Source organism: Parus major, chromosome 1 (assembly GCF_001522545.3).
Source record: "Parus major isolate Abel chromosome 1, Parus_major1.1, whole genome shotgun sequence".
In the NCBI taxonomy this organism is placed as follows: Eukaryota; Metazoa; Chordata; class Aves; order Passeriformes; family Paridae; genus Parus; species Parus major.
Window position 1 is genome coordinate 47132984 of NC_031768.1, and position 144179 is coordinate 47277162.

The window sequence follows — 144179 nt, forward strand, 5'->3', positions numbered from 1 at the left end:
TTGGGTTTTTTTTATTTTGTCTGACTCAGTCTAGTTATAATGTTTTTATACAACCTCAATTTTCTTCCTTCTTCAGCAATTTTTGGAGATACAGTCATAACTCTGAGCAAGCACTCAGATGGAGGAAAGTTCCTCTCATATAAACTCCTCATATATTTTTAGCAAAAGAAGCCAAGAGACACAAAGAAATTTGGAATCATACCAAGGTATGAATATTTTTAGCACCAGATGTCTGAATGAGCTAGAAGACCCTTAATTCCATCTGAAACAGATGTCCATAAGACCAGAGAGGGAAAAAAAATACTGCTTTTCAGGCTTTTTTTCTACTTTTTTTTTGTTGGTTTTTTTTTCCCCTCCAGAAAGAAAGGTACTGCTTAAATAGGAAATATTTAATTTTTTTTTTCATGAGACTTTAGGGATCTGACACATAATTAACCTCTATTAGTTCTGAGCAGGCTGCTTATCACCAGGGTTCAGATTTAACAAAGGACATATCTTTTTGTCCTTGTTATGTATGTATGTAAGTATGGATCTTTGCTGTAACTCGTTATTCTGCTGTATCTAAACATTATACCTGACATATGTTACTGAAAGGGTATAGTGATTCATATGTCAGAGAGAATAATAGTGAAGCAATTCAGGAAATCAGTGCCAGTATCCTCTATTTTTCAAGATAAAGAGGCTATTTTGTCCAGATCTGGCTGGCAAGTTAATATATCAAATATATCAAGTTGCTAATTTATTTCACTAGTAGTACTGTTGCCATTAAAAGTGCATAATTATATTTAGTGCCTCTATTTGTAAACCCCATTAGAATTGGTATATGTGATCATCATCTCCCAGCCTGGCTGTAAGAGCTCATAAATCTGAAAAACTTAGATGAAATACCACTATCAGGAAAAAAAACTGTTTGTACAGAAACAGATGACTCAGGCAAAAATGGCAATGAGTCAGTCCATGGATGGCCCTAGCAGTTAGTGACTGGCTTACTTCCCAACAGCATGAGTAGGGGAAAAACCAAACCACTGTGTGGTGATTAGGCTTCCTTCGTTCTTTGTATTTTCAGTACAGAAGTCTGTCAATGCTTAGGACACAAACGCAGTCCCCATGACATTGCTAACTAGAATATGTCTTAAATATGTGCACTATGTACACTACAGCTGGAATACTCATAGGCGAGTGCTCCAGCTTGGTTCTTCAGAAAGATAAATATGTTGACTTCGAATTGAATGTCATGCAGAGTTCAAGATTTGGAGTACTTGCCTCCAAACCATGATGTATTTATGCCCACAATAACCAGGAAAAGCTGCAGTTGTGACTTTTGAATAGTTTCTTTATGGTTTAGTATCTCTTGTAAAGGCTAAAATCTGCCACAATTTCCTCTTCTTTCTACTTAAAGCTGTAATCTAATTTTCTTTCAAAGTCATAGTCAAGCATCTGATTTCCCATTATGAGAGCAAAACAGAAGCACCATGCTGCAGCCCTCAGCACCAGTTATCTCCTCAAGAGGATGGCAATGGATACAAAAATATATAAATTTGCTTGGTGTTTTATGAAAACACATAGAGTTAGTTTACTAAGGCCACGGGAGGATTTAAATGTCTGTCATGATTTAAAGACAAACACATGTAGTTGACAGCAATGAGAGTTTAAGGTTATTTGAATTGCAGGTAAATGTAGTGAAATTGCTGTTGCTGTAAACCTTGCTGTAGAAAATTCATAAATGCACAGGAATGAACTCTTGCTGAAGGACCACTTCCTTCCTGTAAATTTCTATGGAACAAAAGCAGTTTTCCTGAAAAAACACTCATTCGCAGGAATGAGAGCAAAGCTGGTTACTTTTAAGGAAAGATGATAAACAAGGTTACTCTTGCAACTAACTGTAAGGGAAATTATGTTTTCCCTGGCCACCTCAGAGAGCTACTACATTGTCTGGCATTCCCCTGAAGCAGTGTCCTTTTCTGTACAGAGGTTGGATGAAAGGTCTTGCATTTCACTTTATCAGAGGGAGGCACAAATGCTGAAGATATTGTGCCAAAGTACACATTAGTATTTGATCTTTTAAAAATGCCATTGTGTCCAAAGCTGAGGAACAAATACAGTTTTATATTTTCCTGTATATTAGTACAATAACATGTTGTCACTTCAGCAAAGTATGAATAATTGATTCAGTGAGTCATTATAATTTATTTTAAAATAAGTCTAAAATAAAATAATACTGCCTTTTGCACTAACATTACCACAATAGTAGAACTTCCTATGTTTAAAATAAGCAAGCATAAACTAAACATCTTTGAACTGTGAGAGCCAGATACTTTGCATGTCCTTAACTGCTTTCATATGCTCAAAGTAAGGAAGTAGCTTTAAAAACAGGATTCATGAATCCAAATGAAATAAACTCAGGTGTCATCAAACTGTTACATTGCTCCAAAACTTTTTTAAAAAAAAATAGTATTTTCTAGAATAGAGTTGCTTTCCCATGGAACAGAACACAGACTACTGAATTTTAAAAAAGCAATGCCGTGAAATAACTTGTGGCAGTGATTAGATTTGCCCCAGTTCCTGGGAAAGTAAGGCTGGATGACAGCAATTATTTCCCTTCATTGTCTGCCTGTGCTTAGTTGTGCTACACAAGTTACCAAATCAACTGGAAATGCTAGATTAAAAACAGACAAACAAACAAGCAAACAAGGACTCCCACCCTTTTCCCATCATTTGAGGCTCTAGCTGAGGCTCATCTGAAATTCCCTGGGATAATCAAGACATCCTTACAGGCCTGGCTGAAACCTAGGAGATACCTCAGCTTTTTGAGGTGTCTGAAGGCATCTACCTCAGAAACCAGAGGGCCTTTGAAATAGCAGCTGAAAGTTGAAACAACTGAACCAATTTTTGTACTTTTCTGTCTGATTATTTTCCTTCTTCCCACTCTGCTCATCAAACCCACACAGCAGCCTCATAAGAAACGAAGATTTTCACAGTAGCAATTAATTTTTTTAATTGATAACATTATCTTTCTGAAATAATTTTTTTAAGTTCTCAAAGTTTAAAAACAGACAGAGTGGTTTAAATTTTTGGAGAAACAAATCATTAGTAAGTGAAACAGAAACATGCTGACAACAAAGGCACAGCAGATAAGTAAAATATTGTATAGATCCAATATAACAATGTGCTATTATTATAAAAATAATGCTCAGAAAAATAACAGGGATTTTAAATTATGCAGCTATTAGATAAAGCATGAGAAGTGTGTAGAGAGAAAAATATCCTGAAAAAAAAAGTTATGTCTGCCTTTTTCTCAGATCTAGCAGTTAGGAAATCTTAATACTATTTCCACACATATTTTACAAATGAAATAAACAGTAAACTCTAGAGAAGGCAGAGCAAGAGATCAAGAATACAGAGAACAACCAGGACTTGAGCTATCAGTTTCTTTTCTAGCCGTTATCTGACTTTGTTGGAAGGTAGGGTTTTCCTGGATTTTTTTTTTTTTTTTTTTTGATAATAAAATATCATAGAAACATAGAATGGTTTTGGCTGAAGGGACCTTAAAGATAACATGGTTCCAACCCACTTGCCCTAGGCAGGGACACCTTCCACAAGACCAACTTGCTCAGAGCTCCATCCAACCTAGCCTTGAACACTTCCACAGATGGGGTGCCCACAGCTTCTCTGCACAACATGTTCCAGTGTCTCTCCACCCTCACACTAAACCATTTCTTCCTAATACCTAACCTAAAACTTTCCTCTTTAATTTTGAAGTCATTCTCCCTTATCCTGTCACTGTATGTCCTTGTAAGAAGACTCTCTCCAGCCTTCTTTTAGGTCCCTTGTAGGCACTGTAAGGCTGCCATAAGGTCTCACTGGGGCCTTCTCTTCTCCAGGCTGAACAATCCCAACTCTCTCAGCCTTTTCTCACAGGAGAGCTGCTTCATTCAGCCTTCTGATCATTTTGGTGTCTCTCCTGCGGACTCACTCCCCCAGGTCCATGTCCTTCCTGTGCTGGCACCCCAGAGCTGATGCAGGGTTCCAGGTGGGGTCTCAGCAGAGCAGAGCAGAGGGACAGAATCCCCTCCCTGGCCCTGCTGCCCACACTGCTCTGGATGCAGCCCAGGACACCTTTGGCTCTCTGGGCTGGGAGTGCCCATGGCTGGGTCATGTCCAGCCTCTCAGCCACAGCAACCCCAAGCCCTTCTCAGCAGGGTTTGTCTCCATCTGTTCATCCCCAGCCTGGGCTGATACCAGGGATTGCCCCAGAGCCAAGTGCAGCACCTTGCACTTGATGTATAATAATCTTGCATTTGGTTCTATAATATTCCTTCCTGGAATCTGACTGCATTGCAATTAAGTATTGATAAGAAGTAAAAACCATGGATAGTAATTATACTAGCCTAATAGCTGCTACCTCCCAAGCATTTAATATTTGCGGGATATCTGTAGCTTGCATTACTCATATTTTTTTCTGTATCAGATATGTAGAATTTATAGATATGCTTTACATATTCAAAATTATGAGTTCATAAGATGCTTTAAAAAATTATGATGTTAGCTGGTGGCCACTTAGCTTCTGTCTGTCAGAATACTAATAAGAGAAGTCAACTGCCTCGATCTGGCTCCCAAAATCTGCCAGATGCTCAGAAACAGGAGTAAGAACTAGACAAGCACATAATGTCACATCACAGAATAACTGCCCAGCCTGTCATCTGCAAAGTGTATGCACTTTGTATCTAACAGTCCCCACAGAATTTCCTTAATATATTTGTTCATTGCTTTTCAATCTCTCGTGACATTTTAATACTCCAGTGCCACATGGCCAAAACGTCTACATTGTGTGAAGAAGTATTTCCTTTTCTGTTTGGTATTTTTTTTTTCTTTTTTTTTCAATCTGACCCTCATCAACTTTATTTTATACCCCTAATTTTATTTTATTTTTTTTAAAAAAGATAATCAGCAGTTGATTTCCATCCATACATTTCACCCTGCTTATGTAGACTGCTTCCTTCTCTTTTTTGGACCTCCAGGTTTGTGAGGAGCTGGTGGTAGAAGCACTGGCTGTATAGGTCTGAAGGAGATGGAATGGGGCAGAGGGAAATATGAAAGATACTATCAATGAAGTGGAGAAGATCTGATGGAGAATGAAAATGCATGTCTTTTTATTTCAAAGAATATAGTTACAGAAAAATTGAGAGAATGTTTGAGTCAGCTTCTTAATTATCTCTTAAGCAAACAGCTTTTTCTGGAAACAAATACGGCAGAAATATTTTTTTTAAATGAACAAGAGGAAATCATACTACTTGGGAACAGCAAAATGAATACTGGTAAATCTCTTGATTAATTATAAAATGCAAAAGATAACAAAAAGACTTAAAAAGCTAGGTTTAGCAGCTGGAAGATTTCTCAGTGGAACAGATGAACAGTTCGACATAACTTTGGAGAAAGTATGATTAGATTAATTTGAAAGACTATCTTGGCATCTCTGTTATTAATGCCATCTTCATTACACAATCCCAAAATCAAAGGAAATGAGAAGCAACAACAATAGGAGATTTAAAATAAAGCTACTCCTAGGGGATCAAATGTTTTATATTTGTCAGCTACTCAAGAAAAACATGAAAAATACTGTTAAATATATTGATTTTATAAAATTCAGGGGGGAAGGAATATTGTGACATTCTGTAAAATAGCCTTGAGTTTTGATGAAAAATTAGGAATCTCAAAATACTTGAATGACAAAATTAGGTACTGGAAACTGAAAAAGGTACTATATAGATAAAGAAGGAAATCTCTTCAGTATATCAGTTTAGGAGTATTCCGGGATATATGGTAGCATCTTTAGAATCACTACTGAAAAAATGGTTTCATAAGAAGACAAAATTTTCAGAATATCACAGCTACAGAAGAGTTCTGCCATCTTTTTAGATATGCTAACAATTTGGTTATGAAATTAGTTACATAGATTGTGGGTGAAAAAAGGTGTTACTGGATTTGGACAAAAGAATTTGAGATCAACAATAGCAACAAAATGAAACTTATTATTGTAAGCTGATAAATTATATTAGCCACCAGCCTGTAAACATAAATATTAGTAAGTTAAAGCACTTGAAATTACTACAAGCATTAACTGAGAATTATTTGGAAACAGAGTAAATTAAGGTCTGGGGGCAAATATGGAATGCTTATAATTTTTCTTCAGATAATTTCAGTTCCAAAAAATTAATTGTGAAATACTTTCTCATATAAAAGATTTTTATAAGTTGTTTTTTTTTTGGTTTTGTTTTTACAGATGGGATATTTGAGTAAGAAAGGCAATTCAATATATTATAAAATTAAGCACCAATTTATATTTGGATCAGTGAATTTCATTTTTCATAAATTTTTAGAACACCATTTTCCATTACACTTTCCATCCCTTCTTTGAGAATACCTTGAAAGAATAAATAAATTCAAAAGAAAGGATACACTCAAGTGTCATTTTCATATCAAATAAGTTGATTTTTTCACTTTTCCCTGAAAATTTTTCTACTTTGAGTTTTAAAGGATCATCACCTCAGGAGGACTACTGAAGATTCTGTGTTTTTTAACAGAACTAATTGAGATAGTCATAACAACAGAAAGAAGAAAGTTGAAGTGTGAAATGCATTGCTGTACAATACTGATGCCACTGTTTTTCTTAGTAAAGCAATCTGAGGACTGACGAACATCAAAATACTGAGTTGTAAGTTATCCCTTTGATATTTTCATGGTTCATTGAAGCCAAAAGAAACTGTGCACTTCAAAGACTGAAGTATCTGTGCAGTCTATTTTTTTTCCAACTTTGAGCATTTGACATGAGGATATATTTTACATATTGGCAGCCAGAGGGATGTTAGTTTATCAATTAGTTTTTAGACATGACTTCTTGGAAGATGCATTGCTGTAGCAAAGAAGGTAAAGGAATATAAGCAAAGCAAGTCAAGTCATTGGTATTGCTGTTTTATTCACAACTATTTGCTGACGATAACCTAAGTCTTTTTGTGTGCCTAAATTATAATAAATGGGCAATGGAACAAGCATTTCTGGGCATTTACTGAGCAGCCAGAGGGGAAAGCCAATACAGCGCTCAGAAGGAGTGATCCAGCTGGCAAGTGGCATCTGGCATGTCTCCTAGCCATCAAGTTTCCTCCCACATTAAGGAAGAACTCTTTGCCCTGTACTCATTCAGCTATTCAGGCCAATGTATTTTTCAAAATAGGTCTATAATTAGGCCCTAAATCCATACATTCAACTTAAGCAATTGAACTTTCTAAATTATCAGGCACCTGGAAATTTCCACATCAGCTAGCTGGGCTATATTAAGAAATCAAATGTACCAAGGACTGTTTGCTGGCACTAAAGGCAATTGGCATGGAGTAGCCCTCACCCCCATAGCTATGTCAGGAGGCTGTCTTGAACAGGGTGGCCTGAATTGCCTGTTGGGAAAGGTCCCTTACCCATGCTGTTACCTAAACCATACCTAGGAACTGTTAGAAAGCTGGAAAAGCCCAGACTTCTCCTAGGGATCACACTTGCAGTTTAATGACACAAAGCATTAAAGAGCATGAGGATTCTCTCCAGTATTTTGAAATTACTAGCACAGTCATGGCTAGTAGACTAGTCATGACTAGTAAACTCCTAGATGCTCAGGATTTCTGGAAACAGAGCCTCTCATTTGGTTGAGTTTTTTTACCATTTCACTGTTCCTGTTTGTTAAAGATAAGCCTAATCCACTTTGTTCATTTCTACTAATATGAGTGAGAAAAGACCTTCCCATTATATCCTTCCCACAATATCTTTCCCACTAGACTAGGATATTCTTTCCAGTTTCTCAGCACCTCACTCTCTCAGATATGGTAGTAACACATCAACCCATGAAAGTTAGACTTTGATGTGCAGTCCTTTGTGGATTCCTTGTTCCTTGCACTGTATTTTTTTATGCAGGCAGACTATGATCCTCTTGATTGTATTAAAAAATATCTTACTCTGAGTATTCCACTGGCATCAGTGTGATTACCTCTTCTGGAAATAAATAACAATGGTAAAAACCACTGGTACATGTAGTTCTTAGGAGTCAGTTCCCACCTTATTTTCCATGGGTTTGTGATTTTTTTTCTGATCTCTGTCACACAGTAGTTGAGACTTGGAGCTTTCACAAGATAGTTAATCAATAAAGAAAAGAAAAAACAAATTGTGATGCTGGTTTAAAAGTAAAAAAAATTGAAGATTCTCATTGTAAGACCAAAGGTATTTAAAAAGGAAGAAATATTAGACAAATATTTGCATATCTTCATTTGTTTCAGCTTGTTTCAGCTTTCAAGGAAGAAAAAAAAAAAAAAGCAGTTATTTGGTTTGAAAGGCAAAACATCACGAACTTTTCAAAGACAAGTCTTACAAAGTTACCTTAGTGAATTGCTCTGTTTCACTGTAAAGCAGAAATATTTGCTTAGTTCCTCAAATATCTCCAGGCACTGCCCAGCATGAGTGGGTGGCATGGGAGGTACTGATGGGGGTTGTGCCATGGAAGGACAGAAAGACTAACCAGAAGGGAGCTGCCATTGGAATTATATGAAAGGAAATTTACAGACAGGAAAATTCTATTATCCAATGGGAATTAAAGTGTTGTTTCAGGGTCTGATCACATGTTTTAAGAAAGCAATATTCTTTCAGAGCTCTGATTGCTTTGAGATTTCTTCTATTTTTTATTTAGAAAGCCTGAGAAAGAGAACAGTGGTCTGCCTAACGTAAGTCTACCACGGCCATAAAGTGGCAATGAGGACATGACTAATTATGTCATAGCTGACAACTAAAGTCTGAAAGTTGATTCAAACTAAATTAAATAATTCTGAATCAAAATTCAATTAAGGATATTTCTTATCTTCTATTTGAATGAAAACTACAAGGATTCATAAAAGGAGCTGTTATTCCTCCTGGTTTGATATTAAAAAAAATGTATTTTGTCTAAAATGTCTACTTCTGGTATGATTTGAGGAGAAAATTATCTACACATGAGATGTTGAAACTGTTTTGGGGTTCTATTGTAAAAGAGAGCAGCTAGGTAGTAACAAAAGCTAAAATTAAGGCATCAGTTTCCTCCATAACTAAGTAAAAGGGCACTGCTTCCTATTGAGAAAGCCTCAGAGAAAGGAAAAAAAAAATCTTAACAAAACTTTGAGGAGAAGCTTTTAAGCATCTGGTACAATTATTAGAGTGGCTATCTATTGTGCTAACATCTCCAGCTGAGTTGCCTCAATACATCAGCAGTACAAACATAGAAAAGGAGCTGGAAAATACTATATTTTTTCTCCATTCTTCAGAGAGGCTTTTGGTCCTTTCCTTTCCTTTCCTTTTTCCCTTTTTCCCTTTTTCCCTTTTTCCCTTTTTCCCTTTTTCCCTTTCCTTTCCTTTTCCCCTCCCTAAATATGGATTTGATAACAACATCATGGACAATCATAACAACACCAGCATGAAAAAAGTAAACCTAGGCTAGATTTGTCCTAGGCCATTCATGGTCAAGAGCCAGTATTTGAAAGAAAAATTGTGGTGACATAATGGTAACTAATTTTACCAAGTGATGACTACAGTTCCTAAAGAGCAAATGTGACCCTTCTGCAGTGGCCTTCAGGCAAATAACTGAAGCATGTTAGCAAAGAAAGATTCCTGTGTACAGCAGATGTTCCAATGAACACCTAGCAACAGCATTAATGTTGTCAAGTAACAATAATAGAGAAGATTATGTTGTTAGAGTTTTCTATAATAGACTAGTACAAAATAAATCTATTCAGACGTGTGAAATCTAGAGTTTGCAATAATTATGGAAACAAAATGTACATGTCTGTGAGTGAGATGCCAAAATAAAAGAATGGTAGCCAGTCCTTATTTCTGTGCTCAGGAATCCTGACTTGCACCCTGTTGTGAATTAGCAATGCAAACAAACTTCAAAAGGAAGTACACATTCCCAAGGTTCAGCCACACATGTGCCTCAGGGTGCTAATGTTTAAAGACAAAATATACCACCTAGAAGGAGGAGCTGTGTTAGGAAGATGTACATTTTCAAATGCAGTATCACATTCTTGCTTTGAATTATTACCAGCAAAGATGATGTTGCTTGGATCACAAAGGAAAACAGTAATAACATGCAAAGTGATAGAAGAAAAGCAAGTGCCTTGGTATAATGAATATACATGAAAAATCAGAGGTCATAAAGCACAGAACATTAAGAAGGCAAGCCTGGAAATCAGAGTGGTATTGACACTTCATGGGACTCTTTGTTATAAAAATAGGCAAGAATGGCAAGGGTACTTCTAGCAAGCTAAACTTTAGGATATTTTTCTTCTGTATAGTAGATCCATACATTGAAATGGATGGAAAACTACTGACCTTTGTCATACAAATAACCTGAATAGAGTTTTCTGGGGAAAAATCAACAGTTTTATCCCTATGATAATTTATTGATGTTCTTAATTGTATCATTTGTTGCCAACACATGACTAGTAAAATAAATAAACATTCCACTGTTTCTTATGTCTATATATAAACCTATGAAATGTATTAAAGAGTTCATGCTGAGTTACTATTACACTGGTAAAAAGGACAAGATACTGTGGTAGCATGAATGTAATTTCTTTAGCCCATTGACAAATTACATGAAGAAAGATATTTTTAAATAATTCAATTTAAAAAACAGACTGTGTCTCTTTGTTATAAATCAAAGTCCCAGCAGAAGCACGTAAATAAGCTATTTATAATTTTTCTGGTGCCAATAGAAGCTAGGTTTAGCATCAGCCATACCATTCCCTGAGAAACAGAGCCGGCCCTGTGGTTGGTTCAGGAAGAAGCCATGCATCCACAGAAGGGAGGAGCTAAAAGCACATCTTTGTACCAGGTATAAGGGCCAGAGATGGAAAAGGGAAAAAAATCAGACAGAATTAACAGAGAGATAGAAAATTCCATGCTCTACACATTTATTAGTTTGGTAGCAAAGAGGTCTTGGATCAAAATATAAGGATTTGAGGAATGCTGTCCAGATTTCAGATATCTTTCTTTTGGAGTAAGTGTTTTAACTGCTGTAACGCTGCACATAAATAACTCCTTCCTTCCCTCCCTGGAATCTAACTGGGCCCTTCAGGGAGCATACACACCCAGAGGGGATCCACCTGGCCTAGTTTTGGACACTTAACATCTTGACAATTAGATCTGAGTTAGCTGTCTGAACTGTCTTCATAGTGAAGAAACAGTTGTGTGGTACCATTCCTCTCAGTTAAAATAAATACTCATAATAAATAGTTCCAAGTAATCATTTTTTAGAAATGTTGTTAATTAGAAAGGGAGACCAAGGTGACTAACAGAGACACAGATCATAAACACACAGCATAATCCAGTCTGCAAAGGACCTCAATAAGTCTCCAGTCCAACCTCCTGCTCACTGAAGTCAGACCAGGTTGCTCAGTGTTGTGTCCAGTCAAATCATGACAACCTTCAAAGATGGCAAAATCTCCCTGGCCAGCCTGCTTCCCTGTCTGACTGTCCTCATGTGGAAAAATTGATTTCTTATATCCAGTCTGTCTCACTCTATGCTTGTCATCTCTTCTCACCTCACCATGCACCAGTGGAAAGAGCAAGGTTTCATTGCTTTGCTCACCTCCCCACAGGCACTGTTAGGTGAGGGTTTCTGTTAGGTGTCCCAAAACCAATGACTTCTTCAGGATCAAAAAGCTCTTGTCTGTAGTATCTTCTCACAGGCCCCAGCCACCCTGGTGGTTTTACGTTAAACTCACCTCAATTTCATGTACCAAGGAGTCTAAAACTAAATGCAGTATTTAAACAACCATAGAAGTTTTGAGCTGGAAGGGACCTTTAAAGACCATCTGGATCAACTCCCCCTGCTGTGGGCAGGGACACCTTTCACTGATCATGTTGCTCAAAGCCCCATCAAGCCTGGCTTTGAACTCTTCTGGGAATTGGGCATCATAAATTCTCTGTGTAGCCCACCAATTCGTGTGTGCAGCAAGAAGGGGCTAAACATAGGGAAAAACATGGATTAAGTGGTGGCACAAAAAGCCTCACATCAAAAAGTATTTCTGCTTAGGATAAGACCCAAACAGCCATGTAAGTCTCTGTGTCTATGTCTAGCCTGACCTGCTGGGGTCATGTGCAGTCTTGAATCCCAGACAGAACAGACATGGAGGCACTGTGGGTGTCTGCTTTTTGTCAAGTCTTAGTACCCCTTTCTTGCCCACATAAATGAATTATAAATTGATGCCGTGATCTGCCTGTGCCTTGAAGCTGGCTGTGCATCTTTCCTGAGAAACTCGAGAATATTCCTGGGTTTGATAATGCAAACATTAGTGTTGTGTTCACACACTGCTCAAGTAGCGAAAATGGTTCATCCAGTTTGGTCAGAGAGGAGAAATCCCCTAGTTCTGACTCCATTTCTGTGTCATGGCCACTTCCAGCTAGGAATATACAACCACTAGTCACAACCAGGGAACCTGGATCACTCATCAGCCAAATGATGGAGAGAAGACTTGTCTTGCACAGAAATTGTGAAACAATTTAGGGTTAGAGTTTAGGTCTTATGTTACTTTGGCCAATTGCTCCTTCTCACTTGGAAAATGGAGCTAATATTGCTATTTTCTGTTCAGCTTTTAAACTTTTCTACTGCAATCTTTTGCTAAGCATTGACATTCTGACTTCTCAGCATCAGCTGTAATTTGTAGGTATTTCAAAATACAGAAACAGTCAAGTAGAAGACAGCAACGTAGCATCTGGCCATGTTGCTGGCAACAACAGTGTTTCAATATTCGAGATGACATGCTGACTAAAGCAAAAAAAACAACCACGCAGTATATCAGTATTTTTAATGGTTGCAAGAATCCTTTTCTGATCCACTTGTCCGTTATACTAGAACCATGACCTTGGATTTGCCTCACCTCTACAGGCTTGCCTGGACATCACTGGATGGTGGCTGACCTTGATAGTTTGTCACAGACACAATCCCCACACGCTGATCTGATTTCCCTTGACCCCAGACCTGCCTCATCCCCATAGACATGTCTAGTTGCTTGGATTGCTGGCTGACCTGGTTCCTATCAACTCCTCTCCCCTTTTCCCCTTGTTTGGGTGATGGAAATTGCTGTCCTGCCAGCCACTCCATCCCTCCCTCCCAGCTGCCAGCCCCACTGGCCTTTTATGCCAGCCTTGCTGCTTCCTGACAGAGCCTAGCTGTAAAGCAGGCAGCAGACACAGCCATATATTGAGCACCAGGAGATGCAGACGGATGATTTTATTACAGTTTGTACTACTGATATTCATGGAAATGCTTGCAGTGTTATGAACCAAATAACCCTTCTTCCTCATCCAACTCTCTCCTTATAACACTCAGTCGAAGAGAGTGATGGCCATCCCATGATGGCCTTGTACTTTACTGCTTTGTGTATGCCTCAAAGTATTAGTAGCTAATGTTGTGGATAATGTTTAAGCATTGACACAGCTACTTTCTATGTATTTGCACAAACACAAACATGCATTTGAGAATCAATAAATAACAGAGAAATACGATCTCTACCAACTAGAAGATGCCAGAATCATAGTATAAAAAGGCCAAGTGTAGACAGTGTATCTGGGCAACAACTTTTTTATTGTTTAACTATATGAAACTTTTGGAAACTTTGTCTTTCCTTCCTGTTCATTATGCTGTAGTAGAACAATTATCCAATATATATTGGATTATTTTGGTTATATAGACATTGGGCTATATATAGCCCAAATAATCTTGGGCTATAACCTTGAGAAAATCAGTAGGAAATATCTGCAGGGTTTTTTTAATGCTAAGAATTTACTTCTTTAATTTCACTTATTAAAATAGTTTTTGTGTGTGTGTATGTGTGGGGAGATTAACTATACTCCACTTAAGTTATAGTTTATTAAGTTCATAACTTTTGCCAAAGTAAAATTAGACTATCTCTTCCAAAGAGATAGTCTAATTTCATGCACTTAGCTGAAACTGCCCACTGACTCCATATAAAAATTGATTTTAATGGGGTTATACATGAATTAATTTAACCCACTTAAATCTGGCTGGACTTCAAAGCCAGGTGGTATTTTCCTCGCATGGCTTAGCTGAGACCTCCTCAGTCAGCAGAGCTGGGTCTTCCTCTTACTTTCTCCTAATTTGACATGATATCTATCCACAAACTTTCAACAGCCTCCTGAACAAATAGTGAGCACTGTTTTTTAGACCAACAAGATTGTAATAAATGTTGACAGGAGTCAGATTCTGGAGCTGAAAGATATCCTTCTGTGTGTCTGTGTCTATGTTTCATTGCAAATAAATTTAAGGGAATTATTTCTGTAGAAGTTCTGTTGTAATCTGTGACTGCATTATTATCAATTTTTTTAAAACTTCTGATATAATTTTATGTGTGAATTTTGTCTATTTGAACATTAAGTAAACTTCCCTGTCTGACCATCCACACTCTGGCAGTCACACTCCCACCACCTAACTGGGACCAAGGTCCCTTCACAGTGGGCAGCTTCAGAGAGATGACAGCTGCCCATCTTGACACCCTGTACACTCCACTCTCACACAGTCAGACTAGATTTCCATACTGGCTCAACCCCCAGATTTCCATAGCAGAATCTCAGACATCTAGATCCCTAAAATGATTTAATCATGGTGCAGTCACAGAATAACAGACCAAGCTGGTGCCTCTGAGGACAGACCCTGAACAAAGAACTCCCTGGGCTTTCAAGCCCTCAGTCTGTGCATGGTAAAGTCTGGGGTTCTCCAGCTGAGTCCCCAGCTCCTGCCGTGTCCCTGAGTGCCCAGTCACCTGGCTGGGCCACAGGCCCCTGTGCCCTCTGTTCTGCAAAGGGTCAGCAGCTCACAGCCTTGGCTGGGGCTGCAACACCCAGAGCCCAACCTGCACCTCAAACTGCAGCAGCACCGTGAGCTACCAGCACTGAATGTATTCCTCACCATGAATATCAAAGTGACTGCTAACCATGATTTCCTGATTACAGATCAACATGGAAACATAAAAATTATATAGAAAACAAATAAATTTTTCTTTATAAAATGTTCTCATGTCTCTATGGCCTAAACTTTAAAATGCCATCAGTTATTTTGAATGGGTTTTTGGGAACCTCACCTGAATTATAAATGTGCCTGGTTTAGATAAAATGCCACATTTAGAAAACTAAGCAATCGCCCTCTGAATATGTCCTCTTTCAAGTATCACAGATGGAAAATTAAAAAATTTGAAACCTCAGGCCAATATTTGATTTGTTTAGATGTAAGATAAATATAGAAGAAATCCCATTACTGTTCAAATTCTTCCTGAAACTGATTGACTTATGTAGGGACAGTAGTGTACAAGTTCTTAATGTAATAGTTCGTCAACAAACAAAGTTTTTGTTGCTTTTTTATTTTTAATCAAGGCATAATATTATGGAGTTTAACTAGCAGTTTCCCTTGAACTTCTTTTTCTTTTCATCCTACTTTCTCCTTTCAAAGCTCTGTCCATTGGTTTGTTTACATATACTTGATTAGATTAAACTGATCCACATGTATCTTAGTATATTTATAGTATATATCATTCCCACATGAATACTGTTTGCAGTAATTGCTATTTTTAGTTGAACAACATATTTACTATATGCTGGTGGAAGTGCTTGGCTTCAAGGTTTATTGAGGCAAAAATTTTGTGGACATATTAATATGGCTGATAATGAAGATACAAATACCTGTGTACAAATTCTGTTTATTCTTACATTTCCAAGAATTATATATTTAAAATTCTGTAAGCTTCACTCCTCAGAATGTGCATAGGATTGGTTGGCTTTTTTAAATTAAACCCCAGCAAATACATACCTACATAACATACCTACCTTTTTTTTTAAAAAAAAAGGGGAAGAAGAGCAAATTCCAATATCCAGTCCTTATTTTTTTTCAAAACATGACAGAAATTTAATTTCATTACTTTTCATTACATATAACTTCATTGCAGGATAGTCCTTACCATTAGATGAAAACATTCCCAGAAAGGTTTGTTTAGAGTTGAAGAGTCTCAGTCAGGGGAACAGTCTCCCAAGAGTATTTTGTGAGAGTCCTCCCTCTAGCGGGAAAAGAGGAGTTTTTGGAAGAGGTGTTTTTCTGTCACACCACACATCACAGATACACAAGATGGGTCGATGCTACAATATGGGGAAAGATAAGAAAAAAAGGGATTTAGCTAAGAATCAGAAGTTAGATGCAGGAAAAAAACCATTGTGAACCAGGTCAGAGCACTACGGAACTGCATAAATAGTGATTGTCATCTTCTGCTTCTCCTAAAAGGAAAAAAAAACCCAAACAAAACCAACAAAAAAATCCATACAAAACTAGATTTCTTATATCAGAAGTGCTGCATCTTTCATATAAAAATATATCTGGAAATCCTTCAGAACTTTGCATAAATGACAGGTAGAAAATTCTTGTATACTTACTGATTATTCTAGGACATAGTTTTTCAGATTAGCTCCTGAGAAAATCCTGTGTTCTTGTCATGTCAGCATTTAACATAACTGTCTTCCCTTCATCCACTATGATTCATCACTTCTGATAAGCATCCATTTTGAGAAGCTTTACTTTCCTCACAGGCTGCAGAAGAAAATGTAAACATACTCTGGAAAAGGTGTTAAAAACGGGAAACCTTCATTTACTTTGTATTGCTACACCATGAATTCACTATAACACTTTGAGCCCTGTCATTCAGCCAGTCCTTCACCCAGTGTACCATGTACTGCTCATCCCACAATTGCACAGCTTGCTCAAAAGGATGCTGAGAGGGAACAGTACCCAAAGCCATACTAAAATCCGGAACTCTACATCCACTGCATTCTCTTCATACATGAGGTGGATGACCTTGTCATAGAACAATATCAAATTATAGTTAAATAGGAATTTCTCTTTGTGAGCCCATGTAGATTGTGACTGATTATTACATTACTCTTCAAATGCCTTTCAGTAGTACCCAGTATAATCATCTACAGTGGTTTTTTACAGAAACTGAGGATAGAATAAAATCATTCTCTTATTTATACTAATAAAATTAGTCTTTTATTTCCTGTGTTTTCCCTTGCTCTTTTTGTGGATAGAAATAACCCTGGCCAATTTCCACTCAACTGGGACCTCCCCAGACATCCAAGACCTTTAGCAGATGGTCAAGAGAGGTCCTGCCATAACATCCGCCAGAACCTTCAGAACTCTGGGATGAATCCCATCAAGCCCCATGGACTTGTGAACACTCTGCTGTTACAGTTGGTCCCTCAAAATTCTGATGTCCACAAATGGAGGATCACTGTTCCTGCAGCCCTGTGACTCAGTGACTTGGCACCCCAAGGCTTACCAGTACTACTAAAGACTAACTGAAAACAAGCATTCAATGCCTCTGCCTTTTCTTCATCACCATTTGTCAGGTGACCAGCCTCATCAGGTATTGGTTCAGTATTTTCCTTAAACCTCTTCTATGAACATACTTAAAAAAGCCCATTTCATTGTCTTTACACAACACTGACCAGTTTCAACTCTTCACCTTTTGTGTTTTCTCCCTACACATGAGAACTACAGCTTTATAATCTTTCCTACAAAACCTGACCTTGCTTCCAGAGAACATACAATTTCTTCTTCCACCCAAGTGGCAAAAGGAGTTCCCAGTTCAGCTAAAATCGTCTACTGTCCCACATGATTTAGTTACAATGCCATGGCATTGGCTGCTTCTGGGCTTGCAGAAGGTGGTTCTTCAGAACCAGCCTGCTCTCACAGAAAGCCCTAAATCCTCAAAAGGCAGGGCACTGTAAACTGGCTCCCTCAGCAACTAAAGGCTTGCTCTCTTCTAGTCCAGAGTAGTGACTTCACTGACCTTTTTTCTCATTAACTGAAAATTTTCAACTCCACCATTTGGTGATCAGTGTGGCCAGGTGATTATCATTGGTATTACTACACCTACCATCATTTCTCCTGAGTCCTCTATAAGGACTCTATAAGGACACAGATAAGAGGTGATAAGGTCTTATCTGTTGAGTATATAAGGAGCCATGTGGAGACACATAGAGCTATGAAATGACCTGACATGTTGCCTCATGCAGTCTGAGTGAGAAGCCAGCCTCCTGCTCCCTGAGCTCCTGGGATAGAGAGTCTGTGGCCCCGAATGACAGAGCTGGCCATCAGGACAACTGGTAGCCTTCACTCAGGCATTGTCTGACTTGTAAGATGCCATCCTTGTAATGCTGTCAATGATCTTTGGACACAGATCTCAAAACAAAGACATGAGTGAATATTTTTTCAGTACTACAAAGCCATCTCACAGATCATACATTTTTATCTTATTTGGGGAATTCTTATGAAAGCTTCACCCAAGTCCTGATACAGGAAAGCAGTGCAACTCTCCTATATCAATTGATTAAGTAGTAGAAATTATTATCAGGGTGAAACAAGGCACTTTCAGATGGTTTTCTCTCTAAAGTCAAGAATATCTAAGAGGTACAAGAAATTATAACTGAGAAATCAAGGGAATTATGTCCGAAGTGAGATATGGGAAGTTCTAACAATTGCTATTAAGGAGTTGGAGAGAATTTATGTATACTTTGTATCTTTAAAATAATATTTTTAATACCTGAAAATTACTGAGTAAACATATGACCCGAAGTTAGACTAAAACTACAAAAACACACTGAAAGACACTTTCTAATATTAGAATGCAGTGAATCAAGTTTTTCTCCTATATTTGGATTCTGGTAAACTTTGTCTTCCTCAGTTTCTGCAGAAGAAAATGCAAAAGCTTCTAAAATGTTAAAAAGCTTCCTTAAAAGCTTCTAAAATGTTAAAATATTATACCAGACATTCATAAAAATGCAGGGGTCTTTTTTTTGTTTGTTTGTTTTGGTTTTTTTTTCCATTTCTTTTTGTTTTGTTTTGTTTTTTGCTTTACAGACTTTTTTTTCTTTCTAGGATAAAAATATCCAGAATTAATTTCCCCTAATTAAATATTATTCAAAAACTTGGGAGATAAAAAGAATATCAGAAAAATAGGATTCAACAATACTTACTCTTAAAACAAGTTAAGTGATTTTCCTCTGGAAATATTCCAAGTTGCCTCTAAAAGCATGATCAAGAAGCGGCAATGTCTGTGCTCCCTCTTCTGGCTCTGCAGCAACACTGACCTGGGCAAATCCTAACCAGAACAACATCAGGGCTGAAGCTTGTCCTCAACAGAAAGAACAAAAATGTGAAGCATTGTTTCAGCTTCCTCAGTGAGAAAAACTAAAAGTTGCTTCAAATGAAAATGAAAATGATTTAAAAAATATTTTATTTCCAAGCTTTTTAAAAGTTTTTTTCCAAGATCTGAGAGTTAAAAAATATTAAAATGCCTTGCACAAGGGACAACAGTAGTTTTCTCAATATTTGTAATACTGATAGTAATTTTAAAGAATCACTAGTTACATACATCCTGATCTTCATGGTGGGCAATCTGAAATTTTTAAAATAATAATAAAATATTAAAATAAAATATTAAAAATAAAAACAAAATAATAGTTTGACTATTAAATTATTATGAAAAAGATTTAAATAACCTTTTAAATGCTAAAATTAAATCCTTTTCAATTGTGTAATTGTAAGCCCAGTAGCTCCCCAAAACCAAACAGTACCAGAAATAAAAAGTAAATAGCTTCATCCTCTCCAGAGCAATTAATTTGTGTATTTCTATAGGAATAACTCATAGAACCAAGACTTTATTTTATCACTATACATGATTATGTATAGTCTACTATGAAGAACAGGTGGCCTGAACAATACAACTTCCACCTCAAATATGACAGGAAGTATCTTTTTAAATTCCTTGCAGTGGTTCTACTACATTCAACACAGAACTCTTACATCTGTAAGATGAAGCCATCCTTGCTGGATTAGTCATGTGGCTTCTCAGCAGTCTTTAATAATGGCTGCTTATTTCAGCCTTAACTAAGAAAATATATTTATTTATAATTAAAAATATATTAGTGGTTTCACAATAAATGGATAAAGTACATTGTGGCACTTGAAATTACTTTTTCATTTATTGCAATTTTATTATGATCTTAGATAGGTGAGCCATCTCAGAGGCAATGAGGTTCATACTGTGACTCAGGAATGCCTTCTCTCCAGCATGGTGTACCCTACACAAAAACTCAATTATTTTCCTCTACTCTTGTTCAATTTAATAGGAAGGTGAGCTGGGCATGAGGAGTAGCAGGAAGGACAAAAAAAAAGATCCTGCTTGCTTCCTCCTACATTTTTTGTACTATTTTCCCCCCAGATTTGCAAAGCAAAATACACTAGATAGCTCTAAGCAAAGATCTGCCACTCCAGGAATCAACTGTCCACATACTGTGTAGTGTCACCCAAAACTGGGGCACAACATTAAGTGGTGTCTAAGACACACTGTAGACAGGACTTTGAAAATAACATCCGGGATGGACCAAGTTAATTACTAGGGAGGCAGCCTCTCAACCAGGAAATCTCAACCACAGCATATGTTCTTCATGACGTGAAGAGACCGCAGCACCATCAGCAGCATCACAGTTGCCTCCAGCCTCAACCCCTCCTTCACAGCAGTTTGCCCGAGGGAACTGGGGAATGTGGGCAGTGTCTTACCCCACACACAGCCATAAATTCAGGTGTGGCTCTGCCTGCTTGTGCAAACCAGAGTGACACAGTAGCTTGAGTCTCCATGAAGATTTCTGGAAGAAGAAGTTCTGCTGGTTGATGTCATAGGGGCAGAGTTATGAGCTATGTATTTCCTTTCCTGCTACTCTACAGCTTGGGAAGAAAAGGAAGGAGGTACTACATCCCACCCCCTTTTTCAGTCATCCTTCCCATAGGCACAAGCAGCAGCTAAAATTAATTTTGCTGCCACTAGCAAAGCGGAGCAATCCTGCATCTGTGCTGTTACAAGTTAACAAGCAAGTCCACAACAAGCTATCCCTGCATCAGTACAAACTAATGAGTTCCAAAACACCAGCGTCTTGACTTAAAAAACCAACACTTCCTACTTTGCAAAACACAAGGCCATTTAGAGATAGATGTACACACTTAGCAAAGTGTGACCTCGGAAGTGTTATGTATTCTGCTAAATATCAACCAAATATCCCACTTCTGGTCTCTGTTTTTAAACAATAATTAAACCCATAGAATTTGTAGGTTTGACTTCTGATGGTAGCAATTTGTTGCAAACTTGGCTTTCAAGAAAACCTGTTGCACAACTGTTAGTTCAAAAAAAGCAACACTCTAGTCTATGACTTGCAGTCTCAAGCTAAATGATACATGCACCAGCTACAAATACTTCAAACAATTGTGGCTTTGGGACCCTCTGCACAAAGGCTTTCACAGCATTATAGGGTGGTTTAGGTTGGAAGCCACCTCTGGGGTTTTCCCCTGCTCAATAGGGCCATGTAGATCCCTTTTCTCCAGCTATGTCACCTAATCTGCTTCCTGCAGCAAGAGAAAGTGGGGCAGATATTAAATCCCAAAGTTTAGGGCTGTTGTATGGAAAGACTATGGACAAGGAAGTTGTCTACTGTCCAGAGCTTATCTAATAATTAATTTTTTTATTTCAAGGTTAGAGGAAGACATTTACATATTACAGACCATCTGCTCTGAGAGCTTCTACATGCCCTGCTTTTTAAGTAGCAATGGCCCTTTTTGGTTAAATTCGCTATGCAGGAGTCAACAGTAAAAAAGTAAAGGACTAAACATTCCTATAAACACTGATCTTTTTGGACCACAATCAAATAAGAGTATTACAAAGCTGACCTGCTTTGTTATACCTGTGGAAGCCCTAGTAGGTGTACTCATGGGGAAAGGCAAAAGTGCCTGAGCTTTCAGATGCTCAAGAACAGATAAACATTTCCTACTTGTGAAGGATGGAAGGGGCAGTATTCAGGTGTGGATCAATTCTGTGACATGATTCTCAAAACTCATATTGATGCCTCCTGAGATGAAACTTGTTATAGACAAGGAGCATCAGGAGGAATATCATTTGACCCTTTTACTCAGAATAAAGGCAGATAGCAACCAATGGCAAACCCCAAAACTCAATGACAGTACAAACTAAACTAAACAACATACAACATGGTTTAGTTCCATCAATCCATCTTGATGCCATCCAGTTTCAGCAGCCCTGCTTTTTCAGCCTGTGTGTTGATGCCAAAGCTGTGATAAACTGCAGGACATGGAACCCTTGATCTCTAGGTCATCCAGTCTGATGATATACCTGAGGTCTATAATGCTGAAACGCTCTTTGTGGGAGACACTAGGAGCCTGGTGTGTTATACCCGCTATGCAAAACCAGAATCACATTTAACACTAGAAGAAAACCTCCAGTCAGAGATGAATGTTTAAATACAATTCCAAATGCCATTGCATTTTCCTAAATAAAAGGTGAAGTGTTAGAAGCATAGACTGAATAATTTTTTAATGACATAGACCAGTCTGGCTTGTCTTCAAAATAAAATTAAACTCAATTAAAAAACAAAAAAACCAAGCCAAACCAAAACAACCAAACCACAGACAAGCAAATAAAAAAGACTTCAAGTATTTCTTTTTTTTTCTTCCCGTATGACAGAAACAGAGACTAATGAAGGTAGTATAGATTAGGCAAAAAGATGGATGATGTGCCTAAAAGCTATTCTCTTCTACACTGACTTATTGTATTTAAAAAAAAAAAAAAAGAGACAAATCTGACTTTAGAAGACGTCTATGGACAGTTAAGAAAATGTCAGCTTTCAAAGAAAAATCTTTAACACTTAAAAATTGGAGCTTTACACATTGACATAGATTGCTTATAAGCACAAGTTCAATGGCTTTGGAGAGGAGTCAGTGAAAACAAAATCTCAAGAAATGTCAGGAAGGATCGATCTCTCAACTTCACTGCCCACATTCAGCTCTCACGTTAGCAGGTGATCCAATAAAAAGGTGAGTAAATGCAACCCATTGTTTTTAGACATCAAAGGTCACTACATTGTGTTAGATAAGACTACTGCAAACTAAGTGCACACCAAACTTATGAACTTTGGAAGTTATTATTCATGAAAATATAACTACTCTAAAGAACTTAACAAAGGTTTCATAGGTCAAAAGGGCTGTTAGGAGTCTATGATGCAAGAATAAGTAAGAGAATTAGATTTCTATTGCTTAATTTTCATAACAGTTTATTTATATTTTGAGTTTATTGATGTTAAAATGCAACATTTATATTAATTCACACAATAGATATGTCAATTTTCAAAGTTTTGCAATTGTTATTTTGTCACTTGGTTCCTATTAAATATTTGGTACCCATAGGTCATATACATGATATGGAATATCACTGTCATGTATCAGATGTAAATGATTTCTTAAATGAAAATGTTAAATTGTTGAAACCTAAGGACAGCTGTTCAATGTGTTCTTTTTTCCTTGTTATCCCCTTCAAGGCTTTATTTGTACATATAGGTATGAAATTTAGGGTAAGTGGTTTTTCCCTTTAACAGTTTGCAAATTTTATACTGAACAGCTACAGGAGAAATTAAAACTTATTTGTCTTACAGAATTATGACATTGTAGAAGTTAATTATTACTTTGACCCTTTGTACAGGTTCTTATGTTGCCTTAAATGAAACATGATCTTCATGATTTTAGTTTTGGTTAAAGTACTGATTTCACATGTGAATGAAGTTTGAGTTAAGTAAAAGCTATTCCTTTTTTGTGTGTGTGTTTTAAAAATTTCTATTAAGAACCTAAAGGTATTGCATCTTAAATAGAAACCACCTTATATATAGAAGACACTTTATATTTCGGAGGAAAGTATTTCCTAGATCTAATAAATAGTTTCATTTCGCACTCCTGTAATTCCAGCTGTGAAATGAAATTAACATTGTCCAAAAGATGCTACAAAACATTGCAGTCACTTCTGAAGATGTGGGATGTAAATATTTATAAAGTTTTTAATATTTCAAGTCTGCAAACTCTAGAACTAGGAATGTCATCATTTATTTATTTATTTATTACAGTTTTCCTGAATGTTACCACAGAAGTGTAATAACAGCACTCTTCTATAAACCCAGAAATGTTCAAAAATTGCCACATGCGAGTCTTATCCAGTGCATAAAATGCATTTGTGAAAACCTTTTGGTGATCACTGATTTAATTTACTTACAGTATTGTGCTTCCAAATGGTTTAAAAAGCAGTTTAGAAAATGAAATATCAGTAAAGTTGCTACTGTGATTATATCCATAGATTTATGTGGGGAAGCCTTAGAGGCTGTGTTTTTTTGCAGGCTGTTGTATATCCAAGCATCAAAGGTAGTTGCAGTGCTTATCTGAATGCAGTGCTTGCCTAAATTATTTTCACTGGACACTGGCTTTTGCAAAGGATTGAGGGATGGATCCAAAATCAAATTAAGATTCTTATCACTATATCTCTATATGTCTGTCCCTCCAGAGACCCATCAGAATCCCAGGGGTAGTGACCTTTTATACATGTTCACAGGGAGTTAACCTACAAGTTGGTAACTGTGAATTGAGGACTTTTTACATGTTTATAGAACAGTCTCCAGAAAATTTCAGGCTCTGGTGATTTTCTGTTTACTGACAGGATGTGCTGTTCATTCTCAACTATGAAGGGAAACTGAAGTGTATCTTATAATTGGGAAGTCCTCACCAAAGTACCTACTAAACTGGCAGCTTATTTGGTTGGTTTGTCACACTTGCCATGCTCTCCAGTCTTCAACAGACTTTCAAGGCTGATAATCAAGTCACAAATAATTGTGTAGAGGCAGTCTTAGCCTCCTCCAGCTCACATTTAGCTATCTCAATGACAGTGAATAACCTGAAGTTCCTCTCCCTCTGAGAACACCAGGCAGGCAGCTCAGGAGCCAGCCTGAGAAAGGCAGAGTGAATGATTTCCATGACACACCTGCCTTTGTGCACTGCCTGTGCAGAATGCCTAGCTCAGGAGCTCAGGTGGGATGCAGATCTTTCAAAAGCACAGATCAAGCTGACTGAGGGACGTTGAGTGGGGACATTTTCTTTCAGTGCTTGCTTAACCCCAGAAAAAGCAGCACATATGTAACTCTTCATGGGAAGGTGCCACACTGGTGGGCACAGGGGCAGTCCTATGTGCACCCACCACTGCTGTCCATGGGGATGTCCAAGCAGCAGCGTGGGCTGGACTCCCTGCCAGCGGCACCCTGAGAAGCTGGTTCCCCTCATGGAACTTTGCTGCCAACTCCCATGTTTTCAAACATATTTCTTTTGGTCCCACCTCTTCTTTAAAAAAAAAAAAAAAAAAAAAATTAAAAAAAAAAATTTTTTTGATGCTTTTTCTTTTCCTGCCAGTTGCAAACATTTATGTCAGTTTGTGTGTGGGGAGCCAAGGGAGTACCAGCTGTGCCTCCCTGCTTGTCCGGAGTGTGGTTCCTTATTGCAGCAACTCCCAGCTTCCCAGGAAATTGCAGGGCTGCTCTCCGCTGGTGGGAGGCTGGAGACAGGAGGCAACTGTGTCAGGCTATGGGCTTATTACAATGAATAACCCCGAGCACCAGTACAGATTGAGGGTGACCTGCTGGAAAGCAGCTCTGCTGAGGAAGACCTGGAGGTCCTGGTGGACAACAAACTGTCCATGAGCCAGCAGTGTGCCCTGGTGGTCAAGAAGGCCAATGGTATTTTGGGGTGCATCAGGAAAAGCATTGCCAGTAGGTTGTGGGAGATGACTTTGCCCCTCTGCTCAGCCCTGAGTGTGTCTGAAGTGCTGTGTCTATTTCTGGGCTCCTCAGCACAAGAGAAACATGGAGCTCCTGGAGCAAGTCCAGGTGCTATGGAGATGATTAAGGGGCTGGAGCACTTGTCTTACAAGGGAAGATTGAGGGAGCTGGGCCTGTGCAGTCTCAAGAAGAGGCAACTGATAGGGGATCTCATCAATATCTTAAGAGAGAGCATCAAGAGCATGGAGCCAACTTCTGCTCAATGGTGCTGACAGGACAAAAAGAAATGGGCAGAAACTGGTGTGCAGAAAGTTCCACCTGAATGTGAGGAAGAACTTCTTGACCGTACAGGTGCCCCTGCACAGGAACAGATTGTCCAGAGAGGTTGTGCCCCTCAAACGCATTATTCAAGAACGATCGGGAAGCAACCCTGTTCAGGTGACTGGGCCAGGTGACCCAATGTAGTCCCTTCCAACCCCACCCATTCTGTGATTCCGTGATCACATTAGGTAAGGCTATCAGCGTTTCCAGGAAACAAAACAAGTACATGCGCCATTCAAACACCAGTCGGGAATACACAACGGTATTTCTTTTGGGCCTAGAGCACTGTTCCGTCCAGCCACAGCACCACCCACCGTGTGAGCTCCGAAGGCTTCCCGGGCCGCCTCACCGGCCCCCCACCCCCGCACCGCGAGCTCCCCGCCCAGCCCCGCCTCCCGGCAGCCCCCGCGCGCCGCCCGGCCTCGCGAGACTCTAAGCTCTCGCGACAGCGGTGCGCCGCCATCTTACCCGCTCGCTCGGGCGCTCGCTCCGTCGGGCGCTGCGGCTCAGGGCGGCGGGGGGGGCCGCCCGTCCCGGACCGCGCCGCCGCCACACTCGGCCGCGCCGCCCTCCGGCGGGGGGAACCCGCGCAGCGCCCGGGACGCGCTCCCCAGCACAGGAGCGGCGAGAGCGGGGCCCGCGGGAAGCAGCCGCGGCTCGACTGGTTCCGCCCCCTCCGTGTCGCTGGGCCTTCGGCCCCTGCCGGGCGGCCTCTACCGAACCGGGAGGCGGCGAAGGGTGCGGGGAGGCGCGGCGGGAACCGGGGTGCCGGCCGGCGGGGCGGCGCGGACCCCGCCGCCGGGGCTGCTGCTACTGCTGTTGCTGCTGGCGGGGAGGCGGGGGGCCCGGGCCGCTCTGGATGGTGGTTAAAATGATCATAGAAAACTTCGAGGCGCTGAAATCCTGGCTCAGCAAAACCTTGGAGCCCATGTGAGTAGCCGCGACCCTTCCTGGCCCTCTCTCCCTCTCGAAATAAACGTTCCCCTTGCAGAAGATGGGGATCCGCAGGGGCGGGAAACGCGGGGCCGGCGAGTCCCGGCAGGGCATCCCAGGAGATGCCCTCTCAGCGCCCTTCTTCGCCGGCCGCCTGTGTGAGGGGCTGCGTCTTTCTCCCGCTCTCCCGTCGTCGTTTTCGGCCGGGAGGTAGGACCATCTCCCTCCGGAGGATGCAGCTTCCCCCCCTAGCGACCGCGTTCCTCTTCCCTTTGTAGCCCAGGGAGAGCGGGAGACGCTGCGTGTGCAGCTCGCTGTTTCCCGCACTCGGCCCCCTGAGAGGCCACGATAATGAGCACGGCCCGCCGCCCTGTGCAGGGACCTTCTCCGAGAGAGCTCAGGTGCTCCTGGGACGTCTTGCGGGATCCTGGAATCTTCCCAGTAGCATTTTCTACAGACTCGTCGCACATCATTCTTGGTTATTTTGAGTATTTGACTCTCTATGGTTTCCCCTCCCCTAATAAAAATTGCATCAGTAGAGGACTTGGGAGTAGGAGCCCCAGAAAATAATTTGCTTGTTTGTGTATCTGTGCGTGGCCTCTAAGCATAACATTCATGTGAGTAAGTGGGGCTTTTTGGCAAATGTGTCTTCCTCCTTGAGTGGTATTTTAGTGGAATTGAAGTGTGAACTTAGTTTTAAAGGTTTATCTTTTGGAAATATGATCTCTACAGATGAAAGCATACACATTTCTTGTCATTCTGAACCACTATTTTAACATGTCTGAATTAAATTGCTGGAGTTTGATTTGAGTTAAATGAGCTAGAACTCCTGAATTCAGTCTGGTGTTAACTTCCGCACCGAGGTGTTGGCCCACTGCAGGTTTTACTCTTGAAGAGTTCAGATGGTGGGGCAGGCAAAATTTGCTTTATGGTTTCCATAGCCATTATTTAAGTATATATACGTACAGATATAATTTGTAGGGCTTATGCTGAAATAAGTTGAAGAAGTTACAAAATGCTGGAACATTTTTAGGAGAGCTTTACTTGGGTTGTTCTTTTGTTTGTTTGGGGCCTTTTTTTGAGGTGGTGGGGGGAGGTAGTGCTTCTCCTTTATTCCATAGGGTCTAATCCGGACCACACTGAAATAGATGAACTGAGAATTTACTTTCAGTGGACTTTGAATTAGACCTGCAGCAAATTGCACTGAGTCTCTTCGTTATAAAAGGTTTGATGTTTAAGATTTTTAATTTTGGGGAAAAAAGGGCATCATCTTGTAAAGTTGTAGTTTGGGGAAGGTGAATTACTTTTTCTGTTGGGTTAGTGTTCTGGGGTAATAGACTTCCCTAGTTGTCTGCTACATGATGCTCACTATTAGTTTCTGGGTACTTTCTTGTATGAACGTTTTATTAATGGCAATCAGTTTGATGTCAGTGTTTTAGAGTGTGCTGGTTAAGAGGCTTGGAACAGCTCAGGTTGGTCCATGTTTCTTTGTTTGAATGGTAAACCAATGAGCTCTTATCAATAGTCAGCAGTTAAAGGGTGAAATTGAGATTTTCAGCTTTTGTGATCAGTGCAGTTTTCTGCTTTTTTCACTAAGAGGACCGGCATGTATCTGTTGGGTTAAATGTGGTGTGTGAGCAGATCAAGTGTGCCTGCCGTTTTGGAAAACTGCAGAGAGCTAGGGAGATGCTGGTCTGGAGGATGAGTTCTCTGAATTTTTAGCTTTGAGAGGAAACAAACCAGCAGTGACTGTCATTCAGTTTTCTTCAGTGTCCTGTGTAACTGCACTGTTGAATAGGTGTTAGAATCGGTGGAGATGTATTGTCCTTTCATAGCAGTCAAATACTCTTGGAGATGCTTTTGGTGTCAGCTATCTGAAGTGTGTGACTACAGCCATAGCTTCTGGCTGTATGAAAATTTCAGTGTGGAACTACTTCTAAAGAAGTAACTGTTGCGCTACTAGTGCAGTGATGTGCTAACTGCTGTGATCCTCTGGAGGTGTTGCTGTAGCCCAAAAATGGGTTTGACTTGTCTTTTCCTGTTAATGAAACAAAAGTGCCAAGTGGTTTCTGTCTAGTGGCTGTTTCAGAAACCTTTAGTTGCAAGATACGTAGCTTGTCCTAACTACATTAAGAAAGATGCCACTGTATTATGTCATTATGGAGGTGGTGTCTTGATGGTTTTAAGAGGAGAAGTGCATTTAAGAAGAAACGTAAATAAATGCTTTACAAACATGTCTAGCTCTATATTTATGTGCTAGTTACTTAGAGCTGAGTAGTTAGAACATGCTGCACATTCCAAGTTGCCTTTTCCAAGGAGCTAGCATTTTTTAATCAGGATGTATAACTTATTCCAAAGGCCATAATGCATGTACTTCTGAAACATAATGCTTCAGAGTTAAAATACAGCAATAGCCACAAAAATGGTCTCATTTTATCTTTAAAAGTTCTAAAAGTGCAGACTTTTTAATATAATGAAACAAGTGTGTTATGTAATTATATGGACTTGACATGATTTGGTTGTTGGACTGCTTTCACATGGGGTCTCTGGGAAACACTGTTCATAGACAAGAATGTTTGAAAGAGACAGATGGTGGAGGATTTAAGATTTGGAATTTTTTGTTAGCGGTAGGTTGTTGGGTAGGTTTGTTTGTTTTGGACTACTCTAATGCCTTTGGCAAAGCCTTGGTGATCATCCATACAAAAAGGCCTTATCTGAGTTTTGTCTTGTTGCAGTGAGGCAGAAACTGCAACAAGATGTTGCATGACTGGAGATGCTGCATGCTGGAGCATTTGCACAGTCCAGCTCCATTTGAGGGGTAATAGGTTTCCAGGAGCTTTCTGCAGCTCTTCAAGAAGAGACTCCGTTTTTTTTTTTTGTTTTGGAAATAACTCTTCGTGGAGCTCTGTGTGGTGTACAGAGACTTGCTAAATATACACACAGAATCATTGCAGATGCAGCCATGCAAATGTAGTACCAGTACAAACAGAGTGGCAAGAGGCTTTTTGTGTTGCTGCTACTCTGTGTTTGACTAGAATTATCTTGTACATTCAACTCCAGTCAGCTCTGTAAAGAAGGCATTTGTTACCAGTCATGCTCATTGCTTGCAGACAGCAGTGATCTAAGTTTCTAGTGTTACACACTTTCTTGTCTGTGGCATGGTTTCTGTCAAAAGTTGGAAAATAATGCTAAACTTGGAATATAACCGTATGCCTGTCGCTTCTGATTTCTGTACTAACAAGGCATTCACTGAGCCTGTCAATTGTGATGGGTTTCTTTTCTGCAAGTCCATTCCAGATACTCTGTAAACTCTGTATTTAGTCCTTGCTGGATATCAGGATCTAGCTTGGCAAAGTTCCAATTAGGTATTTTTAATTTTTTTTTTCCTTGAATTTGTTTGAATCTCTACTTTTGAAAAAAAAATTTTGTCTAATGCTACAGTCACAGTTTCACTTTTAAGACATTATAATGTTCTTTCCCTTGCCCTAATTCTCTACACTGGGAAGTTTCCTTGGTTTTAATTACTTTTTATAAAATAAATTAAATTGTAATATTTCTGTGGCCCGCTGAATTTTACTTTCAATTTGATTAAGGCTCCCATATCTAATTTTTTTCCAGTTCACTGTATTTACATTTTTGTGAAGGTTTGTTCCTGTACTAAACCAAACTTGAAAAAAAGATGAAATGCCTACAACAACATTTGTGCAGTATTTAGGCATACCTCATTGAAATGGAAAGGTATTTTGCATTGGTGAATGCTGTAAGTGAATGTGGTGTTGTAATGATTTACATCAGATGGAATAAAATGAAAATTGTTTAAAGAATATTTTGAGTATATTTATCATTGGAATATTTTTATGGCAAATGATGTGTATCCTCTGGTGTTATGCCCTCAATATTCTTTGTTTGTCAAGCTTTTCAGCCCTTGTGGCTTCACAGGTAGCTTACTGACAAAAGGTAGTCAATAAAAAAAGTTTAACAATGGTGTAAGGATTATGCTAATAAGGCAGGACATTGAAAGCATAGAAATAAGTTAAAATGAAAACCCTTGTCACTCCTTTCATGTGGCACATCATCATATTCATTTACCCATCCTGAGATTTCTCTCATTTTCCATGAAACTTCCTAAGAAGTTGAGAAGCAATAAGCATTGCCCTTCATTTCACTTACTTTGTTAACACTTTGCGTGAAGCTATTTGTAACTAAGATAAAGGTTTTATTTGTATCTAAGATAAATAAAGCACAAATGCGCATCAGTGGTATGTCATTTTTATCACTAGTTATTTTTTACATCTGTTATGAAACTTGATAGTCTGTTCACCTGACATAGAGAGCTACTGTATTTGAGAAATCAAGGTTCCTAGCTTAGAGTGCTGATACTGCTAAAGTTCTGTGTAAAAATATTACAGTAGTATTAAATGATTGGTATGATTAGGTATACTTGAAAGCAGAAAATAAAAAGGAGAAAATTACTCCTGTTACAGAAAACCTTTTTTTGTTTTTACAGTGAGCGTCGACAGTGAAGTGAAACCCCTTTGACTAGATTGCAAGTCACAGAGACACTGTGATGAATTTTGCTTTCTGCATTGAATGTGTGTTGGAGAGCCAGCAAGCTGACAGCTGTTCTGCCTCATGAGAGCTGTCTTGAGTCTAGGGGTGGCATTCTAGGCTGCCAATTACTGGTTGCAGCTGTATGAACATGTCAGCTCTGTGTATCATAATAATTTAGAACTGATTTAATGGCATCACTAGCTTGAATAGCAGCTTTGGAGGCTGCAGCATTCCTCAATGTCTTTCTATTGCTTTAAGTGCTATTAAAGAGTTTATGAAAGTGAGTATCCTAAGAGTGGTCCTTCTCAGCCATGATAATGTCTCAAGATAAAAGTTGGGTCTTGCTGAATGAGTTTATCATTCATTTCACTTACTGAACATCATAGCTTTTTATAGAATTTTTTTTTAGTAACAAACAGAGTGGTGCAACTGCCTGAATTAGGCTGGCTGCACGGCCCAGTATGCAGTGTACGTTTTTCTGCACCCACTCAGCCCTGAAAGTACAAAGCATTTCTCTCAGCTTTTAAACACAGCCATGTCCACCTTGGTTAATGTCAAGAACTGAGCAGTATTTTAGCAGTCAGTCTTCAGGCAACAAAATGACTCTGATATTTAGGTTATTAACTCTCAGGATCAGAGCATGATAAATAGCATGCACCTACATGTTATTTCCTTTACAGCAACGCCATTTGTTGCCTGGAGGACTGCAGACATGCTTTTGAGGTTTCAGTGTGTTGTGGTAGTTTAAATTTGTCAAGTCACTAGTTTCAGGATTTGCAGCATCTTTTTGATTTGTACATTAATTTTAAAACTGAAGAAAAAATCCTCTTGTGTTGTCTTTACATCTTAAAAAAGTAGTGTGTGCATACAGTGTAAGCTATGTATTAATAAAGGCTTCTGAACATACAGCCACACCAGTAATGTGTTTTTGTGATCATCTTTAATATCTATTCCACATATACTGAATTTCTCAGTTAAGGTTGATGTGTGTAGTTGCCTGGTGATTCAAAAATTCAGAGTGGGTTCTCAGAACACATTTTATATTAAAAAGATTCAGTATTGGAAACAGGTTAAAAAGTGTTCAAAGAATTGCAAATTATTCAAATAAGAAGGAAAGACTGTACGGAGAGGTGATTCAGCCAAATTACTTTTCTTTTTTTTAATATTATTTACAATAGAAAAATTAAGGCTTAAATTTACCCTGATGGCTTCAGCTTTTCTGGTTTATCTTTATTTGAAATAGTAATTTCAAATAATAACTGCAGAACAAGGTGAGGTCAGAAACATGGGTTTTTGAACTTTTCCTGTGAACTTTGTTAAATTGTTTCTTCTCTTATTGAGCAAAATATTTGATTGAGCCTTTTTGAAGCTTCCATCTGTTGCATAGCAGTTGGAGTTACCTGTATAATTCTGTGAAGAATGTGTAAAGATCTAGCAAGAGAATTCTTTCATCTATGCCTATATATTCTATACTGTTTAGTTAAAGCAAGGTTACATGAGCAGTCTCCCTTGTTTAATAGAGAGGAGTAGGCACTGTATTTTCTGACTTAATACAGACTTGAAGAAAGTATTACTAGAGGTAAAAACATTTAACGTTGCTAGGAACAATGATATCTATTCAGAAGTTTGGTGTAAAAAAACATGCTATGGTGTTTAATGGTAGCACACTGCTGTGGAAATGAATTCAGATTACTTGTGCCAACTGGTGTTTGTTAAAAAAACACAAAAGTGAAAAGAGGAGGAGAAATTTTTGATTACACGTCCGTATTAGTGCATGCAGCACATGCTTACAGAATGTTGAGGGGGTGGAGATAGGGAAATCAGAGTTGAGAAAAGTTCTGCATGCTTCAATAAATGTGACCATATTTCTAGTAGCCAGGTGTTATCTAAGAATTAAGTTATGTATAAAGTTCTGTCACATTTGTAATGCACAGATTGTGTTTATGGTGAGGACTGATGTACCACATTATATTCAAGTTTAGCTAAGGATTCAAACTTCTATTCAATAATTGAAAATGTATTTAATTTAGTGAGCAGTAGAAGCAAAATATAATTTTTTTTTGTTCATTTTAGAGCAACCTAGAGTATTTGAAATGTGTTGGTGGTACTCTAATTTTTCTGAGATACCAGTTAAGGATCTTTCTCTCTTATCTTTCAATCTTTGATATATAGCATGGTACATACACTGTATGATAAATCCTTGTGCTGTATGGTATATTTGCTGCTGTTAGCATGGGTGCCTTTCCTGTCTTCTTTATTCTCACATTACTTGTTAACAAAACAAAGTCGATTATAAGAGCATAAAATGCAAGACAAAGAGGTTTAGAAAAACTGACAAAGCTAGCTCAAAGTCGGTGAAAAATCCATGTATACACAACAAAGACACAGCAAGCATATTGCGTATTATTCGCACACAAAGGCTGCTATTCTCTTGAGAAAATACTGTTAAACTAGAGAACATAAGATCTTGTTTATTAAAAAAATTCAAGGCCCCATAATCCAAACCAACGGATTTTGACTAAACCAGTGGATTGAGAATTTATGCAGAACATTGCAAAATTAAGTTTGCGTGAAAAATGGGAAGGAATTGCTTTTTAAAAAAGCTCCCCCAAACAAAATAATTGAAGATCATGTCTAGAATTCTTGAAAGCTATAAAGAAATTTTCAGGCAGACTTTCTTTAGAACCAGTTTTGTAAACTTTATTTTATACTTCATGAGAGCAGTTGGTCCTCTTTTCTACCACTTGAGGTTGCTAGCAATTTAATTTTAGCATCATCTTAAAAAAAAAAAAAAGCATTTTACAAGAGTTTAGAAAGCAATAAAAGATCAGATTATAAACTTGTTAAATCTGTTTAAGATACTATTTACAGAAATAGTAGTACTTTGCAGTAGTGTGGAGAAAAAGGATTGCTTGTGGGTTTTTCCAAGCTTTGAGAACAGATACAGAAGAGGCTGTTTCAAGTCAGTACCTAAAAAAGGATGTCAGCCTCTGTCTGTGTAAAGATCATTTGCAGTTTAATTTCAAAAAAATTGAAAGCACATAAAATCCTAATGCTGGTTTACAAAAGCATCTTCATGTCACTCTACCACAGCACTCACTGTATACATTATTGTTTAACTAGTGTCAATTTGAAATAATTTGCTTTTAGTATTTTTTAAAAAAATATTATTTGTTAAGTAGACAAAATTGAAATAATGTAAATTCTTACTGTTGCAGAAATTCTCCTGTACACAATGAATAATAATAATAGTAGAATTTGGTACAATTGTTTTACATTGTTCATATGTGGCCATACAGGGTGACAAATTTTGAAACAGGTGCGAGTGCACAGCAGAAAGTGATTCTGTGTTTTGCAAATTAAAAGTGTTTTTTCATTGAGAATATTTTCATAGGCACATCTTGGAGTTGGGTTGGTGAGTTCAGGTCCTGGGGTGGACAGGATTGCTAAGATTTCTTAAGTCATCATGGCAGAGAGAATGAAAGCATTAACTGTTCATTATTTTTAAACATCCTCTGTTTGTTTGGATTTTGGGGTTTTGTTGGTTTTGTGGGTTTTTTTGGTTTGTTTTTTTTGAGGATAGTTTATGGTTTGTTACAGTATAGGCAGCTTTCCAGAGAAGATTTTCTGGTCTATATCCTGCTCATGAAAGGGGGATTGCTTTAAACTGAATATGAGGTTGTTGTATAATCAATGCTGTAGGAGCTGGAGAATTAAAACATTGTAGTAGCTAAGAGCAGTAGATTTTTACCTTCTAGACTGACTTGGGGTTCCCCCCCACCCCCTATTAAATTTTGAGTGCATGTCATTTAAGTAACTTGTAGCAGATTTTGAACAGTGACAGCTGACTGTTTGTATTACTGAATGAGAAACAAATTGGCGGAAATTGACATCACAAAAAAGAAAAACTGAGGATAATCATGTGAAAATTGTCTGCTCCCTACCTGTCATGATGAAAACAGCACAATAATTTTCTATGGCACAATTCAGCTTGAAGCTGGGAAAGTATTGATAAAGTGAAGTGCCATTGAAGTTGCATGAAGAAACAGTAAAAAAAAGTTAATAATTTGTAAATTCAGGGATTGAGAGGTTATGAAATTTTCATCTTAGGGCCTGCTGAAGGCTGAGAGAGAGCCCTTATTGCAACCTGTGATGAATATTGGTCAACACTGGGCTTTTAGATAATCTGCTTGGCTGATGTGCTCAGGTGCTTGCAGCACACTTCACTCACCGTTGGAGGTTGTGTCAGGTTGTGCAGTGACTTGGTGCTTGGATATTTTCTTCTGGATTGTTAGACTTGAATGGGGCAAACTAGGTGTGAAAAATTTCTGAAGAATTTTCAGTCAGTGTGCAGTCTGGTTTTTGATTTACAGTATATATTTTCATTTTGTTAATTTAGTGTGCGTGGGTTCTTTTGCAATGTAGAGTGATTATGAACTCCCTTTTCTTGTGTCTATAAATAAAACAGACTAGCATGGAATACAGTGGTACATCCACTAGCAACCCAAATTGCTTTTTCAGCATGAAATTCTACTATTGCCTGCTTTCTAGAGGATGCTGGGTTATGTTTGAAGCTCTGACCTTTAACTTCAGGGCTCTGTGTGCTGGGCCCAGGCCATCCATAAGTGATGCTGACAGATCAGCTTCCTTTGCTTAGTGGCAATGTTTGCCCTTTTTGCATGGGACATGTTGCTTGCTGTGCAGGAGATAAGTTTCTCTGGTGAGTGGAATTAGGTGGTGTGATAAGTTTGTTTAGGGATTTGGGTTCTTTTGCCCAGTGTCCAAAATAATGTTATTTCAATGAGCAACATTTAGATTAGTAATTAAGCTTCATCATTTGTATCTTACTTATTATGGAAGGGATTTCAAACTTCTTACTCCTTTATTATGACTGTTGGACTTCTATGCTAGAGCAGTATTAGTGTAATATTCATATTCAGTGCTACTCCCTGACCACAGGTGAATTTTTCTTACTGGTTATTTTTGCTGGAAAGCATGTACAGTTAGGATGCATTGATGCAGCTTTTTTTCCTCTTGCCATTATTTAAAACATGAGTACAAGCTTTGATGACCACCCAAATAAGCTGTCTGTATCACATGACCAGTATGCATCCCTTGAATCCTGCATTATTTTGTGGGGCCTGAAGTCTTCCTTGGGTATATGCTAAATAAGGAGATTAAGTTGTTTAAGACCAGTGTCTCACCAATTCATTAGCTCTTTTTGAAACATGAATAGTTTTGTGCAGTAGTCTCACTTGCTTTGGCAGGCTTTACTACACCACCACAAAGTTCATTGTAGGTTCCTATTTGTGAAACATTATAAAAAAAATATGCCACTTATATTAAATAATGTTCTGCTGAATGTGGATGCATGGCTTTCTTCAGTCTGAGTTCTTTGTTGATGTGTATACAACCATCAACTTCTACATCGAGGTACTCTGTTTTTAATTATAGCTTGAATTCTGAATTCAGATGTCAAATGGGTAATGATCCCCTAAATTTTCCTCCATTTTCAGTGTACCTCTTATGGAAGTGTTCGTTGCAATATATGAATCTGGGCTTTTGAAACCAAGTTTGAAACTGAAAAAGTCAGTTTCATTTTTCATGGTGTTCATATGTAAGTAGTAATAAGAATGTTCAAAAGTGTATTTAGGAGAATACTCAAGGGTCTGACTTTTTTCGTTTTGTTTTGTTTTTCATAGATCACTTCTACTGTATCACTGTATTAATTTGTAATTGGATAGACTGACTTTTCCCGGATAGCAGTTACTCAGTGTTACATTCAGAATTTGTGATTCCATCTTTGGGGAGTGAGGGAAGTGTTGTCTTGGTTCTTAATACAAAAAAGGCAGTTGAAGCTGTTTCTTATGAAATAGTTTGCTCTGATGTTCTCTGTAGTGTTAGGAAATATTCTAGGCAGTTGTTTTCTTGTAAAGGAAAGTGATACTTAGAATGTTATGTATGTGGACTCTGTTTTGAAAAATGCACCTTAGTATTTTACAGTTGCTTTGGTAAGAAATGGTTTTACCTGTTTCAGACATTAATTTCTGTAATGTAATTGCTTTTTTTTTCTAACTGATCTATTTGCAGATGTGATGCAGATCCATCTGCCCTAGCTAAATATGTTCTGGCCTTGGTAAAGAAGGATAAAAGTGAAAAGGAACTGAAGGCATTGTGTGTTGATCAGCTGGATGTATTTCTTCAGAAAGGTATGGGCTTTGTCTTAATAATTAAGATTGAGTGAAAATTCTGTCTTGTTCAATTTATTCAAACAATCATTTACCATAGAATTGGGCTTTGGTCTCTTTATTTGCTTTGTTACTTTGTAGAATGTAATTCAGTTTTCATAAAGTAATTTTTAAAAGCCCGGGTGTATAGGTTAGTATGCATATATTAGATATACTTTTTGTTAGTAATCACAGAGGCACAGAATCAGGGAATGGTGTGGGTTGAAAGGGACCATAAATATCCTCTAGTTCCTGGGCAGGGACACCTCACATTAGACCAGGTTTATCAGAGCTTTGTCTGACCTGGTCTTGAGTGCTGCCATGGCTGGGGCATCCACAACTTCCCTGGGCAAGTATTGAACTTCTATATATATATGCCAGAAATATTTTTCCAGATGCTTTATTAAGAGACATTAAATAATAATACAAGAATGGTAAACTTTTGTGAAACATTGTTCATTATTGCCACGTTTTTTGACTCTGTAAATGTAAATGTTTAAGATATAAATTAGGAATGCAGTATTTAAAAAAAATACTCTTTGTATTCTCGTTTTAACTTTTGGTGAATGCTGGTTTTGGTTGTTTGTTTGGGTTTTTTGGGTTTATTTATTTATTAATTTGTAAAGCAAATGTTAATCATGGTTTTGTATAATGGATATTTGTATGCTCTATACCTTTAGAAACTCAGATATTTGTGGAAAAACTGTTTGATGCTGTGAATACAAAAAGCTACCTACCTCCACCAGAACAGCCATCATCAGGAAGCCTGAAAGTAGAATTTTTTCAGCACCCAGAAAAAGAGACAAAAAAAGAAGAGGTGGGCATTGATTTAATTTACATGTACATCTTTTTCCTCATTCATGTAATTTGCTTATGTGTTTGACTTCATAGTGTTTATTAGTAATAGTTATTAGTAATTTATTATAGCTTATATCAATAATTTTTGTTTATTAATAATACTATTAGTAATTACATTACAGCATTAAAATAAGTCAAAAGATTTGTGCTTGGCATATTGAGTGCTACTGCCTGATTTTTCTAACACAAGTGGGTGTTTCAAAGGTAAACCAAAGTGGTTTTGCTGAGGCAAAGGTAAATGAAGTTATTGAGTAGTGTAGGAGCTGCAGCATAACTTGCATTAGTTCTCTGGACCAAATTGCTGTTGTAGTTGTGCTGCACTTTTATTCTCCATAAATCCAGGCTGCCATTCTAAATGGCAATTCTCATTCCTTCATCTGCTTGATCCAGGTAACATCCTTTTGTCACAAGTGTTTATGTTGCTCATTGAGCCAGAACAGTTAAGTTTGTGCTTAGCAATAGCAGACTAGGTTTGCCTGAGTGAAAATGTTTTAAGTGTGAGCTGAGCTAGATAACCTGCAGATGAAAAAAAGACTTTGGTGTTGGTTGTTGAACATCCATGCCTTCTCAAATCTTCCCAAAGCCTTAATGTGATTTTTTGTCTGCCTACAGTAAAAGCAGCAGTATTTTCAGTGCAGCACTCTAAGGATTATTTTGTTTTCTCTCAGACAGGCTTTGAATATTCCTAGAAGTAGAAATTAACATGTTATCAAGATTTTCTGATTGTGTTAGAGACTAAAATATTTGATTTCAGTGTTACTGCTGATTGCTCAGTGTTCAGAGTTTTTGGTTTTATTTGGTTGTGCAGAAGTCTGCATTTTAGTGTAACATGTTTTGATCTAATATATATGCTTTGAATTCAGATAGTAAAAGAGGAAGAGCGAGAGAAGAAGTTCTCTAGAAGATTAAATCACAGCCCTCCTCAGTCAAGTTCTCGCTACAGAGATACTAGGTAAAGAATTTTACTTACCAGCCCTATCTATTCTATCAGTAAACAAATGAATTCTATCAACCTTACTATTCTATCAGTAAACAAATGAATTTGGATTTCTTACTGAATGAAATAGTTTGTTTCTGTGTTGTCATCTTACAAACCTAAAAAGAAGACTTCTATGGCTTGTACAGATATGTAGTGAAGTGGCAAGTGTGTGTCATTGTAACTGTGTAACCTGTCTCAAGTTGTGCACAGCTATCATCCTTGGAGTTTTAAGAGTAATTCTGGTGATAGATTTTGTGGTTTATATTGAAGTATTTATTCTGCTTGATAATGAGCTTGAATTTTGATTTAGAACTGTTCCCTTCAGTAGGTCTTGGTGTTTCCAGCTTGGGAAATATGCAATATTGGGCAGAAAGAGAAATTGATATATGTTTTAAAATCTTAGGTATGGTAAAAATAAAATGAATAAGCAAAATTAATTTTAAAATCCTTCTGAGAAGAAAGGAGTAGCCATAAGTTACAAAAAATTCGTAGTTCCTCCCTAGTTTGACATTCCTTAAATTTTTAAAGTAGTTAAGATTTCAAATTACGGCTTTATAACTCTTGTAATTAACCGCTAATATTTCATTTTTAGAAGTCGTGATGAAAGGAAAAAAGATGAACGTTCTCGGAAGAGGGATTATGACCGAAATCCTCCCAGAAGAGATTCCTATAGGGATCGCTACAACAGACGGAGAGGGAGGAGTCGGAGCTACAGCAGGAGTCGAAGTAGGAGTTGGAGCAAAGAGAGGTTGCGGGACCGTGATCGAGACCGGAGCAGAAGCCGGAGCAGAACGCGAAGCAGAGGTACCAACAGTTGGTCTCTAAAATACGGTGAATGTTTTCTACAAAATTTAGAAACTAAACTTGAAAACTGTGTTCAAACTGTACTAGAATTTCCCCTATTGTTCTTGCTCCTTTATTCAAATTTAGCTTTGTTTTCTGTGGAAATGAGGCTTCTGTGATTGTGTTCTCAGTGCTTGTTTTCCTCTCTTACCCTCTTGTTCTTATTTAGTACCTTTGTATTGAGGTGACTATGCTGGCCACTTTTAAGCATTGTTACAAGTGAAGCAGAAAAATAAAAGTTATTTCCATTTCATTAAGTTTTAGGAAAGTCAGAATATGGCTTAGGGAGATACAGAAATTAATACTCCTCTACAAAGGTGGGACTGGCAAAAATTGCTCGTTGGCAGTGAATGATATGTCAAACTGAACAGTACAGCTCGGTTCTTTTGGTCTTGTCCCCTCTTTAGTGTCATAGGTGAAGGGCTATTTGTTACAGTAAATGTTTACATTTGTGCACATATCTGTAGTTTGTAGAATTAAACTTCTTTAAAAAGGGGGTTGCTTATTCAGCTTAAAAGAGTGCTTTTTTCCTCTCAATAGCTTTTAATGGTAAATTGGAAAAGAGTAGTGAAAGTAATTTTAAATCTTTGTCCTGTCTTAGACAATGTACGGGTAAAAACAGTCTGGTAGAACTCTACTGTGTATTATTTTTCTTTGTGTAAAACAGGCCTTGGTTACCCAGCCTTAAAACTAGAATGCAGATTTCTGAAAATATAAGAGCAGATACTTTCCAAACAAGTTACTAGCAAGAAAATTAAATAACATGCAGTAGTTTAACTAAAAGATTACAACATGATTAAGTCTTAATTTAAGGATTATTTACATAAACTGAAGTGACAGTACCTTGTGGACAATACTGTATAGTGCAAGCTTTGTTTCTTTTTATTAGAACATGAAAAAAGCTGGTTTTACCCATACTGATGACCTATCTTTAAGATATTTCATAATGTTCCTTTAATGTGGAGTTATTTAAGTCTATTAACTTATGTAATGAAATAACTATTCTGTCTTAATTGGCATATTTACTGTTTATTTGGTAGTAATACGTGAAAATTAAGAGAATAGTTTGTATGTATTCAGAATAAAAGGTCATTTTTCATGCTGTATCTACCCAGGAGTGTTCAATACCTGTCAAGCATTATTTCACCTATTATGGCAAAGCTTTGCATGCAATAAATACATTCATTTGCATGGAACAGAAAACAAAGATCAACAAAATGAAGATACAATAACATTGTCTTGAAACATTAAAGATTTGTAACTTTTAAACTATTTTCAAGGAATAGTTACCCTTTTCTTGCCATTGCTTCCCTTTATTTAAAAAAAACTTTCCATCTGAAGTTCTTACAATACACGCATCACTAAAGAAGATGTACACTGCCTGAAGTTAAATAGGGTATCTGCTCTACTGTGGATATAGCTGTTACTAAAATAGCCCAGGGTCTGACTATGTACTTCACAGATTATTATTTTTCTGGTTAAACCATTGGAATGTAGAATCATGGAATAGCTGAGGTTAGAGGAGACCTCTGAAGATGGTATAGTCTAACACCCTTTATCAAAGAAAATAAACTATAGCAGGTTGCTTAGAACCAGCTGGGTTATTTATAACTCCAAGGGTGGAAGACTCCACAAGCGTTTTGGGCAACCTGTAAAACATTTCAATTTTTGTGTATGTGTATTGAGTTGATGTGGAGTAAAGATACTTAAACAATAGTGGCTGCTTCTGGTGAAAAGGTTAATAAGAAATTATCCAATATAATTTTTATTTCTATTTTTATTTTTTTGTTACAGAAAGGGATTTGGGAAAGCCAAAATATGACATGGATAGAACAGATCCATTAGAGAACAATTATACTCCAGTTTCTTCTGTAACAAATATTTCATCTGGCCACTACCCTGTCCCTACGCTGAGCAGTACTATTACTGTTATTGCTCCTGCTCATCATGGAAATAACACTACTGAAAGTTGGTCAGAGTTCCATGAAGAGCAGCTGGACCACAACTCCTATGGAAGACCTCCGCTGCCAAAGAAACGCTGTAGAGATTATGATGGTAAGAACATTTTAATTTTTCAGTTGCTTCCTGCATCTATGACTGTCCCCTTTCTGAAAAGATTGAGGTAATTCACCCTTCTTTTTCTGATCTTCTTTAGTAGTGTGGGGTTTTTCTACACAATTCTTGAATGCAAATTTTGTACCTCTTCTTACTGACTTTAGACAGCTTTCTCTTTTAGTATTTGCATATTTTTTTTAACTTGCTAGGACTATTTTTTATAAATGAAATATAGTATATTAAGAAGTTATTTAAAAAAATCGAGTTTTACCCAGATTTTCTGTCCTATGTCATGTTGCAACCAAATACTGTATTTGATGGTTTTGACAACGGTTAGCACCTTACTGATCTCATCCTATTTCATTCTGTCCTATATGAGACAATTTTTAACTATAAAGGTCTAGAGCTGAAACTTCACAGGCTCATGTTAGACCATAATTTCTTTCTGTGTAGGTGTTTCTTAAAGCTGTCTAAGTTTTCACTTATCCCTGTCTTAAGCTTTCATTTTAAGTGTCTTTTGCCAAAATATTCACAAGAGGCTGCTGCAGCTGGCAGTGCCTTAAGTTCAGCCTGTCAGCTCAGGAGAGTTGAAATCTCCCTGTAAAGTTGCCCCTGAGGGATTTTGTTGTTATTATTGTGTACCACAGTGAGGAGTTAAACTTCTAGGCCAGTTTACATTCAGAGCTCTGATTAGATTTTTTTTTTTAAGTAAAAAAAATGGAAAACTGAGCTTTCAAGTGTTGGCAAAGTTGTACTTAAGATTAGCTTTGCCAGTGTACATCACAGCGATGCTGTGGAGGAAGTGGAGTTGTGAATGTGTAATTTTGTTAAGAAGTTTTCTCTCTTCAGTGATCACATGGTTCCATCATTCTGCTCTTCCTATCTGCACTTTCAGATTTTCAACTTTACCCTCTGCTGAACTTCTGTTTTTGTTTAATATTTCAATTGAATGTGTTCTATAACTATTCCTAAAGATGAGGTAATACATACTGCTTCCCCACATCATTTTTTGAGTAAATGAGCACTCTTTCTTCCTACCAGAAGGTGTTTCAGCCTTTTCCCTGTATTGCATTGACTGGTATTTTGGTGTTGTTTTGGTGTGGTCACTGTTGCTAAACAGATAATAGAATGATTTGGGCTAGAAGGGCCCTATAAAAGTAATCTAATCTAACATCCCTACAGTGAGCATGGTCATCTTCAGCGAGATCTTGTTGCTCAGAGCCCAGTCCAACATGACCTTAAATGTTTCCAGGGATGGGACATCCACCACTTTTCTGGGCAACCTCTTCCACTGTTTCACCACCCTCATTATAACACTTTCTTTTTCTTATATTTGCTTTGAATCTACAGTGTTTTAGTTTAAAACTATGACCCCTGGTTCTATCACTTCTGGTCCCACCAAAATGTTGGAAGTAGTTAAAGGCTGCAGTGAGTACTTAAATTCACTGCTCTGAGTCTTCTTTTCTCCAGTCTGAACAGCCTCAGCTCTCAGCCCTTCCTCATAAGAGAGGTTCTTCAGCCTTCTAGTAATCTTTGTGGCCCTCCTCTGACTAGCTTCTTTGTTTTACTTGTGGGTAAAAGAAAATAAGTGAACGTATATTCATTTTTATTTCTATATATTTAATATTTACAAATGCATCTGTTATATGTAAATAACAATATTTTTTCTTATATAATCACATTAAACTATGTCAAATGCTTATAATGCTTCCTGAAATAATTGCAAAAGAGGAAAAAAGTGAGTGAATTTGTTCATATTGGAATTTCAAAGTATTAATGTGTGACTTTTAACAGGACTTTCTCAATCCTAGTGTCTGCACTTTTTGCTTAGAAACAAATTGATTTTGTTAATGTGGTGACATCTACATTTCATTCTTTACTTTCACCATTTGTTATAAATCACTGCAGAATTAGTTCTTCAAGTAGAATTGAATACTTTTGTGCTAGCATGTTTCTGCAATGTCTGTGTGTGCTGACTGTTGAGAATAAAGTTAAACGGTCAATTTCATTTTCTAATCTAAGCTTCTTGCTGGTATGTGGAGCTCTTAATTTACAAACTGCCACATTACATACTGAATGTCATGTATCTACCCTGAATCAAGCTACAACTATTGAATACTAACATCAATTCTTTTTGATATTTCAGAGAAGGGTTTCTGTATGAGAGGAGACATGTGCCCTTTTGATCATGGAAGTGATCCAGTAGTGGTAGAAGATGTGAATCTTCCTGGCATTCTGCCTTTTCCAGCACAACCCCCTGTTGTCGAAGGACCACCTCCTCCTGGACTCCCTCCCCCTCCACCAATTCTGAGTCCTCCTCCTGTTAACCTTAGACCCCCAGTACCACCACCAGGTCCCTTACCACCTAGCCTTCCACCTGTAACAGGTAATTAAAAGAGATTGAATTCCATTTTTTAGTAGAAAAGCCTGAGTCTTACTTGGATTGTGCGCAGTGCTAAAAGCTGTTTTGAAGAATCGCAGCTGTATTATAGAAAATTGAACTATGCTCTGCTATGGCATAGCTTACCTCAAAATTATTCTTTCTGATGATAATTGTTGCAGAGTTGGTTGTTGTAAAATGCTACATGCTAAATGCGACCCTTTAATATGGAATAATATTTTCATTGTATTTTAGCAAATCCGTGACATGGCAAAATGAAATTCCTTGAGTATTACAGAGAAGTTATCCAAAATTGACTACTGTTAAAGAAGGAAATAACAAATCTTTACTTTTTCATTTATATTAATAGTAGTAAAGATACTTCATGACCACATCAAATTTATACTTGAAAATACAATTTGGGATTAATTTTGAAACTAAATTTGTAAAGTAACTAAGAAAAATTCTTCACTTTGTTTACTGTTTCACTGGAAAGTACTTCAGCTGAAGCACTAAAAATTACATGAAAACTTATGTGTCTGGCTGCCATTTATAAAGTAGACAAAATTTAGTGCTCAGTTGCCTTTTGTTATTTAAAAGCTGCTACGTTAGTTTTACATGGTTATTCCTTTCTCTCTGTTTTTATTAACTTAGGTGTCCCACTTAGTAAAATTATTCAGGAGTAGTTGATATTTGATACTGTTTAGAAATTTCTTAAACTGTTTTAATTTCCTGTTGATAGTATATTTAAGAAAGATAGGAATGAATGTATTTATTTCAGTTAATACAGAGTGCAGCCTTCTCTGGGCTGGTCAGTTCTACCTTACATGCTGTTTTCAGATCTGCTTCACACGTTCAGATGTATCACTTTATAACTTCTTCCAAAACCTGCTCTTCTCAATGATTAAACTGAAGATTGGGCTTGACTGCTTAGCTTTGAAGTGTCACATTACATGTTAAAAAAATGTCAAACCAATCAAGTGAAAAAAACCCCCTCAATTTTAAGAAGAGCTCCATTAGGTGAAGGTTTCTTCTTGGGTATTTGGAAAAATAATTTCAGTCAAGTTAGTTATTGTCATCACAGAATATTTTTGTTATATTAAAAAATATTTTTTTATTTTAAAAATCGAATTTGTTTCTTTGATAAGTTTATATTGAGCTTTAAAATACTTCTTTTGGTGAAGATGAATTCTGGGCTAGCAATTAAATTTTGCTTGTAGAGAAAAGGTGTTTGGAGAAATGTTAAATGATTCAAATGCTTTTGTCTCTGATCCAAGTTCTGAGTCATTTGCTTTTGGGGGTGGTTTCATGTGAATTTATGGTGCAGCATCAAGTCTACATACGTGCCCTCAGCCCCGTTTTCTGAAATGGCTTTAAAAGCATTTCAGATCAGTTTCCTTATGTGTGGAGTGTAATGAAAGTGTAGTGGATAATAAATGAATGCAGTGTTTTCCTTTGTTTTTGACAGGACCACCCCCTCCCCTTCCACCATTACAGCCTGCTGGCATGGATGCCCCCCCAAACTCAGCAACCAGCTCAGTTCCTACTGTTGTTACCACGGGTATTCATCACCAGCCGCCTCCTGCTCCACCCTCTCTTTTTACAGCAGGTGTAGTACTGAGGCTTTGCCCACAAGGTTTGCTAAATAGAATAACATTGATTTATATTATAGTGTACTTTATAGAGATTATAATGTCATAGTTTGGGAGAATAAGTTTGTATCATATAGACTGTGACAGTAAATTAACATTCTTCTTTTCAGACTTAGTTCAAGATGGAAGTAAAATTTGCATATAAAGTATGAATTTTGGCTGGAGAGTAATATTTTCATTGTGTTTAAACAGAAAACTTGGCACAATGGTTTTTTATGATAGTGATTATACAACTCTTTTATTATAGCTCTGTCTTGTAATTAAATTAAATGTTATATTATATTTGAAACCTTAGGGGTTTTAACTGCAATTTATTTTAATGAGACAATTTCTTCATTACCAGAAACGTATGACACAGATGGCTATAATCCAGAAGCTCCAAGTATAACAAATACTTCAAGACCTATGTATAGACATAGAGTACATGCCCAAAGACCAAATTTGATAGGACTCACGTCAGGTGATATGGATCTCCCACCCAGAGGTATGCTCTCAAAGCTATACTTAGTTTAGCTGATTTTCTTACATTAATGCAGGTTGAGGAACTTTTTCAGAGAAAACCTGGAAAACATTGCATTTTTATAAAGTCTTCTGGAATTAAGAGATGTTTAGTTGAATAGGGAACTATGTCTATAATTGCTTTGTGCGTGCATTTTTACAGGTAAAATGAAATCTCTTGCTATAGTATTGCATAGTTTACTGTAATAACTGGTCCCTTTGTATATCTTTTGTACAGAATAATGTTAATGTTTCTGTAGTAGAAACTCAGGATAATTTTTGCTGCTGAGAGGAGGGAGTCATTTTTATCTGGTAGCAGTTTTATGTGCAAGTACTCTTAACCTCGCAGTTCCTGTGGCCCTGAGAAGAAGCAGCAGCACATAAAATGAGAATGGAAGAGGGATAAAACCATTTTTAATGTGGTTTTTATTTGCATTTGTATGTATTTATCTTTAATCTTACTATGTTTCTGTTGGTGTATTTTCAGTGAGGAGTCCCCCAGTGTGATTCCTGTTCTTCAGCAAAAGTGACTCCTTTCCCACTCCATCCATAAATCTTGCTCCTAGGTGTTAGTGCCCTGGAGTACTGTGCATTTCCTATCATGACCATTTTTGTGTGTGCCATCTAATAGTAGAATGGAGGTGTTATCTGGAGTGGTGTTAGCCTCAGAGTATTGCATGGGACATTGTGAATCATTGTGAATCAGAGCGCAGTCATCTTGAGGCAGATGCCTTCTGTCACACCTCTTTTGTTTTCTGTATGTGTGATGTTACTGTGACAAAATGAGTGCTATTAGCTGTTTTGATCTGTCACAGCATCTGTTGATAGTTAAAAAGAGAAGCCTGTGACCAAGGTTTGATTCAGTCAGAAAAAGAATCATTGTAATTTCAAAATAAACAATTGTGCTTTTTGGTGCAAATTCAATGTGAGCAGAATACTTTTTTACAATCAAATACACAGAAAATAATTTTTTAAAAAGTAAAATCTTCTCATCTATTTACAGAAAAACCTCCTAATAAAAGTAGTATGAGAATAGTGGTAGATGCTGAATCCAGGAAAAGAACAATTGGTGCAGGGGATGGTGGAGTTCCTACAAAGAAGACTTGGTTTGACAAGTGAGTGACTGTTAAACCCAGTGTTGGCTTAAGAGTTGGAATTTCATTAACTGCTTTACTGTAACCTGAAACATATGTATATGTCTATAAATTCCAAGCAGGTGAAACTGTGAGTACACTGCTGGTACTAAAGTAAATCATACTATAGTAAAGGCTGTATTTGACTGTCTTCGATCAAAGGTAGTATAGAGATAGATGAAGTTGCTTTGGAAGATACTTAGATCTGGTCCTTGAAAGTTGGCATGATCTAAGAAACAGGGAAGCTACAATGTGATGGTTGTTAGAGATGACTGATTTTAGTTGTGAAATTTTAGCACTTCTATTTTCATTTGAGTTGCCAGATATGTTACTGAGAAAAAAACTGTGTGCAAGGTTGGAAGGGGTTTTAAGAGTTTTTTGGGAGTGAGGAGAGCTTTGATAATAGTTATTTGAAACAGCAGTGATGAAATTTCATGGACTAGCTAAGAAACAGTTTTTGGAGAGAATCAGCATGGAAGTCAGGAATTACTGACATTAGCAAATAAATGTGAGTTATCTCACAGATTTATGTGCAGGAATATGCTGAAAATATCAGTGGGGAAGATAGCAGATGTATGGGAATGTGTCCTGTATGCTCCTTCACTTTTGTAAAATTGCATTATTTTTTAAATCTGCAGATCATTGTGTCTCATGCACACAAGCTTCTGTGTAAGCATATACAATTTAACATTGTGTTTGCTAGTTTGCTATGGATTTCTGGCTTGATTTTTTATTTGTTGCAGGCAAAATTTTAACAGAACAAATAGTCCAGGTTTCCAGAAGAAAGTGCAGTTTGGAAATGAAAATACAAAACTTGAATTGCGAAAAGTTCCTCCAGAACTTAACAACATCAGCAAACTTAATGAGCACTTCAGTAAGTTTGGAAACTTAGTCAACTTGCAGGTAAGAGTCAACAAAGAGAAAGCAGTACAGTACGCTTTGATACAAAGGTAGTGGTAGTTGCTAAAAGCAGAATGCCAGGTTTTTTCCTGGTTTCCTGAAACTCTTTATTATTTTCTTAACTTGTTTCTTAAACAAGATCTCATTGCTTTTACTGATATTGCCATTAAAGAAGCAGAAATGAAATGTTCTAGTAATTTTTTAGGTTTTGGACAAATGTATTCCTCAGAGATAAGACTTTTATTAAGAGACATTTTTTAAAACATTGAAAATTGCACATGGGTTTTTATCACCCATTTTCTTGAGTTTGCATTTGCTATCATAAATGCTCTGTGTATTCAGAGATAAATTGTAAATACAGAAAACCTGTATTTCTTATCCAGAAAGCAGTCCCTGTGACATACTTGCTTTCTAGTTCCACAGTAATGGTTTGTCCCTTAAAATTGCTTTGTGGTTTATTGGAGTCAATAAACAATTCAAGAGAGAGGAAAGCAATGAAGGAACTAGGGCTTAACTTGGGCTGATGTTACGTATTGCAGGCTGCATGAGTAATGTCAGTATTTCATACCCAGTCTCTAAGCTACTCAGTGTGACCTTTTCACTACGCTTCATTATCAACAGGTTTCATATGCTACCTTGCATTTTTTTAAACCCTTTCTTGTTTGCTCTGAGGGCTGGAATGAAGAGGTGCAACAATTTTTTTGTGTGTATTGTCACAGTACAGAACAAACCTTCTGTGTCTGTCTGAACACTGCAGGGATTTGAAATCTCTCTTCATTGCTAATAAATATTTCTTAAGCCTTTCTGTAGTTCACCTAAGAATATGGGTGTATTAGCAGGGAGTATTATTTATTAAGACAAGTAAAATATGGATGTGTATGGAGAGACAGATGTATATATGGAGATTGCAAATTACGCTCTTCCTGCAAAGAGTATAATCTTGGCTTTTGAAGCTAAAATGTGTTTATGCTCAAAGGAGGGAAATCAAGATTAGCTTTGCTGTCTAGCTCTGATATTTGATAGGACATTTACTATCTGACCCTGCATTTTTTGTAGTAATTTTCTTTACTTTGCTGATGCTTCCTTTTGTCTTCCAAACAACTATATATATTTGCAGATGGAAATACTGCTTGTCTGGGGGTTTTGCTTTGCTTCATTTGTTTGAGGTTTTTTTAACTATTCCTAAAGTTTATTGGCATAAACTCAAGGTTGATTTTGACACCAGGCCTTCCAAACAGGCTCATGGATGGGAAGTATTTATCTAATGACACATAATGGGTATAAATTATAGGCTTCTAAGCCTAAAAGTTAATGATTTAATGATAATTTAGACACAAATGAGAATCCTCTGTGTGGTAAGTTTTGTTTTTCTGTTTTAAATTTTAGGTTGCATATCAAGGTGATCCAGAAGGTGCCCTTATTCAGTTTGCCACACATGAGGAAGCAAAGAAAGCTATATCAAGTACAGAAGCAGTATTAAATAATCGTTTTATTAAAGTTTATTGGCATCGAGAAGGCAGCACACCACAAATCCAGACTACTGCACAGAAGGTAGAGGATCTAAGTCTGTTCTAGAATACTATGTAAAATAGATTATTCAAAATGTTTTTAAGAGAATGTTGATATCAAGTAAACGAAGTCCTTTTGAGATAATGACTTCTTCATGTAATTAATTTTCCAAAGTCACTCCTCAGTTGTAAATTGTTCAACTCATATACAACGTTCAGCAGTTGATTAGCAAGATGAGTATGATGGTATTTAAAGACAGCACTTTAGCACTTTTGGTGTAATCCACTCTGTTATCATGTCAAGCAGGAATTGATGCAGCTCTCTGCTGAACAGCATCTATTTTGCTTTAATTAGTATAGGCTTTTCTGTTTTTTCTGGTGAACATAAGAAAGGCAGTAGAGTTATATTTCTTTTCGTGAAAGATGATCTCCATTTTCTTCCAAGAGGTTCTGGTATTCCCTCTTTTCTATCAAGCACTTTTCCTTTTCTTTCCTGTTGAGCATGCATATTGTTGTACAAAGTAGCAGAAGAGTTTGTTTTACGCAGAGTATACAAACATAGATCTAAGGGCTGGCAAACGGCAGTGAAAGAGGAGAAGTGCATTAGAAGAGACTAATTTTCTAGGAGGGGATCAGGGACATTTTTAAGTAGAGAGGTAGCTGCTGATCTCTATGATATCCTGGGACATAGTATCTGTGAATGGATTGGAGGGTGTATCAAAAGAGGTCCAGACTGGGCATGAAACATTTCTTTACTGAATGGTCAGACAGTGACACAGGTTTTCTAGAGAGGTCTATGGCCCCAATCCTGTCACTATTCAAGAGGTATTTGGACAGTGTCCTTAACAATGTACTTTAACTTTTGGTCAGCCTTGAAGTGATCGTTGCAGGTCCCTTACAACTGAAATACACTAATCTACATTTTTTTATTGAATTACAGAGGATCACCTTTTGGAAGTTGTAATGTCCATAGCAGCATTGACAACGTTAAAAAAATAAAGCAGCAGTTACTGTTGTGAAGGGTAGATTTGTAACCTGTGTCAAGCCAAATCAGACTTGTCAGCAGTACAGTAGTGGCTGTACTCAAGCAAAAAGGGGAACCTTGAGTTCTCCCTGTCTCTGTGGGTTATTGAGTAGAGGCTTCTCAGCACCTGGTGTAGCAAGTTCTACAAAATACTTGTGTATCCTGCTCTATTGCATTTGCCATCAGTGTGGAGCAGCATGTTCTGCTTCAAAAGCGTGAGACAGGCAGTGTAGAAGAAATGGTCAATTATATATGCTGATATAATACATGAATGACTTGCTAGAGGATTTTTTCAATTACTGCTCCGAGTTGAGAATTCCTGCTTTCTCTTGATGGTGTATGTCATCATCATTGAGAATCAGTGATCTGGTTTTCCATGGCAATCCTGCTGTACAGCATTTTAGGAATTTTCTTTCACTCCTTTGTAAGAAATGCCCTGATTTTTATCTTAAAAAATTCGATTTTAATCACATCTATCTCACTAAGTTCGCTGTTACTATCTTTCAGATTTTATCGGTATCCTTAATGCTTTGTCTAAAGTAGTGCTGCTCAAAATGGTATTTATTTTCTAAGCCTGATTTTCTTCTCAGCCAGAAGAGGGCAGTGGAGTATGTAATTTGCATTCCTGCAGACATTCCCTCTTGCTCAGAGGATAACTTGGACTATGCTATCAGCTTATTTGCTGATTTTTCTGTTGAGAATATTATATGGAGTTTTAACTCTATATTTCCAAACAAACATTCCATCTATATCTTTGCTCTTTTTACTAGTCTCATAATTTTTAGTGGTGTTAACAGCTTCCAATCACACCACCTTTAACAAGTTAACTTTGCTGGTTTGAGAATGAATTCCCCTTAGTCCTGTGGACAGTATTAAATTTTCCTGCCTCACCGTGAGCAGCCATTCAGCACATGTCAGCCAACTGCATTTTGAAGTCTGTTATCAGCAACAGAAGGCACACAGTAACAAGTAAAATTTTTAACAGGAAATGAAAATTTTAAGTGCAGTGCTTCTATGTTCTTCTACCACGAGATATAACATTTAACAAATTGTTAAGTCAGTAAACAGGTATTTTTTGTTAATAAGTCTTTCAGGAGCATGAATATTTACTTCTCTTTTTATTGTAATAAATATTTGGTATCATATCTTTGAGTAATATGGAAACTTTATACTTCTTCATATACTGCAAATATGTCTATTTTTGTCAAGATTTCTATTATGTAAATTAATTATGGGTTAATTCCTGTATTTTTAATGGCTTCCAGCCAGATTTTGTCTGTCAGGCACCAAAGACAGGCTTTTGAATTTTCTTCAGGATGAAGTCAGTTGACTTAAATTGTCCCTTCAGTAGTCTCTGGTCCAGCACAATTGCTTAATCTTTGCTATTTCATCAGCAGGATTACTTTGGAAAATTTTTTGCTGTAGAATTTCTGAGAGCGGTGGAAATACTTAGGTGAAGATAGTGGAAGTCAACTATAATAAATCATCAAATAAAAGGCTTCTGCCAAGACGCAGAAAATTATTTGCTCTCCACATCTGAGGAAGATAAAATTTGAAGTTCTGGGCTTAAAAGGCAGCACAAAGAGATTTAGGTTAAATATTAAAAAAACCCCTTTTCTAATGCTCAAGCATACTGAAGCACTTTTGCCAAGCGAGGTGACTGGGCCTGTTTCATTGGAAATCTGTAAGAATGAGATGGATAGATAGATACTGTCAGTAATGGCATAGCTGACTTTGCCCTGCAGTGGAGAAATGGATTAGGTGACCTTCTGAGAGCTATAAATATGACAATAAGCTTACTTGGAAGCATATTTTTTGGTCTTAACTGTTGAATGTTTTTGTCAAAGAAAAAAAAAAGGAAGGTGTTAGCTGTCAGGGTATATGCATGGAAGATTCAAAGATTATATACACACTTTTCTTTTTCTTCAGTCCCATGACTGCGTGTTTCTCTATCCCTTTTTTTTCCCTGTTTTGTTCAAGTTAAACACATAGGAGATGAAAAGTGACCTATCAGTGTAAAAAGTGAGAGTCTTTGTGATACAAGTTTGTAGTCTGTCTTTTCATAAGTAAATGGTTGATATTGAAAGAGTTGTGAGAGGAATCAGAAGACTTCTTTATTACGTTTTATCTTGTTCTAACAGGTAGAATCTAAGTTAGGCTGAGTATATGTAATTAATAGAAATAAATCAGAGTTGTTTGGTCAGTTCTTTTACCTGCAAGTGCAAAATGGATGTTATTGGCAATCACACTTCACAAATATTCAGTATAACATAATAAATCTCATGAAGTGGTTGTTTTTCCCATCAGTTGAAAAAGCCGTTGAGTGGTAGAAGGGAGGAAGCGTAAATGTAAATTCCATTGTAATTTCATTGTGTACTAACTTAATGACCCACGTAGCAGCCTTTTGTTGTTAATCTTGCACTGTGCCTTTTGGGGGCTGGGGTGGTGTTCCAGGTGATCCAGCCCTTAGTGCAGCAGCCCACCTTGCCTGTAGTGAAGCAGTCGGTGAAGGAGCGTCTGGGCCCAGTACCTGCGAGTAATATTGAACCTGCAGAAGCACAGGGTGCCAACACAGAAGTCACTCAGGTTTGTTGAGTGCCTCTTCTTTCTGAAATAGCTTCTGTAGTGTATGAATGCACTGGTTACTTCTGTAGTGTGAGTACACATTTACTTATTCAAATTGCATCTGCTTACATTGTTAGTGGTGTTTTCCTACTAAGGTTTTCCTCAGCGCAATGATATTTGGCTTTTTTACCTGAGTGTAGTTTAATAATTAATAATTTTTTGATATTATAGCTTTTTACATAGTTTAAAAAGAAAAGCTGAAAGGCTCTCAGACTGTTTCAGGATTGTTGTGTTGTATTGCTAGTGTCAGATTTCAAAATAAAGTGAATGTCTTCCCAAAGAACTGAAAGCTAATTTTTTTTTAAATGTATATATATTTTATCTGTTAAGCACTTAAAACCACTAGAGAATGAAGCTCTGTATCTAGAAGAATTTCCAGAATTTGTGCATCACCTCTAATAAGAGGAAGAATGTAACCACAGTACCAGTGTGACTAATGATGGAATATGGTGTGTTACTCCCATTAGAAATAATCTTTAATGTTTTATTATATTTGTGATATTTCATTATTAGTATTATGCCACCGCTTTGGTTTTACTTCTGGAAAGGAAGACCAGCACAAATCAGAGCACATTCGTAGTCCAAATTATAACATCTTTCTGCATTTCATGCAGATGTAATCTGCATATAGCAGATTATAGAGCACAAGAACTGTAGTGTATTTAAAAGGGCCTGTGCAGATAATCCTCTGCCATCTAGCATGTTTTGGACTTCTTGCAAAAAATATGTAGGATAATCTTTGATTCCAAATTTGGCCTCATACTTGTCTTACCCAGTTATAGACGTATATTAACCGCAAAATTAAATATCTAAAATGAATTTTATCAACTCTTTGAAAATTTTTCTTCTATTGTTGTTCAAAAGTCTATGGTTTTATTAGTTACATTTTTTTTCTGAATTGCTAATGTTTGTAGTCTACATTTGAACTACAATTTTGCTTTGTTTTCTTAGAATGTGACTAAATTATCTGTGAAGGATAGACTGGGTTTTGTGTCAAAACCAGTTACTCCAACAACTGAAAAGGTAAGAAAATGTCTCATATTCTCTTCTCTCATATTTATTTTCAGTAGAATTAGTTTTTTTATGAAACCTCTTGTGTCAAAATTCTTTCATAATTACAAATAAAATAATTTTTGAAGTATTAGTTTTAGGAAGTATAATAAATCAAAACTCAGGTGATTGATAAATGATTATAAGAAGGACAAAAGCTTCTATTTTGTGAATTTTGTTTAATCTATCAGGTTCCTTTTATTCAGTCATAAAAAGAACTTGATATGTTCCATAATCTTGAGTGGTTTAGAAGTGTACAAAAATAAATTGTAAAAAAAAATGAATTTTGACATTACATATGACCCTTTAAAAGCAGTTCTATAAAAATGTTTCTGGACTTCTGTGCCCCTTAAAAGGTGATGCTGCAAACATTTACTGTTTTATTTGATTTTACAATTTGCAGTACTTGTGAAAAGATAAAGGTGGAAATTAATCAGTATAGGAAGGACAAAGAGAGGTAAGGTGGGAAAGGTGCATCTGAATTGTGGTTATGAGCTATGTATTCTGGCCAGTGGTTCCAGTATTTAGAGTACAAAGTGGCTGATGTGTTTACTATAGTAGCAAAGTTTATAATGCATGTTTCCAGATCTATTTAGCACTTCAGGGGACAGGCTTCCCCAATGTTTTTAACATTCATTTGAGAAAACTTGTAGTAGAAAGACAGCAAGTTTTACCCTGAAACAACATTCCTCTGTCTAGGTATATGTGTTTTCTATTGGAAATTAGCTCAACCTGAAATAAATGAAGCATCCACTGTATTTCCCCACACATATCCCCTCCCCTTTTCATTATGAGAGTTGATGGATTAAGTGGCATCTAACAGGTAAAATTCACTCCAGAGATACTTAGCGTAGAAAGGTAACAATACCTGAAGTTGATAATATTAGTTGTAATAATAGAGAATGTGTCTGATTCATTTCAAGCTGAGCAGTCCACCTAAATGCATCGATCAAGGCTTCTTGCCTGTATTTTGTTGTTAATTTGATTAGTTACATTCTTGGTACTCTAAATTAGTTACAGATAAATAACTTGCTGTGTATTCCTGATCTACATTTTACACACATAATACATGCTTAATTTAGAAATAGGAAGCCTGCTTCAGCTTGCATCTTGAATGGAAATACTTTTCTTTCCTCATTGCCTAAGAGTTGAGTTATCCTGAAACACTTCGCTACAAAGAGTAAATTTTATGCTAGAATGTTTTCTTTGTTCTGTTGTCTTACAGTACAGATGTGATTGTGCTAAGCAGCTGAGCTGTTCACTGGGTTTGTTATGAAACAGCAGTTTACTTTGACAATTTTAGTAGGATTCTGAAACTTGATTTGACTTATTTTTACTTAATACTGCCTCTTTACAAGGAAATGCCTTTTTTAGTTTGCAGTCATTGTATTGTATAACCATTGCAAGTAAAATGATTGACATTTGTCAAAAACAAGAGGTGTCATGTCCTAGATGGTTTTTTTGCGCCTAATGGAGTGCACGGTTTGACAAGAACTTTGCAATGGGAAGGGAGGTTGCTATTCTTCCCAAAGAGCAGGAGAAAAGGTGATAAAAGTCAGTGTGAGACCTTGTAAGATCTGTATAGGGACTTGCAGTCTGTGGACTTGTGAAGAGTTTCACGCTATTCACACTGTTTGTTCTCTTGAATAGTATGAAGTGATTTAGAAACCTTAGTTTTTGCTTTTGACTTCTCTGTGTTGGTGCTGTGGCATCTCTCCTTACATCTCCTACATAGCAAAGAGGAGGAGGTGTGGTTCACTCTGCTCCTGAGGAGTTCAGGGCAAAAGGAATGTGTCAGTATTTTTGTCTTTGCTTGCTCCTCTGCTTGTCTTGTAGCCTGTCCTAAAGCTACTTTGTAGTAGAAACTGTATAGTTGGGATATGCATACTTTAATGTTCTTTAATAGATTTAGAAAAAATCCTTAATCTTTGTAATGGCCTGCTTAGAGCATTTTGTACCACCTTCTATAGTACCGCATAATATGTGTTAGTTTCTTTTTGCTGTTGTTTTCTGTGCACTGCTTACTCTTGAAAACACTTTACTGTGGGAAGAAATAGGATAAATATCACACTGAAGTGCAAAGGGTTTATATGAACTGTTCCTGTTGTAAATTCTTCTAATCTCTTGGTCTTTTCTGTCTTTCTGTTTCTTGTCTGTCTCTTTTTTTTCTCCTTCTGTTGGTGGGCATTTTGTCTATTTTATGGAGTGCATGGTGACCAATAGAATCTGCATGCATCTTTTAATTTTCCGCATAGATAGGAAGTATTTTTAAACTCCTGGAAGTAATACCAATTGCATAATTGCTTCTACTTGCTAACAAGGTGGACAAGATCATGCCTTTATTATCGCTAGGACTTAGCCATGAATTTTTCAGTATTAGCATGCCCAAAAAACTCTTTAAGGAACAGGCTAAGAAAACATAATAGCTCAAATCTTCAGGTATTGTGCAGACATGCATAGTATGTTTTAGAGAGATTGGAAAGCAGTCATCAGTGTTCTCAGTAAGTGATGGAGAAATTTCATACCTCATTACAATTGTAGGAAAGAGAACAGAGAGACATAGGAGTCTCTTCCTTTACTGTATAATATTGAAGACTTCCTTGTCCTTGAGTTACCTCTTGCTATTGTGCTAACTCTACTTCACACCAACTGCATATGAAAAGAAACTGTTGGACCTTAGTCTCTAAAATTATGTTGAGCTTTTACTTGGAAAATTCATGCAGCTGTGAAATACTGTATTCAAACCACAAAAACAACAGTTACTTTTGCAAAAGCCTCTATCTTCTGTTTCCTTAGTTATGCTCAAATATGTAAATATTTATGTATTTGAAACTTGGAAGTATATAGAAAATCTCAGTGGAGAGGAGTTATAAGTTGATGTTGATAGCTTACATATCTGTTGTGGTGCTGCCTCTTCAGAATTTGTTTAACTTCAACAACTACAAATATAATTGCTACACCAAATTTTTATATTCCGTAATCAAAGGAGACAAAAGAAAAGACACTTATATATTTTTAAGCACTCATGCGGGTTTTTTAAAAGATTGAAATTCACTGGCAAAAAAATAAAATGATTTCCTCCTATAGGTTTTATCTACTTCTACTGGCTTGACAAAAACTGTGTACAACCCTGCTGCTTTGAAGGCAGCACAGAAATCTTTGCCTGTTGTTTCCACTTCCGTGCTAGACTCTAATGAAGCACAGAAGAAAAAACAGGTAAATTAAATATGCTTCTTTTTAAAATGGACCTAAGTTGGGAACTTGTGACCCAGAGATAGAGTACGATGTATATTCATCTCAAGAACATGGATGAAACTTGTTGCAAGATTAAATTCACTATAATGTTTTTTTTTTCCCACATATTACAAGAAAATTCAGCATTGCTTTGTTATTTTTCTGTGTATGTTTAGGCAGTGCAAGCAGGTTTAAAACTGTAGGAATTCAAAATGTGAAACACTTTTTCCTGGAATCAGAATCTATATATTGAGGTATGAATTGTCTATTGTGAGTGGAAGGAAGTACAGTATAGTCACTGTTCTTCTCTTTTAAAGACTTCTGGAACTGGCCCCTATTCTCAGTGTATTTTATATGTGTGACCAAAATTGTTTCTTTGAGAAAACTGAGAGTTTTATGACTCTGCATTTTGTTGTTTCCGAGCTATAATTCTTCTGCAGCCATTTTTATTTTTACATAGTGCTAGGTTTTCTTTTTTATTTATGTTAGAAAGAAAATGCAACAAAAATGTATTTGGCCTTAACAGGTCGCTCAGTTACAATTTAGCTTGCTTAGAATTTTTAAGAGAGCAAAGCTCATTCTTGAGGTTTATTCTTATCATTTAGAGAAACTAAAATACAGGACATTGTTTGCCTTACAGTTTTTTAACCGCAAATTAAGACTACAATACTAAGTTATGTCTAAACACAAGTGTTGAAATTAGTATAATTGTTAAACAAAGACTTAGTTCAGATACTGCTAAATTTCTGTAGTTTGTATCTAATGTTTTTTGAACTACCAGTTTGTAGCTGCATGTGAGTTTTGCCATTGGTCCAGAATTTAAAGAAAGCAGTTCTGATTTTGAAATTTCATTTCATGATTGTCCCCTAGCACGTTTTTAGAATTAGTGCCTTTATCTTTCAAGTTAAGATGCTAAATTCCTGTAAAATGGCATAAAACTTGTGATAAAATGGTTGACTCATCATAACAACTGTAGAGGATTTTTTTAGAGAAATCACTAAAGTTGTGCCTAAGTGATTGGCTCTTTTTTCATGTGATCTTGTGCTCCTTCCTGCCTTCAGAGATTTCTGTTACAATATACTAGTATTTGTGGAAAAACATGATTTTGTGGGACTGACTCCATTCTTTTCCTCCTGTCTCCCTAGCTTTTTTTCGCATTCATCCCCTTATCTTACCTTCCCTTTCCCTTCAGAAAAATGATTGCGCACTGTATTGAAAAACTAACATTTCATGCAAGAGAATTTGTCAGTATTTGGGAAGACATACAGAAACTTGACTATTATTTCTTTTTCTATGGCTGTTGTGCATTTACAGTCTTGATATAAGATATTCCACTTGCAATTGATCCTAGCTGATCATCTCTGTCTCTCCTCTACTATTCCATTAAATATGTCGATATCAAAACTCTTAAGGGTTTTCTGCTGTCTAAGACTTCTGTATTTGAGAACAAGAAGCAACTGCTTTCTTATAAGCACCATTAGTAGAGCTCAGCAGGGGTGGCATCTCCTCCCGCTTCTCATTCGGCGTGCAATATTGTCACTTACTGATGAGTTTCAGTTAATTTTGATTTGCCGATTGCCTGGTCAAGGTTCTGTTGTTGGCAGATGGAGTAGCTGTACTTGTCGCTTCCCAGTTAGAGCACTCAGACACAAAAGAGGTGCTTTTCTTTGGGTGACACTTCAAGTTTAGAAAATAGAATGTGTTTTCTTACTTGTAACAGTTCTGTAAACTGTGTTTTAATTGATGGACTTGATTTACAGTTGCTTTCAAGATAATTGTGCTCACATATTTAAACACTTGCATGCTGTACCTCTTGAGGTAGTGTAATATGTTGCCTTTCAGCTTTCAGTGGAGTTTTGTAAGCTGTTACTTTATATGAGTAGTAGTAAAGTCTTCACAGTACAGATCTAAATGAAAAAGATAATTAGATCTTTCTTTAATATGATAATGCATTGTATTCCAAAACATAGTTGGAAATACCAGCACCTTGCATTTCCTGCTACTAATTCTTTCCCTGTTACTGTAAGTTACTACTGTGTAGTTGCCAGGTATAGTACGTTATTAATAATTTAGTTTCAAAGTCTAGAAACTTTTTGTAATCTTTTTATGCTTCTAGGAAGCACTGAGACTTCAACAGGATGTGAGGAAAAAGAAGCAAGAAATCTTGGAGAAGCACATTGAAACACAGAAGGTAAAATATTAGCATTAAAAACAGTCTACCAGTTCAGTTACAAAATCTCAGTTCAGCATAAAATATTTCAGAATTTATAAGAATGTACAAAAAAATGGCCTATAAAATATGTATTCTCTTAGAATGGCATTATCGTACTATTTTGAGTTTATAGTTTTAATCTAACTTGTCCTGTTAAAAAAAAAGCCCTACAAGCTTATGCAATTTATGTCCAGTTTTAATTGATAATTGCCTAACTTGGAGGCAACATGCATCTGTTTAGGGGAAGGGAAATCCAAAGTTCTGTTTGACAAGAGCAGGAGAGAATGATGTAGAAAATTATGCATGACTGCACTTAGGCTTAGGAAGAGAAAAAAGACAGAATGTCATTTAAGTTGAATAAAATTTTGAAGTAATTGAAGTGTGTTAAACAAATCTATCCAAATGAACTGGAAATATCAGACACTCTTTAGGAAACAAATCAGATTCAGACAAAGATTTTATTTTAACACAATGTGTTAAAAGTCCTATGTGTTGATTTGTAGGTCACAGCAAAACAAATGCAATATTTGCTTTTTCTGTTAGTTACAATGACCACTGGAAAACAGATCTGTAGTAGTAGTTGCTGAGTAAAAAGACTTTTTTATTCCCTGAACTGGACAGATGCTCATTTCAAAGCTGGAGAAGAATAAAGCCATGAAGTCAGAAGACAAAGCAGAAATCATGAAAACACTGGAAATTTTGACTAATAGCATTACCAAGTTAAAGGATGAATTAAAAGGTGTATCACCAGGAGGAGGGACGCCTTTAAAAAGCATGAAAACTAAAACTCAGGTACTCAAGTTTTGAGCTTTTTAATAGATGCATTCATGTGTTTGTTTCAGAGGAGTAAAAATAAGTAGTCTCATCAGCAGTATTTAAACTCCTAACTGGTTTAGTTTTTAAGTCCTCTTTGAAGTGAGATCCGTTTTGCCTTCTTATCAAAGGTTAGTTTTAAAACCATGCTGTTGTCTAAAAGCTGTATCTGCTGTTACACAGATACTGCATCATCTGTAAGATCAAAAGAAACAAATCAAAAGTCTTATGATTCTTTCTCTTACTTTATCCAATGCTTTGTGTATAGTTTATTGCTTTCATGAATTTTTAATAGAAATAATGAAAGTAGTATTTTTTACACAAAAAGATTATAGTTAGGCAGCACAAATATCTTCTGGTCAGGCTTAATACAAAAAACTGTACTGGTACGTAATTTTCTGTGACTTTTTATGTCAAGGAAATTTGTCAACATATTAACCTTTTAAGATTGAAGATTATACTTGTCAATTTTCCTTTGATCCAGGTGCCCATGTTTGGATTTTACTTGTGAGAAGCACTTTTTCCTCTGCTGCTATGCTTGTTGATACATGGCAGTTTACCACTTTCCTACCTGCCTAAAGATGCAATCATATTACCTTTTTAAAATACACTAATTTGCTTTTTATAGAAGTATTTGTTCCTAAACAGATCACAGCCTTGTAAAGAAATACCAGAAAGAAATACTGAAATTACTTCTGTGTACTCAACTATAGCTTCTTATATAGTTTGTTAGAAAAAAGTTGAAGCAATATATATTTGTCCTGAAAATGGGCATAAATTGCTGGGGTGGTCAAACAATAGAATAGGTTGCTTGCTGAGAGAGGTGGTGGAGTCACATTCCCTGTGGTGTTTAAGGTGCTTCAGGTGTCTGCATCAGGTGCTGGGTGATGTGGTTTAGCTACACTGGTAGCTCTGGGTTGGCAGTTTGGCTTGATGATCTTAAAGATCTTTTCCAACCTTGATGATTCTATGATTCTTATTCCAGGCTTTTACAGTCTCAGGATACAGGATTGATGAAGGCAAATCTTCCCAGTAAAGACTGAGGAGTAGGAGGTATTGAGTACCTCCACTATTCTCATGTCCTTTGTTGCCAGGTCCTCTAATATCCAGCAGTCAGACCACATTTTTCACAGCATACTGTTCCTCTTGCTGCTGATTGATGTGTTGAAGTCCTTGTTTCTCACCCCCCTTGCCAGATTCAAAGCCCTTGGTGGGCTTCAGCTTTCCAAACCAGTACCTGTATGCTCAGACAATTTCACTGTGTCCTCTTCGTACTCTACCTCTTGTACACCTTGGTTTTGGATATAAGTTTTTTTAGAATCGTCATGTTCAGGCAAGCATTCTGCCGCCTTTATTTCCTGCATCTTCTTGGAGGATGCAATTCTTGGAAATCATCCTGCCTTTCCAGCAATTACCCAGACCCATGGTATTAAAACAGGAGTTTTTTTCCAGCTGTCTGAAGAAGGCCTCATTTACTTTCACATGTGACTAGATAGTGTGTAATACACACCCACTGCAATATCACCTGTGTAGGTCTGCCATTGGTCCTGACTCATAAGCTTTCAGCTGGCTTATCATCTGTCCCCAGGCAGAGCTCTGTGTGTTCATACGGCACTCTCTTAATGAAGAGCAATTTCTACACCGTGCCATCTTGGCTCATCCTTAAAAAACTTTCTGTCCACTGCACCACTCCACTGTCTGTTTCTCTGTGATTCTGTAGTCTCAGGGAGATTATAGCCCTGTAACTGCACGCAGACATCCAGTGCCTTCTCTGTTTCACAAGTTTTGTGCGTTAGTGTATAGGCTCTTTAGAGAGGCACTGATTTCCCAGAAGAGGAAGGAGATTTTTCCCCTCTGATGCTGTTGTGTAGGCCCTTCCTCATTTGCATGATTGGTAAGTTTGTATTTGAGATGGTTCTTCAACCCAGTTTTGTTTATCTGTTTATTCTGCCCACATCACTCTTTGCTTGGTAACCTGGTCTACCACTTCCTTATGTGATAGTTGTTTTTACTAAGAAAAGGCGAGGCAATATACTAACATTGAAGTTTTAATGAAGTTTTTGACCTGCTTTTCCATTTCCTTTGAAATACAGAAAATGAAGAAATGTTTTAAGTAAACCCACTTCATAGTGGATCTTGGTGCAGTTTTGTTAACATTTGAAATAGCAAAAACAATCAGCCCCATCTGACTTCTGTAGAAGTGAGGATTTTAGAGCTCTTGGTTAAACTCTACAACTTTGACAATTGTCTGAAAGATTTTGGTCTTGGTTCTCTTGCATTTTTAAGTGTTAAAGTCCTGGACAGCTCTGAAGAAGACACTGAAGAAGATATGGAAGATGAGGCCCACATGACTGCCATTATCTTTACTTGTTTTTGCTTCTTCCAGTTGATTCAGATTACAAAAGGCTCTCCCATTTTAAGTGAGAAACCTTTGCTGCCTTTTGGTGTGTCCTGAATGAGGAGGTATTTTCTTCTTCAGACTTGACACAGCTCTGTAAAAGAGGAGTCTTCATAAAGACCACTATAATAAACCTCAAAAGTGTTCATTACACCAGTGTCACTGGCTGCTCTGTGAGTGCTAGCTGCTGGTCATCATTAAACTTCAGAAGCACTTCTTTTGTCATGTCATTGATGTATTGCAGCACAGTGGGATTTGAGAGAAACAGTTTCCAATTTTGAAAATTTGGAAAACCATTATACAGAAGATAATGGATTTTTTTTCATCTGGTTGCAGTAGATAATCAGAAAATGGAACTTAATAGACTTGAGGTTGAAGCTGCCAGTTGAATAATCCAGTTTTTTTTTATTTTAAAGATTCCAAGAAAAAAAACAAAAAAACCCATCACCTTTCTTTATCAAGTGATGACACTTGGTTTCCACCTGTCACAAGCAGATAACCGTTGTCTTTTAACATCCAGCTTTTGCAAATATTCCATGCTGTTGTTTTGAATCAACATGTGTAAATGTAAACTGTTTCACAATCCTCTAGTTTTTTTTTATGGTTAGCCTTCTTTTCTGATGTCACTGAAATGTTTGGGTCCTGCTTCTTTCATTAAAAAAAAAAAGACAAAAAAGTTTCTCTTTGGATCAGAACTTCAAATTAAGTTTTCATACTTACTTCAATCTTTCCCTGCACCTCAGTGGTTGCAGTGAACATGTCTTTATTGGGGTTCAGAGATACCTTTCTGTTTCATATATGTTTTCTGAACTTTAATAAATTTTTCAAGATCCTGTGTCCTGGAAGGTAACTTTGTATCAGAGACCAGTCATTTGTTAGCAAAGGTCTTACTACTTCCTGTGTTTTTTCACTATTGTCTGAATAGAGCTACCATTTGTGCTTTTGCATTACGACATTGTAATAAACTCAGATGCTTTTTCTCAGTACTGATCATAGATTTTGTATTCATTCATAGCTGTACTGGCTTTTTTTTTTTTTTTCATCATCATAACCATATAGTCTTGAAGTTTTACTGTATGTGTCTTTAGCTTTGGATTGGCTTGGTAGTCTAAAAGGCTTGATATCACAATGCTTAGGTGGAAGTTTTACCTTGCTATGAAGACTCCTAAGCTTGTGCTAGGTTTGTTTTTGAAAGTGGGAAGCCAGTGTAATAAGCAGTACACCTTCAAAGTTACAGCTTTTAATCAAACAATTGTTTCCTTGGTAGAGAATGTAAACTGTGGAACTAATAATTTGCCATAACAATTTCTTAGATGCAGAAGGAGTTACTAGATACTGAACTGGATTTATACAAGAAGATGCAAGCTGGGGAGGAGGTTACTGAATTAAGACGAAAATATACGGAACTGCAGCTGGAAGTATGTTTGTATCTTCTTTTGTAGCAATTAACTTTTAATAAAATATTTTCCTTTATGTTTAGCTTGTGTATTGTATCATGAGCTATTTTTTTCCAGAGAGCAGTATTAAGTTGCATGTAGGTGGAGACATTTAACAATAATATTTTAAAAAAACACTTCACCTACTTCAGTGGAATTCAGAAATAGTATTGTCTTTAATTGTGATTGCTAATCTGTTTAAATTCTGTAACTGTATAGATGACATGATATTTTATGGATTTGTGGTAGTAATGCGTTCTTGAGAACATGGAGTGTTTTTAAATTCTTCCCTGAAGGTAGTTTTGTGTTTGACACAGAAAAGTTAAGAAACACAGCCTGATCTTTTGTTCTTAAGTGTTAGCATCCTTTTAATGAGATTAATCAAAAAGCCTGAGGTGCCAAAAGTAGTATTATTTCAGTGTTGGTTTCAAGGGGAAACCTTAATAAAAGCAAATACAGTGTTGCAAGAAGTATTCAATGTGTAGAAACACAATTTTTTCTTTAAGTACTTGCTTTGAAAAAAAAAATGAGATGGCTGAACAAAATTTTCCATATATGTGTCTACTGAGAAATGATGAGTGCTGTGGGTGTTATTCTGTGTTATATTGCACTTCTTGCCTATATGATTGTATAATATCTACTTGAATCAGTTGATAATCTTATCTCTTTTTACTGAGGGTAAGCAGGGCTGCTGGGATGCTTAAATAGCTCTTAATGAAGTCATTAAGAAATGGTCATGTCTTATGTATAACTGCATATGAATACAGCACACATACGTGCAGCAAAGTTGCATCAAAATCTTACTTTAAAGCTTGTTATGCAGCTTTGGTAATTGTGAAAATAGCTTTGCTAGTAAACCAAGCCAATTGAATAGAGATGGCACAAAAGCTTATGTTAACAGTGTATTTTCTGATGGTGAGTAAAACTGTGTAAGTGTACTGAAAGATTGTTTTTAAATTCTACACCTCAGAAAATATGTGAATTTAATGACATGTAAAATAAGAATAGAAAAGCAGGTGCACATTCACAATATAGTTACATCATATCTGAGTACACTAATCCTACTCCATATCTCTTTAAGTCTGTTTTTTGAGTTATGTAAAAAAGAGCTCTTTCAGGACAGTAATATTTAAAGGAATTTTCTGAAGCCTTTATCAAATACAAACAGAAGTAGATGGAGAAAAACAGGGTCACCAGTGATGCATGCTTACATGGTTCAGGGAACAACATGAAGTATATCCCTTGTTCAAATTACAAGGGGGATATGGGGTTGTTTTTTTCCCCTTGTTTTTTGTTTGATTCTTCAGTATTCTTAAAAATTCTCTTAAAAATTTTTATTCACATATTGTGTATGTGACTTTGACTCCCACAATATTTTATTTGTTGTTTCTTTGACTCATAACCTGTTTTTCTGTTCCAGGTGACCCTGACTTACTGAAAGAAAATCCAACTAGTTTGCAGCTTGTTTGTTGAGTCAGCATGCCCCAAATTACTCATTTAAACATTTTAAAATGTTTAAAAAAAACCCCAAAAAAGAACAAAATGAAAAATACCCAAATATGTCAGGATTCTGTTTATAAAAACCTAAAAAACGAGCTAGATACTATTGTAAAATTATCTGAATAATTTAATGAATAAAGCCATAAGAAAATGATCTTGTTGCTACTATCACTGACATGCATTAAAGTAGTGCCATCACTGTTTGAGTTGGTAAACACTGTAGGATATATTAAAAGTGTGGTGATTTAATTTAACATTTGATTCCTATGGCAGATCTATTAGGGTTCAAAAATATGTTTTTTCTTGCTGTAAACATGGAAATTAGATACCTGAAAGGGGTCTTTCAAAACTTAAGGTAAATGGCAGTCAGTGCCATTGGCCTTTCAATTATTCTTGAAGAGCATATACCAGTTCTTTAGAAGGGATACACAGGTGCTGTGGAAATAGATATTTTTGTGTAAGTGTTCAAGTGAATATTTTGTCCTTGGAGGTACCTCTTAGAAACCTTCATTTCACATCTCACAGTTCTGTGCCCAAAAGCTCTTAAGGTGCCGTAATTCTGGTCAGAATAAAAGTCTTGTCTAAACTTCAGAAACAAACGGATAAAATAAAGAGACTAATTAAGTAGTTAAACATTGTATCAAGAAATTTTGGCAATGAAATTTGAGTTGTACAGCAGTTGCTGTGAGGAGTTTATCTTCACAGATAAGGGCTCTTTTGATACCTGGTTCTTGTTTCCTCTTTCCATCCTGTTATTGGTCTGGTAATGATTAACCTTTAGTTAATTAGCTTTTGAATGCTATTTAAATGTTCACCTTCTGTTGTTTTAATACCTGCAAGCTGCTCTTTCTGGGGCTTTCTTGGGGATGTGTTTTTAGGAAACATCAGAATATGTGTTTGTAAATTCTGTCTAAATCTGTAGATTGTGAATTTTAATCTACCAATATGTTATGTGTAAACATCTTAGGCTGCCAAGCGAGGGATTCTGTCCTCAGTTCGCGGTAGAGGGGTTCATACGAGAGGCCGGGGTGCGTCGCGCAGCAGAGGCAGAGGAATACGGGGCCGGGGCAGAGGCAGAGGAGTTCCTGTGCACGCAGTGGTGGATCATCGGCCCAGGGCACTGGAAATCTCTGCGTTTACCGAAAGCGACAGGGAAGATCTCCTGCCTCATTTTGCGGTATATCAAATTGCACTCTTTTTTTCCACCTTTGGATAACATCCTTGCGTTGAATGACTTGTTTTCTCCTGATTCAGTTCATCTGGAAATATTATGTAGTAATGAATCTTTAGCATGATACATGCAGAGGATGCTTTAGGAAAAGGTAAAACAGGAAAAATACACTATTGCTTCAGCTATTTATAGGTGTAATCACATGGTGTTTAGAAGGCTTTTCTTTTATTCTTACAAAGAAAAACAGCTTGTAATATTTATTTGCTTAGGACATATGTAAAGTTTTTACAATTTTTTAGGTACAGAAAGATAAAATAACTGAAGGGATGGTGAGAACCAAGATAAATTTATTGTCAAACTTTCAGTACCTGAAGTCTGTTTGTCTCTGTTGAAGTATCTTAACAAGTGCGTAATGAAAATTTTCTTCAAATATTTTCAGTGCTTTTGCCCAACTTTCTGAATTTAAGTCAGAGTAAAAATTGTTCAGTTATATGTGGATCTTGAAAAGACATCCAAGTATTTGTCTAATCATGTACTTAAGCTTAAGAAGTCAGATATTTTTCTACTTTTTTTTTCTATTTACAGTCTAAAAAATGATAAACTGGCATGCATAATTTTTAGCAGATTTTTCTTTGTAAATATAATAGTTAAAAATCAACCTAAATTTATAAAAAACACCCTCCATTTTAAAAAAGACTATAGTAAAAGCAAATTTGTTTATTTTGTGGAATAAATGCTAAGTATATCATATGAATCTCTATCTATTCCACCTTCCCCTTTGTTTGTGTGGGTTTTTTTCCCCTAACATTTAATTACAGTGGTCCTCTCTGAATAGAGAAGTCCAGGAACCAGTTAGTCCACTAAATTCTACTCCAGTCAGTGTACTTAATATTTCCTGTCATTCAGGCAGTCATGCAAGCTTTTAAAACAAACAAACAAACAAATAAATAAGTCAAGCAAGAACTGGTCTCTCTTTTTAAATGAAACTTAGTATCTTTAACAAGCCAAAACGGTAATCAAAAGGAACTTAGTAACATGAACAAATACAATTCCATTCACAATGTTAGTTGGATAAGGCTGAGAAAAAAATTAATTTTTAATTTTGCAGATTGCAAGCTTGCTGCTTTAAACTTGCTCCAGATTCCATTGGAAATTCTTTGAGCTGTATTTCTGTTCCTCTGATAGGATACCACAACCCTGTGCACATCAGCAGTGCAGTCCTCTTGCACAGATGTGGTTTTTTCTTGGTCTTTGCAGCTTACAGCGATGGCAGCAGCAGCAAAGATAGCAGTACCATCATGGTCATTACAGGAATACATAGGTCATATTATTAAGATGCTGAAATACAGTTGAGTTTTCAAACTTTTTCTATAGCTCCTGACTCCAAGAAATTTCTGTAGAAATGTTTCATAATAAGTTAATGGAATCATTTCAAGATCTTTCTAATCAGAAGAGAAATACTGAAGCAGAGCAGCACACTTCTGTCATAGTTTTACTTCATACCTATAGGAATTGGAAAATCCAGAGACAAGAGCACTTGGGTGTTTTAGCAATGCAAGTACAAGTAACTGTATTCTTGGCTAGGACAAGTACTCTGGCATTAAGACTGTGAAATATACACCGTTCTAATTTTCTGCTTTTTTATTGAGAGCCTTTGATTTAGGACTTCATTTTTAAAGGTGGTAGAACTGTTTTACTAAACTTTTTTTTGTTTGCTTGTTTATCAAAAGCAATATGGTGAAATTGAAGATTGCCAGATAGATGACTCTTCTCTCCATGCGGTGATTACTTTTAAAACAAGAGCAGAAGCTGAAGCTGTGAGTATAATCTTTCTTGAAAATACACTGTAGCATTCAAATACTTTGTTTTTTACCCTTCTGTATTTGATTAAATGTAATACTAATAGCTGTTTTAAAACTGCTGATACTAAAGTTTAAATTTAACAAAAATGTCAGAACTGTATAGTACTGAAATACTTAGGAAATTACAGCAAAACAAAGTGCAGGATGTAAGAGGGATTTAAGAGAAAGACTTAGGAATTAATATTTAGATGTCTTGGTTTATCTTCATTTAATTGCCAGTTTTTTTTACCTGACTTGGTAACCTCATAGTCTACCTGGAATTTCACTGACATCCCGCAGAATCAGGACTATATTTAGTTTGGGATCAGTTTGGTTTACCTTTGTCTGAAAGTGTGTAGTAGTGTAAATGAGATTTGATCTGATTCTTTTATCTCTTTTTTTTTTAGCATGTTTTTAGAGATTTATGAAATTACAGAAGCATAGAATTGCAGATGTAACTTTTAGAAACTAAAATCCAGAGTTGACTTACATTATAATTCAGTATCATTACATATGGATCATTAGAACTTAATACTTTTGTATCAGCAGGACTCCTGCCTTACTTAGTCCATGGTATAGGCATACAGTATATTATGACATCTTGAACAAATTAATGAATATGGTTGTTCTGCAAATGATATATATATTTTTTTGAATCCTTGTGTCACTGTTGGGACGGAATATTCTTTAAAATAGTAGGGACTACAGAAATAATGGGTTCATATTTGCAGTATGGTTGTATGGAAAGATTTCATTTTAAGTTTGTATTTTGCAAAAATTTCACCTTGTGGAGTTTACCTGAGTACCATTTTCATAACTGGCCAGACTGTTCTCTTTTTCATCTTGAGACACCAGTAAGGTGATTTGAAAGAAATAACTGTTATTTACAATGCAAATTAACTGCTGGAGACAATAGTTTTGAATGCTTAGGGTATAATTTATAGTTAGATATTTTGATATCCATGTGCCAAAGACAGTTTACAAAGACACAGAATTCTGTTTGGTTTGTGAAACTCTTAGCTATAGTAATGATGAGCACTAACTGTACGGAGATAGTATTTATTCCACAGAAGAGGAGGTACAATCAATGGTACATGGTGTATATACTGACTGATAGGGGAAAAACAGTATTGTACACCTGTACTGAAGGAACATAGTTCAACAGTGAACAAAAATTCTGTTTGAAGATGAAAGCTGCAGTAATTAGTATATACATAAATGAATTGAAATAAAGTTGGGATTTTAGTTTTGATGCTTCCTAGTATTGGGTACTTACTCTTGCAGTTTCATGTTCTTTGGCATTGTCATTTGCACATGAAATACTCTTTAAGTGTGGAGAGAAAGTTCTGCTTCCCTGAAAACAAAAATAGGTCGCCTAGAACAATAAATAAATCTGTTTTTGTGGACTATCCAGATAATAATTCTTTACTTCTATATAGAAGTTAAGTATATAAATAAAAGTCTTTACTTTTACCAAATGGAGTATGATTCACTGCAAGGGTCTGGATCATGATTTATTATCAATGTTTGAGATGTCCATGTTCAAGTGAGCATTGAAACGTTTCATTGTCACTTTTGTGTTTGATTAAACTTGGTATCTAATTTCAGCTTCATTTTTAAGGGAAGATTTTATTAAAACTGGGTTCAATCAAATCTAGGAAAATTTGTATTTTCTTTAAGATATTCTTATATATTAAATATATTTCCATTGGAATGTCTGTGTTTACAACTAAAGCTTTAAAGCTGACAGTTTGAGAAGTTGTAGAAGGTAATCATTAAAAAACCTCTGCTGAGGAAAGTTGTGAAGTAAATGCAGCTAATATTTTACCTTCTTAAGTGAAAATAGGCCTAGGCTTTATGATAGTATATATTCTAGCCTAGAAGGAAGAGGAAGGTTCCCTATTGTAAAATGTTGCATTTTTATGTAGTAGTAATTTCTTCCAAAGAGTACAAGTTATTTCTGGACCTAAATGTCACATCTAAGTACTTTTAAAAATTCTAGTTGTGTGACATTGTGATGAGACCATGGACAAAAAGCTCCTGAGCTGCATTTTAATAAGCATAGACTCTTTTAAATTTATCATAAATTTATATGTACAGATTTAAAATTTATACCTGGGGACTTTAATATCACACAATTCATGTTCAGATGTCATTGAACATGTAATTGTTTCTACATTTCACATTATGCTGTACTTTCAGATTGTACTATAAATCTTTTGTGACCATGACGGTTATTTCGGAATGTTGCTAACGCTGATTTATGCTCATTCATGTTACTTTAATTTGAACATACTATTTCCAAAGCAGCCACTTAATGCAACTGGTACTTAGAAAGACATGAATATGCCATAAGTTAAAAATTTTTACATTTCAATTACAACAGCTTTACAGGAAGAGGAACGTTTTCCAGTAGATTACATTGGAATCACAAAGGGACTTTTTTTCAGTTGTTTGGTTGTTGGGTTTTAAAAAATATGTTAAATAATTTGTGGCATGTCTTACTTCTTCCAGTAAGTTATGAATTAACAGTTATGTGTCTGTCTTTGAAAGGTGAGGAACCCTGCAAAATAATACTAAAAAACGGGAAGGTATTGGTTCCGTATGTTACCCACATTACCAAATGATTTATAGCTTTCCAAGCTTATTTTCTCCTAAATGTATTTTCATCATTTTCCTCAAAGGATGTATGAATTCCATGTGCAATGAATTAATTTGTTTCATTTAACCTAGTAACAGCACTTCAGGTTTTTTTTGTTTTGTAAAGTCACATGTAACTAAGATAGTTAAACTTGTTTTAGGCTGCAATTCATGGGTCTCGTTTCAAAGGACAAGAGCTAAAGTTGGCATGGAACAAGCCTGTTGCTAGTATGTCAGCTGTTGAAACAGAGGAGGCTGAACCTGATGAAGAAGAAGTAAGCTTGTGTTTTCTTTATTTTTTATTTTAATTTTTCTTTTTTAAGATTAAGTAATACCACTTTTTAAAAAAGAAAATTCATCTGTGGATTCATACTTGTATTTTTTAATCTAACTCGTATTTTGATATCAGAAAGTAGATTTCTGTATATTTCTTGGGGTTTAGGGTGTTGAAAGTCTATATACTTTGTTTTTCCTTGCAGAAATATTTAATTTCTTACATAACAAAAAACTTTAAGGGATATATCTAGAAAATGGAAGGCACAGGTTTGAACTTGCATGAGAGAGAGATTGAGGATTTTTTCCAAAATATGGGTTTGTGCTATCTGCTTTTGGCACTAATTTCTTAGAGGATCATATTTCAGACTCTAATTTTCCTTTATAGATAATGTCATGGAGGATACAGGTGAAGGAATAATTCAGAGCATTTTCTGAATTCATTCAGATATATAAAGTACCCTTGCTGAGTGTTAGTCCTCATCATGGTACATGATATACTATATCTATATATTTATATCTATATTTATATCTATACTAAAGCCTTGTGCAAAGAATCCTAATTAGTTAATGTAGAAGTAGTAGGGCAATATGTATTGATGCAGTCTAACTCATTGCACTCAAATACCTATGTTTGTGAATTCAGAAAAGTCACCTGAGAATAAAGTCACACAGTCTTTTTCCAAACTTATATACTGTCAGATAACTGTATCCACATAATTGGCATAGAAAAGTTAAAGTGCAAGTGTACCTTGACTTACTTGATGACAATGTTTTGTCTGTATCTTTTTTGTGTGGCATTTTGGCAGATCTACCACCAAAGCAGCTTCACAAGTTTGCCTTGATACAACCAAATTTGGTTACTTTTCTTATACTTGGTCGTGTTCACTTTCTCATTTTTTTCCTGAAGAAAGGCACTTTGGGTGTTGGCTCCCTGTCTCCAAAAATGCTAATTTGTTTTTATGTGCCAGTTGAAGATAGGTACCTCTCATGTTAGACATTTGTGCATTCCAGTTTACTGAGTGCAACTTTCCCGATGTACACAAACCTTCAGCGTTGTCATGAGGTGTGAGTGAACAAGAGACTATATTGTGGAATCTTCAGAGCATTTTAGGTATTTTGTCACATCTCCTTCAGGAATGTGTTGCCTGGGAAGATCAACAGCAGTATGTTGATGAAAAGAATCTGCATTATTGAAAGGTCTCCTTGAGTAACCACTTCACTTGAGACTTTTTGTATAATGAAGGAAGGGCATGCAGGGATATGCAAACATTTCAGCAGAGTAAAGGAAGGAAAGTACAGATTCATTGGTAGGTGAACTACAGAGAGATCTGCCTTTTAACTGCCTTAGCTAATTATTCCTGTGGAGAATACTTAGGAATTGAACTTGGATCCAAACCTTAGCTGTTCATTGGTTTTGTCTGCTTGCTACTTAATTTGTATTATAGCAGCTATTGTAAACACATGAAAAAAGTTTTCTTCATTATTCCATATATACCATGTTAGTTCAGCTGAGTACTATGCTAGAGAAAGTAGCAGCATTAAGACTTGAATAAGACTGAGTACTTTGTCTCAAAAAAAGAAGAAATAAAAGGAGCTATATAATTCAGCTGAGTGAGATTCTTAATAATGAAACAGGGTTCCCAGTCCCAACTTCATCAAATAAGAGGAAAGTCTTTTGCACTTAAGCACTGTAGAAAATCCCTGGTGAGTAGCCAGCTAATTATAAAAAGCATCTGGTCTTCATAGATGCCTTATGTTCTACACCTGGTTGCCTAACAGAAGAGTTGACTCTGCTGAGTCAACAACTGATCCCTAGCAAGAGTATAAAATGTGTAAGTAGAGATAAGCTTTTAATCGTCAGGGATTTGCAGTTCAGGGACCTCTTGAGTCAGAAATGTGGTGTCTTTGGAGTTGAGTGGCATTGACATGTGTTTATGGTATTAATTTATTTGGTTTCTTTGGAATCTGAATAACATATGTAATGTCCTGTAACAGGGAATGCTACTGTTCAACTATGTCTGAATAAGTAACCCTGAATAAGTATTGTTCTATTGGATCAGCCACCTAAATGTTCTCTCTTCATTTTCTTTAAAATACTTAATATATAGGGATGCTGTCATACTTCCCTCAGTTATTTTATCTCCCTATAGTTGTTCCCCTGTATGGAAGCCTGGCTTTTTGATCACCTCTACTACCACTCAGTTTTGTGCTCTGTAGAATTCTGCCCTGTGCATTGCCCAGGACTCCTCCTCTTTGCCTGTTACACGGCTGTATTTTATCTCACTGAATATCAGGAAATACCAGGAAAAGATCTAAGTCCTCAGAAAGTTTCTGGTTTTTAGTTAGGATCAGGCATACATTGGCAGATGGGTCAGGTGTCAACAGAGTTTATTTTGAAACCATTCCTTCCATATGCAAGAGTAATGAAGATAGTAATTTCTCCCTCTTGTAAAAACGCCTACTGGAAAGAGAGAAGACTTAGTTCTAGGCTTTCTTCAGCTTAAAGCCTCTTCTCTCTCAGAAGACTTCATAATTTTGCAAATCAACCTTCACACCTCTTGCTGAATTTGGAAATACTGTTGCAAAAAACCTACAATTCCTTAGACACAAAGAATAAGCAAGAAAGAACACATTTTCTAACAGCTGGGCAGTTTTGATAGGGAAAGAATTCCTTGTGTTTTAGTCCTTTCTTTAGCTGTGGCAGAATTTGCTTAGAGTTAGTTGTGATTGTCAAAACATTTCCAAGATAGGATAGGTTATGTAGACTGTTTATAGACATCTGTGTCTATATGTAGGTAGAAATTAAAGCCACTTATAGTCAAAGGCTTTGAATTCTATCAAGCTACTATGTTGTTATGGAACAGAATTGAAAATATACTGTTTGTCTGAATTTCTCTAAATACCTGTCTCCCTGCCTCAGTTGTTTAAATTTTTACGTTGCTTTCAATCTTGATTAAGCTGTCAAAATCAAAAAATCCCAGATACAACCTTTTTGATAGTGTTAATTTTCAGTATAGCATATTAAGTTTCATGGGAACATAGCATCTTGGACATGAATGATACTCTGAAGAATCAGAAGAGATGTTTAAGGATGAGGTGCATGTGTCATGGTCATCTTGAATTCTGTTGAAAAGAAAAAAGTTTAATTTGCCATTTAGTAGTATACATATATAAATATATGACATACACATCCAGTGTACTTTCTTGAAAGCATTAATGTTTACCTATTCAGTCAAGTTTTTTTCTTTATTATAGTGCTAGTACCATTTGTATTTTGCCTTTTGATTTTTAACGTTTTCTGATAGAACAGTAATCATATTTTTTTCTTCAAGTTTCAGGAAGAATCTTTGGTGGATGACTCACTGCTTCAAGATGATGATGAAGAAGAAGAGGAGAATGAATCTCGTTCATGGAGAAGATGATTCAACTGATCAACGACAATGCTAGAACTGCACCTGTGTTGCATTAGTATTACCTAATGTACTTCTGCATCTTTGTATTAAAAGGGGTTTTGTGATGAAGTTGGATTCAGATATAGATTAAAAAGCAGCTGGTCGGTTATACATTTTGAGAGATTGATGTTTGAGTTACATTTCAGTAAATGATTGCTAAAGACATCATACTAGGAACATATGCAATGTTTTTATTACATAGTTCTACAGAAAGTTACAGAATTCTTTGGGTTCTTTGTAATTTACTGAATTGGTCAAACACAAATGACCAAAAGTTGTTATAACATAGATAATTTTTGTTCTATTCCAGATACGGAATGAAAATTTGCATTTAAAATCTTTGTGAATGTTTTCAGAAATGAATAGATAACAGTACTAAACCGAAGTCTCTAAAGTTATGTATTCATAATATTGCATAGTAGTATGCTTAGGCTTTACTATGTACTAGCCTTTTGTTGGATTTGTGTACGTATTTTACCTATGGGTTTTAATGATAAAGTGTATGACTGCTTTGCATATAAGTCCTTATGACTTTAAGATGTTAAAAAAATAAAGAAATGGAATGGTCTTAAAAAAAAAAAAGAAAAAGAAAAAAAAGCAATAACCAAAAAAGCTAAGGCAATGGTCCTTCATGATAAAAAAAAAAAAAAAAAAAAAAAAAAAAAAAAAAAAGAGAAAAGACCATTCCAAATGGCAACCCCCACCCCCATGTTCACAAAAGGAGCTTGAATCACTATCACTTACACTTAAATAATACTGAGTATATAAAACCAATCTCAATCGTGTTTTATCTGCATTAACACATGGTGTACTCTGCGTAAAAACTTCTGGATGTTCTGAATTTTAAGTAATGCAAGTCAAATCTTAAAAAGAATAATACTCCAACTATGAGGAATTTTTTTATATCTCTGCACTGTGCAACTCTAGAAGAAAGTTTGATACCACAAAAATAACATGCAGTACTGAAATATAATTTAGAAAAATATGTGAGGAGAATCTGAATACTTCGTATTATTCTAAAAACTTGAGTACACAACTAATGCATTTTTTTTATATTCCTGTGTTTCTATGATTACATTTTTTCATTTCAAAAGTAACACTTTAAAAATCCTAAGTTTACACTATAGCACATATTCACCGTTCAAAAATACAGGAAATGTTAGTGTACTCCACAGAAAATCTTCATTGGCTCTTTCTAGCAGGTCTTTCTGGTATGTGAGGTCTGAAGTTGCTTTTTAGGAAGGGGAACTGCCTACCCCTTTGCAGTAAAGGACCTCTTAGAGAGACTTGTTTTTGTTTCCATTTAGTGGCATTTTGCTGGACTGGTTTCAAAAGGAAACCTATTTGTTAAATATTAAAGTCTCGGGGTTTATTTTTGTTATGAAGGGAGTGGGTGGGGTGGTGTTTTGATTTAGTATTTTCTTTCCCCCCTGTTAATCCATTAATGAGCGCATCATAAAACCACTGTTTTATTTATCAAGTAGATGGATATGAGCCTGTACCGACATTCATTTAAGTGTTGGATTCAATGATCCTTGTGGGTCACTTCCAACTTGGAATATTCTGTGATTTTTGTGATAGTGCTTCAGTTAATAGTGTGTTTTCTGTAGTCCATGTTTTGTCTTTTTCTGGAAAGGGGGAGAACTGGTATTAGTCATGTCCCTGTCCTTTTTTTTTTCAATTCCAAGGTAGGAATGGAAGAAAGTAGAAGTAGTAGCATTTTAGAGAGAAGAGCCCCAGCTGTAGAATTTTTGTTTGTGCTTTTCAGTCATTTGAATGGATTTTAAGAACTGGATCCTGGTTTGGGGTTTTTTTTGTTGTGCTTTTGATTTGGTTTGGTTTTCCCCTCTGTCCTGATGTGTATGCATATCTTGTTGCAAAAAACATGCACTTAAATTTTTGTACAGTCCTAGTTTCACATTGAAATGTCACAATTGACTGCCATGCTTGTTACACTAGTTCTAAATTTTGCCATAAGGAATTGTATTTGGGAAATTGATTTCCTTTTACACTGAATTTCAGGCAAAATAAAATATTTTAAGAATCTTTCTATCCAGTGCTCTGAATGAGCTGTTCTAATTCACTGAATTAAGAACAAGCTTTCCTACTTGCTTAATTAATTTAGTACACTTGAAGGGTGCCAAATTAACAGTCCATGAGGTGGAGATTTTCTGTGTTGTCTTACAGAATAGGTACAGCACAGGAAGACACTGTCCATATTCCATAAAGTGTTTGTGTGGAATGCTTTGCTGCTCAAACCTGCCTTTTTACTGCAGTCACTCAGCACAAGCTAAGGCAACTACAGGTGTGGTTTTTTACATTGAAGCTTCTTACAAATCATCTGAAATTGATGTATCATATAATTTTGAAAAATTGTGTTCCAAGTTTGCCAGCTTGTTTTGACTTCAGCCTGATAATGCATCCATCCAAGATTCATTTCATTGAAAATTTGCACCCTGCACTACTGGTAAGGGAGGAAACCTTTAAAAATTCTTTTTATCACCTTCCTTCTGCAAACTTCCTACTGGTCTGTATTTTTTTCCTGCTGTTACCTTGTGACATTCTGAAAAACCCCTGGATCAGAATGGCTTGGTATATTCTCACTTTAAAACCAACCCCAGTCAAAACCAATCTGTAGTTGTATGTCATTCGACATAAGGAACCTGTCCCAGTTGCAGTCTGTACAGATTCTATACAGATTCCTGTAATTCTAAAATGATTTTTATCATGTGATTTCTTGTTGGCTTGCTCTGTCTTCCATGTCTAGCTCTGCTCTCCTCTCCATCATTTTGCTACTACCTTAGCCAACACTTGTCACTTCAGTCAGATCCTTATTAATATAGCTTACAATGAAATTTTTTGTCACCTGGAGCTGCATCCTTATTTCAATCAACAAACCAAACATCCTGCTTGGCTTGGTTTTCTTCAATATAGCTTTTCAAAATTTCCATGGAATAAAAAGTAACATTTAAGAAGGTATTTTATTTTCCACATGAATGCTATAGGGCTGGAGTAAAATGTGAGCTGACATGCAGTTCAGTGGCAATATTGTTTAAAACTACATTTGGTTGAACTTCAAAACATTTAAAGAATCAGTAATTCAGACTATATTACAAACTCTGCAAAACAGTAAGTTAACAAGAATATCTCTTTGAAGCAACACTTAGGGCCAGTACTATTCATATTTTTCCTTTTCTTAAGACCAGTCATGCACTACACTTGTACAAATGCACTAAGTAATATTAAAAGGGTAGAGACCTTCAATGAAACACTTCAATTTACTCTAATTCAACTTGGATTTTTTTACATTCCAACTAGTGAAGATATAGTCAGATTTAATCCTGTGTTACTTACCTTTTATTGCAACTAGGATGGGAAGTTACAATGAAAACATTAGAGCAACTGGAGCAAATAACTGAAGTTTGAGGGCTTTCTGGGAAAACAAATGAAATTTGAAAAAAATTTATTGTTCTTCATCATGCTGCTCTGACTGGAGCTGTATCTTACTGTGTTGATGGGTTTATAGCACTTGGTTACTTTCAAACAAACCTTTTAAGTCAGACAAAGTTCTTGATCAAGATAAAAGAAAGAGCTTCATCTTTCTCAGATGAGCCAATATAGATTTAAATTTTTCCTTAGGGAAGATGAACCTTTAGTTTTTGTGGACTCAGTGTAAAGAGGTCAGTGTAGACTTTTATAAATGCACTAGTGTGCTTGTTACATAGGTACCTAAATACTGTAGTCTTATAAAATAATTAATTTTTATTTAAATATGCCTCTGCATGTTTTATTCTGAACTGTGTTTTAACTCTGAGGACATCAAAAATACTTGCAACAAAAATAGACTTTGGTGATTTCAATCTTTATTTGAATTATCTTAAAATCTAATGAGAACTCTAATGAGAAGAATTTCAAGAACATACCACCTAAACTACCCATACCATCTATTTTTCCTAAAATCCCCCTGTATGTGTTCATGTTAAAACTTATCTGAATTACTGTACTTGGTTCTTGGTTTGAGTGAAGATTAACATTTTTTTCTTCTTCTTACAGTAAGCTTGTAATCCTGAGACCAGTTGATGTCTTTGAAAATCATCTCATCTGACGCTGTGGTATATTGTAGTAATTTTTATATTATAGCTCTAATTCTTAAATTCCAAGATTCTTCCTGTTCTGTTAGCAGAACAGACTAAATGAGTTTCTCACTTGTCTCTGACAAAGACTGGAATACCATATTTAGCAAATCTGTCTGGTCTAGTTAATGAACTGGATTTTAGTATTTCCCTATAAGCAAATGGAAGAAAAAAGTTTGGGACATACATGCTTCAGAAACCATTTTTCTGGAAAACACCTGCAGTTGCATGAAACCTGTTTGTTTCATTTTGACCTCTAGGATACAGAGAGGGTAAAATAGCCTTTTTGCTCTTTTTACACTATTATTTTTCTGCATTGCAGATGCACATAAACTTTTTGGTAGTAATTTGATGGGTAAAAATTTTCTTAAAAAAACCCCACTAGCTTCTCAAAACTGTTTTTGTGATGGTCTGCAGCCAGACCAGTTATGTCCCAGCTCTAAGGCATATGAACTCTAACTAATAATTTGATCTCTGGGGAAATGACAAAAGTTTTTTTGGTTTTTAAGGTTATAATTTATTCTTTGTCTTGCACAAAATTATGTGCAATACATTTGAGCCAAAGATTAAAAAAATGACCTCACAAAAATGTGTGTTGATCTATACATGTAAAAATCTATGCTCTCTTCCTGAAGTCAGGTGCACATATAGTGTAGCTGAGATCTACTAAAGGTTTTACTTTAGAGTAAACTAAAGTTTTTATAGTTTTTTATAGTTTTATAGTTTCCCAGTTCTGCAGAGCTCTGCTGCATAAAAGCCAAGAGAAGTGCCCTTTCCATTAAAGTACCTTGTTTTAACATGAAGAAATGTTCTTCCTCTCATTTTCAAACTGTCCTTTCTCTGCTTAAAAAAAAAACAAACAAACCACAACCAAAAGCACTTCTGATTTCATATGTGGTTTTTATTTATTTTTTTTTTTATTTTAACTCGAGATAAAGCCTTGTACTTTCTCTTTCGGCTGCTAGAGGGCACTATGGCTACACAAGTGAAACAAAAGCTGGGAAGTGCTCCCATTTTAACACTTCAGTGATATTTTTCCTGTTTCAGTTCTCATGCTAATATTTGCATTTCTTGCAAAAACCTGTATACATCTTTACTATGTCAGCAGAAATTCTATTTGTGTGAACTGAAACAAAGTATCTCTCTGGATTTAGGTACCAATGATAAAACATGACTCCAGGTGTTTAAATCTGAATAAAACAGAAGAATGTTTCTGTGTTGCAAGAGAAGCCTTTTCTGCTCTGGGAGTTGAATTAGGTTTGATAGATTACACTTGAACTTACAGAAAACTTGGGTAGCTTCATCCTATTTGTCAAAGGTTTTTGTAAGAATTAATCTTTTAAACATGCGTTTGTGCTCTGGAATACGGAAAGCTAAAACTGATTGCGGAAAAGTGGAGGTGGACAGAAATGGCACACAACACTGGGTTTTCATACAAACTCCAAAATAAATTACCAGAATAACACAATTTGAATAAATTTCACTGCTGTAGCTGACTATATTTGCTTTATGGTAGACTCATCTTAAATACCTCAGTTACTACTGTAGCTCCACCAACTGGTGCACTGTAATTAAATGAAACAATTTTTCAGCTATGATGTGGAATACTTGCTCATCCTTGTACACCCATTCACTGTCTCACACTACCTTGCCTGGGTGCACCAGGAAGCTGCTGGTAGGCCATGCACTGAACACTGAGTGTGCAGTGGAGCACTTGGAACTCTTGAGAGTGCAGTGCCCGTGCACATGAATCATACATAGGTCAACACCATGCAGGACATGTATGTGACTCATTCTGTGTTTTCTATTTCCTTTCAGTCATTAGTGCAATGTCAAAAACTACTGAGGCACCAGATTTTGTTACACTCCTTACTCATAATATCAGTTATGTGGAGATTATCTTATGTTCTCCTTTTTTCTTGAAGGGGGCTGCTGGATCAGCACCTGTGGATAAACATCACAAAATGCTGCAAGTCTTCCAAGGAGTCAGTATCTTCGAATTCACCTAAAGATGGAAACCTTACTTACCAGAAGTGACTGTGAGAAGAATTCTGGTTGTAAAAATTACTTGGTTTTATTTATCATAATTATTTCTTTTCATTCAGATCTGATAATTATTAACATTTATCCACTGCTGCTCTCAGAGATGTATTGTTTAAAGTGATACATCCCCCATGTGATCTTTCTACCCATTAAATAGGAAATCAGAGAGTATTTTAATACAGTTTTTAATTATATTTTTCTGTCTACTTTCTCTGTGGTAATACTTTACCTTAGAAAACAGAGAGGAGTGTTTGGATACTATTTACTTATTTGCACAGTTCTACAATCTTCAACTTCTTCATTGGTGCTGTTTTCAAAACTCTCCTATTGGTTGTACCATCCTGCATGTATTAGGCAAAAAAATAAGGTTAAGTAGAATTCAAATTTTTATCAAGAACACGAAAATTGAAATATCCAGTAAGCAGCAAGTGAGCAGGTTAAGAAAACTTTCCTATAGCATAGAATTTTAGATAGATGTTCAGAAAGGTGAACTTTCTATACCTGAGTAATTGAAATCTTGACCATCTTTCAAATAAGTTCTTACAAAGGCAAATGTTACCTACTCATACTTGAAAACTTTCCTTCCATGCATTGTTCTAGTAATGAAATGCACCTGGATATGGAATCATAACATAACATGCTTATGTACTTGAAGACATATTAAATGGGTTAATCTTTCCATAGAGAGATTAAAAATCTGATTTTTCTGTTACATCCAAGAGTACACATTCAGTATCTGTGGGGTAATCTGTCTACTTTTAAAATACTAAGTCAGTAATTGGTGAACGTTTGTTTCCACTATTCAGACACTTGGACTCTGGTGGTCCTACAAGCACTTCTGTTGGATTTTTGTTTGTTTCTTTGTTGGTTTTGCTGGGGTTTTTGTTTGTTTGTTCATTTTTTGTTATTTGGTTTAGTTTTGGGTGTGGGGGCTTGTTTTTTTTTGGGGGGGTGGGCAGTGAGGGGGGTGGTGGTAGTGGTTTTGTTTGGGGTTTTTTTTCCAGTGGTAAAATTTCATCAGTTGCTTTGCAAAACAACCTTTTCTTGTTTAGGATTTGGAATTCTTTGTTCCCAGAAGCAACATCTTGTGTATTACGTATTCAGAGGTATTAATGTGATATAGCCAAATTTATCTGTGATAGTATTACTGAAAAATGTGAGATGAAAGAGCAAAAAGCAATAGCTGTAGCCTTGTGGTGGAAGCAAAATGTTGGTCAGCAGACTTACTGCCTGACCTGAATTACAAAGTTTTCTACTAGAAGTAATATAAGGATATTGGCAGTACAGCAGAACAATATAGAGCAGTTTTTGCTGTCAATATAATAATGACAAATAATATAATCAATGTAAGAAAAAATTAAGGAATGTAAGTCATATTACACCTTGTTAAGTTTCAATAGGTTAGTTCTCTCTGTATGTGCCATTTTATATTTGTGAATTCCCATAATATTATTTGCATGTCATCACTTAAGTTCTAATATCTTGAATATTAAAATAATTTAAAATATATTTATTTCTTCAGTTTCTGTGTTGAACTGTCTTCAAATATCCTTTCAAGTGAATTTAAAGTAAGTACTATTTCTTTTCCATCCTTGTTTTCTGTAATCCTTTCTCTAGTAAAAATACTGAGGTCTTTGCTCTTTACTGGCTCTTCTCTGCAAATCTGTTATGTATTGATTTTTTGAAGACAGCTTACCAGGAAAACAGAGATTAAGTTACAGAAATTGGAATCTGAAATAACTAAAAGATTAACCAGGAGAATTCAGTATGCTACCATTTTTAAGATGGCGGTATATCATGCTACAATACTATCTGTAGATAAGCTTTTGTTAAACTTTAAAAGTAATTTGAGTAGGTAATTACTAGTGTGTTACTAGTCTAAGGCAAGATTGATGGCACCTTGATTGGCTGTAGCAGTTACTAAAGTTCACATTTTATGACCTCCTTAAAAATATTAATTTAGAAGCTTATGAATTGCTCTCTGGAGTCACCCTGAACTAACAAATACTGAGCTAGTTTTTAGCATTTGAATCTTCCTGTGAAATAATTTCTGCCCACTGTTGAATTTTATAGTGTTTTTCAAGAATTCATTTTCTAGATAAAGTGGTATTAACTCTTTGATGGCCAGGATTAAGTTGTGGAAAATGTTCTCATAAATAGTCGTGTTCTGTGACAGCATCAGAGAGGACCCTGACTGGTCACTCCTGCCATCCTCTGTACTCGACACAGCAGGTATTTGAGTGATAATGTAGTAATTGAGGAACTGGGCTATGCTTTAAAAATGGGACAGTACAAATGAACTACCTTCCTAATCTACCAGATGACTGAAAAGTTGTTACTGGTGGGGGATGCTGCGATGGGAGTGAGGAGGTGAGATCAGTAGACCTTTTTATCCCATGATTCTGTTTCAAGCCATGCTACATTCACTGATAAAACCCACACCACAGTGCTCTTCTTGGTTATGTATGTTTGGCTTCAACTCTTAGTTTGTCTCTTCTCTTCCTCTTATTTAGAGGAGCCCAGACAAAACATTTTATTAAAACCTTTAGTGAGCAGAATGTGGAAGCTGAAGTGCTTCCACAGATCAAGAGAGCAGTTGAGAGCAGAAGCCTTGCAGTTTGCACTGGACTCAGGACAAGCACAGAACCTACTTCACGTGCTTCAGCCGTGACTCACTAAATTGAAAGCTGCAGGCCCTGCATTTGAGCTGCCTCTCTGGACCCATTTGTTTTCTTAATAACCTTACAAACAGGGACTTTGCTGTAGGAGTTACGACTCATTTTGGCATATCCCTCAGTGATTCTGATGATGGGAAGGCAGTCTCAGATCAGTCAAGGATCATCTCCAAAAGAGGTGTGAGAACCCTTGAAATATTTTTGTCTGACTTTTAGGACCTTTATTTAGCTTATTGTGAGTATGGTAGCTTTGTGTCAAAGGCTGAGTGACACAGCCTGTCATATGCTAGTGCAGTGCTAATGCAGCAGCAGCAGGGTTTCCTCCTCTACTCACCATTGTGCAGCAGAGCCACTGTGCTTGCACTTGCACTTCCTAGGAGAACTCAGCTTTGCCAGCTGGATGAAACAGCCCTGAGGCTAGGTTGGAGCAGGAAGAGATCATTTTCTTTAATGGATCTATGTAGAAAAGCTAAACCATTGGCAAGGAACAAAGGCAATTCAGACAGCATTTAGGGACCTTAGTTGGGGAACCCAGCAGGTGGGAAGAAAACAGAGTAAGCATAGGGATGTAGGGATGCACTGTAGGACTTGAAATTAGGTTAGTTGGTAGAAAGGCTGGCTTTGTTTAAATTTGTTGGATGTTGGTGAAATAAACTACCAGTATTAAAATTCTAGAAGGAGGTGCTGAGGCAGATGGAAGCTGAGGTTTCAAGTTCTTGGCCAAGCAATTGTTTATGTACAGGTTTCCTTTCCTGCAATCTACCCTATCTGTGGGTAGCCTAGTTTGTTGCAGACAAGCCATGCTGTAAAAGATTCAGGAAATTCTGCTAAATCCAGAGAACAGGGCCAGGAAATACTCATTCCATCTAGTTCTTTCACAGAGGCTTCCGTCTGGACCTTTAGAGTATCCTCCAAGATATCTCAAAGTAAAGAGAAGCCTCACTTTAGTGGTTACCTTTTCATGGCTTAGTGATTGCAGAATTTAGTGTTCCTTGTTATGAGTCCCTGTGGAGCAGGTTGTATTAACAGTCAGTTACTCTTTCAAAAGACTACTATTCCAATCAGTAGGTGTTTTTGTGTTCAATCCAAATTAGGTAGGATAACATCAACAAGTCAGGTAATGGAACTTCCCTGGTTTTTAAACTGTTTAACCTGTTGCTTGAGTGAACAAATTAGGAAGCAGTTACATGAGCAACTATCATCATATCAGATGGGAAAATGCATGTTGTTTAGTTACTGTCATGGAAGGAGGGAATCCTCTTTAATTATCATGGCTGCAGAGTAAGGTAGAAAGATGAAAGGTACTGGTCTAAACTCGCGGTTACATTAACAGGAGCTTGTGTCAATTAAAACCTTCAAAGTGGACACTTTGCAGTGCAAAGAATTTCAGTGCCTAACTCCTTTCTCTTTCCAGCTGCTCAGTTAATGGTTTTGTCATGACCATCTTTCTCTGAACTGTTTGGTTACTGTTCTGAACCTTAAAAGTGTTAGGAGCCATCCCTGGTACTGTTTTGTGTGAGAGAAGTTGTGTATGCTTTGATGTCTGCTTTCTAAAATCAGATAGTCAGAACCATTCAAAATTAAAATATTTATGTGAAAGGAAAGGTAGACTGTAATCTTTGGTCTTTACTGGAGTCCAAAAATCACAGTGAAAAGTAATTATCTACTTTTATCTCCATGGATCCACATGCAACTCTCATAAAATATTCCCAAATACCATATATACTGTTTGCAAAAATACACATTTGCTTTTGAAGATCTCAGCATTTTGTTTGTTTTCCTCCAAATGTCTGAACAAAGAATGAATAGTCTTCTCTAACTGCTCTGTTTAGTATTGTTTAGTGGTTATGGGAACAATGTGTTAGGAACCCTCTGTATGAATTTTAAATGGTATTTTAGATTGATGTGGATATCCTAGGACCTTCTGAATTTTTCTTCTGCCTCAACAACCAAATCAATGGTGAGAAAAGCCTATGTATGTACTTGCAACACCAACTTCTGCCTGTAGCAACTTGCCTAAAGATCTTGCAAGGTGGTAGACTGTGGTGGCTTCCAAATAACTTCATGTCATGCAGTAATGCTGTGGTTTAGTTGTTGTGTATCCAGCACTATCACATTTCAGCATGTCTTCATAGCTTTTGCTTTTAGTAGAACTCACCAGAGACATAGTTTATTTCAGTGTCTTGTTCCCTGTCAGCATGTTGGTACTCAGCCTCCTGGTCTACATAAATACTAGTAAATTAAATATGGCTGGGACTTTCTCTGACGCTGAGGCCAACTGGCGTGGAGCAAGTTTCACACACACTATTAGGCTTCAAAACAGGACACCCATATACACATTCTCTGTGGAAATGGTCTGTCTTGGGATAGTTGATCTGAGGTGTTATGGCCTAACAGTATAATAGTGTGGAATGCACAACAGGGTTCCAGTACCTGTGATGTATGCTGGACCTGTTTGTTTCCCCCGTTCGGATGTCTGAGTTGCCAAGCTTAGTCCAACAGTAGGTGATATGATTTGATTCCACTGGTAGATGAAGGGACCTTAAGGAAAATCTGTTCTTTTCAAAAACAGTTACAATGGTCAACAATGTTGTGCAAGGAATCCATCCTCTCTAGAGGGTGATGTCACTAACTGAAAGAGGGAATGGGTACTAAAAAAATAAAAGTCCTAGTACTTTAGCTAATGGACAAATAAATGACAATTGACAATTAAAATTTTGTAGACCATAGTAATTAATGGATTTAATGAAAGATGTAAAATACGTGGTGGTCTTGAGATACAGAGTTAGATGAAATGTTATTAAAGAAAATTAATGGTAGTCTCCAAGCTGCAATTCAAATAGATTATTTTATTTAAACTTTCCTGTAATTGGTAAGGTTTGGAGGTCTCTTGAACAATCTCTGAGTATTAAAACAGTCTTGAAGATTAACCTAACAATAATGCAGTGGTGTAGTCAAAGAGGCAAGCTGTGATACTTTCCTGGCGCACCTTCCTCTAGAATTTCAGTTTCCGATAAACTGGCAGAGGAGGAGCTCTACACATATAATTCATCCCTTAGCCGTTCATGTAAGTATGCTTTTAGCACAATATATCACCTTAAGTATTACACCTTCTGCAGTAGGATAGAATTCTCTGACCTGATAATTTCTGTACATTGTGAAAATATTTTCTGTGTCTATGCATGTATTTCATCAGCTATGCTCTCATCTGCCAAAGCAGACTGAATGATTTAATTGCCTAATCAGCTATCCAAGTCTCCCATGCAAGCACAAAAACATCACAGTGAGTTGTAGAGTTACGAGGTCGGTGTATAAGCAATTATTAGAGATACCTATTAGAGTTTTCCCAAGTTCCTTATTGTAGTGGGCACCAAGCATGCTGGATTTAGCTAGATTATAAGTATGGCTATTTACTAGTAGAAGCTGATGTTTTTCTCTCCTCTATTTTTACAGTTGAGAATAAAGTACAATTTATATTCTGGGCATCATCTTGTGGAAGTTCTAAATCACTTCATGAGGCTTTCAGCCTAGGTTATGTCATTTATCCATCAGCGCTCAGTCCATTTAATCCAGACCTCTCAGCTGTACAGACCTAGCTCCTGTTGTGAGTGATCGGCCTGCTTGAGTGCTCCCAGCTTCTCCTGTCACATCACATTTGCATAAAAGAGGACGGATAACCAAATTTGAGCACACAAATGAAAATGTTAAGCGCTGAACCTGTCACAGTTGTTGTTCAACTAATTGTGAAAAATTTGATTTGCTGGCTTTTCACTGTTTATCATGTGGACCCCCTTCTCAAATTTGCCTTGGCTTCTGCTTCTGTACATGTAGCTTTTAAACTCTCTACACAAGCAGCCCACCCTGGGGATTACTTACCTCTCCTACCAGCTTTTAATGTTGGCTCATCTACTTGACTAAATTAGGCCACCATGGCAAACAAACACATAATTAAAAACCTGGGAAAGACGACTGCAGTTGCACTTCTTAAATTGATTTTGCAGTCTATTACTGGTATATGCCTTTGCATTTTGCCATTTTTATCTTGTCCTTCTGTAAACCCAGAAAATGTCTTTACTTTTGATTGTATATAGGTGGGAGGATATATTATTTCAAAACGAAAGCTAATATTTTTTCCTGAAATGGAAATAGTAAATAAAAACACATTCTTATTTCTGGGTATTTTGTGGCAGCTTATTACAGAGGTGCTGTATTCATTTGAAATTAAGACCCATTTTTGAACTGGCATTGAAAAATCATGGATGAAGTATTGTTCAAATTATTGTGATTTTTCAAAATTCTTTCCAAATGTACCTAGAACTGCTGTTGTATTTATAATTCAAAATACTTTCTCTTTATTTAGTTTTAAAAGCTTCTTATGATTTATACCAAGAGATCACCAATTAAAACAGTTGAATATCATGTTGGGTTTTTTTGTGAGGGGAGAAGAGGTTCAGCCAAACAATTATCTATTAAAAAAAATAGAATCATCTACAAATCCAAATTATACATCTCTTTGGTATTGTCATTGGTTGGTTATACTCTGAATGCCCATTGCTGTCATCATTTAAGGAGGTGGATGATAACATGAGCATAGTGAATATAAATCTACCAAGACCATTGAAGGCTTCTAAAAATAATTTGATAAGAAAAACTGGTATTTAGATGTATAACAAAAATCTTTATTTTTCCAGGAGTTCTAAAATATCAAAATAATTGTTTTCAAATGAAAAAAATTATTCATCAGCAGCTATGGCTGAAATACTGTTGAAAAAAATAAAATTGAAATTATTTTGCTTAAAATCCTTTTAAATTTCATTGTATTGTGTCTGTGAAGGGGTAGAAGTCACTAAAGTGACTTTCATGTCAAGTGAAGTTCTGAAAATAATTGTACTAGTAGGATGTAATCTGTTATCTGTTTTGTAAGCTGATCAAGATGCATCTTAAAACTGTAGGATATTTCTAACTGTTTCTCAGGTAAGTTTTGTACCAAAAAAACCCTAAACCAAACAAAAAACAACCAAGTAACCCTACCCCCTCCAAACCTCCCCCCATGTTTTCTTTTCATTTATGTAATTTGTAGCCTAAACTGACTTTTCATCCAGGTTATATATAGTTAGGTGTCCTTTGTTTTAAATACCTTTTTCCCTTCATGATGTTTACTTCCTTGATCGTCAAAAGCTGTCACGTTGTCACAGCCTTCAGTTCACAAGGCTAAATGAACTGAACTCTTAAAGGCCTTTGACAAAGCCTGATGTATTTAACTGCAGCAATATCAGATTGTAACATTCACAGATCAGTATGTTGGAGAGCACTGTCCTTCTCATTTTTTAGACTGAATTATACTGTAATTAAAAATGTACCTGGAGAAATATCTTGTGTTGTACTCTTGTGTTCCTACATTTGGCTTGTGATAACTATCAGTTTCCTTTTTCTCCTTCACATCATACTGCTTTATCTCCTTCTTTGTTAACAGTTTTTCAAAGTTGACCTCCTTTTCTGCCCTCTTTCTCAAGTTTACCATTGAGTTACACTAAATATATAAATCATATTTGCAAAATAAGGTGTTTGGAATAGAGGGATGCAGATGTTTAGAAGAGACTATTCATAAGCATATCAAGCCCACAGCATCAAACTAAAAAGCAGCAAAATTCAAGAAATTAATTTCAGTTATTTAATAAAAAACTTCATTCTGTACTTGAAAAAATGCAACTATTCTACCAATAGGTTTGACTTTGAAGATCAGTGATGTAGCAACTCCTGGTCTAGAACAAAAAGATTGTTTGCAAATTTCCAGAATGTTGTTACATCTCTTAAGTTACTCTGAGTAACCTTCAACAAGACATTCAAGAGTTAATCTAATATTTCCTCCCAATTTCTCCCAGTTTATTTACAAAATACGTCCCAGTAGCTGAAATATCCTGAGATATCTTTGTGACTAAGGAGGCAGAAGATTTATCTGTGCAAGGAAATACATTGTGTTTTCAAAATCAATTTTCTTCACATAAAGAATAAAAATTTTGTTCCCCTGTTCCTCAACAGCAGGACAAATGTTTATTGGTAAACTGATATCTCATTTTACCATGCAATGATTTGATCTGAAAATCCCATAGATACATTAAAACTGGTAGAACTGAATTAAGTATTTGGGTTTGTATGCCATGTCATAGAAGAAACTTAGCTTATGGATAAGATTAGTTTCTCAGATTTTAACCAGAAAACAATACAAAATAATGTGTTGCTTTTTTTCTGACTTAACTTCTTGAAGCATGAAAATTTTATTGTTAAATCCTAGAATTTTTGTATTCATTTAAAAATAATCCTCATCCCTTGTTTTACCTCTGCCTTTCTCTAAACTTAGGTATGTGTATTGTTATATTTATTCTGAAGTAGTGTGAGAAACAGAGAATAGAAGGCAGCAAATTAAACAGCCTGAAAACAGAATATCAGCTCTGAGGGTGAGTTTTATGGGCAAAATACCTGTGAAAGCAGGGCTTAAAGGCAGTTTCTGAAAAGGGAAGTTAGGTTCTGAACTTCCGTCATGAAATTAGTCTGTCTCCTAAGTAAATGGGAATATGCAGGTCTCCAAACCTGGTTCTTGATGTAAATGTCTGATCTATAATCTCAGAAATGAATTTGCAGAATTTCTTTAAGTTCTATATCCATCAATATCCTTATCCATAAAATGTTTTGCTAATCAAGTGAGAGAAATGTGAGTAAGATGTGTTTAAAATTTTGAACAAGTACTAGTGAAAAATGTTGTGCCATATTCCCTCAGCTGTAATAAAATGTGCACTTTTCATTTATCCTTCTACTAGATATCTATTGAGATTTCATTAAAAATGGTCTCCCCTGCTTCTTAAGTACCTTCATGTAATTCGTGGGGATTTTCTCATTTTCCCAGGTCTGCTTGGGTAAATAAAGATTTCTCCTTGGCTCAGTCTTTTAGGTTGGATGTTAGAATAAACAAACTTCCATTAACTTGCTTTTTGTTTTGCTTTAGATTGCAAGTAACTTCATCAGCATGTAAGAGACAAATGGTCCATCTTTCCCCATGTATTTTATTATACAAGAATGACCTCCTTCCCATGAGCTTAGCTCTTGACTCTAGCTAAATGCAAAACACTAACACACAGACATGATTAGGAGGTTACACATACACATCTCTGTGGTCTGAGGTACGTACAAGGAAAGACATGTATTAAATTGCCTTTTCTTTTAATATAAAAAAGTAAACTTATTTACCCGATGGGTAAAATGTGTATTGACCTACTGCATTACAGAATAAGCATGAACAAGGTTACTTTTTCCCCCTTTCTGCTAAATAATAAGGCAACTCATGCTGAGGGTGCACTTAAACTAGACCTATAACTCTTGGAAATTCATAGATCGCAAGGCCAAATGGGACCATTATGATCATCTTGCCTGACCTCCTCTACAGCACAAGCCATAGGGTTTCGACAGCATTACAGTATTTGTAATTTCATATCCATTAGAGTGCTATTTATAGGATATATATTGTATTGAAATGGCAGAATATTCATTGCTCTGAAATTCTGCTGGATAATTTTACTGCTGTAGTGTTATCTACAGGGTTCTCTGTTGGTATATATTAATAACAAAAAAAATCATACAAAATTTCAAGCAATTTGCTAAAAATGTAACCTTGTCCAATAAGCAGATTGCTTGTGACAACAGCTGAAAAACCATATATTTAATGTAAAAGCAAAGTTGATATAAAAGAATCCAAATAATTTATTAATTGCCAAGTACTGTAGAATCTGAAGTCTAATTAAGAAAAGAAAAATAATGACCGACTGGTCCATTGCACTAACTGGAGTATTTCAGCAAAAACAGAGAAAACAGCCTAAATCTGTCTGGTTTCTCTTATCCTGTGTTGAAGATCTTTTTTCTTTGGTTTGATATCAAGAACTGTGGTGCATAATTTCAATTTTCATGGAAACCCTTCTGTAAAATGTCTGTTACAAGTGAAATCTGATTTTAAATGGTGATTAGGGCAGAAGTAGGCACAGGACTGTTACACATGTAAAGCAAACTGAACTAAGTTCCCTGGTTTGCTTTGTAAAACTCATTATTAGCTCTCAGTTTCATTTCCTATCCATCTGAAAAATGAGAAAATGTTCTCTGCCTTTTCTATGGGAGTCAGTAATGAAATGTACTACACTGAGCAGTCCTAGAAGTCCTCAACAAACAAAACCAGCTTCATTGCTCAAATTTTGAAACAGAAATTAGGCCTTATTTTTAAAGGTAAAATCCAGATATCACCCAGACTTATATTTGCTGCTGGGAAGAGAGTAATTAAAGAGCAATTAGCATTTCTACTGATCATTGGTTAAAATTATTTAACCAGTTTTTTAAGGCTCTCGAAGTAATGATATCATTTTGTTAAATGCTAAGAATGATGAGACAAAACAGCTTGAATGTTATTGGTCAAAGATGTTAATCTGTGTGTATTAAAGGATTTTAAACATTATCTTCTAGAAAAGCCTGTGCCATTCAGTCCCTTCCTCTCCCAGTCTAATCTAAAATTACACAAATTTAAAGGCATACAAACAGGTATGCCTTAGAAAACGAGACAAGATAGATTGCTAAATGTATCACTTAACAGAAACCTCAAGAAAGTCAGTAAAATATTAGTAAAATAACCAGATTTTGTAAAATCTGAAGTGCTTTGTTCAGAGAATCTCCTTGCTATGCAAGAGCTTTGAAAAACTCTTGTGACAAGCAGAAAGGCTGTGTCTCAAGGTTTGCATTTTGATCTGTTCACTAATAAATTCTCCAAAAGCATAGATAATGACAACATTTAGCTAACAAAGGTTAGTTTAAAAGCAATTTTAAAAGATATTTCAATGGAAGGAAAGAGAGAAGGGATGAAGAGACCAATTAACCAATTTTTCTTGGCCTTTCTCTCACGCGCAGACACATTCTGTACAAATCCCTGTTTTGATGTATTATTTTAATTAATCCCAGTCTTTTGATTTCTACAAAAAAGAAGGTTAGCAAATGTAACAATGCTCGAGAGTTTCTTTATTGTAAAAGACACATAATTTCAAGCATTTAATAAGGTAGATTTATTCTGGGTAGTTTAGTTTGCACATTCACTCAAACAGCCCTCCCCAAAGACAACATTAAAAATGTGATTAGTTAGCTGCCATCAATAACACAAAATAGGAAAACACTCTCTGAAGGGACAGCTTTGTGGAGGGCACTGCACAGTGTGTAGTAAAAATATATGGCCTAATAAGTTTACATTTGCAGGCTCATTTGTTAAAACTCTTGAATTTCTAATTTGTGTCGGAAAGATAAATGGATGGGGCCTCAGTAAAGTGTGAGATTAATACTGATGGATGGGGATTCAGATTTTTGCTAGCCTCTTACTTCTGTACCACCAGTAGGCAGTTTATGGGGAAAACCAAATGTAAATAAAAAAAGAGGACATTATTTACCTTGGTCAAGGCCAATTACCGGTTATATTGTTCTTTTCAACTTTATTGTTTGGATGCAAATTATCCTTATCTAATTATTGTTTAATGCATTTTGGTAATCAAGCCCTTACAAAGTGTAATTAGATGCTAAAAAGGACAGGCACCCCATGGTTACTTTGAAACACTGCAAATAGTCAAATGGTAGAAATGGAGGCCTCTGGGACCTTTCAGGGTGTAAGGTGGAAGAATAATAATAAAACATATAATAAAAAAATTACTTTATACCTGAATCAAAATGCTCACATAAAATTAAAATGAAGTGAGGCTAATATGAATAATAAAATAGGTGAGATCTGCATATGCTGTACACAGCTGATTTCAACAGCTTTCCTTCCACATGCAGTGCCACCACCGTGCTGCAAAGAGACAGACACCAGAAGTGACAGCGGAATTTCTTACCTATCTGGCAGAAGATACCTCTGAACTTGGATGAGCCTTGCCAACATAGAGAAAGAAGTTCTTCTATTCTAACAAAGTAAGTCGACAGATACCTTTCCAAAGTAAAATGCATAGATATGACAGAAAGGCATGCATTACTAAAGGGATAAATGAAAAGGAACCATTCAACTTGAATGAAACAAAGGTCACTGCTGCTATGCTTCTGTTTGTGTAGTATTTTTAAACCAAAGTTAATCCAGAAGTCTTAAATATTTGTAAAACATGTCAAAATGTTAGCAGAGGTTCATAGAGGTTGCCAGATCTGAGGTCCCCAAAGAGATACAACTTCAGGAGCTCTGACCAGTGATGAGGCTGGAATGTATTCCAAGTAGGCAGATGCACTAAAGTGTGTGTACAATACACATGTATAAATAAACCTATTTGTCCTACCACAAAGATCAATGCAGATCAGGCAGACACAATGGAACTTGTGGCTTCATCCTGTTCTCTGGCTGATCAAGATGAAGGCTTGCTTGTGGGAAAAATACAGATATGTATATAACACAGATAACTTCAGTAGCTGGGCTTGGATATGCAGCCTATCCAGTAAATTTCGCCTGGATCCTTTTTTCTCCAGGTGTCTCATGTACACCCACACTCTTAGTCAACCCACAAGATTTGTCCAGCAGTTGGATAGGACTCTTGTAGTGCTTCCAGTGGCCAGCTTTTCCCGTAGTCTTATCCTTAGATACCCTCTGGCTCACGGGCCACTTTGCCTACTTACCAGCTAGTTCCTACCCTGACCATCCCACAGCAGGTCCTGTGAAATCCCAAATCACTCTTCCTTTGTGCCCTATAACATGCCCCATGTACCTAGGAAGTGATCTCCCTCAGTCCAAAAGGTGTTCTGGAGATCTGCTTCCCTTGACTGGTGGTGATGGGCTTCACCCCTGGGGCAAACATGTCTTCTGTGATGGGGCTGGAGGTTGCTATGCAGGGCTTTAGTTTGGTTACCCCAGTTACCACTGCTTATTTGTGCACCTTTGATTCTATAGAAATGAGATTTTTTATCACATAACCTAGCACAGGCTAGTACCTTGATGAGCCATATACTTAAGGAATTTGAAAAGACGTTTTTAAGGAAGCAGGCAGAGATAGAGAGAGGACTTGTAGACAAAACTGGTGTCCCTCCCAAAAACAAGAGACAAGGGATCAAAATTGTCTTAAAGCCAACTTAAAATATGGTTGCAATCAGAAAAGTGATTTTTATCTTCTTTTTCCTTTACTGAGATGTAATTGAATAGATGTTTTCTTAATCTATATTCTTCCTCTAATAGTAGTGGTATTTCATTATTTTTTATTCTCTGTTGCAGAGGAAATATAATTGTCAAAATTTGGAGGCAGTTTCTTCTTCAGCTACAGCATCATCTGTTGCAATTTAAGTTGCATTATTGCTATAGGTACTTAAACTTGTTGCCTTATTGCACAGATACATGGATCAGGATATCAGTTCCCTGTGAACCAAAGAAATCAAATCCCAGCTTCCTTTTCTTCAATAAGAGAGGGAGCTAATTTTCTTCATAGCAGCTCATGTAGTACCATGGTTTAGACTAGTGACCAGAATGGTGTATATAACTCACTGTTTTTTAGAGGTTGCTAAGCAGTATTTGAACAGCTTCAAAGGCTCCCTCTGTTTCTCTCTGTCCCCTCCACCCATGAGGAAGCTGGGAGGGGGTGAGAGGTTGGGAGGAGGCAATGCCTGAAGAAGGCTGCCTAGAACAGAAGCTAGACAGAGTTAAAGGAATAAGGTAGATATTTACTGAAAGGCCTTCACAGGGTGCACCTTGGGCAATGCAAGAGTCTCACAGAGACTACACCCAAGCTGGATGACTAGCATGTGTTGTTTTGGACAGATATAAGCTTGGTCCATCTGTGTATCAGAAGCCAGTCATCCAATTACAACTTACCAGTAAAACTGGGGAGTAGTTCCAGGTTGTTCAGAGGCTGTCTGAACATGGATCTGTTGGTGGAAGGTGATTGCCTTTGCACCACTTGTTTTGTGATTTTTTTCTTTCATTTAGTAAATTATCTTTATTTTGACCCATGGTGGTCCTCTAGTTTTTGCTTTCCCAATTCTCCCCTCATCCCACTGCAGGACAAATGAGTGAGGAGGTGGTGGATGCTTGGTTGCACCATACTAGATACGGCATATGCAGTGTATGTTTATACATATATATATATATATATATAAATATACTGCCAAAATAAAGATAAAACTGAAGAATATATCCTAATGGACATATGTAAGTAGTTCTTAATTTAATTTATTTTAAAAAAGGTGTGGCAGGGACTTAACATATTCTGCATAAACAGAAAGCCCTTCAAACTGTGGGGGTAAATTTTAAAAAGGACAATTTAGACAATAATTCACTGTTATATAGAATTTTTAAATTAAGATTTGATGTCTTCTTAAGAACAAGATTGAGCCAGTTCTCTGTGAAATGAATGTCTGTGTCCATGCTTCTATCTTGCAGACAGGCATTTTCAGCTCCTGAGCCTGCTGCTTTGGAACAGCCTGCCTCACTGCCTGTTTTGCATTGAGAACATAAAAGGGCAGGATGCATCTTCTGCCTGCAACTCTTTCCTAAGTGTTGTGTTCTAATTCAATCATAAAGTACTATGCATGATGCAGAAACTACTGACTGAAATTCTACAGCTGGTGTTAATATAGAGTTCAGAATAGATATGCTCATGCCACTCCTTACTAGCTTTGCAAACTCTGAATTTGTTAAAATGGATACTTATATCTCGCATTCAAATAATAAATGAAAAAAAACTTATGGCTGCTACTACTATACAAATTTAGCTCTCGTTTCTCTACTACTCATGCACTGATATGAGTGCATGTTTAAGTGCATGTTTATTTGAAAAGGTCACAATAATTGTAGCACTAATGCCAGAACAGCCCTTTTGCTGTGAATAAAGATATTGCCTTTTTTTAACTGGCTGCAGCTCTACATTCTGGCTAGATAAAGAATCCATTTGTATACAGAAGCTCACAGCCTGAAATTTGAATTTCATCACTGGAAGCAATTACAGTATCAGGGCAGTCTCTGCACGTAATCCCTCATTTAGTAATTTAATTAAAAACAAGTAGTACCATGAGCACCAGAACTAATGAAGCTTAGTTTTCAATAGAACTGTGTTATGTGGTTGATTGACTTTTAGCTGAGCTATGAGGAAGCTTCTGTGTGAGTCCCTCTTCTGTTACCATAATTCAGGAAAATTTTCTTTTTCTAGTTCAACAGCATTAAGTATTTTTTATGTTTATTGCTTCTGACATAATTCAGCATTGCAGGAAGAAAGCTTGGCTGGGGCAGCTATAGCAAGAAAAAGATTCTCAGAATTGAGCTCACAAAACCCAAGTAACCACTGCTTCAAGTATTGCAGCACTTGCTTCCTTCTTGCAGCACTGAACCATGGATTCTGTACAGCATAAGCCTGGGCAAGAAAACTGGTTAATAATCAGAGTCATTCAAAAAATTCCACTTTAAAGTAACAGCTTCTACAGAGCCCATATGCTGACCTGCATATTCCCAGAGTTCATTAGTTTCCCAGCACTTGTGTACACAGAACTGGTGAGCATACTTGCCTTATTTGTGAGGTTCTCTGGCTACAGAAGCTCAGCTCTTTTAGGGAACTCAAGCATGGCTCTAGGAAACTCTGTTGAGGCCCCATGCAAAGCTTCAGAGCTGTATTAGAAATGTAACACAAAAAAATTGACCTGCTGAAATGAGTCCAGAAAAATCTGCTGAGTTGATCAGAGGGCTGGAGCACCTCACCTATGAAGACAGACTGAGAGAGTTGAGGCTTTTCAGCCTGGAGAAAAGAAGTCTCCAGGGAGACCTAGGAGAACATTCCAATATCTGAATGTGGCTTACAAAAAAGGTTGGAGACGGTCTTCTCACAAGGGCATGTAGTGTCAGGACAAGAGGGAATGGAAAGAGAGCATGTTTAGATTAGATACTGGGAAGAAATTTTTTTCTGTGAGTGTGGTGAGATACTAAAACAAGTTTTCCAGAGAAGCTGCAGATGCCAGATCTCTGGAGGTGTTCAAGTCCAGGTTGGATGGAGCTTGGACCAGTCTGGTCTAGTGGAAGGTGTCCCTGGCCATGTCAAGTGGACTGAACTAGATGATCCTTAGAGTCCCTTTCCAATGCAAAACTTTTTATGATTCTGTGATTCTAAATGTGGGATAAGGGCTGTATGCTCAAAAGTTTCAGCAACGAAAAGGTCAGGAGGGTGCAGGTACAATGACACTGGCTTTACTGCACACCAGAATGAATGTTAGCTAAAAAGTGTGTATTCTTCTCAAAAGTTTAACCAATTGAGTAGCAGAACTGGGGCTGGCTGGTTACATTGTTCTTCATGAATTTTATGCAGAACAGGTCTAAGTTCTGTAGTGAATCCGTGTGCAATTGCTTTCAACTCTTCTCCAAGTGGATGACAGTGCTGTGTATGTTCATTCACATTTGCAGCTCAGATGGATCACTATGTTTGACATTTCAAAGACTAAAAATGATCTAAAAAATAAACACACTGCAATAATTTTGAAGGCTGATCAACCTTTTAATGTAGTGTCAGTTGACTGTATTTTGTAAATTAGGCAGTGATTTGATTTGTTTTCAATTTTTAGTGGTGTTTAACATCCCTTAACTCATGAAGAAGGTAGTATGGGTAGCCTGAAATGTAATGAAGCTTTAATCTACTTGAGAAACAATGACAAGTCTTTTAAAAATTTGGGATGACTTAAGAACTCATGAAATAGATGCTAACACAGACACCATGCCAGGGTGCCTTGTGAGCTTCCAGGCAGTGCTCTAACAAGTCCCCTCCATCTGCCAGCAGTAGTTTTAGTATGGGGTATCTGCTTGAGCAGTGAATCTTGTTGAAAAAAGGGGAATTCAAACCTAAACAGATACAGAGTTCCCCTGGATTTGGGAGTTACTTGTTTCATGTCTCAAGCAATGGTAAGTACACTCCCAAAAACACTTAACAGAGAACTGTCTGGTGGTTTCAGAGCAGAGGGGAACTCCTTAAGCCTCAGTTTTGATGAATGAGTATAGTTTTATCTGTGTGACTCAGCCAGTGTTACTGGTATTCAGAACTGAAACAGGTGCTGTTTCATTGGGTTGAGGGGGTATTTTTTGTTAGGTTTTACACATACCACAGATTTTTTTTAAGGGTTTTTTATTTTATTTTTGAGGGGTTCCAGATCCTAACACAAAAACATAGGAGGCATCATGCTGTAGGATGTATCTACAGAAAGGAATTTTGCCTAGAAGAGGTGTCTGGATCATAGAATCATTGGATATCCTGAATAGAAAGGGATTTACACGGATCACCAAGTCTGCCTCCTAGGCCTGTAAACAACCACCCCAAGAATCACATCACATCCCTGAACACATTGTCTAAATGCTTCTGGAACTCTTGTCACTCAGGCTCTGACCATTTTTCTGGGAAGCTGTTCTGAAACCTAGCCACTCTCTGGGTAAAGAATCTTCCTGATAGCCAGCCTAAACCTCCCCTGGCACAGCTTCAGGCCATTTCTTTATGTCCTGTCACTGATCACCACAGAGAAGAGATCAGTGCTTGCTCCTCCTCTTCCCCTCACAAGGAAGTTGTAACTTTGAGGTCTTCCTTCAGTCTCATTTTCTCCTGTCTGAACAGAAAAAGTGACCTCAGCCATTCCTCCTATGGCTTCCCCCCTAGGCCCTTCACCATCTCTGTAGCCTTCTGTTGAATGCCATTATTAAACATGGTAGGATATTGTAAAAACTTCTGCAGAAGACCTTTGCTCATAGATATATTGAATGTTTCAGTCAAGGCTACCCTTGAAATGATATTGTTCATTTCTAAGTGATTTTGTCAGAGACAAAAACAACTTCATGGGTAGTTCTCAGCACAATACATTAACAGTGAAATTGCTGTTCAGGCATTTTTCTTTCCAGTCTTGCTTTCATGAAGGTAAAGAGTGTGTTTTGGATTAATTTAATTTACTGTTAAATTTGTCATTTAAATTACTTGATCATAAGAGAACAGTTCTGTGTGTGACAGATAGATCTGTGGTAGTGTGGAAACAATTTGAGTTGCCTGGATTGACTGTAATTTAAAAGAGAAAATGTGGATTTGAGGTCTCTGGAGCGGATAAGCAAATAGCATATGGATTTGATTAGAAATAAGTGCAGTCTACTTTGCATGTAAGTTACGGGTGATGACGTGGTTGGTTATCCTCCAGTAAAATTATTAACACCAGCCATCACCAAGTGAGTTAGTTTTTTCTAAAAAAGCAAGTTGACAATCCTCCTTATTTTCACAATGTTTTCCAAAAAGTAGGGAATTTAAACTCTTTATAATTGTGCTGTCAAAATGGCATCATGACCTGTCTTTCAGCCTTTGAGTTCTACCTTAAAACAGAATTTTTTTTCTTGCATGAGTTCTTACCATATCAGGTAAGATAGTCTGACTGAGGAATTCAGCTGCACCAAAATAGATTTTTCTGAACCAAAACCCTCAAGGGTATTTGATGAAGACACAGGTACATTTAAGACAAAAATTCTGGCCTCTTACACCTTATGAACCTAGAGCAAATGTAATGAGATGCATCAGGGATGAGGAAGCAATGCCATACAGGTAAGAACTCTTCTGGATTGCAATGCTGGGACAATGGCTTGCTCATTGTGTGTATAGTTCCTAAAAGTGATAGCTAATAGTTCCAAATGTACTCTCTCTTTAAAATGGTGAAGTAATTACCTGTGGGTAGTGACTATTAGGAAGTATATGAGCAGCAAATAATTTACTGCTGGCATTAGATAATAATTATCTCTAGATGAAATTGCAAGACTGCAGTGGGTTTAGAGCCCATTTGTGACCCATAAAATATGGGTTAAAACCTCACATTCTACCACTTGCTTTTGCAATTATTACTGCAAATGGTGGGAAAGTACAAAGCAATCACCAGTAGAAGAGATCTTTTAATTACTATCATTTCTAAAACTATTAAAAAAGATAGAAGTTACCCAAAAACTTGATAGCTGATCTCATTATATTCACCAGTGAGACAACATAAATGTAACTTGTAGTATTAGTTTAGGTAACTTTCCATATTAATCTTCTTATAAGTGATAATTTTTATGTCATAAGAGACAATTAGACAGTCTAAGCCTACATTTAGAATGGGAATTAAGGCAGTGAAGGAGGGTCCAAAACAGGATCAGACTGCCTTCTAGAAGCCTATCAGGCCACTTATGTGGGATATTAAAGAGTTTCAGCCGTGTCATAAAATGAGTTTTTCTCATAATGTACGTGTGAGAGATGACAATAGTTTCTTCTATTGATTACAGCAACAATAAGAAAGATTTCCCTCATGAAAAATGGGGGCAAAGCCCCTGAAGGAACAGTTTTAATGTAGAGTTTGTCAAATTCATGACAGATACAATATGTTCTATCCAGTCATCGTCAGTAATATTGAATTGGAGTTCTAAATTTTTGTAATGAAAATAAAACCTACAGTCAGGGAATATTATACAAGGGAATCCTTATCACTAGCAGTGCCTCCTACAAGGTATATTCATGCTCTTGGAAAGCTCACTCAATATAAAATCTAGAGAATGTAGCTTGGGACTCAAGATACAGTCAAGAAAAATTTAGGAGCCCAGTTCTTGTGCCCTAGTTCTGAGGCTAATTTTCATTTTATTAGATCAGATTCAACAAGCTTTATCTCAGGTCCAAAGACAACTTAAATACAAAATAGGCTGCAGGCAAAGCATGAGAGAGAGATGTCTGCAGCATTACAGAGGAAATGTAAATATACAAGTGAAAGGGTTTAACCTTAGAGGCATGTTGACTTCAGCCAGTAATAACCTTATAAACTCTGATGACTGGAAGCAAAAAGTTATTTCCAAACTATCTGTGTAAAAAACCAAACCAAATCCAGTTGAAAGCCAAACAAATCCCTGTGCTCCTGCCCTCAGCAGAGTGAAGATAAATTAGCTGGATTTGGCAGATGTCTGCCCTTTCAAGGAATCTGCCAATTCCTCTCCCCTCGCCATGCTGCATCCCTATCACTGAGTGGCACTGTGTTAAAGGAGATCCACAGCCACAAGTATGTTCTGGTAAAGCCCCATAATCCAAAATGGTTACATGCCAATGTCAACTTTCCCTGACTCCACAGAAAAATACTGACCTATTGATGTAAGAATAGTGATTAAAAATATTTAGGAGAAACTGGCTATGAAGCACAGTGTCTTTGCAAATGAATTCATGCTTCTTTCTTTTCTTTCACAGGAAATTTTGGAAGAGGTTATTACTGGGAAGTATTGAAACAGTAAAAGTATTGAAATTACTTCTTGGAAGTAACTGTAACTCAGAGTGACCTCACTGGGAGAGTATTTTATGACAGCATCCCAGCATCCCAAACTACTCAGGTAGGATGAGCCAGGCAAGACTCAGCAGGGACTAACATAATCTGTGTAGTCGTGGCTTCTGCAGAGGAGTCTTGGGCCAAGCCGTGGTAGAAACCATCTCCTCCAGACTCTGAAGAAAACATGTTAGCACACAGACATTGTTTCACTGGTGAAGTTTATGGGGATAGGTATGCAGTCACACACTATGGATTTTTTTTTTCTGTAAAGATATTTGACCCTATCTGTTAAGAAAAGAGCCCAGTTCTAATCGAGACATCTTTGAGTTTTCCACAATTTCTCATTTGATCATTATTGCTACATCCTTTCTTGACCCAATTTGGCTTGAGCCATAGCTCAAAGGAAAGGCACTTTTGTTTTACAGTTCAGTGTAAGAGAGTTTGACAGAGTAATGCTCATCTGCAGCACTAGATACCAGATGCAGTGGATACAGTGTCTTTAACAAGGAATTTTTCTAGGCAGCAAGGAAGAGGGAAGCAGCAAGGAGAAGGAATTGGGATCCCAGTGTTGTCTGAGCCATTGATGAATCATGAGCAGGAATTTCAGGCATGTCACCTGCACCATCACACGTACTTTTAAAAAATCCATTTTTGGATTTTAGATTTGGACCTGTCCAAAACACATTACAATAGACACCATCTCTAGTGTCATCAATTAGTCCATTACTCTTAGAAACATGAAAGGATTGATATTGCCTACTTTAATTCCACCAAAAGAGAGTGAGGTGAGGTCAGGTGTCCCTTACTTCTGACACTGTAATGATGAGTGTAATGAAAACACAATATCACTGTCCATGCACCGTGGTCCTTGTCCTCAGAAGACAATTTCTGATGCCTTTAAAAATTACTTCCTAGTGGCAATTTGCTAGCATTTTTGAACTTTTCTATCCATAGGTTCAATAAGATAGGAAAAATTCTCTGTTAAGTTTAGTGAATAAAATAGAAACATTTAAAAGCAGCACAACCCAAGCACTGCTGAAACCTGAAACTGCAACACAAGAGAAAATTGATGCTTTCTCTTTGCAAGTGAAAGTGACACTTGAATAAACATGTTTCCATGGAGGAGAGGGAGGGAGGAACTGACCCTGACATGTATTACAGGGGCTTAATAGTCACCTATTCTGTCCTCATCTGCTTTTTTGTCTTTCCCTGTCCAATCTAGCTCTCACAGGAAGAATGTGTTCTAGGATCTCCCTAACAGTGGAAGTTTCAACAGCTCCCACAGCTATCAGGCACAAATTCCCACAGATGCTGTTTGTCTCCACACTCACTTTGGGGGAGGGGAATGGGGAAAATCCTTTCTCCAGAAATGACGCTGTTTTTTCCATCTAATTGAGAGGACATTGGAAGGCTGCATCATCCCTTCCACCTCTCTGACAGAAAGGCATCCTGATCTCCAAGAGACTAAGTACCACAGCTTGGAATGGGAGAGGGAAAATATTGTCTAGAAACCTTATCCATAGATAAGATCCCTTTTTTTTTTTTCTTTTTTTTCTTTTTTTTCAGTGTGGAGGGTTTGCGGTGTGTTTTTTTTCAGATTTACATTTAATTTTTACACTGGAGTTTTGGAATGGGCTGAGAATACAAAGTTGGCAATACTAAGGTAGTCTTGCAAATACTTTGGGGCAAAAAAAGTCTGAAAATACTAAAATATCTAGCAAATTTCCAAAACTTTTCATTTATTACAATCTTATTGCTACTTTTCAAACAGCTAGAACTCTCAGCCTTTCAAATCAACAAACATAATTATTTTATTTGGTATGAAATACTGTATTTCATCTGGTTTCCCAAGGATATGAAATTCACTTGATTGTGCTCTGTCATCATTTGTGTATGTACACATTGTCAGGCATGTATGCATACCTATCTGCACTCCTTATGATGATAGTTACAAATATGTTACCCAATTTTAATGATATTTGATAAGTTGCTACATTTTTACAAGTGTAGAATGAAGTGGGTGTAGAAATCGGCAGGAGCTCTATTCCTTCCCTAGAAAACTGAAAGGCTGCAATGACACTGCTACTGACACTACAGGTACTTCACACAGAAGCTGAGCCTGAAGATGTGAATTCCTAACAAATGAGACATCATCTACTCTGCTGGTTTTGGAATGACAAGAAAACCAATTGATAACTTATTTGAGAAGCAAGTCTCTGCTATAAGGTATCTTGAGACCATTTTGTCTTTCCTGAACATGGCCATCTTTCCCTTCCAGAGCCCTGAATGACACTTGGGTTTGGCTTTCTTTTAGAACTAATAACACATCCTTTAACATAGGACAAAAAGAATGTAATGCTGAAGGGCTCACTCCTTCCATATTCCCTCAAGACCCTGTCCCTTATTCCAGTTCAACTCTCAGTTAAACTTCTTGCAGGGCAGGGTTATTATTTTGCTCAATGGTAACTTCAAAGAATATTAGTTCCTGGTGGAGTTCTGTGTTGAAGCTCTACCTCCTACTTCAGTTTCCCTTTATCTGAAGCATTGGTTTAAATGTGCTTGCTCGATAGCAATATTTCCACACTGTACATGTGCATGAACACCACAATATTGACTGTATTTTCCTGTGGCCACGTCTCAGCAGAAAGAAGCTGATGCTGCAGACTAGGGAGTCCTTGAGGGTAGAAAGGAGATTTGTGGTACTGAAATAAATAGTTTATTTGGGGGATGAGGGACAGCATTGACCACAGATTTCTGTCTGAAAGGTTTCAGCACACTGTCTAGAGAGAGAAATTTTCTTCCCTTGTATTTCTGACATTTCTGCCAATTCCTTTACTTCACATGCTGTTCTCACCTTCCAACAGTTGACCTTTTCTCTTCCCATTTACCTCCCTATTTAACAAGTCTCTCTCCCTCCCTTTTGCCATCAAAGGATGTACTGCCACTTGGCAAACTGCTTGACATCAAAGCTGTGCATGTGACTTAGAGAGGTCTGATTTCTGGCTCCATTAGGTCAGCACAGACCCGTTCAATATTCTTCAGATACTACGCTGGCTCACTCTTCTGCATAGAGCTGGCAAAGAAATGTTCCCTCCCTCTCCTCTTCATTTTATGTGCACATTAAAAGTATCCATGACCAAATCAAAAATTGTGCAGCTGTTTCAATAGCTGCAAAACTGCTTAGAACAGAGAGCCCAGAGTATAGAGAAAGAGACCTTTGTGAATTGAACACTCTCTGAGCTAACTTGTTTGTGAAAACCCATGTATAATTAAAGCCTCTCTTGTTAGTGAACGGAGCCATACTTAAATACACACAATGTATATCTTTATTTCCAGCTCAAATTTTTTTATGGGACATTTTCCAGCAATGCGTATTATGTGGCTTTGGCAACTGCAGTGCATCATCATCATCATCATTCAAACAGTGGAGCTCCCTGCTTCATTATGAGCATCTTTCCCCTAAAATACTTTTTGATGGACTGCAGTATAGGCAGTCTAGACCTGAACTGCATAATAAATGGATGCTATGATTCCTCTAATGGCAAGGTCCTTTCTCCCACTGCAAATGGAGATGTAATTCAGATGCACACTATCTCACCCTTTGCATGCTGAGAGACAAAATAAACAGCAGCATTCATTTGTCTGTTTCCATTTCCCTTACCAAAAAGTCAACTTCCAAAGAAAATGTTTACCAAAATATTTCCCTGAACAATCTGAATAATATTTTAATGGACCACTTACTTAGTTAGTATCTAATTAAATTTTGCATCATGAAGAGCATAGTCAAGTCACTGTGGTATTGTGAATAAGGTTTCAATAAAAAATACAGAATAAAAGAAATCTGCAAAATAACCACCATTAAACTAATGAGTAAAAATTCAGCAGCTATAATAAAATCCACCAGAGAACAAATAAACTGCAAACAACCGTATTACCAAACAATATTAGTCAGGTTTCATCTTGTTCCCTCATGCATCCCAACACAGAACAGGAAAAAAAGAAATACTCAGAGGAGAATGTTTTGATGGAAGGGCCAAACACACATACACAGGGAGATGCAGTAAACACTAGCAGCTGCATGGCTTAAGGTACAAAATAGTATAGCATCTCTTAATTAAAAAATGAATTAATTCTTGTGAGTGCATTTCTCTTGACAAAGCACATTTTCTCTTCTGTAGAATGCAATTGTTAACACATGGAAAAAATAAACTCAGTTATTTTGACAGTTATACCTGTAATGTAAGGGCATAAAATTAAGGAAGCAAGCAGTCTTCCTCTTTCACTTGAACTTGGGCTTGTCACACCCCACCTGAATCCTATAAATATTTTCCTAAAAGTTGCTCAGTTTCTGCACCTCTTCACAACCCAATTCAGCAATAGACATTCATAATACTAAGCTTGAGCTCTGACACTGAAATCGATCCTCACGTGCCTAAGTGCTTTACTGTGGAGGGGACTGCTATAAGACCATTGCCCTGTCACTCCATGTAGAGTGATTTCCCTGCTGTGCAGTATAACTCTGTAAATGTAATCTGTTCAGTACTCCAAATAAATACCTCCATTGGAACATTCACCTAGGGCTTATTTGTGACGTGTGTGGATGTTATTTATTAGAAAATTTAAACATTATTGCAGCCAATTAGAAAAGCACTTTTTATTACTTGCAGCCTTTGCTGCTGCTAGTGCCCCACGTCCTCCCCCTTGACATCACCATTATATACTGGCTCACTTAAAATACACAGCCAGCAAGTGTGCCCAGCTCTGCAAAGGACTTCTGTCACCTGAGCCCCAGGCGTGCTGGTAGGCTGATTTCAGCTGTGCTGCCAGTGCCTAAAATCAAGCAGACAAGAGCACACGTATTTGCAGGATCCAAATTGCTATAGATTCATAAATTAGGAATTTAACCAGCATAAGAGGGGGGTTCCCTCCGCTGAGCTGTTGTTCCAAATACAGAATGTAGTTCCTGTACTCCATGCTCCCAATTTTTGGGATGCTTTCCAGTCCACTTTCTCTTGGCCCATGTTTGGGCAAAATCCAAACTACAGATATCAGAACTCCCTCCAAATGCAGGTAAAGCATTCTTGAAATTCCTGAAGAATTTCACTTTTCTTGCTCTTTTCCCAAGCTTTCTTTAAACATCTGCTTATTGAGGAGGTAGGGGAGGCTACCAGTTTGTAAAAGCTCTGTTGCAAAGTCCCATAAAGAACGGGAGATCAACCCTACAATTTAAATACACAAAATGTATATTTTCTTTTACATAGACGTCCTTAGTTGTATAAACAACAAGTGGATTTACATGGTGGATTTCTGAGAATACGTCTCAAAATCAAGTAATTTTGATGAATGTTTGACCTAAGAAGATTATTTTCATTCCATCTTCATGCATATTTATAGTTTCCTCTGAAATGTATTGTGATAGCAAATTGCGGACAGCTTTGACTCCAGCTGTCGGCCCACAAAATCAAAAGTAATTATGTGGTAAAATTGTTTGTATTTGTATCCCAGACTACCTGCAGAAGTTGTAGAAACAAAATATTAAAAAGAATTTGCTTAACACAGACACTTGACTTTGCCTGAAACCATAGTATGAATGGCTTAATCCTACAGCTACAGCGGCTGCATTTCTCAGTAATGGCAGTGGAAAGGTGGAGATGTTTTCGAAGGATCCCAAAGGAATGAACTTCAAATTTATCTAAATTTGGACATAATCTGCTTTTTGAGACCTTGCAATACAGCCACTGCTTTCCACCGAGGAAACAGCGCACCTGACTGCTCCAACAGACTGGGAACAGCTACCTAACTTAAGGGGACTGCTTTCTCTGCACCTTACAATTAAGTCTTAACTACAATTAAGTCAAGGTAGGTGATCTCTGCCTCAGGATCTGAGTTAGATTCTGAGCAGTTTGCTTCTGTTTGGTTTTGAAGTCTCTGTGTCTGGAACTGACTAAGGAGTCAAATTTAGATTAGGGAGGTAGAAAATAGGAACAGGATAGCTGTGGATACACTCAAACCAATTGATCACATCTGTTTGTTTGTAAGTCTAAATATGTACATTAATTTGTTGTTCATTAACAATTCTGCTTGATAATACAGAACAGACTATGCTGCATATAAGAGAAAGACATTCTAACTAAAAATGTTTTATTTTGGTGAAAAGCTTAAAAGAAAAAGGAAAATAAGCATAGCTGAAAGCATATATATGCCATAAAATACATAGAAATATATACATATAGGTATACATATTTATATAAAAGAATGGATGAATGCTTATAATTGTTAAATTCTGAATTAATATTGCCTTTAGTTATTTTGCCTGTTATCTGTATAGTTGGTTTTTTAAAAAGAGATTTATTTAAATTTAGCTGAGAGCTTTCCAACTCTTTTCAACACATTTTCCATGAAACATACAGTACTAATTTGAATCCCAGTGGTGTTATTTTTGCTATAATATGTCTACATACTTCTGAAACCACTCCCCAGCAGTAATGAGCAATGGCAGAAGAATGTTATAAGCCTTGTATATTATTTTTCATTAATTCTTTGTCAGATGTGTAGATGTGCTTGAAGAATGTGTCTCATTCTTCAAGCATTCTCCTGACCTGTTACCTTACAGTAAGCAAGGGTGAAGAAAGAGAGGAGAGTTGTTAAACTTTGGTAGGATATATCGGCAGAAAAGATGTTCCTCCTTTACTCAGTAACCTGACATTTAGGACCTGCCAGGGTATAAGAGCCCTAAGTTCAACTCACTCTTCTGTGTGGCAATATTTGACTGTCAGTCTCCCATTGCCCCAGGCTCTGTCTTGCCACTGCATCCGTGCCAGGTTCTTAATTTCTCTTTAGCTGCTTTTTCTTTCTGTATAATTATTAAATATTAATGGGAGAAGGAGCTGGTGTCCAGATCTCTCACACTCTGGATGCATGCCCTAATCAATAGGTTACCACAAAAAAGGACAGACTCTTTCTCTGCAAATGTATCTTTTCATGTCCTTGTTTTTCTCCTAAGCTCCTAAAATCAAGGTATTTTATTGTATTCACCATAAAATCGAGTTCTTACACTTTTTTTTTTTTAAAATGGAAAACTTAAATTAAACTTCAAGCTTAGTTTAATTTAAACTTTTATTCTTGCCACCACAAAGAACCTTACCTTCTCCCATACCTCAAATCAGGTTCAAGACTAGAGAGTAGACACAAACAGAATGGGAAATGAGGGGCAGCAGCATAAATGAAGCAGCCATGAACAGAGCTCCTGCCCAGACTTGTGTCTGCATGTATGATATTTCCAAATTAAAAAGTACAGTTTCTATCATCTCTGCCACTCACAATAAGAGAAATGTTGCAGTGCCATTGGCTAATGTAAACTGACAGGAGAAGGGTTGCTGTCACTGTCACAAGAGTGAGGCATCCTTTGGGGTGTTCTACAGCCTAAGTTGAATACTTGTCTTAAGTAAACTCCGCTCTCTGGCTGGAATCCATCTTGGTCAACATGGCTGTTCCAGTTTAATAAAAAACATTTACTCTTTAAGACAAAATCAAGCACAAATAATATCTGCCATAAACAGGTGGAAAGAGTCCTGGGCACCAGTAAAAGAGGTAGAACTGTCACCCAACTAACTTTGCCATTATCATGTTAGATTTTCTATATGCATGTATAACTGTTAGATTAGTGATTTTCTCTGGGTTATTACTTTATTTGCTGTTCCATTGCTTTATGTTTTCATGTATTCAGCCAAGGATTTTTTCCACAAGGTATGCTCTTGAGCTTATCACCCATCTTTACTGGATAGTAATCTGCAAAGACAAAGAGATAGTTACACTTAGTAACTCATAGAAAATCTGGAATTTTTGAAATGCCAAAGCAGGTGAGTGGCAACAAGATGTCTTTAATTGAAATCACTCTTACTGTACAAGCACCATTAGAGATTCATTTCTAATTAGCAGTATTGAGATATAAGCTGTTGAGAGGAGGATGTCACACAGTCCAACAGTCTCAAAGTTCTGTTTATTGTCTTTGTGAGGCAGAGGAAACAGAATTTTCAGACTCTCAGATTTGGCTACACCAACCCCAGATGAAATCTTTCCCCATTCTGAGTAAAACTGACCAATGTCTTTATGGACTGAGTGGCTTCTTCCTCATCTACTGTGTCCCTAGTAGCTATACAGTCCAATGCAGCAGTAGAAATCCTGTATCACACCAGTACTGAAATTGGAAAGAAAGGTATTTGGGGCCTTTTTCTGCCCTAGAACAAGTTTTGAAGGCTTAAAATGTATTCATCCCTGACTGAAAGTATTTTGGCAATAATTCCAAATCATATAAAGTTTAATTTGCAATATAAGTTGATATATTACATGAGCAACAGCCAAACTGAAGTGTTAACATAATTTTTGCTCAATACAGTTTTTGAGGGACATGTATATGAACTGTTTCCTCAGAAAGGTGTTTCAGTGGGAAGCCAGAAAATGTAGTGGATCTGTATGAACCCTTACAGTTTCTCTCATGCAAGAGAAAGACCAGAGAAGCTACGATTTCTTCCCAAACAACATATTTTATAAATAAAAATATATGGTCTCCTGGAGTTGAAAAGAATTTAACTTCTGTTGACTAGTCATGGATTTGCATTTCTTCACACACAAGAAAAGAGCAGTAAGAATTTGTTTCTCCACTTGGAACATTTTCTGTCCTAGTCACAGAAGAGAGCTAATACCACTCAGTAAGCAAAACTATATTAAGAGCAACTAATGGAACTGCTTACTCTCTGTTTTTGAAAATGTATTAATATTCATCCCAAATAAACCCTGTTTTATGCTATATATGCTCAGCTGATACATTTTTGTAGTCCAGATGACATGTACATACTTTGCAGCATTTAATTTAAAATATTCTAAACCTAATGATGGGAAGAAGGCCTTAATTTATAGAGGAAGCTCTAGGGGTTACTTGATAGTTCAGGTAAGAAGTGGATTCAACTACTGACTGTTACAGAAGGAACCTCAAAATATTGATTAGAAAAAATAGAACCACCTATAAGATTCTATTTACCTATGTGAAGAAAAATTCTGGCAACTTACAAAGAAATTCTGAAATATTCACAAGTTAGAATGTTTTATTTTTAAATGGCTCTTCAGAAGATTTGCTACTGCATCATAATATTTTATTCTACAATTATTTTAACATGAAATATCTCTCATATGCACACACACAAATCGGCTATCACACTAAACAACTGAATTATTGCCTACTTGGTCAGACCTAATGCTTCTGTCTTTCTAGCCACCCCAGTGGATAAAGATAACTTTTCCTCTGTTCTTTATAAGCATTGGCAACATTGGAGAGTTACTTTCAAATGGAGCATTTTCAAGAAAAACCTGTCATAGCTGCCTGGCTTTGGAGCTCACCTCAGCCTTTTACATCATTTTATAAGACAATTTGCACAGAGCTTTGCTTCCTCCTTTTAAAATGTCCACACCAACCAGGTAAAAGCTCTAATAAACAGCAGCTGCTTATTCATGCTGCCGTCACACCTTCACTTATTGCACAAGGAGAGACCTAAGGAAGCCAGCTTAAAAAATTGCTTCTGCAGTTCATGGTAAACAAAGGGATCAGCTCATGCATCAGTGTGAATTATCTATGGAGCAAAAAAACCCAAAACCAGAACAATCCTCCCCTAATATGTATAGTTAGTAATAATAATATGAAATTAGGAAATAATAATGTACAGGTGATAAAATTTGCTTCGACAAACTACCACCATCTGGTCTACATCATGAATTTGCTAGGTTGGGATCTACTTTATCTGTTACAAACTGAGAACTTGTAAAGTAACACTAATATACTTCAACCCAGATTAATATTTTTAAACACTCAAAGTATTTCAAAGCTATTGAGACACAAATAACAGTTCAGAAGCTGAGAATATGTTTGATTTTCCACAGAAATGGGTCCCTTTTGGAAGAGGCAAAAACCTTATAGACAAGATTGACTTTGCAATACTTAAAGATGTGCATACTCCAAGAAAAGGAAGAGTTCTAAAGAATTTTTATGATTTATTAGTTACTTTGTGAACACTATAATGAAAATGTATCCAGTGAGATCTTTTGAATCTTATCAATCTTTGTTACAAATTATTAGATTTTTTAGAATAACATATACGCCTCACATAATCTATAATTAAATGAATTCCATTAGTTAAATGAAATTTCATACATAAATTGAATTTGAAAAATTATGAGTCAATTATAATGAAACAGTTACTGATACCCACTGTATTAAGTGGTTACAGTCACCAGATTCAGGTAACTCAAAAGTGAATCTTTTGAGACATGAGCAGTAACACAATAAAATATTGTCTTCTCTTGTAATTAACATAGATGTATTTTACTAAAATCAGAACAGACTCAACTTTTTTGCCCTAAGTTTCATTTGCTCACCTCTTTAGGCTCTTTAAATGATCTGCTTACAGACCTACTGGCAATTAAAGATACATTTAGGGCACCTGTGGACTCTCATGTAGTTTTTTTTTGCAGACAGCAGCACACATAGGTGAAAAGAGAAAGAGCCAAAAGAGGTAATTGTGAAAAAATTAGCATTTTTTCAGCCTGTCATTTCTAAGAGTACTGGTTTTGGAACATTTTCTCCCAGAAAAAAATAGTACAGTGAAAAACAAAGCCTAGAGGTATTACTTTTTCGGTGGATTGCACCAATGCAGTGTCACAGGTGCTTTTTAACTGGCCAGTATACTCCAGATGCTTGTTGATGATATTTTGAGATCCATAGGAATCCTTTCAGGCACTGCTTGTTTCCCAGACCTCTAGCTCTCCAGCTGAAGTGTGAGGTGTAATTTTTGTTGTGATCTCTCAGGAGAATTCAATTGCAGAAGAAGGTCTTGCAAGCAGAAATAGGAAGATACTGCTGGACATTCAGGAATAACCAAAATCATGAGGGAATGATTTCAGAAATTGTTTCCTTACACTTCATGGTGTATCTCACTCACACCATCACTGTCACTGTCTCTCAGTGCTCCTTTGCATTAACTGTATACTCATCCTCTATGTTAAAGAAAAATTCCCTAGAAGCTTTCCTGACATATATTTTTGGCTGCTTTTACCAACAGTTCTTAGATTCACCTATATAACCACAGTCCACTTTAGAGTCAAGATTAAAAGTTATATGCAGGGTTTCCCTGGTGAAAGGTTGTTGTTTCTCCCAGGTCTCTGAACCCTCAATGTGAAAGAGAAAGGAAGGTCCTTCCTTGCAATCAGAAGCTTATACAGACCTTCACCAGAGCCCCTGGTGAGGGCAAAAGCATTAATAGTGCATTCAAATAGGAAGGGGACAACTTTGTTCACTAATCTTGATCAAGTCAGTCATAATCTTCTTTCAGTAGAACTTTTGATTGCTGTGGAAACTCCCACAGCAGCTTTCAACACCTGATTGTGAACCACTGACTGCAGTGGATAGGTTTGCAAGGAAAAGAAAATTCACTAGTTATTTATTTCCAAACTTAAAGGGGAGTTTTTCTTTTACATTTTAGTTTCTGCAAGGTGAGAAGCTATGAGCTGTGCAGGCTTGTGTTTGAGTTGAAAAGCCTCACAAGGATGGAGGGGGGAACCTGTGTGTCTGTCTCCTCCTGTTGCTGCTGCAGCCAGGCATGCACTGATTTATTCAAATTACAGCAGAAGATCAGCAGTGAGCCACTAATGGAGTAATTTACGTCTCCCTTCATTCCCCTGATGTTTGTAGCAGGAGAAAGGGTTGAGACAATGCAATGAAAAAGAAAAGAAGAAAAGCAGGGGAGAAGCAGGAAAGCAAATGGAAGTGAAATCCTGACTGAGGAGCAGACTGACTCCTCTAGTATGTGTACCAAAACTTCTGATATATTTGCTGAGCTTCTGAGAGGAACAGAATGGTATGTTGTTCCTAATGCAAACATCATTCCGAGACTGCTCGTTTTCATATTTAGTCATATCACAGCAAAGCTAAGGGGGTGTCAATCACACTTGGTACATCTGACTGGGAGAGCGCTCCCTTCACAGCTGCATCTGGCAGAATACACTCCGTATTTATTATATTTTTAGTAAGGCATGCTATCTTGTTCATGTGTGAGAAACTGTAATGCATCTTTCACATTTAAAGTGCCCTCTGAAGCTTTCTGCCTCACAACCTCCTGCCTACTTTCACTGTTACCGCTAAATTTTTTATATTGTCTTGAGCATCTCTGAAAGAATTGCAAATTCCAGATAGAACATGATTAATTTAGCACTATCGTCTCCTACAATATAGTGTACAGCCGTCCATCCTGCTTCTGTGCGGCTGTGTCTTATCTCGGCTCTTAGTGAGAAACTAAATTAAGGCAAAGGCTGAAGTCACTCATGTGTACTACTTTTAAAATTAATTTTTGCTGACAGCACCACAGAGTCAAAAGCATGTAGTTGCATTATGAAAGCCAGAAGAGAGATTAAAATATATGTGCATTTTTGTTATTCCAGGAAAGAGAGTCTTTTGCTCCTTCTACATTAGTCACTTTCCCAAAGGACCCTACATCCTTCCTTATTTGGGGAGTAAAAGTTGAAACACCACTCTCCTTTCCATTTGCTAAAGATTTTTGCTTTTTATTCTGTTTAAGTCCTTATACTTGCTATCTTCTTTGTAAGATGTGAGTGAAGTTTTATGATGGGCAATTTGGATGAGGGAGATGAAGGACAATTTGAAGATACTAACATTGTTTGCAATGTGTCTCATTTTCAACAAATGATTTAATTTGAGAGGAATCCTCCTTGGTCTCTAAAAGCTTAAAATGGTTCAGTTCCATGCACTTGAGACAATCTTCTCCCTAAAATTGACTTTTATTTTAACTTCAAAGTTGTAAAATGTTTAGAAATGAAACATTGACTTTCTAACTGAACTTCACATTTTTCTCAACTTTTTGACTATCTGGGAATACAATCCTTATCTCTTATTTTGTCCTAAGGCAAGTCCAGCATTGTAGTTTTTTAAACTGTGTCCAATCCCAAATCTGTATTTATCTGAATTTATTTCGTTTTTCTCTCCCTGGTATTACCAGGAGCCACTTTTCACCTCTGTGAGGCGGAGATGAAACAGAAAGAAAAGCAATGGGGAAGTTAATATGTTTTCTATGCTGCAGCTGCTTCCCTGAACCTACATCATCACTGTTCTAGCTGATATGAAGTGCAGCACAGGCAGACTCTGCCATTTCTTGTTTACTGCTCTCTGAAGCAGGATGAACTGCATCTTCACTATTTTCCAGATTACCAGTGAGGTTTAGATGATGCTTCTTAGTCAGATCAAAGATGGAGAGAATGGAGACAAGCTCAGCAGCAGCCTTGCTCATCCAGCATTCCCTTTCAACGCCACTAACATCAGGCAACAGCGTGGCTTTTCTCACAGTGACCACACTTACAAGAAGCCTTTGCAACAGCTCTGAAGAGTGTCTCTTCCAAGATGGTACAGCAGAAACAGCCCCTTTGAAAACATGTTTGAAAGCAGAGAGTGACGTGCCATCAAGCTGAGCTCCTCACAATACACCCATCAAAGGAGCAGTTAGAGCAGCAAGAGCACAGGTGTTGTGAAGGTTTAACATGACTGCATGGACTCCCCATGCTGCAATTGCACTTGTCAAGGGACATTAAAAATTGTATCCTGCTATATGAGACCCTGTATGTGACGCTGATTGCAGAGAAAGACTTTCAGGAATGAGTAAGGAATCAGAATTATTTTGATAAATATGATCAACATTCTTCATAAGATCTAAAAAACTACATATAAACTAGTAAAGGATTTGTACTAGATCACAATCTAAATGTGATTGAAAATATCTTTCAGAGAGACAAAGTTAACAATGTGATATATCAATAGGAGCACAGATTTCAAGATGCATCAGTACATCCTTCTGGTCTTGACAGCCTTGATAAAGCCTCTGCTGTAAACTTTTTCTACTTCCAGGTACTGTATTGCAAAGCAGATATGGGCTAAGGCAAGAAATGCAGTGAGTTTCAAGAATTAGAAGAGATTTAGAGAGCTTTTTGACTTCTATAATTGGGATTTTTCAGTCTAAAGAACGGCAATTCAAGTGGGGACATGAAAGGAATTTTATTCTCATATAACTATTTTCCAGGAAGAAAAAAGAGACTTGTTTTCACATTCATGTGACCAGGAAAAGAAGGAATGCACTGCATTCATAACAGAAGAAGCATTGGGATGGTCTGTGTGCATCTATTGTGGATTATTTCCCATTGCAGAACATATTAGAGAAAAAGTGGTCAGGAGTGATGTGAACAGAGCTGATCCTGTACTTCAGCAATGTAGTGGACAAGATAAAGTCTACAGGACCTCTTCCTGTCAATTTTTTATTATAGTAGTCCCTGAGACAGACTGTGAATATTAGGGTTTAATATTACATTGAGCCACTTCCAGTGGGTAGATGAACAGGTCAAAAGAGACTGAGGAATGTGTGCTGTCAGAAAGCTTAAAGTGGTATTTTAGATGAGATTCTTTTGCCCTTTGTTCTAAAATGCATCTTAGATTATGTCCTGGCCTCTAATGGATAAAACCATTATCCTTGGATAACAGATGGATAAAAAGCTTCCCCAAGAAAGAAATTTTTTCCATTTATTAGAACAGTAAGACATTAGGTAACACATGCAAAGAATCACAGATCAGTGACAAAGGCCTAGATTTTTCTTTTAATAAAACCCAGAAAGCCTTGAGCAAATCTGCAGGTAGCTTGAAGCAACCAAGATACTAAAAGCCCTGTGTGACAAAGTGCTCTTCTGGCAGATGCCTGTCCCTGCACAGCCACTTGGCTTCTGCTGAAGTTGATGAATGGATTTCTTCCAGACCTAGACATAAAGGAAAGGAACAACTCAATCTAAACTAAGGCTGAAACCTTGCATTGAGTAGGTATGGGCAAGAGGTGCTCAACTCATGTTGATCTCTGTGGCAACTGGAATATATTAGGAATACACAGGAAACAAAACAAGACAGAAGAATATTTTGAAAAAGATCCTAAAATTTTTACCAATTAATCTTTGGGAATTCCCTAAAAGATGATACTTTTTTGACTTCTATTATCTCAGTGGAAGACTGAAAACACTGAAATAAACAGAACATCAGAGCTTTCATTGAACTAATACCATTAAAAATATGATTTGGAGCTGTAGAATGTTTTGGTGGAGGTTTTTCTTCCATTAAAAATTATACACAAAAATATGTTGGATTGTTTCGCAATAATTAGACAATTTTGCCAAGATACCTAGATGATTTAGGAGTCAAACTCTCATCTTCAAGTGCAGTGAAGCAATAATTTAAAAAAACAGTCTCAGCTTATTAGCTCATTGGGCCATACTTTATATCTACTTGATTAAGACTCAGAGGGGTGATCAAATGTTTTGCTTATGGAAAAGAATTTGGTATTGTAGTTAGGATTTAGGCAATCTATTTCAGTTGTTAATTTTACCTTCAAATTGACAGTAAGACAAGAAGTACATCATGAAACTTAAGGTCCCACACTTAACTTTTACATGCCTGAGGGGTCATTTTTCATGAGGAAACAGACTCACATAATTACTTGGAATAACTGTTGCTGCAGTGATTATAGTTTCAACATTGGATGTACAAATATTGGGGAAAAGAGAAGGGATTTAAAAAATAAAATCATAGCAAAATTAATGGAATAAGTGTGAATGACAGGGTTTTAGTATGCCAAATAAGTGGGGAGGGGGGAGAAAAAAAAGCAATAATAAACCTTCCATTTTTCTTGAGGTTAAGAAATAAAACCAAGACATTTCCTTTCAGGTAGACTTAAAAAGATTTTTCACTGATAAGATTCAAATTAAGAAACCAAAATATTTCATCCTAAATACACTGAAATGAAAACTTTTCACTAGATAATTTGTTTACTGACTGCCTCATTTTTCTGTTTATTTGCATGACAGCTATTTGTCAAATTCACAAGGCGCTATACTGTCTGTTGAACTGCATCTTTTGTTGGTGTTCTACAAAGCCACATATTAAGGTAACTTATTCCTAAATTTTTGGCCATGTATTTGTTAGCTCTGATGTGCACAGCTTTCATTACCTCCCAAAAAAACCCTTTATCCATCAATTTCCTTGGAAACAAATAGCTTAAAATATAGCTCCCCTGAAAGTAAATAACATTTAAACAGTTTATGTCACTTCATCATTTTAGTAAATTGCCCTCTGAACTCCTACACAAACGTGTGTACAGATTTCTCTATACTGAATTTATCATAAATTAATTAATATTAAAACAGCATTATGGAAAAAATTAGACGTAATTCTGAGATTTACCTATTATATATATGAGGTTTAAAAGGAATTAAATACACAAATGAGAGGAAGCTGCTACCACAAGTTCCTCAGTGTTAACTTTTAGGGTTCCAGATAATTTTTAATCAGCTCTCTACAACCCCCTGCCCATGTTTCCATTCTCCTCCTCAGGCAAGCAACTAAACAAGAGAAATAGCAGCAGTTTACCCACTGAGTTTGTGATTTCACAAACTCTAAAGAAAATATTATAAACGACAAATTGTCTAGAGTGAATTAAGAGTAGTATTTGCACATTTTTCTGCTTGGCTGAGCTCATACTGTTTCTTTGGGAATAAGCTATCAGTTTTTAACATTTCCTTTGCCTTATTCCCCTAGCACAGCATCACTCGCTTTTTACATTTTCTGCTGTTTTATCTCTGTGAGAAAGAGGTGTAAGTTAATTTTGCTCTTGGGATAGAGATGTGTAAGAAGCAAAATTTCCAAACTTCTGATTAATGGCTGGAGGCAACCAAAGGATCATCATTGTCCCAAGATTAAAGGACTGTTTCATGCTGAGTGAGGCTTTCAGGCACTTGGAGTTTGCACCCAAAGCCTATGATTTAAATTACCAGCACCAAATAGGTTGCTTGAAAGAGAAAGGCTTGCACCATTTCCACACCCTTCACTTAAATCTGTAAAGCAATTCCTCAGTGTCTGCAGAAAAGTGCTGTGCCACTGGCTTCACTGTTCTGATCTTTCCCTGCATAGGGCAATTGGAATATCCAGTCCTGTATCTGTGTGAAAGCTGTTGGTACCTCCTAAATTTAAAGAACCTTTCACTTCTGTCTTCCTTTCCACTAATAATGATGGGTTTTGGATGACAAAAGCATGGAGGAAAATGCAGCACACATGGTTGATATGGGGAGTCCCACTACAGGGTGTGAGGGAAGATGTATTATTGTTAGATAAGTCTGATAATCTTCATAGAGCAGAGGATCACTTGGGAAGAGCATGATGCCTTTTTGCTGCTCTGCTTGTAGAATCACACACTTTCCTAAGGTATTTTCTTCTATGGGAGATTCACATGACTTGTGCAGCAAGGTGTGTGATGTTTCTTAAGCTCAAGCATGAGTTATTTCCCAAGTTCTTTCTTTCAGCACACCTTTTGTTTGAAGTGGGGATGAAAGGGTCCACTTTCTTCCAGTCTTTGTCCTCTTCTTCCATTCTCACACCAGCAAAATCATCTTCAGGCCCATGGTAGGCAGCAGAGATATTGAGGCAATGCCACATCAGGTCTCAGCGTATTCCTAGCACAGCCAAATGTCAGAGGAGGACTTTTGTGTTGAATTTCAATCACAGGGACTGCAGCTCTCATGCAAGACACATGGTCTGAGCAACAGGAAGATAGCACACAGAGATGATTTTGCTCAGCTCATATTTTAAAAATGAACCTGTATGTAATAGCTTTCAACTTATTGCTGGAGGAAATGCAGGGTCCTTGGCTGGATAGGCAGAAGAAGCTAAACCCAGAAACTTGAGGCGCTGTGCCAGAGAGAGTGCCCTCGCTCAGCACAGATCCATTATCACCTCAGCAGGCTCTGAAAGACCTTGTTCAACTCCAAGCAGCAAAATGCAAAGTATTTTAAGGACTTATTCACTCTATCCTGTGCTGCAGGAACAGCCTGTGCCTTTTCACCCTCTAGCAGAGTTTGTGGGGGACAAGGTCAGGATTTTGGCTCAGGGTCCTTGTAAGAAGCGTGTGCTGGAACATCAACCCTCTCATACTCAGGTGAGCTCCCCTTGTCACTCACCAGCTGCTCAACATTTTATGCCTCATATGTCTCCAACTCTGTAACAGAACCTGATGTGATGACAATATCTAACAAATCCTCTGCAAAATCTCACAAAAACAATTGGTGCTATGAAAAGTTTACTGTTCAGCTTAATGACAAAGCAACAGATGTGTGAGATAGAAAGCTGCACATAAGAATGATGACAAAACTACAGCTCCCATAGTAACAAACACATTTCTCTGCAGGCAACCCCAAAAGAAACTCCGGAAGCCTGAGATTATGTAAGTGAAAATGCTAATGGAATTTTTCAATGCCTTTCAATGGGATGTGCAAAGAAAGTACAGAAATATATATATGATATCTATGCTAGTGGGCAGTATAGGATGAGCATTCAGTGGTGCTGCCTGTGAGGTTGTGGTAATGGCCAATAAAACCCCACCACATTAAAACTTACAGTTTTCATATGAACATATCCTTAAAAATTTTAGGAAAGAAATCAAGAAAAATAAGTATATCCCTGCCACTTAAAACTGATGCTACAAGGCACTTTCTATAAGACTTATTGTTTGCTGAAACACTGTATTTAATTTTACATGGTTATATGTCTTTTTAAGAGAAAAAGAAACCTGTCTCTCTCTGATGCAAAGAAAACCATTTCAGTAACTGCAAACACTGAGTCGTACATTCAAAACCGATACTACCAGATGTAAAACTGCTTGGTGCACATAGTGGGAGTTTACTGCAGTTAAGCTAATATGTGCTGTTTAATTTGCTTAATAAAAGTTTGTGCAATTGAGGATGCTGTGTAGTGACTAATGTGATAATACAAATGAATTTTATTATCTGTTTAAAATGGTCTGTGGGAAGGTGAAATGTAGAGTTGTCTGAGAGCAACCAACTTTTCACAGTTGTTCTCCTCGGCCAAGGTCTGGCAAACCAGTTTTCTTTGTATAGCTTCTTGAAGGCAGTGCAGCAAAAGGAAGCCTGTTACACCACCATCAAATCCCACTTTGCCCATAGGGTCTACAGATTTAAAGCTAATGGTTTCAGTAAAACCAAAACTGTGCATCCCCAAAATAAGTCTGGCCTCTTTGAAATGAAGGAGTTTGCTCAGAAATGTGTTTATACCCCAAACTTTGAAAGCATGACAAGATTTTTGTGTTACAAGCGCAATCACAAAAGTAAATCATTAATGAAATGTTATACAGAAGACACATTCTTTCAGCCTGAGAAGTTAAAATCATCTTGTTTGAGCAGGCTGTATGTTCCCAGAAGGGAGAAGTGTAGAGCTTTAACTGTACAGGGATTTGATAAGACTTTCTAAAATCAGACTCTCCATAGGAGGAAGTACAGTACTGTCTGTTAAACTGAAGGGACAGGTATAGAAAGATTATCCTCATTATCACAGGAAAGAAGCGATTGCCTTAGCTGCACCTAGTATGTCCAGTTCTGGGGCCTTCAGCACAAGAAAGCCATAGACCTGTTGGAGCGAGTCTGGAGGAGGACCACTGTTGTAATGCATTTAGAAAAGATGTTATGACCCAAAGAATGTACCCCCAAAAATGTAGAATTGTAAGTTTCTTTCCCTTATCTCTTTCTCCCCAGTTCCCCTTATTGGTTGTGTGAATGTAATCCACCCTCTTCCCCCTGCCTTCAAAAGGGGGCACTTATCGATACCTCTTCCTCTTTCCCTCCTGCTCTTCTCCACGGGACGCCAAGAAATAAAGCTGCACTTCCACCTCAGCAAACGGAAAGAGCTCGTTTTTAGGTTCCTCTTTTCTAAGCTAAACTATCTCCCCTGTTTCCCTGGCTGCTGCTGTGCGGACAGTGGTGACAGAGAGGCAGGGGACATAGAAATTATAGCAAACCACCAAGATGATTAGAGGGATGGAGCACCTCTCATAAGACAGAGAGAATTGTGATTGTTCAGCCTGGAAAACAGAAGGCTTCAGGGTGACCTAATTGCAGCCTTCAGTACCTGAAGAGAGCCCACAGGAAGGCAGGGAGGCACTTTTTACAAGAGCCTTTAGTGACAGGACAAGGGGCAATGGATTCAAATTAAAAGAAAGTAGGTTTAGATTAGATATTAAGAGGAAGTTCTTTACTGTGAAAGTGGTGAAACACTGGCACAGATTCTCTGCAGAAATTGTGGATGCCCCATCCCCCAAGGTGTTCAACGCCAGGCTGGATGGATAGTGGAAGGTGTCCCTGCTTATGTCATAGGGGGTGGAACTAGATGATCTTTAAGGTCACTTCCAAACCAAAACATTCTGTGATTCTGTGATTCTGTGATCTGTACATCAGATGCTGCAAAGATGAAGAGTAGTGTTGTCCCACCAAAAGCTGGTGATTTGGGGCCTTCTAGATGAATATGCGTTTGGCTTGGAACTAAAGGCAAGTTCTCCTTGTGGAATTTTCAGCTGCATTCATGGATGGACTAGATATGGAACGTCTTCATCTCAGAAGTCCTGCTTCTCTGAGTAGGGACAACTGAGATGCAAATCAGGTATCCCAGTTCATCCAGGGAGACCAGGTCATGTACTTTGCCTCTTGCAGCATGTATGAAACAGTTTGGGACCTGTCACTGCCAAGTGCAATAAAAAGCAGGAGACCTTACCAGGACTGACTGCCAACCCAAATGTCATCTGTGCTGGCAACCTGCTGATTCTTCTTTTGATTTGAGGACAGCCTTCCAAGGCCTGTTTCTCCAGTTAAGTAGAAATCCCAGTCTAGCATTCTAGCTAAATTAAATTTCTTTCAAAAAAGATTGCCTTTTAAACCCAATTAAAACACTATTCAAACACCACTTACACATTATGTTGTACTTTTGAGGCATCTAATCATCATTCCTTGAGTCAGGTGATTCGTGAAAGAGCAGATGGATCAGTTGTCTAACATTTCTCACTGAGAGAGTGTCATAACCTTGATTGTAGCCCAGAGCTACTAACCTCACAGCTGCCAACATTTAGCATCTTCAAGCCCACTCTCCCATCACTCGTACTGCTCAGCTGTATCACATGCACTTGGTTTTACAGCCTTACTCCACAAGGGGAAAATCAGTTTTTCTTTGTGCACAGAAAAGGTTTCCAAAACTAAAGTAACCCAGAGAGGAAGAGTCAAGGTTGATCTTATGACTTACTGAATTACCCATGGTCCCAGGCAGAGGAGAGATGTCCTGACCAGCCAACAGTGAGAAAACTCTAAAATGGCATTTTTTTTAGCAAAATACTTGAATTCAAATCTACTGCCCCATTAGGTAGTAAGCCTGGCTTTCTTTTTAAGGAGTCCCTATAGAAAAGATGATTATTTTTTCTTATAAATAAGTTTAAAAATTAATTGACTTACTATGCATGCAAAGAAAAGTTTGAAGAACTAAGGCTGAAAGCTGAAAAGACATGAAGGAAACAAAAAGACACCTTTTTTTCTTTTTTTTCTTTTTTTTTCTTTTTTTTTTCTTTTTTTTTGTGAGAAAACCCTGATAATCTGTATGCCTGTGTTACTGTTTTATCTGCTTGCTTAAAAAACTTGGACTGCCAGCACAATGTCATTGGTCATTTCTCATGCTACTTCTTAATTCGATTAAATGAAAGACAAAGTAATTTGCTTTGCCTAAGTTGCAGTACTGAAGAAGACTTTTGTGTGGCTTCATTGAGAAGAGGTACAGATCATCCTCAGTTTTTTTTCCTGAAACCTAAAGTTCAAACTCCTCCTAGCACATTTTTAGACCAGACCCTAATTTCTGGGGAAAGTAAAAATATTTGGATGTTTCAGGAGGTCTCTTGCAATTTTTTTATGCCTTTCTCTCTCTGCAAGTAAACTGATTTTAGGTATGAGTAAGGTTAAGATATGGCCCTCTGTGTACACCAATAATTTTACAGTGTTAAAAAAATTTCTGTCCTCAGTTTACTATTCTCAGGGCTGGAAACAAATTACAGAGAAAGAAAGCTAAGGCTATTATGATTTTAAAAGTAAAAAACTGCGAAACTTGTTTATAACAATGTTATATACTATCAGAGATAACTGCTTAGCAAGCACATCAAGTCCACAATGATTTTTACCTCAGAGTGGTCCCCCACAGACTTCTTATCTATTTATCTTTAAATGCTTAAAGAAATTCTTCACAGTTTTACATCCTTTCCACTGAGAAGTGTGTCACCAGCAGTCATAATTTTACCTTAGCATGTGAGGTCCCACTGCAATAACTGTGGCAGAATTATTTTAGAACATGTTATTGCTATATCCTAGAAATATTTTGTTGATCAAGCATCTTTCAGAATCCTGTTTTGCAGGGGAAAAAGAATAACAGTAACTTAGACTAGTTTTGGAAAGAAAATATCACCAATGACCATATGGCTTTAGAAGGTAACTTCTGGATTCCTCAGAAATCAAACCAACAAATAAAATATATGCAAGTCTTAAAATTCATTATTTTAGGGAATTCTTGCATTGCAGCCATTGTTAGTTCTGGCTCAGCAGAATTGATTTCAAACTAAATGTTCAGTTTGCTTTTATTGGTATTGCTCTTGTGCTGACAGTAGGTATTTGATTTCAGTTGTCTTTTCCCTTGTTTTGGTTCATGAATACCTGTCACAAGTAACTCCCCAGGCACTTTGTTTATCTGTCTTCTCCTGATTAAATGTACCATTACTCTAGATTTTAAAAGATCACTTTCCGAGCAGAGGTCAGCAGCAAGACAGAGAATTTTCTTCCAGCATCTTTCTCCCTCTTTTAAAAATGAGATCTGGATGTCTTCTTAAGGGATGTGCTACCCCCCTCAGGAGTCATCTACTCTTTATAGAGTTTGAGTAAAGCAGTCAAGCCTGTGTTAATCCAAATTTCATTACATCGTTATAATAGTCTTTTTTTTTTAGTTTTAAAGGTGCGCAGTTTAATTTTCAGTAGCAAAAAGACCTCTCAGTCTTTACTCTCAGGCTGATTTTGCCTCAGTTTCCCCAAAACAAGTCTAGCAGTGCAGTCTGCATCAGCAGGTGAGTCCAGACCATAGGTTTTCATCCTTATCTCCATGACTCAATAATAGATGAAAGTGACCCCAGAAAGGTGTTGTCAAACATTTAAAGTATGGCTGTTTCTTCTATTTAATGCAAAATCACTTTTTAATAAGTCTGAATTTCTACATCTGGTTTGAACATCAATAGACAGTGATGAAGAGTTCAGTAGATAAAAGAGCATTTACCTGGGTGGTTATTTAACTTTGCAGGCTCATTAATCAAGAAGGACAAACCTCATTCAACAAACAGGTGTTTAATTGAATAGGTTTTTTCATCCATCCAATTTATGTTAAAATACCCTGTGCTAATTAGTTCACGGTTACTCCCAAGTTGATTCACAATCAATTCATGTTATTCACAAACATTGCTGCTGTTTTAGGTGAGAAGCACACAGTAAAGTATAGTATTTTGAGCAGACCTAAGATATTGCCAGAGTGCTGTAAATTTTGAGGCAAAATGTTAATTACACAGTGAACACAGAGAGGAAAATCAGGCAGAATGAACAATAGAGATTTAATTGCAGAGGGGGAATGTCCTGCTTCACTGATACCTCTCTGAAACCATGTAGACTTTGTAGCAGGGAACAAGGAAATTAATCTGAATGGTCTATGAGAACAAAGGGAATCAAAAGGGATTTTGAGATGTAGGAGGAACACAACCATAGTCTTCAGTATGTAAGTCCCAATCTGGTTGTGAGAGGACAGAAGCACTGTGGAAGACACTGGAAAGACTGAATTTAGCAATCAAAGGGACAAAGGAAAAAGTCTGGCATGCGTATAAAGGACATATAAGTGACTAGCTTGCAGGGATTTGCATTGCAGGTGAGGGTACATGGTGTTCCTGGCATCTCCTCCAAACCACCATTATGCAAATTCCATTCTTTGTTTTTGGTTTTGGGAAGGTTGCTATGAGCTCAGCAGTGAAAATATTCCTGGTATTGGCATATCTCTGGTATCTTAGAGTTTTCAGAGGAAAATCAATCAGCTGTTGAGAAAAAGGCCAGCTGCTACTGTCTTCTGGTTTTCAGGGTTTGGTGGGTGGTAGCTAACTGGAAATGGTTTCTGTCTGAACACAAAACTTACAATACTTCCTCTCAAAATGGTTTTGAGTACAAGCTTATGGAAAGAATATATTTTGGACCTTGAATCCTTTTGGCTCTTAAGATGCCAGCCTCTGATTTAACCATGGCAGACAAATCTGTAGGTGTAGAAAGAGCCAGTTTTCTACTTGTGAGAATGACACCAGAATTATAACAACTTTTTAGAGGTGAACTGTATAGCAACCGCATACTAAAGAACACTGCAAAATTAAGGAAGATGAAAACCTGGTGTGGTGGATAGGGATGATCTGGAGCACCAAAATGAGTGATTTTTAACTTTTAACTTGATTTTAATTTAATAACTATTTTTTTAAATATGACACTTTGGGATCTGGCTGCTGTAGACAGTGTTAGGTGAGCAGAGAAGGTAAGCCAGGAGGATGAGTTTTGAATGTCAGCTTTACCTTTAGTTGTTTATGACACAGCCTTTCAAGACTGAACATACATGATGAGGATTTCTGAACTCTAATGGAAAATGGAAAATAAAACTGAGAGATGTTGTTTTAAGATACTAAAGTCTTCAGCTTAACACAGGCTTCTGGAGCTGCTTTTTCAGCTCTGTAAATAAGAAATTATCTATGCCAAGAGACAAGGAGACAACCCTTCTTTTCAAAGGAGCAGATGGCAAAAGCATTGGAGGCATCCTAGTTCTTTCTTCTTCTGTGCAAATAAATATATTTTAAAATGCTGAACCTGATATGAAGTTTATTTCAATAATTAATGTAAGTGGTATGCACTTGGAGTCTAGGAATTCCCATCACTTCTGGGCAGTGTCCACAGAGAGATCTCGGAACAGAAGAATCCTGTGCCCTTCAAACTGTCACAGATTTCTTTCTTTCATACAGAATGCATTCATTTGTTCTATCAGCATATTTGTGGAGATGTTAGAAAAATGTATAATATAAAAAAAAAAAAGTATAAAAGCAACCTTTTCTATTTTGAAACCTAAGAATCCCCTCAAGTTTTGGCTGTTGCTTTCCTCCCCCCACCCCACCCCCAGCCCAGCTGCTCTTTGATCTCTCTCTTCATAAGCAGATAAATATATTTTAAATTATTACTTGCCCCAGGGGACCCAAACTGGTGTTAGCTCGAAACGAGATGCTTTTAGGAAATGTCTCTAATGTAGGTGGCGAAAATGGCAAGGAACTGTTCAGGACTGCAACATCTCAGCTAGTTCTGAGCCAAACTTAGACTGAAATAAGTGAGTGCAATATTCAGTGTCTTCATTGTGATATTTAGCCACTAAACATCTCTGAATTTTCCTGATTGTTCTTTCTTCTCATTAGGAATTGAAGAACAGGAGCTTCTAAGGAGAGTGGTTTACTCTTATATGCAACTTTTTTTAAAAATACACCAGGCTTACCAAAAGCTGAGGTCTGTGGAAATTTACAGACTTGGAGTTTCATTTTCTACAGCCTTTTTTCACCCATAAAATAGCAGTAAGCTGTGATCATTCTAATTTGTTGACTACTCCAGTCAATTAGGGTAGATATGCCTAATTAGTGCCAAAGCTTTAAAAGAAATCAAACAAATCCTTGGGTTGGGGGCAGAGGGACATCTTCAGTGGCCCGTGTAGAAACATATGAATCACATTAGAAAACTTCAAGAATGGATTTCTGGTCTTTGTACTGATTCAGACCTCCTGAATGGAAAGTCTAGGTAGCTTACAGGGTTAAAAGAGAGAGTTAATGTTTCTGAAAACCAGTTAAGGGGAGCAAGCCAGGACACTACTACTTTGCATCAACCACAGAGTAAAGCACCTCTGTAAGAGGGACTCAGTGCCAGGAAACTGAGCCTGGAACAGCCTGGATGTAACTTCTAGGTGTGAGCAAATTGAAGGCTGAGCTGGATGCATCTCACAGAGGCATTCTCACCTGCTGGGATGCAGATATTTGATGGAAGAGGCCTCTCCGGACGGAGAGAAGAGGTTCTTTCCTCCACATAAAATTCATTCCCAGAAAATAGGCTTGTTTCTCCTGCTTCAATTTTTGATTTTAGAAGAAGTGGCCAGCTCAGTGCTCTCCAAGGGAATCACTTGCTTATCAAGCTGTAGTCTCTCTGGTTTTTGTCTTCTCATCTACCTTTGTAAATCCTATATGCCATTCTACACATCAGAATTACATTGTTCCAGAAATAGAAGGAACAATGAGGATACATCCATCTAAGGTGGATGTATCCTCCTTGTCCTGCAGTTGTGTGTAGCTTGATGAGTGAGGTGTAGTCCTGGTATGCAGAGACAATGTCTGAAAAAAATCCCCTGGACAGGAACAAAAAGTGAACCATAGCACTGGTTTGCTTTTTGAGATCAACACAGTGCTATTTCACTAATTTACACAGAACCTGATTACACTGAATGAATCAAACCCTCATGTCAAGTGGAGTTTCCCTCTTCCCAACTGCAGCCATTACTGAGCATGCACAACCTTTTTCAAGAATATGTAAAAATTCTTAAAACTATCTTAAATATAAGGTGAATAACACTGCTTTTTTTTCCTTCCAGTTCTGCCCTCAGTAGCAGTAGTAAAAGTGGCAACAACTTTAACCTGACTTAGTTTCTCTGTGGGAAGAGACCACACAGATCGAGGCTGGCAGTGTGTAGGACTGCTCATTTGATATACAAAATGTTCTGTGATATAGACAGCTGTGCCACAGTTCTAGAGAACTGCTGTAGCTTTTTGCTAAAAACAAATTATTTATCTCCCTTGCAAAGTTTATTTTGGCTATATGAAGGGCTTTCTAATGCTCTATCGAATACTTCAAAATATATGTGGCTGGTGGTGATTCATCTTGTAGAGAATAATTAATTGGCATTTTCAAGTGATGATCAATCTAGAATGATGTGATTGGGATTATTTGCTTAAAATAGTATTTCACTTATTGACAGTGTGTGGTTTCTGTCATTATTTTGATTTGTAGTGGCAGAATGCTCCAAATAAATATAGCTGAAGCTGCCTGTTACAGACAATAGGAAAAAAGAGCTGTATGCTGTTGAAACGATGAGATGGTTTTCACTGAGTTCACGCAATGGACTCCTGGACATAATTAAACATGTGGAATTCGTAGGCTCACAAAGCTCCCTTCACAAAGCCATTGCCCTAAAATGTGTAGTCTTAAACCTCTTTAATGAAATCCTCAGAGCAACAAGTAACTCCCTCTCCCTACAAGTGGATTATTAGAGTCTTCACAGCCTTGTGGAAGTTTTAATTGAAGGGCACTACTTAAAGGGATGGTGTGGGATGACTCTAAGGTAAGATTGATCAGTACAGGCAGAATTTTATTACAAGTGTCAATTAGATTGAAAAGTGTTATAAAAAAGATCATTTGCATAGCTTTAGGGGACAAGGAGACACATTATTCTGAAATCTCCTTTGCTGATTGTTTAGTGATTCTCTAAGGGTAACAGGGAGGAAATATTCCCTCCTGCAAGTGGAGATAGTAGCCACTTTCTGACTGGCTTTGATTTAAAGCTCATTAATGAGATATGTGCAGCTAATTAAGAGCAGGGAGAATTTAGCTATATACCACAGTGGAGAAGAGCATTTATCAGAGAGGATTGGACTATTGCCCTATGGAAGTTCAGTGCTGTGCTACCGGGAACAATTCAGTTCCAATGCTGCAGAGAAGGGCAATATAGCAAATACCTAAAACTGGTTGAAGATGTGTTGTTCCCCCTAGAAAAAGAAGGTTGCACTGACAATGCTTTCTTTTTAGTGAAAACCCTCATTTTTATTAATTCAACACAGTAAGGACAAGATCTTTCTTTTCATTTTCACCCTCTTTTACCTCTGGAGGACAGGGAAAAATTAGAAAAGAGAAAGCCTTTGGCTGCTGCAACTACATCTTTTTTGGAACTTGAGATAGACCACGTGAGTGTCTACAGTACCATTTTAGTTGGGAGCAGGAACATCCTACTGAATCAAAACTTAATTCAGATACAGAAACCCCCACTTTCCATGCTTCTGTTTCCATCACAAAAATGAAAATATAATCACAGAAATGATTGTACATGAATTAGAATTATTTTCAGACTGAAACATGTCTGAAAGATGTACCCCAGACATACATGTTGTCTGCACCAGCCGCCAGTGACTATCCAGGCCCTTCAATATATAAACATAGGCATCTGTGTATATTTGTAAGCTTGTTGTTTATATTGCACTAAAGTAAGTGGAAATAGATGACCTAATTTTGTTCCGTTTTTGGACACCCCGAGCCTCCAGGACTCCTGTTCTGTCAGCTAGTACGTGTGGTATAGAGATCTAGTGTGGCATAGATTAACTGAAGATGCTGAATCCCACCTTGACACAATAGAGTCAGTGCAGCTTAGAGAGCCATTCAGTTCACCTGAAAGTAGATGTGTGACAGGGTTTGGTCACACATGGGGCTGTAGAAGATACCTCAAGGAATAAAAAAATATCTGCACAGGGCTGGTAGCTCTGACACAGGATTTTTGGGAGCCTTCTGCAGCTGTACACCAAGGTGAAATACCCTAAAGTGCTGAAATGAGCCAAGGGACCTGTGTATAGCAATGGTCACAGACAGAGCAGCACACCGTGGAAAGAAGGATAATATATTTTGTCATTTCTTCTGTCCCTTCCCACTTCTCTATCATCCAACATTTTCCTCATTTTGGGAAAGGTAGTGAATATGCATTGCCAGATGGAAATAGTGAGAAAGTGAAATATCCTGGGGAAAGTATTCACAACAAAATATCAAACTTCTACCTTCAGGTCGTTTTCTTTCTGTGTCTTTTCCAAAAGATTACTTCCCATCAAGACCCAAATGTATATTAAGAAGAAGTAAGTTTTTCAGTATTGTGTGACTTTAGAATTCCTCTGTGCAAGGAAGAGCTAGGCACATCACATACTCCCAGCCTAGAATATTAATATTATCTCCTGGCTGTATTTTTGTCCACAGATTTGGCATAGTGTTTCTTTAAGGGGATGAGATCACCTTCATGAGGGATATTAAAACTAGAGAACTATATTAAATTTTTTCCAACACAGTGCATATTCATAGATTTATCCAATTTAAAATTTTATTTTATGCATTTTTCTGTGGTAATATTGTAGTTTATGATAGCTACATTTATTGTCAGAAAAAATGGATTTGTTATGAATATTTGCAGTTTCCAGATTATGCTTTTAGCTGCTTATCTAAGCTCAAACAGTCATTCTTTGGCATGTGAACTGAAACTAAAACTTCCTTAAAAAATAAACAGAGGTTAATCTGAAATAATACATTTGATATTTGTAGGTAATAGAATGATATAGTCACAATTCAGGCTATTGCTACACACAGGTGTCTCAGTTCTGCCATTTCTAGCAAGCAAACTTATAAGTGCTAGAGCAGTTCCTAGCATTCATCTCTCAGTGCCTCACTTTTCACTTTGTAGAATTAATTTTTAAACAATTTTCTTTACTAAAATCTCAAGAGTAATTTACCTGTTTCTATAAAATATTTCAACGTTTCTTTTTATTGATGTGCGATGTGACTTTATGTCACCAGCAAATGTCTTCTCAAAGCAGATATATCTTTTGCTTAACTCAGACATTAAAGTGTTAAATAAGTTTGGTGTCAGAATTTTGGGAAAGCCTAGAAAGATCCCCCTTCTATTCCAGCAAAAGTCCTTGTAGCACAATCCTTGAGTTGTCAGTATTTTATCAAATACATATTTTTTGTTTTCTGTGAAAACTTGCTCTTTTGTCAATTTTTTCCCCTAGTAATGGACATAGTACAAAAATAAATAGCTACTCAATGATAAATTTACCTCTTAAAATGCAAGAATTTGTATTGCTTTTCTTTCAAGCATGGCAACTTCTTTAATTGACAAATTCATGGAAAAATATTGTTCTGATGGCACAACTTATGCAGGTAACTTGTCAGCTCAGAGTGACTTGCTAGTGGTCAAACTAAGTGTGCAGTTCTGAGGAACTTAGCTATGCATATTCCCTCGGTGTTGGCTTTGATCATTGACTAGAATGTAACACAGAGATCGGTGCTGAGTTTTGTGGATGTGGATTTGCATACTTTTTTTGTGTGGAAGTCAGCTTCAGAAACAGAGAATCATGCAACCATAAAAATGTTGGGTGGATGACGATCGGGGCCAGCTCACTGCTTGAAATGGGAATATGGTCAATACTGGTTTGGGTCAGACATGTCTCTGCTTGGTCTTTGGTGGATACAATTTCACATGTGTTTGCTTGAGTGCTTTAACGTTCAAGGAAAGCAAAAACAAATGGGTCATGAGAAAGGGTGATGTGGAACTCAGATTTGCATTTGAATGAATATTCTCAGATCTCTTTCATATTATTCCCTTGGGCCATGGAGAGTACAGACACAGATTACTTAGAAGTCTCTAGACTGACTGATTGATATGGTTTGTATTTGCCATGTAAATGTACAATGTTTAATACTGTATCTATACAAATAAAATGCTGATTGACAAACTTGCCTAGAAACAGTCATCTCCTAGGAGGAGGAAGTTATTAACATTTTAAAAAGCAAAATCCTGAAGGAAGGATGTTCAGGCACTGCAAAGGAAGGTGCTGCTTTGAAATGTGCAAAGGTATGAGCAGTCAATATTAAGGATTCCTTTGTTTTTATTGGAACAAAATTCAAGGATTTTTTTCCAGTAGGAGAAACACTTGATATGCAAACTAGAAGAATTCAAAAAGGATTGTGGAATAATTAATTTTATGATATATATTGAAACATAAAAACAGAATTGTAGATTGCATATTTAAATTTTTAAAAATGAGAAAATGTACATCATGTTAAAGAAGCCTTTAGCATTCAAGCTCCATAGAGAACTTCTAAAGGGGAAGGACACTAGCTCTAAACATAGCCTACTTGCTCACAAGTTTCCAGAGAGCAATCCTCTAAGTCAAACAATATGCTGCTGTTCAGGGGAAAAAATCTAGGCACAATTATTAAGTAAGGGGTGTTTTTTGGCCAAGGTAACTTACCGCACATGAGTAGAATACCAGTTGAGATAGTCACCATTTATCGTAGTGCCCTGCCTTGAAGAATGGGAAACTAGTTTCCATTCTAATGAGCAGTTGTAAAGAAGGATGTTAGTTCATACGGCATCAGAGAGAGAATTGCTGATGCCATAAGCAAGAAGTATGATGAGTTTTGTTTTTATCAGCAAAGTTTGCTGCATCCTTCAGTTTCATTTTCAGTTCCAGTGCATCATCTTTTCAGAAAGGGTTGTGGAACTTTTTTGGATGTCCTCAATCTACTTTGACTCTGTTGATTCTATATACCATCCTCTTGCTTTGGCTTTTTGACTCCCTTCAACCTTTGTCTTTTCACTGTTTTCCTTCCCACTCACTGCTTCCTCTCCTGATGGCTAAAATGGGAGATTGTCTTCTCCAAGCGCATCCCAGACACCATTAATTTTAAAACAATGGAGTCTGTGAACACCTTTCCTGGGTTTTGCATATCAAAACAGGGCACAAGTCTTATGATGACTAGCTGAGGTTGTTTAGCCTGGAGAAAAGGGGGGCTCAGGGGAGACTTTATTGCTCTCTACAGCCACCTGAAAGGAGGCCATAGTGAGGTGAAGACTGGTCTTTTCTCCTGGGTAACCAGTTATAGGACAAGAAGAAATGGCCCCATGTTGCATCAGAGGGTATTTAGACTGTTAAGGAGAAATTCTTCACTGAAATGGTGGTCAAGCATTGGAAGAGGCAGCACAGAGAAATGGTGAAGTCACAATCCCTGGAAGTGTTCAGAAGTTGTGGATGTACCATGGTTTCATGTCAGACCTGTCAGTGTTAGGTTAATGGTTGGATCCTATGATCTTAAAAGTCTTTTACAACTTTAATGAGTCTATGATTCCATGGAAACGAAAAGACCAGCCCAACTTTTTCGATCTACTGTACAGAATGCTTTCATCTTCCTCAAATCACTGAGGAAGGATGATCAATAGCACATCAAGAGCTGTGCTTGATTTAATCTGCTGCATGATCACACAAACCTATAACACACTTATCATTTATTTCAGGACTTGTAGTTAGCCATTAAAATTGTAACTTTGTGAGACTGCGTAAGCCAGACATGGAGCTCCAACAGAGGTACGAAGCTGATCAAGGGACTTGAGCATCTCTTTTAAGAGGAAAAGCTGAGGGGACTGAGCCTGTTCAGCCTCAAGAAGGGATGACTGAGAGGACCTCATCAATTTATGCAAGTATCTGAAGGGAGGCTGCTAAGACAATTAACCCAGGCTCTTTTCAGTGGTGCCAGGCAACAGGGAGAAACTGAAAAACAGGAAGTTCCACCTGAAGGTGAGAAGGAACTTGTTTACTGTGCAGTTGAACCTGCTCTGGAAGACATTGCCCAGAGAGGTAATGGAATCTCCCTCACTGGAGATATTCAAGAACCCTCTGGTGCCTTGTGCTCTAGGGCGGCCCTCCTTGAGCAGAGAGGTTGGACCAGATGTCCCACTGTGGTCCCTTCCAACCCTACTCATTCTGTGGTTCTGTGATAAGTCAGCTCCTCACTTTGCTGTGGGATGTCCGAAACAGAACCCAAATGCCATGGAACAGGCCTGCAGCATATGATGCCTGCAAGATCCATTTCCTTTCCTAAAGCAGGAGATGGTCATGTGAGCCTCCCACACTAGCTCTCTGCAGGGTGTCCAGCAATGAGTAACACATGGCATCAAAGGTCACACAGACTGTGCTTGAAGGCAAGCTGCTGTCTTTGTAGTTCAGTAACATCTAAAAGTGGTTCTGAAATGCACCAACACAGGGAACCGGAAATGCAATGTCTAGAAGACACCATCATCCCTTTCTTTCTAGAAACAGTAGTATTTTTCTGTAGCACTAGGAGTTCTCCCACATTTTCAGTGTAATCCATGTGTTGACTTGTAGATAAGATTGATAATTCTGCTTCTCAGTCAATAAATTTCCTAAAAATTTCAGCCTTCTTACCAGAAATCACTGAAGGTGCAGTTTTGCTTCTTGATTTCTCTGGTAGGCATAGAGTTTCCAGAGGCAATCCCTTTTCTCTTCTTCTGCACTTGCCATGAGTTATTGGATATGCAGTAGTATTTTTTCAGCTGCTAGTGAAGTTATGACCTAAAACGGGTCACTGTAGTGAACCCATGTTTTACAAGCCTTCCAAAAGAATGAGGCACAATGCCAAAGCTGATTTTTCAGCATTGGTGACTAGCACATTTATTCAAAGCCCATTAATTCAATATTATTTGATACTTGCAATATTCTAGGCCTAATGCCAACCAGCTGCTTGCTGGTTCCAGACTCATAAAAAGACTCATTGTAAAGTTTTCTGCTCCACTCCTGATTAATCCTTCAGCCTCTCTACTTATCTGACCTTCTCCTTCTCATCTGCTTTTAATACATATGCTCCTTCTCCTTGAATTTCAGGTAGGTCCTCTGCACTCTTTGGCCAATTATGTGAGTCTGGCACAGGGAAAAAACAAGCAAAATGTTTTCCTGTAGGCAAGGCTGAACTCACAAAGAAGAGTGAAACTTCTTTTTCCACCAGGACATTGGACCTTGAAAGCTGAAGGCCCTACTCATATCTCACATATGGCAGAATTTTTTTTTAAGAATGGCATTTACTGTTACATGTAGAGCAATTGATAAGGATGTGACTCAGTGAAATATCCCACTTCTTTAAGATGGTCAGAGCTCCCCAGTGATCTGTGGGTAGGAACACAAAGTTTCTCCAAAGACCACTCTGTGCCTAGCTCTACGTCCACTGCAGGCAGTTGGAATCTTGCAATAGGTGTAGGATGAGTTATGACAGACAACAAAACTTTGCTCCCCTTGGTCTATCTGCTCTATTTACAAATACAATTACAGATACAGAGGGGTAGCCTTGCAGGGTTTGATTACTTATTCCAAACACAGGTATTTTAAATCTATGGGTGAAAAGTATTAATCTCATTAACATGTAATTTTGTTTATTGTGATTCAAAATTACAGAAAGCAAAAAGAAATAAGTACTTTAGTTGGTGTTTATTCTGCAATAATGAAGAAGTGTTCATAGGATCTATTTGCTGCAAGAAGGTTAGTATAGCAGGTCTAATGCTGTTTAATGAGGCTTACAGATATACCCAATATATTTTAAAATCAAAATTAGTACCAACTGAAATGTGAAATTCATTGTTTCTTCCTTGCAATTTCAGTCACTCATATAATTGAATCTCAATATTTGTATTAGTAATAGCATTGTGGGTTTTGTCTCAGTCCCTCCCTAAGAGTACTGGCATTGTAGATATTTTGAAACCAAAAATATCTTAATAGATTTTGGTGGCATCAGTAGACATCATTGAATTTTGCAGAAAAATAAATTAATATTTATCTTATTTAAGTGAGCTCTCAATGAGTTTTATTTGTTGCCAGCAGAATACACATTTGCTTACACTCTCGAGTCATCACATTTTGCAAGGTTGAGAAATACTTAACAAATAATTTTAATTATTTTTTAAAGAAAAATTTGATTTTTCATTTTTGTTTGCTGCCTTAGAATATTATGCTTGCTTCTATGAGGCAGATATTCTAACAGCTCTTCCCTAATAAGGTAAAAGTTGTAAAAAACATGCATTTGAGATTTTGTAATTAAGTACTCAATTTGAGCACACTTACAAGTGCCAGAGGTAATGATTCTTTGAAGTTTATCGTTCATAGTAATCTTTTCATACTACAAAAAAGGCAAGTAATACTGTGACCAAACAAAATTAGAACCATAAATCAGATTAGCCCCTTGCTTAGTTTTTCACCAAACAACCAGTTCAATAAATCACTCTGCATGGTCTATACATTATGCTTACTGCTTTTCCTGTATCTACATCAGCACAACAGCGGGCCACAGTTATTTGATATCTGCAGAGTTGGTTAATGGGTATTTTTAAGAGGAAAAAAAAAAAAGATAAGAGAGAGACTATTTTTACTATTTTAAAATCAGTAGTCTTTTCAGATTGGGTTGGAGAATGCAGTAAATCTCTTCACTGTCATGCTTCTACTGATACGGTCAGTGACTGGCTGCGACTCTTAAGTGACAGGACCAGCTTCACCTACCTGTGAAGATTAAACTGTGTGATTCCTTTAAGTACACCTGGAATGAAACACCTATATATTCCTTTGGAGCTTTTTGTATATGGTAAATTCTTAATAATCTCTGGTTCCCCTGGTAGAGCTGGTTCATGACTATACTCTCCCTCTTCCATTTTGCAGTCTTTCACAAATGATAAGCATTCACAAATGCTTGCATTTCCCCTGTCCTTGCAACACAGCCCTGAATAAATATCTTGCATATTTAGGCTCATTCTTTTTACAAAATGCAATACATCTGTGCATGTATTTTCCTGGTATGGTCTAGAGACAGGAAGAGTGATCTGCAATGCTCAGTGAAAGAGAGAGGTTAGGTAGTGTTGCAAATGTTGTTGGAGCCAAAATTAAAGATCCATTTTCTATTCTCTGTGTTTCTAACACTAAACAAATTGCAAAGACCTCAAATTTGACTGGCAATAAAGGAGAGCTGAAAAATGACTGTCTTTCAACCATCCCAAGGTAATAATAATGGATAAACAAATGAATAAAGAAATAAGAATTGGTCCTTGATGCATTGCTGATTAGATCCCTTGTCTCCTGACTCTATTTCTATGCTTCTTATGCTATCCAGTTGGATATCTCTAAATGGTTAGAAACAATGGTAGACACAACCCTTGTACAAACTGAAATGATGTTTGTTGTAAATTAGCATTCCTGCTTTTTGAAGCTGAGTCATTAAAACTGCTTAGCATGGAATATTTTTTATTTATAAGCACTGATTTTTAGGTGGTTATTTTTCTGAAATCAAAACTATTCATACAAACAACTATTGTGACATGGCTTTTGTTGGAAAGGTACCAAGGTGGAATTTGAGACTATACAGTAGCTTAGCACTTCCAGGCTGGCAAATATTAATGATGTGAGTTATAACTCACAACTAACTATAAACCACTACCCATGAACAGTGGTAAATTGTTTATCTAGATCACAGGAGATCCTTAATCTGCATTTGTCAAAGCAGGGATTTACATGGTGATTTTGCATGTCTTCTCTTAAGGTCTTTGGATTGCAGAGGATTTTTTTTATCTCATGTGATTTCACAAATGTTTGTGAACAGATCTGGATTTCATTCTGTATGAATTTTTAAACATTTAATTCTAGAAATACTTCACAAAATTCAGCTTATGATTTCCTGCTAGATTAATCTGGAAAGTGTATCAAGGAAGAGGCATTATAGACACTGAAAAAATGGAACATACTCTCCTCTCTAATATGCATTTTGACTTACTGAAGATGTTTATAACCAGAGATTAGAGTAGCAAACAGCATGAACACCCTTTCTTTTATAAAATGCTTTTTGTTACTACACTACTTGTATAAACTAAGCCTTTTTATGAGCTACTCAGTTGTCTTCCCTTTGTTTTAGAAAGGAGGCAGCTGAGAAATCACTTACTCTTGGTTTGGTCCTGGCTGGCAATAGCAGCCAAGACTATGAAAAAGACAACCTGTGTTTCATAGTGAGTCTTCTTGTATTATACTGGGTATGCTAAATCTTGGTATTATTGATAACCATCTTTTAACTTCAGAATGCCACAGGTGAAGCCTAAACAAACTCTTCTTCTGTCTTACAGCAGTTTCCCATAAACTGACTTCTTAAAAAGACTGATCCCTGTCAACACCTGTCCTGTGATATTCTTTGCTGAAGTGGAAGAGTTGAACCTATCAGCAATCATCCCTTGCATTACATTATTTTAACATTTTTAATACAACACATATTATAAATGTTTATTTATAAGACTCCTTGTTGGTGCTTACTTGGGAGACATGGATTTGTTGACACTTAGGGATAAATGCAAACTAATTTTTACAGTCCTTTTTTTTCTTTATGACCAGCAGGTTACTCAGTCATTTGAGATTTGAAATTAATCATTCCTAAGGAAACTTTGACCACTGTGACCTACCTCTTATGGAAAAAAAATTTCTGGCTTCAGATTTTAGGTCTATCCTAAACGCACTCTCATGACTGAGATGTTTGGCACAGTGCTGCTCAATTCAAAGGTTCATTTACCAATCAAGTTCATTTACCAGGGTGTCAGTCTCACTCCTGTCTAGTGTTAGATTTTTTTCTTTAAACATCAGATGTTTATAGGCAGTTTGTTTTTTAATATAGTTAATATTTAACACTGAGAGCCCCAAAATATGTGAGCCACGAGAATGAACAAATCACAAATGTACAGTATAGCAAATTCTTAGTGACATTGTATATTCCTGCTAGGATTATTATGTACTAGATGGGTTGGGCATAAAACTGTCTGAATATGGAAAGGATCCTTTTTCCTTATTTTCATTTTTTCTTCTATTTGTATAAGGCAACAGACTATCAATTATACATTCCTGAGGAAAAAAAATTACATTAATATTGTTGGTGAAATAATTCTAAAAACCAGAGATCTTGTTGTCTAATATTGCCTAGATTCTTAGGTACTTGACTTTTTATCTCCCAGTCAGTCAACATGAGCCAAAAGTGGCCTAAAGGCTTAGATGTTCCAGTGGTTACTCCAGCACAATCTAATCTGTGACCTCTATCCCTTTGGTTTTTATAATGTCCTTATAAAAACATAATACATTTAAGTAAGCTTAAAGTGCTACTGGCTATAATTAAAGTTCTGTCAGCCTTTCCATTATAAATCCCTCTTTTCAAGGTTTAATATCTCAGCAGTTTCAATTCCCACTGGGCTAAACTTGATACAGAAGCTGTCAGCATGAATGCAAATCCCTCCTACCTTCAAAAATATTTTCAATTCATAAAGTTTTTATTGTTACAGATTGCAAGAGCATTTCTGATAAGATCCCCTCCCAAAGTCTCTCACACTGCCCTGTCTCATCTTACACAAATCAAGACAGAAACATGTCCTAACTTTGGAATGCACAAAGAGAATGATGGAGTTTCCTTTTTCCTTGTTTTAGGCTATAGGTTGAGTGCAGCTCCTACCCACGTTGAAAACTGCTGACTTCAGGTTAGATCCCCAGACTCCTTCAGACTGCATCTGCTAGGATGTGGAAAGCATAAAGCAGTATATCACACATCTACCATTCCCATCTTTACTTCTAAACACTAGACTGCATTTGCTAAACCATTGATTAAAGGGAAGTAGGTGGCTCTTGAAGAAATTAGCAGATACCCTCTTTAATTAATTCCTCAGCCTGGGGACAAATCCAGAGCTGTTACGCACTACTCTGCCATACCATCTTTGACATTATATTGCAAGTTGTATTTCTAGATAAGAATAACAATTCTTGATCTTCAGTATCTTCAAAACTGAAGTGCCTCATGCAGAGTGCCTTGGAACTGGCCTAGGCCAGAAATAAAACAGCTGTCAACAGTTTGATGATCTTATAATTTTACTGATGTCCACTTGTCAAGTTGTTCTAGAATATCATAGATAAAAATCACTGAAGTTTCCCAGTTTCTTGGAGATGAAGCTTGTTCATTCTCTTTTAGGTTTGAACTCCTTCACAGACTCTAAAACAATTAATGCTCTAATAAAAAAATATTGCATCACAATTTCTTGCTCTCTTCCATTCTGGGTCCATGAATATTACATTTCTGAACAACAAATGTACTTCAGCTTCTCTCCTTCTCCACTCTAGGCTTGTGACCAGAGTATATGTCTGGAACTGGAGGTGATTTATGGGACTAAAGACCTCAGAAACAGGAGAACTTGGGTCACCCCATTCTGAGTGACTGCTCAGACTTTGGGATCTTAAAAGAAAGGACCTCTCAGCATGGAGGAGATCAGTTTCACGACTAAAAATCTCTCACTGAATCTGCAATATGTTATCACATATACAGATTTTGAAACTATATTTTTCTCTGGTGTCTAACTGGCTTCCCTTGGCATGCCAGTCATCCTGAGTTCTGCTGCTCTGAACCCCATTCTAGGCAGCATGTCCAGAGACACAATCAGAGACACATCAATGAACAAGGATTCACAGCTATCTGTGTAAACTTAAATTTTAACAGTGTAAAATAAAGAAAAACCCCCTTTTTTTGGTGTGTGTGTGTATATATATATATTTGTATTTGTGAATGCTCCTTGATATGCACTTACATGCTTATACACATGTACTTCGGAGCATACTTTGCCTCAGAGTTTGTTTATGCTGTGGCAGACTTGAAAAGGGAAAACTCAGTCAAAATAACTGAAATGTTATCATGTTTCTTTTTGATGACTGTCTTAGATTTAATACAGACCTACAACTTTGACTAAAACTACAGACTAAAATGAGAAGACTACTTGTCTGCAAAAGAACACCTAAATTTTCTTGCACTGCAAGTCAGGGTATTTTTACCAATTTTAACTTACTGGCCAAAGTCAAGTACATAGTGTGTTGTAGTAAAAATTATCTCTGAAAAATTATAGAATATTCTGTTAGAACCCAAAGATACCTGACATTCCTGAATAAGAACTCGAACTAGGCTCGTATGTGGAGCCAAAATTAGCTGGGGAGTAGCACTGGTATGAGAAAAAGATGGAAGAGATGAAAAGGCAAGCACCATAAAATAGTAAGGAGTGAAAATGAGTCAGAGAGACGGTCTGGCCAGTTAGAACTAATGCTTGCTAAATCTCAAATAAAATATGCAATCAAGAAAAGTTTGGCGTCCTACTTTTGTGAAAGAAAAGTTGAATGCAAAGTGTTGCTTTTGGTCTAGTGCAGCCCAGTGCCAGAATACATAGGCACATTGTCTGCTCTGAAGCCTACAGCTGTTGTGCTTTTCACTTTGGTTCACTTGAGTTCCTTTGTCATTCAGGTGCATTGCCTTATTGAACTAAATCCCCATGTATTTGGAAGTCACTGAAAAGAGGCTACATTTGTAGGCATTCTAACTGTGCTTGTTATTGTTTGTGACTTGAAGTGGGTTCATAAGATGGTGGAATAAAATATTAATGAAAATGCATTGGAAATGTGTTAAAGCAACCATTTCTGAAATATCTAAAAAGAGAGCTTTTTTTGAGGGGAAGGAAGCAATTTAGTTTCAGTTTTTAAATATATTTATATACATATAAATATAAATATAAACACATACAAATGCACAGCCTTCTAAACAATTATATTTTTTAATGTATCCTTAGAAATCAAGCTGCAATCATAAATATTTGTTAAAAACTATGTAATTTTATTTGATGGATAATTAAGTTTGTGATCTGAAAATAACTTAATAATCACCACAGTAGTGTAAGGAATGTACTACACCAAACACATTGGATTTTTGTAAATCTTTTTCATATTGGCAAGATCTAACAAAGATGCATGCTCCTATTACAGGATTTATACAATGTTAAATATTTTTAGATTGATTTCAGTAGAAGTACTCAGAGACAACTCTTCCAAGAGTCTCAAGAGAATCTAGTTTAGCAGTAATTTTATACAAGTGAAAAAATACAAGACATGTAATAGAATTTGAGGGTTTAATCTGTTTGCCTTTTAACCTTTATGAAATGTTAGACCTTGCATTTTCAGTGTAATAAATGA

General features: G+C 36.9%; 1 protein-coding gene and 3 long non-coding RNA genes across 9 annotated transcripts; 3 read left to right on the plus strand and 1 right to left on the minus strand.

The window, feature by feature from the left end:
• Window positions 1–15490: 15490 nt before the first annotated feature.
• Window positions 15491–21579, minus strand: LOC107203577. 2 transcript variants are annotated; one of them, XR_004496295.1, is made up of 4 exons: window positions 20684–21579; window positions 19099–19223; window positions 16498–16651; window positions 15491–16206 (listed from the first exon to the last, which is right to left on the minus strand). It is a non-coding gene; the product is annotated as an uncharacterized LOC107203577 (long non-coding RNA). The 2 variants fall into 2 exon arrangements; XR_001521248.2 differs by lacking the exon at window positions 20684–21579 and having other exon boundaries at window positions 19099–19489.
• Window positions 21580–26568: 4989 nt separating this feature from the next.
• RBM26 (RNA binding motif protein 26) lies at window positions 26569–78332 on the plus strand. Of its 5 annotated transcripts, none has more exons than XM_015625802.3 (22): window positions 26569–27021; window positions 37666–37784; window positions 38483–38619; window positions 39524–39612; window positions 40232–40470; window positions 42277–42537; window positions 44684–44923; window positions 46386–46553; window positions 46913–47053; window positions 48071–48182; window positions 48944–49103; window positions 50487–50651; window positions 54087–54218; window positions 55209–55280; window positions 58395–58523; window positions 60658–60732; window positions 61375–61545; window positions 65278–65382; window positions 67868–68077; window positions 69802–69888; window positions 72714–72827; window positions 76161–78332. In XM_015625802.3, exons 1-22 carry the CDS (start codon window positions 26951–26953, stop codon window positions 76248–76250), a joined length of 3087 nt encoding a protein of 1028 aa, XP_015481288.1. In that variant the 5' UTR covers window positions 26569–26950; the 3' UTR covers window positions 76251–78332. The 5 variants fall into 5 exon arrangements, with proteins under 5 accessions (XP_015481288.1, XP_015481306.1, XP_015481297.1 ...); XM_015625820.3 differs by having other exon boundaries at window positions 46386–46526; XM_015625811.3 differs by having other exon boundaries at window positions 40232–40443.
• Window positions 27028–32492, plus strand: LOC117244378. The gene is made up of 2 exons (XR_004497329.1): window positions 27028–28249; window positions 31532–32492. It is a non-coding gene; the product is annotated as an uncharacterized LOC117244378 (long non-coding RNA).
• Window positions 78333–83438: 5106 nt separating the features above from the next.
• LOC117244381 lies at window positions 83439–90502 on the plus strand. The gene is made up of 2 exons (XR_004497334.1): window positions 83439–84024; window positions 88585–90502. It is a non-coding gene; the product is annotated as an uncharacterized LOC117244381 (long non-coding RNA).
• Window positions 90503–144179: the final 53677 nt, after the last annotated feature.

Bases quoted from the DNA above. Each gene is read 5' to 3' on its own strand.
- RBM26 (XM_015625802.3), top strand. From the start codon at position 26,951: ATGGTGGTTAAAATGATCATAGAAAACTTCGAGGCGCTGAAATCCTGG. The intron at 40,471-42,276 runs GTGAATGTTTTC...TTTTTGTTACAG, and splicing joins CAGTTGGTCTCTAAAATACG to AAAGGGATTTGGGAAAGCCA. The intron at 44,924-46,385 runs GTAATTAAAAGA...TGTTTTTGACAG, and splicing joins TAGCCTTCCACCTGTAACAG to GACCACCCCCTCCCCTTCCA.